General features: G+C 43.7%; 3 protein-coding genes across 4 annotated transcripts; 2 read left to right on the top strand and 1 right to left on the bottom strand.

The window, feature by feature from the left end:
* Positions 1-1,289: 1,289 nt before the first annotated feature.
* Positions 1,290-4,947, top strand: CCDC92B (coiled-coil domain containing 92B). Its single transcript, XM_059996642.1, has 3 exons — positions 1,290-1,416; positions 1,962-2,009; positions 4,346-4,947. Exons 1-3 carry the CDS (start codon positions 1,290-1,292, stop codon positions 4,945-4,947), a joined length of 777 nt encoding a protein of 258 aa, XP_059852625.1.
* Positions 4,948-15,377: 10,430 nt separating this feature from the next.
* Positions 15,378-37,172, top strand: CLUH (clustered mitochondria homolog). Of its 2 annotated transcripts, none has more exons than XM_059997263.1 (26): positions 15,378-15,576; positions 22,844-23,046; positions 23,883-24,054; positions 25,050-25,193; positions 25,377-25,501; positions 25,580-25,734; positions 25,816-25,941; positions 26,215-26,362; positions 26,537-26,629; positions 27,788-28,482; positions 29,221-29,444; positions 29,553-29,654; positions 29,773-29,873; positions 31,305-31,457; positions 31,546-31,608; positions 31,691-31,935; positions 32,156-32,240; positions 32,360-32,513; positions 32,610-32,749; positions 33,614-33,694; positions 33,774-33,899; positions 33,981-34,102; positions 34,382-34,475; positions 34,552-34,686; positions 34,768-34,841; positions 35,634-37,172. In XM_059997263.1, exons 1-26 carry the CDS (start codon positions 15,477-15,479, stop codon positions 35,818-35,820), a joined length of 4,047 nt encoding a protein of 1,348 aa, XP_059853246.1. In that variant the 5' UTR covers positions 15,378-15,476; the 3' UTR covers positions 35,821-37,172. The 2 variants fall into 2 exon arrangements, with proteins under 2 accessions (XP_059853246.1, XP_059853245.1); XM_059997262.1 differs by having other exon boundaries at positions 29,550-29,654; positions 35,634-37,171.
* A 4,980-nt stretch (positions 37,173-42,152) lies between these two features.
* PAFAH1B1 (platelet activating factor acetylhydrolase 1b regulatory subunit 1) lies at positions 42,153-115,617 on the bottom strand. Its single transcript, XM_059998152.1, has 11 exons — positions 115,252-115,617; positions 84,949-85,169; positions 60,939-61,023; positions 60,562-60,636; positions 59,489-59,695; positions 53,843-54,011; positions 51,992-52,094; positions 51,050-51,278; positions 49,527-49,628; positions 47,006-47,162; positions 42,153-46,093 (listed from the first exon to the last, which is right to left on the bottom strand). The coding sequence occupies exons 2-11, from the start codon at positions 84,978-84,980 to the stop codon at positions 46,020-46,022; spliced, it is 1,233 nt and encodes a 410-aa protein (XP_059854135.1). The 5' UTR covers positions 84,981-85,169; positions 115,252-115,617; the 3' UTR covers positions 42,153-46,019.
* Between the last annotated feature and the right edge of the window lie 4,931 nt (positions 115,618-120,548).

Here is a 120,548-nt window from a genome sequence, read left to right as displayed (position 1 = left end):
AGCCCGCGTACCGCAACTAGAGAAAGCCTGCACACAGCAACGAGGACCCAATGCAGCCAAAAATAAATAGATAAATATTTTTTAAAAAAAAAAGATTAAAGAGGGACCCAGAGGGTGGGAAAAGGATAAGAGTGGGGAGGGGCTGGTGTAGGAACCAGGAGGGCAGGCCTTTGGGAAGAACCTGCGTGACAACTCAAAATGAAGGGGCTTGAGAGGTGGGTAAATGTGCTGTGGTTGCGGAGGTAGCTTGGATGATAACAAGAGCCGCCTCAGCCCAAGACTGAGCCCTTATTTCTTTTGTCTCATTTAATCTTAGCAACAGCCCCTTGTGAGGTGGGTGCAACTTCGTTCCCATTTCACAGATGGGGAGACTGAGGCTCAGAGAGGTGCTGTCACTGGCCTGAGGTCACACAGTGTGTCTGACCTCACAGCGCACTCATCTAAACCATGGGGACCCTGGCTGGAAGATGGGCAGGGAGAGTTGATGGATGGGGGAGTGGAGCCCAGCTGGGGTTCTGTCCCCCCACCCCCAACTCTAGTGGTTAAGGGCTAAGGAGAAACAAGCCCACAGGCAGTCAGTGACAGAGCCAGAGTCCCGTGGGCTACATCCCCAAACCTAGTCCTGGGCCCCTTGGGTTACATCACAGGGCCTTGGAGGAGGGGCCAAGCTGGCCCCAGGAAGCCCCTGGCGGGGTGAAGGCATCAGAGTTCTCCACAGGGACCCCAGGGAGGAGGTTCAGGCTCCGGTCACAGCAAAAGGCCCAGGCACTCCAGGCTGTCTGTCTCCTGGCAACTGTTGGCCTCCCCAGAGAAGGCACCTCCAGAAAAGCCCCTAGTCCCTAGAAGAGCCTGGTGAAGGCAGCAAGGAGGGGCAGACAGAGGGCCCACAGGGTGAGTCTCTCTCTGTTGGTGCTACTGGGCAGTGGACCCAGAGATCGGCTACCTTCCCCACCCCCACGTTCACACCTTCTCCCTTTGGGCACCAGGCTGCATCCCTGCAGGTACACCCAGGTGCTCCTGAGCAGATGCCCTCCATCATAGGCAGCTGCGGCTCCTGGGCTCCCTCCTGCCCACCTCCAGCCCCTGAGCTCTGATGGAGTTGGGGGGAGCGGGGAGTGGGCTGCAAAAATGATCAAACCCAGCTGGCTGAGGGATGGGGCATTCTGGGATCTAAGGGTTGGGGACTGGGAAGACAGGCAGGCAGAGGAGGAAACTGCTCCTGCAACCAGTGCCCTTGGCGGGGCCCCTTGGCTGCCCCGCCCCACCCGCTCAGCGCCAAGCCGAGCGCCATGGAGGCTTTGCTTCACCAGGTGGCGCTGTCCTCCTTGAAGCTCTTCTCCCCGCCCTGCGGAAAGTGGCGGAACCAGAGTTTAGAAAGGGCAGGGCTGATGTTCAGAAAAGAGCACCGGCACAGCAGTACTGGCTGTGACAACAGTGAAACGCACGTGTCCTATTGGTAAATAGCCACTGCCCTGAATCCCCCTTTAGTGTCCCCAAGCAGCCCAGGACACTCCAGCCTTCCCAGACCCACCAACTAAACAGTAAAGAGAACGTGCCCTGGGCAGCAGGGGTCCTCCAGGCTGTCTCTGATTGGTTGGCATGTTAAATATTTGTACATCACCTCTGGGAAGGGGCAGATACTCCCCCCCCAGCCCCAAAAGCAAGCCTCAGTCCCACAAGCGTTGAACTATCCCCCAAATCGAGGCCACAAAGCTTACACTGGAAAGATCTCTGGGCTTAGAATCAGCTAGATTGGCTCAGACTATGCCTCTGACACCTCTCTTTCATCTCTTTCCCTCTCTGGGCTGCAGTAAAAGAAGCATGGGGGGGGGGTAGTTTAGATGGTTTCTGAGAATCCTTATCGACACTTTTACTGGGCTGTGATTCCTGATCTCACACACATACTCTTTCTCTCTATCTCTAACATACACACGACTGCCTTTTCTTATCTCTGCCCCCAGAACTGACCCATGACCTGGAAATGAAAGAGGCCCAATCTCACCAACAAGGTAAGAGGACAAGTGGTCACCTTTTCCCCACCACTTAGGACCCAAGCCTTGTCCACCCCTGGTCCAGACTTGGGGACAGCCACTCCTCAGCTTACTGAGTGAGTGCAGGACGTCAGCCTCATTTGCCCACTCAGCTGGGTGACCTTGTGCAATGAACAACCTGCACCACCATACATAGTGCCCTGTATCCCTGTCTCTGTCCAAAGTGGGAAAATGAAAGCAGGGAGGAGATGGTGTCCAGGAAGTCCACATGGCTGACTTCATTCCTTTGTGACCCACCTCCCTAATCCTTCTCATCCTTGCACGAGTGATTCTCACAGTCCGTGTCCACACCCTCCAAGATGCTGAGTGTCAAGATTCAACACGATGGCAATATGGGGTCTTTGACTTCAAGGAACATAGTCTAGAGGAGGAGCAAAGAGACACAGGCACATTAGCAAATTCTTCATTTTACAAAAGCATGACTTCTTGCCGTTGTAGAAATTCCACTAAAGTATTTGTTTATAGATTATTACTTCACCCATAAAATGGGGAGTGGTGTGGGGAGATGGTGTTCAATGAGTATAGAGTTTCAGTTCTGCAAGATGAAAAAATTCTAGAGATCTGTTGCACAACAATGCGAGTATATTAACACTACTGTACACTTAAAAAATGGTTAAGATGGCAAAATTGGTTCCTTGTTTTTTTGCCACAATTCATTTTTTCAAATGGGAGGGGTTGCATTGTTGAGATCTTAATCTCCAGATGATATGATCTCTGAGAACTAGGACTGGGTGTTACCCATCGTCTCTCAGTGCAAAGCACATTACCTGACATGGAGAGGGACTCAGTAAATGCTTGATTTGAAATGAATCACAAAAGTAGTATTTCTTGGCCAGGAGGGTTTTAAGAATGGGCTCCCTGCCATATCGATGTGCTGCTTATAGATCAACAGCGACAGGACCAAGAGTTAGGCGCAGGGAAGGCTGGAAGTTTAAGGTTACGGTAAAATGCTAGGAGCGCTACTAACTGCTTTGCATATCATGCATAAACATCTAAACACTTATGGCCCTGAACCAATTCTGCCGACTGCTTTAAGTGGCAGTCATGGGCGGCCTCTTTGTGCCTACGTGCTTGGAGGAAGGGGTCACATATCCCAGACACCAGGCAAGAACAGTTCTGTGACAACAGTAGCTTTTACTCCACCTACTGTCCTTCCTCTGAAAGGGCTTTTGGGGTCATCTGGGCTCAAGGCACTGCCCCAGTGTCCTGGTTTTTACTTTCTCTCTCAGTGGGCTTGAGAGCTCTCTTTCCTTGTTCTCCTTTTATATGAAAATCACTTGGTGGTTTTCCTATCCCCTCCAGTCACCTTTTACCTACCCTTTGTCACCATTCTCACTCACATGTGCCAGTCCTGGGATACAGACCCTGCTGAAATGGAGTTTATGATCCAGGAGGTAGGGGTCCTCAACCCTGTGGGTACATGAGAATCACCAGGGAAGATTCAAGAGGTACCCTTTCCCAGTACTTGATACTTTGATAGGACCCAGGAAAACTATTTTTTAAAGCTCTCTGGATGGTTCCAGTGTATATCCAGGTTTGAAACCCAATGCAGTGGGCAAAGGCAAACAATAAACAAGTTAAAAAAAAAACCCACAAAATGTAATAAATGCTCTTTATGAAGGAAACAAGGTTCGCAGCACACTGACTCCCCTTTTCTGCTCACTCCCAGTTCTTTCAGTCCCTTGTTCTTGTATGTCTCTCCTGCTACGGGGCTTTTGCACAAGTCCTACCCTCTGTCCGAAGCACCCTTCTCTCCCCTGTTCACTACTTAATTCCTATTCACCTGTCAGATCCTAGCCCAAGTTGCTCTTCGGCTGAGAAGCCTTCCCTGATTAGGTCACAGTCTCCTGTTACAGTCGTGGTATTGGCACGTGTCACAGATGCAACCTCACATTCTTTTGTGGTTATGTACCATACCTCTCCCACTATGCTTGCTGTGAGCTTCGTGAGGAATGTTTTACTATCCACCATACCCACAATGCCTAATACAACGCACAGAGTCAGGGCTCAACAAACAGTCATGGAGTGAATAAATGGTCAGGGAAGGGTTTGCACTTAAACTTAAGGGGCGCACTGAAGAATCAGAGTGGCCAAACAGAAGGCAAGATAGGTGCAAGGGCCTCGAGGAGGAAAGAGGCAGGCCAGCGTCGCAGGCGCGTGGGGAGTGAGGGCGAGCGCCGCAGGACGTGCAGTCGGGGGCGGGGGGGTGCCGGGCTTCGCTCTGAGGATCGGTGAGCTGTGCAGGTAACAGCCAGGCGGGGACCCTCACTCTCCCCTCCCTCTCCCCTGCCCAGAGTTGGCGTCCCGGGAGCTGGAGAGCAAGTGCCGCGAGCTGGAGTCACAGCTGGCGGCGCGGGTGGCGGCCAACGCGGAGCTGCGGCGGGAAGTGGCGCAGCGCGAGGCGCTGGTGTCGGCGCTGCGCTGCAGCCTGCGCGCCGAGGAGCGCCGCTTCCTGGAGGAGCTGCGTCGCCGCAGCCACCGAGCCACCGTGCTGGGCACTGAGCTGCAGAAGCACACCGAGGCGGCCGCCTACCTCTCCTACCAGCTGCACGCGGCGCGCCAGAAACTGCAGACTCCGCGCCCAGGCCCCGGCGCCGCCGCCGCCGCCGCCGCCCCCGAGCCCCGGATCCGCCGGCGCGCACAGCGGGCCCGCCGCCCGCCCGCAGCCGAGGCCGCCGCCAAGGGCCCCGGCCGGGACTGGGCCGCCCGGGAGCGCTCGGCCGGCGCCCCGGACGACGCCGATGCCATGCCAGACCCCGCGCTCTTCCTCTACGCCCGGAGGCCCCCGCGGCCCAGTGGCCGCAGCCCGCGCCAGCCGCCTCCCCAGGAGCCCCCTGACCAAGCCACCCCGCCGGCCGCGCCCAGCCCGCCCAGTGCGCCGGCGGACCCGGAGTAAGCGCGGGGCCGGCTGGGAGGGGCGGGGCGGGGAGCGGGGGAAGGCGGGCCCGGGGCCCGACCAGGGACGCAGCTCTGGCCGCGCGGGCGGGTCCCGGGGGCTGAGGCAGCCGGTCCCTCCCCCAGGGAGCGGGCGGAGGCGGCCCCTGCTCCCCCGCCCCTTCGCCCCTCCCAGCCGCCCCCGCCTTTTGTATTTGCCAACAACGCCGAAGCTTTGAGCTCTCCCCTCCCGCCGGGGACCTCCTCCGCGGGGCCCAGCGAATGCATCATTTTTCTAGGAGAGGACTCACAGTACCGATCTTTATCTGGTCCCCACCCTGCCACTGGGAGGGGAAGGGGAAGGGGCGGGGGTCACGCCCTAACCCCGGGAAAGCTGACAATCATTTCGTGGGAGGGGGAAGCCTGGGCGGCCTACGGAAAGGAACCAGAGTGGCCCTTAGCATCCTTAGGCCTTCCAGCTCCCCGCTGCGGCCTCCCCCAGCCCCCCACGGCTGCCCTTCCCGCCGAGCCTTCCTCCAAGGGGAAGTTCGGGGTGAGGTCTAGAGGCTGGACCTTTACCTTGGAAGCCGCTTCTCCTCCCCCCTACCCTGTTTATAGGTCCTTACAGGTGAGCACGGAACACTTTAGAAGTCGCCTTCTCCAGAGCCTCCGATGGGGAAAGTGTGGACTTATTGAAGTTTGAGCTTCTGGAAATTAGCACCCATAGACCCTTAGAGAAGATTACAGAATGGGTTTGTGGCAGATCCTGGGCTAGAGCCGTCTCCAGCTCAGTTCTGCCCCAGGATGCCGACCTAGGTATTGACTCGGGACATGCCAGAGTCGGGCTGCCGCATCAGGCTTATGGAAGGGTTAGAAAGTGCTTTCAGGAGGTAGCTGGGAACCTGAAGGCTGCCCTGGGAGTTTTCCTAGTCCTGTTTATTGGTGCTAATTTTGCCCAGCTTCCTCATTAGCTGGCTGCACCCAGAGGCAGGAAGAAGGGCCCGGCTTCTTGGAAGTGGCAGCTGTTGAGAGAGGTTTGGGTTTGCTGGGGGGAGGGGGGGGAGGGAGTGGACAGGTTAGGCCCCAGCCTGGTCCTCTCCAGGAATGCCCCCAATCCTATCAGACCCGACAGTGGTGGGGTGCTTCGTGCCCTCTCTCTAGGTTGGGGAGTGGCAAAAGGAAAGAATACGGCCCACCTCCTAACGCGTTTCTCCCCATCTCCCCATCACGACCAAAGGCAGGAAGTGAAGCTCCAGTCCAGTTCATTGCCCCCACCCAGTCCGGCCTAGAAAGAAAGACAAATCCCTGGAACCCTGTCCTCTCATGCCATCCCTCCTCTGTTGGTCCTGCATCAAGTCCTAAGTGCCTGTGATGTCTTCCAGGGGCTGCCGTGGGAGGACGTGGGGCAGGGAGAGTCCTTTATCTCACTCACAAGCACCCATCCTGGCAGGTCCTGACCCTGGTTGGGGCTGAGCCTTCTGTTTGTCACCCAGGGGTCTGGGAGGTCTCTAGGGTGATGAACCCTTTTTCCGTCACGGCCCCATGAAGAAGAGGGGGAAAGAACCCCAATTATACCCTCTTTCACTGTATATGTTAGAGGGAGCAGGACACCCGTGAGCTCACACATACGCAGCCCCCTCCCAGCTCAGGACTGCTGAGACCACTGAGCAATAACCAGGCCTGGTCTAGGTGTCCGCCACCGAGGCACCCGTGGAACGGACCGTGCTGTCCAGTCTCAGGGGCCACAGCAGTGGCCTAGGGTCCTTGCTTTGCCTGCTCCCACCTCTCCCCTCCCCAGTCTCTGTGGCTGTGCCTCTATCCTCTGTGTCCCCTCAAGTGTGGGCGACCCACCGTACCCCCTTGACCCGTTGCCTTTCCTTTCAGAGCAGGTCTGAGTGAGGAGGCCTCTCTCTGCTCTCGGCTGCTCTCACCTGACGGGGCCCAGAGGATCCTGGGCAGGAGGGAAAGGGGGTCTTTCTGGAGGCAGCCTCATCTTCCACAATCAAACTTTTGGGGTGAACTGGGTGACTTTGTTACACCAATTCTACTACAGAGACGGTGAAGTACTTTATCCACCCGCCCACCCACTAAAAGCCATAGCTACGCCCACCTGGCCTCCCCCGGCTCTATAGCAATAGCCCTCTTCCTCCTTCCCTCCTGTGTACCCGAGCTGTCTGGCTGGGGGCCCCCAAACCCCCTACCGCACGGATCCTCCCGTGGCCTGCCTGCCTCTCCCCAAGTGACCCCATCAGCACCTCCCACCTCCTGTCCCTCTTCCAGCAATCAGAGATGATGACTCTTAATTGTGAGGTACTTGGAGGTACCCCACATGAAGGTCCAGCGTGCTGGGGCGGCTGACTCGCTGACTCCCAGCTGAGATGTCGGCGAGCTGGGGCAGAGGCCAAGGCAAATACAGGGTTCAGATTTTATGAGAAATTCCCGTTCCCTCTCCCTCTCCTGGAAATAATGGACAGAGGCTTCCTGCCTCTCTCCTGCACCTGGGTTTGGAACAGAACCCTCAGGGCAGCAGAATAAGACTGGGAGTCAGTGGCCTGCCCTTGGCCTCAGCGGTCAGAAACTCCTCAGCCTTGCCCTCAGCTTCTGGCCCTCCCCTTCTCCTAGCCTGGGGGACCCGCACTGCCAAGGGAAAGACGCCCTCCCTTGAGCCCCTGAAAAGTTTGGGTGGCTAGAAGGGAAACGATTGTTTCCTTCCCTCTCCCTGTCCTCCACCTCTCCCCTCTTCTCTGCTGCATGAATCCCCATTGGGGGAGGACTGTGTTGACATGGACACTCAGGGGCCCTAGTTGGAACCAGGAGCTGCAGGTGGGGACCCCTCCCCGTTCTGGAAGCCAATCAGGGACCTGTGGGCAATACAGCATGAGGCTTTGTACCCCTGCCCCCCAATATCCCACCCACAGTAGCCTGCAGTTTGGGGGGCCAGGCCAGGGCTGAAATGGGGTAGCCCTTCCCCAAACAAGCAGCAGAATAGAGGTCTCCCTGATGGAGAGGAAGGAGGCCGAGAGGGTGTGGAGGAGCATCTCTCATCACAGAGAGCCAGGGATCTCTAAGCACCCTCTCGCTGAGGTGCCAGCCTTGAATGGGGGACGCGCGAGGCTTCGGAGCCACCTGGCAGGAGCCCCATGGGCGCGGCAGAGGGATCCTGCTCCAAGTTCTCTGTTGGCTGCGCTTTTTAATCCAATGCTTTTCAGAGTGTATTCACTCACCCACAGAAATAGAACCCTGTGCTTTAGGGGTGACTGTCATATGCCTTATTCTTAATAAAATATCTGAAAAACACACAAGTCAGACTTTTTTCCTGTGGGCACTCTGCGCCCCCATCCCCTCAGCCCACCACAGGTCTGTGGAAAGGCCGTGGAGGAGATAGCGAATGGTTTGGGAGTTAGCCAGGGGGTTGGGTGAGACTGGCAGCTGAGACCCTGAAGTCCCCTCAGTAGGCATTCCTCACATAGAGCATAAGGCGTTCATCTGAGATGTCTGTCCTGATGCTCAGGTTAGCCCTGTCCCTCTCTCCATGCCACCCCAACCCAAATGAACAAACAAGACCTTAGATTAGAGGCTCCTGGCAAGGGTTGGCAGGGGTAGATTGGAAGGGTTCCGTGCCTGGAATTGCCCATTGTTGTGGCCTAGAAGGAATCCTGGGGTTCTGGACGTCTTTGGCTATGCCAGTTCTTCTGCCCTGACAACCATCTCCATCTGATCCAGATGCAAGAAGCCCAGCATCCCGAAGAAGAGCCCTAATCTTATCCTCCACTAACAAGGGCTATCCAAGGACTGTGGTCTGGGAGCTCAGCACACTCAGCATCTTCAGGCCTGTACATTTTCAATGTAGGTCTATGTTGTGGATGCCTCTAGGAGAAAAAGCAGCAGCTCTGCCTTCTAAGAACGCAGGGGACGTATTGGTTTTGCCTGCAGCCTTTCTTCTGATAACAGTACCTATTACTTCCTTTCAGGCAACAGCCTTCTCCCAGCTTAGTCAATGTGTTGCGGGGCTCTGACCCCACCCGTGTGACCCAGGTAAGGTAGGTCACACTGATTGGGCTGGAAATGGGCATGCAACTCTAAGCCAATAAGAGTCCATCTCAGAACTTTTACTGTAACCATTCATTTAACACACCAAGTTAGGTGCTAGGGATACAGCAGGGAACCAAACAGAACTACTGAAGGACAAATTCTTGGGTGGCTGAAACAGCAGAACATCAGCTTGGAAATCTGGTGGGCCGTTTGCCGTCACCGGGGACGGGGCTACCTGATTATGAAGCGCCACAAAAGAAGTAAAACCTAGAAAGGGGGAGGCAATTCCTTTTTTTTTTTTTTCTGTCATGAGTGTTTTTTTTTTTTAATTTTTGTGACATATAGTTGATTGACAATGTTGTGTTAATTTCTGCTGTACAGCAAAGTGATTGAGTTATACATATATATTCTCTTTCATATTCTTTTCCATTATGGTTTATCATAGGATATTGAATATAGTTCCCTGGGCTGTTGGACCTTGTTGTTTGACAGTGCCTGATAATTAAGCTGCCTGGATCCTGCTGTGCCTGCAGCCCACGTACCCGTGCCTTTTTCAGTTACATAGACCAATAAGCAGCCCCCCCGCCACTTTTGTATTTAAATGATTAGCATTAATTTGTGGGGCTTTTCTGCTTTTTATTTTAACCTAAATTTAGACCTAGAGAAAAGTTGCAATAATGATGCAGAGTTCCTGCATGTCTCTCACCCAGCTTCTCCTAATGTTAACATCTTATTTTATCATAGTACAATTATCCAAACCAAGAAATTAACATTGGTACATGGCTATTAACTAAACCACAGACTTTATTTGAGTTTCACCAGGTTTTCCCCTAGGGTCCTTTTTCTGTTCCAGGAACCTATCCAGGGTCCCATTCCATTTAGTTATTTTTTCCTTAGTCTCCTCCAATCTGTGACACACTTTTTTTTTTTTTTTTTCCTCTTGGTATGCGGGCCTCTCACTGTTGTGGCCTCTCCCGTTGCGGAGCACAGGCTCCGGACGCGCAGGCTCAGCGGCCATGGCTCACGGGCCCAGCCGCTCCGCGGCATGTGGGATCTTCCCGGACCGGGGCACGAACGCGTGTCCCGTGCATCGGCAGGCGGACTCTCAACCACTGCGCCACCAGGGAAGCCCTGTGACACACTTTTAAAAGCCATTTTGAGTTGGATTTTAGTGCCTTGCTAACCCCATGAGACCTGATGATGTCAAAGAGCAAATAATCAGTGGGGGAGAGACAAGTGGACCCCAACTAATAAAGTACATTGAATAAAATATTTGCTGAACTCTAAGGAGGGGGTGACTGCTTCCAGCTGCCAGGACTGAGAAACAGTTTCACAGACACAATGGTATCTGAGCTTGATTTCATAGACCTTGATTTCATGCCTCTTTTCCCATGATGCTTCTCCCACAGAAGTTGGCATTGAGAAAAGGTAAATGACTTGCTCAAGGTCACATAGTGAAGGAGTCAGGGATGGAGATAGATGACGTCACATACAGTCATGCACAGGGGATTGGTTCCAGGACACTCCCCCCAAACTCCCTCCCCCTCCCCCCTCCTCCACAGAAACCAAATCTGAGGCTGCTTAAGACCCTGATAGAAAATGGAAATTCCCTGGCAGTCCAGTGCTTAGGACTCTGTGCTTCCGCTGCCAGGGGCCCAGACTTGATCCCTGGTTGAGGAACTAATCCCTCAAGCCATGTGGTGAGACCTTAAAATTTAAAAAAAGGCATAGTATTTGCATACATCTTCCCTTATTCTGTATTTATTTATTTATTCTTTGGCCATGTTGCTCTGCTTGTGGGATCATAGTTCCCCAACCAGGGATCCAACCCAGGCCCCTGGCAGTGAGAGCATAGAGTCCTAACTGTTGGACTGTCAGGAACACCCAATTCTCCCTTATACTTTTTTTTTTTTTAACATTTTGGTATATATATATATTTTTTTTTCTTTTTCTTTTTAAATATTTATTTATTTAGCTGCACTGGGTCTTAGTTGCGGCATACATGTGGGATGTAGTTCCCTGAGTAGGGATCAAACCCAGGGCCCCTGCATTGGGAGCATGGAGTCTTAACCACTGTGCCACCAGGGAAGTCCTCTCCCTTATACTTTAAATCATCTCTAGATTACTAATAATTCCTAGTACAATGTGAATGCTATGTAAATAGTCATAAATGCGGTGTAAATTGTAAATACAATGTAAATGCTATGTAAGTAGTTGCCACTGCAGCAAATTCAAATTTTGCTTTTTGGAACTTTCTGGAATTTTTTTTTTTAATATTCTTGGGAGTTCCCTGGGCCTAGTGGTTAGTGTTCAGCGCTTTCACAGCTGTGGCCCAAGTTCAATCCCTGGTCGGGGAATTCCCACAAGCCCCATGGTGCCAACAACAAAATTTTTTTTTTTAATTTAGTTTTTTGATCCGCGGTTGGTTGAACCATTCATGCGGATGCAGAACCCACAGATATGGAGGGCCAACCTGCATATTGATTCCTACCCAGTGTGCCCAGGTGGAGGAGACAGGGCAGCCCTGGCTGCCCCATCTTCGTTCCTCGCTCCAGCCTCTGGGGATCAGGTTTGAGCCCAGGGTGAACTAAGGCTAGACCTGTAACAGGCCCAGGAAGTATGGCCCAGGCCTCCCTCTGCTTGCCCCTAGCCTTTTATCTCCCCAGGTAGCTGAGGAAGGGAAGGACCAGCCCTGGGTAAACATCTACCCAGGACTCTGGGGTCCCATTTCAAGTAGAGAAAAAGGAGAGAAGAAGAGGAAGGGGGAGAGGGATTGGCCTTTGGGTCCTCCCAGAGACCCCTGTGGGTTCTAGGCTGAGCCCAGCCCAGAGTCACAGTACAGAGCAGAGATGTGCAATGTCAGCACCACCTAACTCAGAGATCATATTTTTCAATCCTTTCATTTTATAGATCATGAGACTGAGGCCCAGGGAGTCTTACTGTCACCCCTCCTGGCAATTCTGACCACACAGGTTTGGGTTGAGGGAGGTGGACCCTCTCTCATGGGTTCCTGGAGTCAGGCCATTGGGGTAGGGGACTCCTTCCTGCAATCCGGGAGGTTTGGGTCCCAGCTCACCTCTCCAACCCCTTGGGAACTCTGAAAATGAGGGGGGAAAATAGGAATGCCCAGCTGAATGGGCACATCCGTCATAACAATAATTAGGGAGATGGGAGGCTTTAAGCAGACTCATTACGTAGGGTAGGTCTCAGCCTCGGTAAACTTCCCTTTGTATTTACCTAGCATCTGTACCCAGAAGCCATAAAGATGGGGAGTACCACCCAGGCAGGCAGCCCTGAGGATGGGGACTGTGTAACAGGAGCCTGCTAAGGAAATGGGAAGAGGATCCACAGAAGCTATGTTGCAGGTTCGAAGGCTGCTGGGACTGCTTAGCCACTAGGCCCCTGGACAGACTGGTCATTAGCGCCCTTCCTTACTTACCAGTAGGCACTCGCAGACCTTGATCATAAGGAGGACATAGGAGTAAGGCCAGGGCAAGGTATAAGCTGGTGCCTCTCCAGGGCTCAGCATGGTGGGTCTCAGCTAGGCATCACGGAAATGATCTGAAGCTCTGTATACAGAGGTCAAAGCATACAGTACATAAAAGGAATATTTGCTCAGAAAGCCCAGATATTATAAATATCTGGTGAAACCCCGTGGAGGCATCTAAAGGACTGCTTGGCTCTGCCTATACCCGGGACCTCCATTCAACCAACCACTGTGCATTAAGCACTACGATGCATCAGGCTCTGGGGAGATGCTGGGGATACCAGATAAATAAGGTATGGTCGTTGCCTTCAAGAAGTCCCCTGGTCTAGCAGCTGGACTCCTCACCTGAGAACCAGACATCCTAGTTTGGCCAAGACAGTGTTGGTTTATGCCTGTTGTCCCAAGGTCCTTATTAATAGTGTCCACTTTCACTCCCAGAGTGTCCTGGTTTGCATGATACATCACATGGTCACCCTAACCATAGCGCAATGTATAGGCAATGGTGGAAATAGTTGGGGAAAGTGATGGGAGTCGTTGTTGTTAAGACTATGGTGAGAAGACATTGGTGGAAGCAGCTTGAAAGTAAGAAATAGTCTGCTTAATATGTGATTGGACCACCAGACGATAGAGAAAGTGGTCAGAGGATGATGCTTTTTGTGTGTATCTGTTTCCCTATCCCCAGGCTTGCTGCTCAGTGTTCAAACAGGGCTACGCTTTTGGTTATGAGCGGTGTTACCAACATGGAGGGGGCTTCCAACTTCAGCTACACTGGACTAGGTACAATTCTCCAAATTCCTTGAGTTTCAGTTGGGAGACTGGTTAAAAGACTTATGGTACACCTACACACTGGGATATTATCCAGCCATAAAATGTAATGAGAAAGCTCTTTGTGTACTGATATCTCCAGAATATAGTAAGTAAAAAAATCAGGGTAAAGTATGTTACCATTTGTGTAACTAAAGGGAAATACACACACACACACACACACACACACACACACACACACTTATATGCAAAGAATATCTCTAGAAGAATATAAAAGAACTGGTAATCCTGGTGGTCTGGGAAGGAAAACCAGATGGCTGGGGGCAGGTGACAGATTTCACTGTATGCCCTTTTATGCTTTTTGAAATTTGAACCATTTGAATGTATTCAAAGTTCTAAATAAAATTAAAAGGTTTTAAAAAAAATAAACGAGTGAATAAATTCCCAGGGTCCCTCTTTCTGTGTCTTCCCATATGATTCCTCTGTCTTGCTCATTAAAATCCTTCTTATCCTTCAAAGCTTCAGAGGAGCTTCTTCCCAGAAGCCCTCCCTGACTGCCTCCCCTGCACACTCAGAACAGCCTTCTTTAAAGGCTTTTATTCTGCAGCCTTAGACATGAGATTGCTGTGTGCATCTCTCTTCACCCACCAGATTGAAACTTCTCCTGGCAGGGACTGGGTCTGGTTCATCTCTGATCTTCCTGCAGTACTGAGCTCCTGCAAGCTTTGCTTGAAAGAGAGAGTGAAGTATTTTACACTATCTAAAGTGCTTTGATGATCACTATCTCCTCCCAGCAGTTAGGTAAGAGGCCAGACAATGGATGTTTTTATTTGACAGAGGAAGTTCCTGAGATTCAGAGGCGTGATAGTCAAGGGACTTGCTCAAGGTTTCGAGAAGAGACAAGGTTGCAGGATGCAGATTTCCAATCCAACTCCGTGTTAGGTTCATGTACCACCTGACTGCCCACCTTCCCTGTGGTGGGCTGTAGTCAGGTCTCGTTTTTATTTCCAGCCTGCTTGTGCAATAGTCCAAACTCGTCTCCCCCGGTCTAGCTCAGTCCCCTTATCCTCCACACAGCAACCAAAGCATTTCTCACCTCCCTTCCTCCTGCTTAAGTGCTTAAAGCCTTTCACTGGCTCCCCTTCCCATCACTCGTACTGCAGGACAAAGTCCATTTTCCTCTGCAATTTTTATGAGGCACTAGGCCCACCCCAGCCAACCTCTGCAGCTTCAGCTTCCCAATTTCTATTAGTTCCTGGAATATGCCTTAAGTGCTTCCCAATGGCTTCCTGGGCCTGTGCAAGGAAGACCGTCTCACCCTCTCAGCTTGGAGAACTTCAGGTCACTGGCAAGACCTGGTAAAATGTCATCTGGGCAGCATTCTCTGACTTCACTTCTCAGTCCCCACCAGGCCCCAAACATCTGAAAACACGAACTACTGTAAAGTGTCCAGGCTGTGGATTTAGCCTGTTCTAGCTAAAGTCTTGCTCTCTGTGTGACCTTGATCTTAGCTTCCTCCACTCAAAAATGGGGCTAATGTGCCAGCGCGGATGTGAGGACGCATCTGGTGGGGGGTGTCGAGGCCGCTGGCAGAGGGGAGCCCGTTGTGGCTCAGGACAAAGTTTGGTGGGCTCATCTCTGGTACTTCATCCCTATTAGCCACCCGCCACCCCTGCCTCTTGTGACCATGCCCTAGGCTACCCTCCACCCCCTCCTCAAGAAGCCAGACGCACACCCGCTCCACCCCTTCGGGGACGGCAAGCTCGGTGAGCACGGCGCTGAGTGAGGGTCATATTAACACCTCAGATTAGACACCGCGTGGTCATTTGGCAGATCTGCAATAGGAAGCCATTGGGGGAGGGGACTGTAAGCAATAGTAGTCCAGACGAGTCTCCCCGCAAGGTCAAGGTGCCCGCCCGACGGGCAACGAACCGCAAGGACTCCTCTCCGTAGCCCCGCCCCTCGAGGGGGCCCGAAACCTTTCTCTAGCCAGAGCCAGGGTACGTTCCCTTTAAGGCGTTCAAAAAAGTCACCACGTTGGTACACAGCGAACGAGGCGTGGCGTATTTTGTCCCTCGCCGGCCTTCGTGGGCCGGGCCGGGCGCGAGGGCGGGGCAAGGGAGCGGCGGTGGGGTCAAAGGCCATAGCGCGCACCACGTGGGCCGGTGACTCCGTCCTTCCCGCAGCTGCAGCGGCGCGCAGGGCACTTGGGTTAGTGGCGCGGCGGGCGGCGCGGACAGCCGAGGCGGACGCCCGCTCCCGCCGCCATGGTCATCAAAACAGACGAGTTGCCGGCGGCCGCCCCGGCGGACAGCGCCCGGGAGCCCAGCTCGCAGGCCGGTGGCAAGGGGCGGCCGGGCGCGACGGGTGAGCGGGGCCGGGGTCGGGGGGCAGCAGGGCGGGAGGCTGAATCGGGCCGAGTGGGCGGGGGGGGTTCGGGGTTGCGCGGGGACCGCCGCCTTCCCTCCGCGCCTGGCTGGGTTGCATCTCGCCGAGCCCTCCACCGGGCGCCCCCGCCCTGAAGGTCACCTTCACTGTCGCCCCCGCCTGCGGCCCGGGCTTCACACGTGGGGTCCCGGGGCGGGCAGCGGCGGCTAACACACGCGTGCCAGATCGCGGAGAGACGTGCACGCGCATGCAGTTTCGGGGTGTGCCGGCTCCGCAGACGGACGGACGCGGCGGCCCCACCCCCTACGCCCCCGGGCATGGGGAACTCTCCGGACTGGGGTCACTTGACACTTGCTCCGTCAAGCACCCCCTTCGCGTCAGGATCCCAAGCATTCCCTGTGCACAGGGCTGCAGGCTTGCGAGTTAGACTCAGCTTGGGACTTCTCAGGCTTGGTCTGTGGGAAGAGTGCAAGTTGGGGTGTGTGTTTCGTGAGGGGGTTTCTGTGGTTCGTTCCCGGAGGCAAGGCTTTAACCCCAGGTCTGCAGGGTCTGATCTCCGTCCTGTAAGATGTCGGCCTGGAGGGCAGACCTGGGGGTCTGCCTGTGTATGGGGGCAAAGCCAAACTCCTTGGCAGGAGGTGGTGTTTGTGCCAGAACTTGATCATTAACCCGCCTTATTGCGAAAAGTGGGTCAGCCCAGAGTTGCTGTTTTTAAGGCAAAGGTCATCAGCATGGAGTCAAGCTCCCAGCTCTCCCCCGTGGGGCTGTGTGGCATTGGCTTTGGGAGTGGCTGCAGTTTTTCTCAGGTGGGGCCTGCCTCTCTCCTGGGCCTCCTCTGTTTCCTCTGTTTCTTCCATCACATCTTTGACTACAACCCTGAGGTTGGAAGCCCCTTCCCAGCCCTTGGGTTGTCATCTCCAAACCTTCCTCAGAGTCCCAGGGCTGGGCTGTGTCCCTCTGTGCCCTGGGTGACAGTGGGAGTGCAGAACTCCCCGTGCCTCCCACTCCCCATAACGCTCCTCAAAAGGAACTTGTCATCTTCATCTCCCTTCCCAGCTTGGGTGAGTCAGGACGGGAACAGTGTTAGGTGGGTTCTCTGACCCTGTAACTGATCACAGCCAGGTTAGCTGATGGTGGGGGATAGGTACTGTGGCAGCTTTGCTGATTGCCTAGAGAAGGCCAAGGTTTGGGCAGAATGACAAATGCTGATGACTCCAGCCTGCCAGGCTTCACCCTGATGAGGTTCTGAATCAGTGGAGCAGGCTAGATAGGAGGAGGTCGATTTCCCCTCCAGCAAAGAGACCTGAAGAGATGAAGCGACTTGGCCAAGGTCACACAGCAATTCAGCATTTGGATTTCCAGCTCACAGCCAGATTGCCAAGGCTGCCCTGGCCTGTCCCAGAGGAAGCTGGGAGAGGCATGTTGGCTGGGATCATATGCTGAGAACATAGGGACTGAGGAGAGGGCAGAGTGTTGGAGAATTTCTTTGAGGGGGTCTGTCTGGGGCAACCTGGGTCAGGGGAGGGTACAGCTGTTCATTTTGGGGAAACTGGAAGCATACTAGCAGGTGGAACATTGGCTCCCTAAGCCTCTGGGAGGCTTGTATAGAGCTAGGACTTGAATTATAGCCAGTCTGAATCTATTCAAAGGAGGAGGAGGCGGCCTTAATGGAGACCCCCAACAGGCCCTCACCCAGGCTTCTGACCTCAGAACCCAGCTCTGGAAGTCCCCTTGAGGGGGACTAGTCCCCTTGAGGAGGTGATCAAGGCCTTTTATGGGGGGACCAAGGATCAGTTGCCTTGTTGGGAAAAAAGCTAGTTTTAGGGGTTAAGAGAATAGCAGGTTTTTCAAGTTTATGGTGGTGTGTCGAGTTCCTTCTGCCTAGGCGAGGGCTCCTTGGAGCTGAGGCCCAAAGCGGAGGGGAAGGGGGCTGGCAGACAGGAGAGGAACTTGGGGGCTTAGGGGAGCTCCTGGACAGGACCCCAGAGCTCTTCTTTTGGGTAGGTCTGAGCAGAGCAGCTCAGGGAACACTGGACTCTCCCCAGACCCTGCAGACCGCTTCTGGCCTGGGTGGAGATGGGAAGGAGGCAAACAGATGCCTACCTCCTTGGGATCTTCCTTAGGCTACCTGCCCCCACCCCTTTCCCTTGAAGCCCCAGATTCCTGGGATGGGGTGATATGCCTTCTGAGGCCTAACTTCCTGCAGGAGCCTCACCCTGTGAGGTTTTGGCTAGGGCGGGGCCTGGCCCTGGCACAGTCTACTGAGTGAGGCCATGCCAGGCTGGGAAACGCACACAGGGGCCACCTGGGATGGCTTACGTTTCTTTTCTAACTCCCTTCAGCTGCCCATTGGGTCCACGTTCTCCCGGGCCAGGCCGGGGCTGTGCTTTGTCTCTCATTCTGGGGGGCGGGAGGTGTGTGCCATGCAGTTTGGGCAGCCCCTTCCCATTCTGCAGAGGATCGCCTTTCTCCTTCCCTAAAGCCCAGATGCTCAGGGGTACCCCCTGGGGTAAGGAAGCAGGGGTGTAGAGGAAGGGGGTACTGTTTACCTGGTGGGCGCTGCAGCCTGGGGGCTGGCGCTCAGGCCTGGGCTTGGGCGTCTGACAGACCTGGTTGTTTTCTTGACCTGGCTTGGCTGCCTGTTGCCTCTGCGACCTTGGGCAGCTTGGTTACTAAGCTTCTGGAGCCGCAGTTTCCTCAAGTGAGATGGGCTGGTCGAGCTGCTGGAGGGACCTGCCACGGGCTGGGCCTAGAGTGAGCGTTGGCTCTGTGGTAACCAGGGTGGGAGTGGTTGCAGCAGTTACGCAGGGGTCACTGCCAGGCTGCTCTGCCCCCCCTTCTCCACAGGGCTGGGGTGTGTCCGGGGAGGGCGGCGGAAGAAGAGGGGCTCTGCCGGGGCCTGGCCCTCCGCGGAGTGTGCGCGAGCCAGAACCCTCGGCGGGGGGTGCGGGAAGCCGTGGGCCTGCTGGGTGCCGGCCCTTCAGGGCTGCCTGGAGGGGGCCTGAGGGAGCCTGGCTGCCGCCCCCACCCTGGTTAGTACGGCTGCCGGAGCAGGCCCGCCTGGGCCCTGGCAACAAGTCAGAGGCCCTGGGAAGGCGCCCTGGCAAGGCTGGGCATGTTCCTTCTCCACAGCCGCGCGGCCTTTGGTCTCTCGCTGCCAGCTCTGTTTTCCCCAGGGGAGAGACTTGGTTTTCTCCTGGCAGCGCAGGGGCTGCTGGGGAGGGAAGTCGGAGCCTGCCAGCTTCTTGGTGGAGCTGGAGGCCTGGGGCACGGGTGCAGTTGTCCTCTGGGCGCCTGGGGTTAGGGTTCCCACCAGAGCTAGTGACTCTCAGGAAGGGGAGAGCTGTCAGGTCACCTGCAGGGGGCAGCACGAGCCAGAGGCCCCAGCCAGCCTCTTGACCCAGGAGGTGGGCAGGGTGCTCAGTGCAGCCGGTGGACAGGGGGGCAGCCACCTCGTGGCCTGGGCCCGAGTCTGTGCCAGCTGTTGCCGGCAGCCAGCTGAAGCGGTCCTGCCCACCCCCACTGGGGTTGGGGCCGAGGAGAGGACTCCCTTGCTGGGCTCTACCCCTGCCCGCCAGTCCCCAGGGCCCTCGATCCTGAGGGGCCCAGGTACCCCAGACGCTGGGTTCTCCTGCCCCGCTGCTTCACCAGCAGGGACCCTCTTTTTGGGGGTACAGGGAGATGGGCCTGAGCACTGGTGGCAGCTCCACCTGGGGTCCTGGAGCCACCAGGGCCTCCAGGCCCACGGCCGTCCTTCTGGCCGACCTTGAGCAGGATGCGAGGCCGGGGGACTGTGCCCTTCCCAGGGCCGCCCAGCAGGCCTGGCCCTGCTGAAACCCGAAGCCAGCCGGCGGCCAGCTGCATGGCGGCAAGGGTAGAGGCAGAGGCCGGGACGAGGCACCCAGGCAGTGCCGGGCCTGAGCTGGAGAGCTGGCTGACTCGCGGCCATGGAGGTCCTGTGACTCCAGAACGCGGGCTGGGGCAGCCGCCCACCACACCAGGGGGGCTGTGGGGACAGGGAGCCAAGTGGCTGGCCTCTGGTGGGGAGGCCACTGGGCCTTGATCCGCTGTAGGGAGACCTTGAGGGTGCTTTGCAGGAGGGAGGAGGGGCAGGGCGGGCTGGCCTTAGGGGAGTGGAGGCCCCTGGGAACCAGCCACATTCCTTTGAAATCTGATAGGAGATTGGGTGCCCCCTGGGGCGGGAGCCTGCAACAGAGGTGCCTTCTGGGCAGGCTCCCTGAGCCAGGGGGGGAGTGGGAGCTGTGGCTACCCTTGCCCTCCTCTCTGTCCTCCTGGCCCAGACTCAGGGAGCACAGGCCACCTGTCTGGGTCCAGGCCTCTGGTTTCCCACTTTTGGGGTCTCAGAGACCTCAAAGCTGCTGTTCTGTATTGGGCAGGGGCCCCCTCATCCTGAGGGCTGGTCAGCCAGCAAAGCCTTTCTCAAGGCCTCAGCTGGGGGAAGGCCGCCTCATAGCTGTCACCCCTCTTGCTGCATTTTGAAAACTGACCAACCACCACCCTTCTCCCACCCTCCTGTCCCTGTCTGCCGTGTCACAGAGTCAGCCAGGTTCTCCCTTTGGGGCCGGCTGCTCAGTGTCCAGGGGCTTGGGGTTGCCCCGCCTAGGACTGTGGGCTCACTTGAAGGAGCGGTCCTTGTGCGTCCTTGTAGTTGTTGGGAGTTTACCTTCAGGTTAGGAGCGGTGTGCTGGGGACGGAGGTGGCGACAGCTACTGAAGGCCCGCCGTGGGCCAGGACTGAGGGCAGGGCAGCCATGTGGTAGAGGGGCTCTCCAGGGGGGAATCTAGGGTCCACTCTTGACCCTGGGCAAGGCACTGAACTTCTGGGCCTCAGACATCCTTATTTGGGGGAAGGAGGAGGAGACCGTATCTGAGCTCCTGGCCGTTCTGTTTATCACTCAGTTGAGGGGACGCGGGAAGAGGGAGTGGCTTCTCTCCACGTCCCGTTCCCGGTCCCCCCGTGTGCCCTTGTGTGTCAGGCTTATCTGGACTTTTATACATTTCCAGAGGCCCCTGCTCCATGTTTCTGGTAGGTCTGGGTAGAGCCCACACAGCTCTGGGGAGGTGCACCCCGTCCCCACTCCTCACAGCTGGGTAGGGAAGAGGAGGTGGAGTCTGGATGGGTTGGGGTCCAGAGCAGAGCTGGCTGAGCTGACCTGTCTGGAGCTCCCAGATAAGCAAGGGGCCAGTCTGGCTGCCAGGAAGGCCCTGGGCCGGAAAGCCCCTTGGGCCAGTGGGGCTCCAGGCAGGCCTGTGTTTCGCTGGAGGGTTTCTGCGAGGACATCCTCCTCTCCCCCAGCGGGGCAGGGCGGGAAGGGCTCTCCGCTGTTCCCCTTAGTGCCTGCGGAGAAATGGGAGCTTTTGTCACCTGCTCCTTCTCCCCACGACATGTGTGTCGGTTGCTGGTCACAAGTGCGGGACTTTTACAGTAATTAATTCATTAATTCAGTGCCTTTCTGTTGAGCGCGGGCAAGACCGGAGGAGGAAGATAGAGCTGCTGGTGTGAACAGCCCCCCAAGTGCAGCACGACACTGCTGCCAGGGGTCATTGGTCAGGCTTCAGAGAAGAGAGTTTATTTCACCTAGGCCTTGACGGATGAGTAGGAGTCTGCCTGATGGAATGGTATATGGGGGGCAGCATAAACAAAAGCGCAGGTAGGAGGGAAAATGTGTGGCTTGTTCTTAGGCTTCCGGGTAGTTTGGTGTAGCTGCACCTTGATGGGGAGAACTGGCAGGGGCTGAGGTGGACTTCAGGCCTAAGATGTTCGGTTCCCGTGAGCGGTAGAGCAGTGGAGAGTATTAGAAGGTTCTGAGTGGTACCTTTTTTTTTTTTTTGGAAGAGGAAAAAGCTATATTTATTTGATTCTATGGATTTTCACTTATTCCTATTAACCATTAATTATGCTGATTTACCATTAATTGAAATATTTTATCTTTTTTACTATGGTCACCTTTAATAACAACTTAAAAAGCACTTTATTTAAAAAAGGAGTTATCTGTATTTACCAGAATTCGTTTGTAGAAGCACAAGTGTTGACTTTGGATCACCCTTAGCTACTCATCTGAGGATATGGTCACACCATGGAAATGAAGATCACTTGTAGACTTTGGATATAAAACATGAACAGTTCACAAAAGTTGGTATAAGAATTTGCTCGCTACAGTTTCAATGCCCTCGTTTTCTCAAAAAGCTCCTGATACGTTTTTTTCTAAATCGTACCCTGAAATAAACACTGGTTTAACAGTTGTGTCATACAATAATACAAGCTTCTTGTAAACACCTGGAAAGTACAGACTTTATAAGGAAAGGATTATATGACTGTTAATCTTGTTATTTAAGGAAAGCCACTGAATTCTGAGTCTTTCAGTCTTTCTACTGGAATAGATATAAATGTACATAGACACACATAATTAGGACTAGTGCATGTTCTAATTTTTTTTAATTGCAGTACAGTTGATTTACAACGTTATGTTAATTTCAGGTGTACAGCAAGTGGAATTCTTGAAATAGGGGAAATGGCCTGCAGCAGTCCTGTGACCAGTTTGGAGATTAGGTTGGGTGACTAGATAGGGATGAGGGGGGCGAGCATTCGCAGAGCAGGGGCTGGTTTGTGGAGGAAGATAAATTCCGTGCTGACAAGATGAGTCTGGTGAGGCCTAAGGGATGGCCACATGTTGAAAAACTGGAGCGAGGCCTGGATTGGTCACGTGAGCTGGGAGACGGGAGGGCATTTGCAGTCACGGGCAAGGGTGAGGTGGGAATGAGGAGAGGCTGGGGCCCAGGACACCCACAGCTGGACTGCCAGGAGGAGGGCAAGCTGGAGAGAGAAGAAAAAGAGCAGCAGAGTCCATCAGGGAAGAGGAGGAAGTGAGCGGTGGGGGAGGGGAGCCAAGCAGCTAGTTGCCTAAGGCCAGAGCAGACCCTCAGGTTTGGCCCTTAGGGTGGCATTGGTGGCTCTGGGGAGAGTGGTCTGGGTGGCCTATTCACACGGCTGCCAGACTGGGGGCCCGAGGAGCAGATAGGAAGCGAGGGCCCAGGGTGTGGAGGCGAGCGAGCGGGCAGTAGCCTGCAGGCGTGCCCTGGGGTGCGGTGGGACCGGAGTCTGGCGCAGGGCCGAGTCTTGGGAGGACAGGCAGACGCCATTCTGTAGGGCTGTGTCCACCCTGGTAGGTGAGGCAGACCTCGCCAGCGAGGCCCGTCTGACTCAGCTCCTTTCTTTTCCCCCGCAGAGCTGCCATCAGTCATGCTGTTGAATGGGGACTGCCCGGAGAGCCTGAAAAAGGAAGAGGGGGCTGCCGAACCGCCCCGGGAAAATGGGCTGGATGAGGCTGAGCCGGGAGAGGAGACCACTGGACAGGAAGTCATTGTCATTCAGGACACGGGCTTTTCTGTGAAGATCCTGGCTCCTGGGATCGAGCCCTTCTCCCTCCAGGTGAAATGATAGAGGGGTACTGGGGGCCAGGGCCTGTGCCTGTTGGGGAGCATGAGGGTGCGAAGCCAAGCTTTGCCCTTGCCCGGTCTGGCCCCGTGTTGAGGCAGGAAACCGAGGGTCCTGTGCCTTCCAAGGTCACTCAGCTAACGTGGTGGACGTGGGAGTCCAGGTTCAGGCCGTTGCCTCAGTGCAAGGGGACAGATCCCAGCTGGGACTGCCAGCCCTGTTTGGGGATCGGTATGGTAGTGGCTGGGTAGTGTTGGGGTCCCAGGGCTCCCCACCCTCAGGTAGGTCAATTCTCTGGCTGGAGTTTTACCATCTGTCTGAGAGGAGAGTGGTAGTGGGTGGTCTTCAAGAGCCGAGCCGACCCAGAGGTCTTGTAAACTGTTACTCTTTGGGGAACCAGGTGAGGGCCTCTTGTGTCTTCTGGGGCCACAGGCTTCAGCCCCAGAGCACACCTTCCTGAAGGGGGAAGCCATTTGCCCTGGGGACCTTGGCACTGGGCAAAGGAGGAGGCAAGATGACTCTTTTCTTTTCCTTGTTTTTACACCTCCTGCTGCTCTACTCAGGGCCTGCTCTTGGTCTGCAGGAATAGTTTAAGCTTGCGGGTAACAGGGCAAGGCTCTGTCCTGCATGTGTGTATATGTACCCTGCACACACACATACACACACACAGGTGCAAGTGGGCATGGTATGTATGGGCAGGGCCTGGAATTTAAAATAAAAGCCAAAAAGGGGGAAACAGTATTTGGAGCATTGACTTTAGGCATCCAGGTGCTTTGGGCTGGGGAAGCGGTATGTTTTCACCAGGTTGGTCAGGGCCTTCTCCCTGGCAGGTGTCCCCCCAGGAGATGGTACAGGAGATCCACCAGGTGCTCATGGACCGTGAAGACACATGTCACCGCACCTGCTTCTCACTGCACCTGGACGGCAACATGCTGGACCACTTCTCAGAGCTGCGCAGTGTGGAGGGGCTGCAGGAGGGCTCGGTGCTACGCGTGGTGGAAGGTTTGTCCGGAAGTTGTGCGGCCCGCCAAGGGGGGGCATGAGGAGGCGGGGCCAGGCGGCGCTCACCCCCACCCCACCCCTCCCGCTGGTACCTTGGTGTCACTGTGTCACAGATGAGCACGTGGAGGCTCAGGGCAGCCTTGAACTTGTGGAGGCAGGAGAAGACAGGACAGGAGCACAGGTCTGCTTCGCAGGCCGTCACAAGCACACCCTCCAACTTCATGGCTGAATATCAGAGTCGTGATTTTAAACAAAACAAACAGTGCCAGGCAGGTGCTTGAAATCAGCCCGTTCAAATTTTATAGATAAAAGTTCAGTCTCTTAAGGAAACTAAGGTTTCACGGCTCTTGAGCAGGGAAGTCAGGCCCAGTGTGGGACGGTCAGCTGGCACAGTGAGTCTGGTTTGTTTGTTTAAAAAAAAAAAAAAATCACGTGAACTTAGGTTACCTGGGGAAAGGTGGCACTGCTGTTCTAGGCATGTCAGCCAAGGAGCAAATGTGGGAGAAACGTAACCCAGCCGTGCCCAGACTTACCTAATGACGAAACCTCTGTCCTTCCCCAAAAGAGCCCTCATTGAAATTTCATGAAACATGAGTTGGAGAGCAGTGTTGCAGTTTGAGGTCCTGTAAGTCCTCAGGCCACCCCCGGCCAGGGCTGCCCTGGGAGAACTGGACTGAGCCCATGGGGACCTAGCAGCTGTGCTGGGCTGCCCACCCGAGACACTCGTGGGCAGAGAGCAGGGGCCTTCTGTGTGCACTTCCAGAGGCATTTCTTGTGTCCTTTGGCATAAGGTTCTTTGCAAACAAGGATCCCTGCCCAGCAGCAGGCAGGTGTATGTGTTGAAAGCAGAATTCCAGCTTATGTGTTCATAAGGGAATTTGTAAGTGAAAGCCTAAAACTAAAATCAAGACCACCCCTGGTAGTGCCATGGCCGACTTCTCTCTGCTGGGTGGGTTTTTGCCCTGGTGACGCCCTGCCCATCCCCCTCCCGACAGAGCCATACACGGTGCGAGAGGCCCGCATCCACGTGCGCCACGTTCGAGACCTGCTCAAGAGCCTGGACCCATCCGATGCCTTCAACGGGGTTGACTGCAATTCCTTGTCCTTCCTGAGTGTCTTTACTGACGGCGACCTGGGAGGTGCGCGAGGCATTGGGGCTGGCGGTTGGGCAGACGGGCCGGGAGCAAGTTGGCCAGGGGCTGGTGAAGGGGCCAGGGGCTCGGCCTTCCCACCTGGAGGGACACAGACCGGGGCCACCTGAGCTGGGGAGGGAGTTGGCCCCTGGGTGGTCCTGGGCTGACCACCAGCCTCGGGTCCCTCAGACAGCGGGAAGCGGAAGAAGGGCTTGGAGATGGACCCCATCGACTGTACCCCGCCTGAGTACATCCTTCCAGGGAGCCGGGAGCGGCCGCTGTGTCCTCTGCAGCCCCAGAACCGTGATTGGAAGGTGGGAGCAGGTCTCTTTTGGGGTGGGGGATCGCCACACCAGGAAGCCTGGCCCACTCGTGCTTGGCCGTTCCTGCAGCCCCTGCAGTGCCTGAAAGTGCTCACCATGAGCGGCTGGAACCCACCCCCTGGGAATCGCAAGATGCACGGGGACCTCATGTACCTGTTCGTGATCACAGCCGAGGACCGACAAGTCAGCATCACGGCGTCCACTCGGGGGTTCTACCTGAACCAGTAAGTCCTCGTGCGAGCCCGTTCCGAGTCCGTGGGCAGCTGCTTGGGGTGCCCTGCACAGTGGCCACCGTCTCCCTGCAGGTCCACAGCGTACCACTTCAACCCCAAGCCTGCCAGCCCCCGCTTCCTCAGCCATTCCCTGGTGGAGCTGCTCAACCAGATCAGCCCAACCTTCAAAAAAAACTTTGCCGCCCTGCAGAAGAAAAGGTAGCACCTTGGCCCACCTGTCCCTCATCCCACGTCCCATGGGGTGGGTGAACCATACAGCCTGAACTCTAGCCCTCCTGCCCTAAGCTGTGCCCCCAGCACCCCAGAGCTCCCTTCTAGGCAGCAGTCAGCCTAGCAGCCCTACGACAGGCGGCCGTGTGCTTCCGTCGGACTCTCCAGGGACAGGGCAGAGCCAGTGGGACCTTGGAGAAGGGGCCCAGGGCAGGGCTCTGGGCTCAGTGGGCTGCCCCATCTCCCCTCTGCCCACCACAGGGTCCAGCGCCACCCGTTCGAGAGGATCGCCACCCCATTCCAGGTATACAGCTGGACAGCGCCCCAGGCGGAGCACGCCATGGACTGTGTGCGCGCAGAGGATGCCTACACCTCCCGGCTGGGCTACGAGGAGCATATTCCAGGACAGGTGCCTGCAGCCTGGCGGCCCACCCTTAGCTCTTCCCTCCCTTCCCCTGGTGGGCGCCAGGCAGGGTTCTGGGTGCTTGGGGGGCTGTCTGTGGGGAGGCGGGGGACGGGACTGCCCCGAGCAGGTGCTGGGGGCTCAGGTTGAGCCGGTGTCTCCCTCCCTGCCCTGCTGTAGACCCGGGACTGGAATGAAGAGCTGCAGACAACGCGGGAGCTGCCTCGGAAGAACCTGCCTGAGCGGCTGCTGCGAGAAAGAGCCATATTCAAGGTGCCCGTGGCCCCTCAGGCCTGACCGGTGGCCGCAGGCCCTCCTGCCACCTACCTGCTCGTTTTCTGTGAACAAGACGGAAGCTGGGGTGGGCTGTCAGGGATCTTCCAGGGCGTTCTGCCAGCCTTCCGCCTCCTGGTAGATGACCCCAACTCCTTCTTCTGGCCTGAGATTTAGTGTCTGTGGGCTGGAACCGGTGGGGACACGCCTCCAGGATGGGCTGAGTGGCAAGGTCCATGACAGCCTCCCTCCCAGCACACCCACGTGGAACCCTCAGCTGGACACACGTGCCCTACTGAGATATCCTTAGTGTTTTTCCTGAGACAGATGAGGAAAAAGCAGTGCTTTTGAAAAAAGTTTCTTTGAAATCTCCCATAATCTTACTAGAGATGATAATGGTGACGATAAGATCTAAAGCCCGGGGTGCTCACTTTGCCAGGGGCTGTGCCAGGTGCTGTGTAGGCATTGCCTCCTGTAATCTTCCAGACACCTTGTAAAGGCTGATACTTTTATGTCACAGTTTTATAGATGAGAAAACAGGTCTGAGAGATGATCCAGCCAAGATCACCTGGCACGTATTTGGTGATTCCCAGACCCACCCCAGTCCTCACTCTCCCTTTTAATCACTAAGCTCTGCTCTCCCTCGCAGTATAAGTGTTACATTTTTTCAAAACTGGGGTTTCTTTTTTTTTTAATAAATTTATTTATTTTATTTTATTTTATTTGTGGCTGCGTTGGGTCTTCGTTGCTGCGCACGGGCTTTTCTCTGGTTGTGGTGAGCGGGGGCTACTCTTCGTCGCGGTGCACAGGCTTCTCATTGCGGTGGCTTCTCTTGTTGCGGAGCATGGGCTCTAGACACGTGGGCTTCGGTAGTTGTGGCGCACGGGCTCTAGAGTGCAGGCTCAGTAGTTGTGGCTCGCGGGCTTAGTTGCTCCCCGGCATGTGGGATCTTCCCAGACCAGGGCTCGAACCCGTGTCCCCTGCATTGGCAGGCGGATTCTTAACCACTGCGCCACCAGGGAAGTCCAAAACTGGGGTTTCTTGCCCTTTTCCAAATGTGAGGAAACTTTGTCCTGCTTACCTCCACCAGCCCTGGGCGAGCTTGGCCAGGCGGGATGAACCCCGCGGCTCTCTCACCCTCCAACCTCGGGCCCCCAGGTACACAGCGACTTCACAGCGGCAGCCACGCGGGGCGCCATGGCAGTCATCGATGGCAACGTGATGGCCATCAACCCCAGCGAGGAGACCAAGATGCAGATGTTCATCTGGAACAACATCTTCTTCAGCTTGGGCTTTGACGTCCGCGACCACTACAAGGACTTCGGGGGGGACGTGGCGGCCTATGTGGCGCCCACCAATGACCTGAATGGCGTGCGCACATACAATGCCGTGGATGTGGAGGGGCTGTACACGCTGGGCACGGTGGTAGTGGATTACCGCGGCTACCGTGTCACGGCCCAGTCCATCATCCCCGGCATCCTGGAGCGGGACCAGGAGCAGAGCGTCATCTACGGCTCCATTGACTTTGGCAAGACGGTGGTGTCGCACCCACGTTACCTGGAGCTGCTGGAACGCACGAGCCGGCCCCTCAAGATCCTGAGGCACCGGGTGCTCAACGACCGGGATGAAGAGGTGGAGCTCTGCTCCTCCGTGGAGTGCAAGGGCATCATCGGCAACGACGGTCGCCACTACATCCTTGACCTGCTGCGCACCTTCCCCCCCGACCTCAACTTCCTGCCCGTGCCCGGCGAGGTGCTGCCCGAGGAGTGCACCCGCGCCGGTTTCCCCCGCGCCCACCGCCACAAGCTCTGCTGCCTGCGCCAGGAGCTGGTGGACGCCTTCGTGGAGCACAGGTGGGAAGCCAGGGCAAGCGGCTGCATCCTCTGGTGGGTGGTCCTGGGGCCTGATCCTTGATGGGGGGCGGCTTTGGAAAGTGAAGAGGAGCTAGCTCTGGCCCTGGCCATCCCAGCCCCAGCGCCACCCACCGCGGCATCAGGCTCCCCAGCATGGACATCCAAGAGCCTTATGTGGGTCAGAAACTAGCAAGTGGCTAGACCAGCGGCTTTCAGCTGCCGGAAGCGGGTCTGTTCCCTCAGGGAGCACATGGAAACCTGCTTAGGTGTCTTTGAACCTCCCAGTGCCAGGGCCCTGGAGGAGGGGTGGGGGCGGGGTCCCTGCTGCTGCCGTTTCGTGCTTAGGGGTCAGCCCGTCAAATGCCCCAGAATAATCTCCCTGTCAGAATGCCAGGGGGGTTCCTGGCGCTCTCAAGAGCCCTGGGCTGCGTGTGAGCCCCCCACGCACCAGCTGTCCTCTTCCTGTCTGGGAAGATACCCATTATTGCTGTGACCTGCTGCCGCCACCTGGTAGTAGTGCTGGACTGGCACACGCACACGTGTGTGGACGCTTGCACACTGGAAGGGATGTGTCCCCCAGGCCGGCAGGGTGTCCAGCCCCAACATCCCTCAGCCCCAGCGGGGCAGGAGCCAGGGCCTGGCTCAGGTCCCCCGAAGCCAGCAGGAAGCTGCCAGAGCAGTTACGCTTCTACATACCCCTCCTCCATTCCCTGCTCTGCCCCATCCACTGTGCTCTAGGTACCTCCTCTTCATGAAGCTGGCAGCCCTACAGCTGATGCAGCAGAAGGCCAGCAAGATGGAGACCGCCCCGTCACTGGAAAACGGCGACCCCCCATCCTCGGAGTCCAAGCCTGAAGACCCTCCAGCACCCGAGGTGGGAAGCGAGGAGGAGGGCAGCAGTGCTAGTGGCCTGGCCAAGGTGAAGGAGCTGGCAGAGACCATCGCCTCGGATGACGGGACAGGTGGGGCTGCCGTGGCTGCCGGGGGAGCCCAGGACAAGGGAGGCTCGGCTGCTGCCCCACCGGAGCGGGAGTGGGGCTACCTCCTAATGGGCAGTGTCTCTACAGCAGATCCTCGCAGTCGGGAGGTGATCCGCAACGCATGCAAGGCTGTGGGCTCCATCAGCAGCACGGCCTTTGACGTCCGCTTCAACCCCGACATCTTCTCGCCAGGTGAATGGTCCTCTAGGGCCCCAGCGCTGGTGGGCCTGTTCACCCACCTGAGGGCTGCCGTCTATCTGGCCACCTGCCTCTCTTCTGCCTGGCTCATGCCTCTCCCTCCCTCCCCCAGGGGTTCGCTTCCCGGAGTCTTGCCAGGAGGAAGTTCGGGACCAGAAGCAGCTGCTAAAAGATGCTGCTGCCTTCCTGCTCTCCTGCCAGATCCCCGGCTTGGTGAGGGCACGGGTGGGACGAGGGACTGCCCAGAGGGTGCTGTTACAGGCCCCAGGGCCTCATCCATCTCTGACTCTGGAAGCTTGTGGAACCTTTGCGGGAGTGACTTAGGCCTGCTGACCTGCAAGGCAGGCAGGGTGGAGTTCTCCCCAGAATGGGGCTGCTGACACACAGGGGTCAAGGGAGGCATCAGGTTCTGCTCTGCGTGCCCTCCCTTGTAGGCTGGCAGCTGGGGTCTGGCCCTCTGAGCCCCTGTGTGATGGGATGGCTGATAGAGGGGCTGGGGGCATCTTCACCCCCACAAGCTTTGTACATAGGCCCTGTGTATGTACACGGTGCTTGCTCCCCCCAAGGCAGCCCTGAGCTTAGGTGCCATGCTGTCCCCCGATCTTTTTTTTTTTAACATCTTTATTGGAGTATAATTGCTTTACAATGGTGTGTTAGTTTTTGCTTTATAACAAAGTGAATCAGCTATATGTATACATATATCCCCATATCTCCTCCCTCCCACCCTCCCTATCCCACCCCTCTAGGTGGTCACAAAGCACCGAGCTGATCTCCCTGTGCTATGCGGCTGCTTCCCACTAGCTATCTGTTTTACATTTGGTAGTATATATATGTCCATGCCACTCTCTCACTTTGTCCCAGCTTACCCTTCCCCCTCCCCGTGTCCTCAAGCCCATTCTCTACATCTGCGTCTTTATTCCTGTCCTGCCCCTGGGTTCTTCAGAACCATTTTTTTTTCAATTCCATATATATGTGTTAGCATACAGTATTTGTTTTTCTCTTTCTGACTTACTTCACTCTGTATGACAGACTCTAGGTCCATCCACCTCACTACAAATAACTCAATTTTGTTTCTTTTTATGGCTGAGTAATGTTCCATTGTATATATGTGCCACATCTTCTTTATTCATTCATCGGTTGATGGACACTTAGGTTGCTTCCATGTCCTGGCGATTGTAAATTGAGCTGCAGTGAACATTGTGGTACATGACTTTTTTTGAATTACGGTTTTCTCATGGTATATGCCCAGTGGTGGGATTGCTGTGTCCCCCGATCTTTGAGCTGAGCCTGCCGTGCTGGCTGCCCCAGGCCCCTGCGAGGCGCAGCACAACCGCGGGATGAAGCTGTGGCCCTGCTTCTTCCTGTGCAATCACAGGAGAGCCTGTGCGGCTCCCTCATCCCTGATTCCCCGCCGTGTGGGCCCAGCAGTCGCAGGGGTGATGGTGGCCTGTGCAGAAGGCTGGGGACAAGATCTCACATCCTTGCTGCCGCTTTGTCTCCTTCCCTCTTCCCGATTGGGAGCTGGGGTCTCAGTCCCCTCCTTCCCTCAGGGCCTCAGGATAGCGTGAGCTCCCTTGGGAAGACCCAGGGCGGGAGGAAGCGGAGGCCCTGGGCTGGGGGGGCCTGACGTGCTGCAGCCCGCAGGTGAAGGACTTCGCAGACCACGCGGTGCTGCCCATGGACGGAGCCACGCTGGCCGAGGTGATGCGTCAGCGCGGCATCAACATGCGCTACCTGGGCAAGGTGCTGGACCTGGTAGTCCGGAGCCCGGCCCGGGACCAGCTGGACCACATCTACGTGAGTGGTGCCCAGGGCGGCTGTGGGATGGCGGGGCTGGGATGGAGGCCGGGGCCTGACCAAGACTCCCCTCTCTGCACCCTTGCAGAAGATCGGCATCGGAGAGCTCATCACCCGCTCTGCCAAGCACATCTTCAAGACGTACTTACAGGTACTGCGCTCCCTCCCCGTCCTGGGCCATGGGGATGTCGGGGGGAGCCCGGGTGGTGACACTGCTCCAACCTCCCTTGCAGGGGGTCGAGCTCTCGGGGCTCTCGGCTGCCATCAGCCACTTCCTGAACTGCTTCCTGAGCTCCTACCCCAACCCTGTGGCCCACCTGCCCGCCGACGAGCTCGTCTCCAAGAAGAGGAACAGGAGGAGGAGAAACCGGCCGCCAGGGGCAGCAGACAACACAGCCTGGGCTGTCATGACCCCCCAGGAGCTTTGGAAGAACATCTGCCAGGAGGCCAAGAACTACTTTGACTTCAGCCTCGAGTGGTACGTGATGGGTGCAGGGGCGCTGGGCTCCCGGGCAGCGTCCCGGTCCTCCTTGGTCGTTGGCAGTGGAACGGGGAGGAGAAAGCAGGGAGCTGTGGAGGGCTGCTTGCTTGGGGAAGTGGGGAGGGGAGCTGGGAGGGGGCTCGGGTGGAGGGGCAGCTGTGGAGAACGGGGCAGAGGGGTGCTGGGTTGCCTGGGCCCACCCGCCGCTCCTCCCCAGTGAGACCGTGGACCAGGCCGTGGAGACCTACGGGCTGCAGAAGATCACGCTGCTGCGGGAGATCTCCCTGAAAACCGGAATCCAGGTGGGCTGGCTCAGAGCGTCCTGCAGGGCTCCCGGGGCCACGGGGGGAACTGGGCGGGGCGGTGCCGGCCGTTTGAGCCCGGGCTGAGGCTGCCTGCGGGTGCCGGGCTGGGTCCCCAGATCCTGCTGAAGGAGTACAGCTTCGACAGCCGCCACAAGCCCGCGTTCACGGAGGAGGACGTGCTCAACATCTTCCCTGTGGTCAAACACGTCAACCCGAAGGCTTCAGACGCCTTTCACTTCTTCCAGAGCGGGCAGGCCAAAGTACAGCAGGGTGCGTGCCAGGTGCAGCCGCGGGGCAGGGTTGCGGGGGGGGCACCCACTTCCCTCCGGCCGGCCCTGACCTTCCGCCCCCCGGGGTGCCCTGCAGGCTTCCTGAAGGAGGGCTGCGAGCTCATCAACGAGGCCCTGAACCTGTTCAACAACGTGTACGGAGCCATGCACGTGGAGATATGTGCCTGCCTGCGCCTCCTCGCCCGCCTCCACTACATCATGGGCGACTACGCTGAGGTGGGCCATGTGTACCCTCTGGGCCTTCAGCAGGGGCCCAGGCCTGGTCTGGCACCAGCGGGGCGGAGGGGGGCATGGGGGAGCTGGGGCTGTGTTCTCACCCCCCGCGGCAGCAGGAAGCAGGAGTCCCGGCAGGTGGGACTGGAGCCCCTGTCACCCCAGGGGCCCGGGATGCTGCTGACCTCTGGGCCCCCCCAGGAGGAGCAGGTGGAGACCCGGGGAGGTGCTTGTTCTGCCTGTACGGCGGCCTGCCTCCCCTGTCCCCCCCAGCTCCCTCCACTTAAGAGCTGTATCCTGGGGAGAGCTGCCGTGCCCGTGGACAAAGTGGGTGTGATGGCAGGGCCTCCCTTCACAGGGCTGAGGGAAGGGTAAATTCTGACTCAGTACCTAGAGCCCTGTAAGCGCCAGGGAAGCTGCTTGGGGTCTGTGCTGTTGCCTGTACCATCCTGGGGCCTGTGGCGTTCACCTGCCTTGCTGGCCCCGGGGCTCGAGAGGCCGTTTCCTAAGCTAGGTGCACTGTAGGTGCCCTGCTCCCGCCTCCAGCCATAGGACTCCTGTTTTCTTTCGCCCGTTTGCCTTTTCTCATTACGAATACTTTATTTTTAGCACAATTTTAGATTTGTATGCATGTGTTGGCATAGATTAAGACAAGTGTTTTAAAATGTGAAGCGGCCTCAGAGCGGGCTGTCGACTTCCATGGTCACGGCAGCTGGATTTTGACCACTCTTCTGCTGCCTTTGTGCAAAGTAAAAATAGAAATTGCAGCCGAAGGTGAAGAGGCCGAGCTGCTGTGGAGGCTCGTGGGCCAGGCAGACTGGGTGTGGGGCGGTACCACCCGGGAGTGACAGCCCCCCACCTCCCCAGGCCCTCAGCAACCAACAGAAGGCTGTGCTGATGAGCGAGCGAGTGATGGGCATCGAGCACCCCAACACCATCCAGGAATATGTGAGTAGCCGCCGGCGGCACGGCCTGCAGGGTGGGTGGGACCCGTGGCTGCCCCGGCCTGACGCTGCTGCCCCCGCAGATGCACCTGGCCCTGTACTGCTTCGCCAGCAGCCAGCTGTCCACGGCCCTGAGCCTGCTGTACCGCGCCCGCTACCTCACACTGCTCGTGTTCGGGGAGGACCACCCTGAGATGGCCCTGCTGGACGTGAGTACCGGGGAGGGGCAGCGGGACTAGCCTCGAGCCCGGGGAGTGGGAGCTGACCGGGGCCCTCCCGACTGCCCCCAGAACAACATCGGGCTGGTGCTGCACGGAGTGATGGAGTGTGACCTATCGCTGCGCTTCCTGGAGAATGCGCTGGCCGTCAGCACCAAGTACCATGGGCCCAAGTCCCTCAAGGTGGCCCTCAGGTGAGGCTGTGCTGGGTTAGGGGACAGGAAGGCCCCAGGCCACAGGGTGCCCGGGAGGCGCTTGCATTGAGGGCGGGCACGGGATCCAGCACTCTGTCCTCCATCTGACTCCTGAGGAAATCTCTCTCAACTTGCATCTCTTCTCTGAGTTCTGGACTTGCCTTCCCCCTTGGAAAGTTCCCAGAATGGGTTCTGGGGTAGCCTGCACACCACCCATCCGTCCCCACCGGCCCATTCACGTCCCTCCCTCGCCTCCCCCTGCGCCGTGCCTGCCTGCAGCCACCACCTGGTCGCCCGGGTCTATGAGAGCAAAGCCGAGTTCCGGTCAGCCCTGCAGCATGAGAAGGAAGGCTACACCATCTACAAGACGCAGGTGGGCCACAGCGGGGCGGGGAGGGGCAGGGAGGGGCGGGGCTGCGGGCAGCACTGATATTTCCTGCCCCCTGCAGCTGGGCGAGGACCACGAGAAGACCAAGGAGAGCTCCGAGTACCTCAAGTGCCTGACCCAGCAGGCCGTGGCCCTGCAGCGCACCATGAACGAGATCTACCGCAACGGCTCCAGCGCCAACATCCCGCCCCTCAAGGTGGGTCCCCGAGCGGGGCTGGGTGGGCCGCACCCCGGCCTCCCGGCACTCAGGCAGTGGCTCATCCTCCCTGCCCCTCAGTTCACAGCCCCCAGCATGGCCAGCGTCTTGGAACAGCTGAACGTCATCAACGGCATCCTCTTCATTCCTCTCAGGTGAGGCGCCCCACCCCCGCTTAGAAGTTGGCCTTTATTTTTTTTCTTGGTTTTTTAAATAAATGATACATTGACATGGCTCAAAATTGAAAAGTATAGCCAGTGGCAAGGAGTTCCTTGTGAATCCTTCCAGAAATACTCTGCATAATTGAGCAGACACAGATTTGTAACCGTTTTTCCCCTTTTTTTCCCCAAGGTGCTAAATTGTAGTGAGCCATGCACATAGGTATTTTTCTCCTGCACTTAATCTATCTTGGCGATCGTTCCGTGTCAGTGTGTAAAGAGCAGTGTCATTCCTTCTCTGGACTCCTGCTCTGTCAGTGTAGTGATGTGCCTTAGAGCCAGGCCCTGAGGGTCCCTGTGTGGCTCTTACAGACAGTGCCGTCTTCGAAAGCCCCTCGCGCCGTCTCCCTCCCACCTGTGTGCGGCATGGGTTTGGTCAGCTCAGTGTTACGGCGTTTACAGCGTATCTGCTCTGTGTTGCACTCTACACCTGTTTTTTTGGGTGTAATGGGCTATAGGAGCGGCCGGGGTGCAGTGGGTTTGAACTGGGCGTGAAGGCTGGGTAGGAGCCAGGCCTTAACTGGAGGCTGTCAAGTGTGTGCAGTTCGTACTTTTTCAGCACTCGGGGGCCTTTCTGTTTGCGGGAGGGAAGCACTTGTTCCACACGTGTGTCTCGCTGCAGAGACCACAGAGCCTGATCTTGTTCTAAGTTTAAGCAGAGCCAGTAAGGGGACGGAGGGCCCAGGCCCACTCTGATCAACCCACCCTTCGCCCCGTCCTTCTACTCAGCCAAAAAGACTTGGAGAATCTGAAAGCCGAGGTGGCGCGGCGGCACCAGCTCCAGGAGGCCAGCGGGAACAGGGATAAGGCTGAGGAGCCCATGGCTACTGAGCCAGAGCCAGCAGGGGCCTCAGAGGATGCGGCCTCCCAGCCCCCAGCTGCCAAGGACCCTCCTTCCCTGAGCTTGCAGGGGTAGGAAGGGAGACACAGACAGACAGTCGGCCAGCTGCCCCGTTACCCAGCGATCCAGACTCCAGGAGAAGGGGGCGTGCCCTGCACATCAGGAGAGGCAGCAAGTCCTCCTCCTCCACGCTTCCAATCCCACCCTGCCCCCAGCATCCTCCTGGGACCCTGGCCTGGCCTGCCTGACCCTCTGAAAGATGTTCTTGCACTGGTTCGAAGAGTATACGACGCAGAGGCCTAATCGGAGACACGTGAATGGAGCGCGTGGGCATCAGTTCCCAGCTGGCGGACAGGTGCCCCCTCGGGCCCCCCCTCCTCAAGCAGGTGTGCGCGAGTGTGTCTGTGCCCGTGAGTGTCCTGCTGCGCCCTTCCTGACTTGCGCATAGCCCCGGGCCGGCTCCGAGTGGGTGGGTGACGTCGGGGGAGATTTCTCAGGTCATTCGTATGTTTGACATGGCTGCTGCTTTTGCTGCCACTACCCCCGGTCCCGACCTGGCTGAAAGTCCAGGTTTGAAGCCGAAAAGAGGGGAGCTTTCCTGTGTCCTGGGTTGGGGAGCCAGAGCTCTGTGGCAGGGCTGGACGGCTGGGGAGCACTTTATGGCGGGGTGAGGGCCGCAGCAGCTTTACTAACCACCGGTGGGCCGGGAAAGGGTTGGGCATCGGTGGTTCCCCAGACACCCCTGTGCCCAGCCCCGGCTTGTCGGCCCTTGGGCCCCAGCAGGAGGTGCTGCCTTCCCACTCCCCGCACCCCAGCTGGGGCTAACCTTGGGGTATAGTCTGAATGTATCCTTCTCCCTGTTGAACAACCTCAGCTGCCTAACGCACAGGGGGGTGGGGGGGGACCCGGACTGAATCATGGATCCCGGGGGAGACGTCACAGATACAGGAGTGACTGTCCCTTGTTTGTGGAGCTTAGCTCCCTACCTGGTCCTAGGACACACAGGCACCTCCTACAGAGAGGAGCTCTGGGAGTGGAAGGGAGGGGGCTGCCCGTGCCGCTTCTCTGGGCCTGCTGTCAGAGCCCTAGCAGGTGGGCGGAGACGGCCACCCTTGGGAGCTGGAGGGCGCGGTCCTGCGGCTGGGGCCTCCGCCTGGTGGCTCTGCACGGAGCCGCAGCCGGGTATGGCCTGTCCCAACGCCTGGTTTCAAAGGGAGTGGGTGCGAGCTAGCAAGCGAGGCATCCCCACAGCTGATCAAGAACTTTTTCTTGTTTTTAAACCATCAGTCTTCATTTCACATTGGAATAAAGTGAGTTTTTGAAACCTGCTGTCCCGGCCTCTCCTGTGTGTTCTGTACCAGTCTTGTTTGGTTGTGAGAGCTGTTTCCAGAAGTGGTACTAGTAAAAGAGTTTAAGGCACATGAATGTGTAAAATTAGGTCACACTCAAAGCTATCCTTAGAATGTCATTTAAGTGGGAGGAAAGCGGGTAGAGCCGCAGGCACCCACCTAGGGCTTACCAGTCTGCCCATCAGGAGACCCATGGGAGTGGCACACAGATGAACATCACCTGTTGTTGGCCACAGAAGAAAAGGCTGAGAATCGCTCCTATACAGGGCCCTGTGGTTCCGGCTGGGGTGAAGGGTGCTGCAAGGTGAGGGCCCAGGCCTGGGCGTGCTGGCCCTGGTAGGCCGTTGAGGACCTAACTGGGCATCCGCCCTTGTCCCTTTGCTTGTCAGGAGGACTGGGCGGCGCCCCTCAGAAAACTAGGAGTGCTAGAATGGGGGGTGTCTAAAGTTTGCCATCCTAGGTGGGCCCTCGTGGAGATCTAATGAACGGGGGGAAGTGGAGCCCACCTAGGTGGGCTTGAGAGGCCGGGCCTGTGAGATGGGAGGGTTGTGGGCAGGAGGCCTGTCTCAAGAGGAGAAGTGTCTACAGCAGGCGGGCCCTCAGCCTCATGCGTAGTTAAATGCCTTTTTGAATACTTGGAGAGTCCTTTGTGTCTGACGTTGTGGGAAAAAAAAATTCCAACCCTGACGTCTGTTTTCTGGAGCCAACTGAAAAAAAGATGTCCCTGACGTCGTCGAGGTTTTCTTCTAAGTGATGCCCAAGGATGCTCGCTCCCACCCCGCTTTACAGTCTCCTGGTTGTGTTCTGAACGTGCATCCCTTCCTAGAGCATTTATCCTGTGAACGCCAGTCACGTGTTTCTCAGCACTTCTAGAATTGTGGGCATGATCTTGTAAAGCTGAGAAGGGATCAAGTGTAATTACCGTCGTACCTACTAATCACCTGAGGCCCATTTTTCCTGGTTGATCCCTTAAGCGTATTGGTGCTGTCAGGTGCCTTTTGACAACCGAAATGACGAGGGACTGTTGTTTTATGAAGGACACAGAGGTGTGAAATGCACCTTTTCTCCTCTTAGTTGACAGATGGCAAATTTTTGAAAAGGGTGAACAGTGGTATCCAGGAAGGGTTAGTGTGAGAACTGGCATGCAGGTCGTGGGGCAGCTGCGCGAGGTGGAATACAGGTCTAGCTTGTGTGAGCCTCTTTGTGTCCCCCACGCTGGTCTTTCACTTTCTCCTCTACTTTTCTTCCCTGTTTGCATTTCTCTTAACATGCATATTACTTTTACAACTTAAAAAATATTTTTAAAAGAACTGTTACTACTTTTAAGTTGTATCATCTGTCTCCACTTGCTTCTGCCCTCCAGACTCATTGGGTTTTTTTGTTTTAATTGAAGTATAGTTGATTTACAACGTTGTGTTTCTGGTGTACAGCAAAGTGATTCAGTTGTACATTTTCTATATCTATGTATGTGTATGTATGTATTTTTCATATTCTTTTCCATTATGATTCAGTACAGGATATTGAATATAGTTCCCTGTGCTACACAGTAGGACCTCGTTGTTTATCTAGTTTATGTATAGTAGTTTGTATCTGCTAATCCCGAACTCCTAATTTATCCCTGCCCCACCCCTTCCCCTTTGGTAACCATAAGTTTGTTTTCTATGTCTGTGAGTCTGTTTCTGTTTTGTAAATAAATTCATTTCTGTCATATTTTACATTCCACATATAAGCAGTATCATATGGTATTTGTCTTTGACTTAGCATAATAATCTCTAGGTCCATCTATGTTACTGCAAATGGCATTATTTCATTGTTTTTATGGCTGAGTAGTATTCCATTTTATATATGTACCACATCTTTATCCATTCATCTCTTGATGGACATTTAGATTGCTTCCACGTCTTGGCTACTGTATTGTGCTGCTATGAACACTGGGGTGCATGTGTCTTTCTGGATTAGGGTTTTCTCCGGATATATGCCCGGGAGTGGGATTGCTGGATCACTATTTTGAGTTTTTTAAGGAACCTCCATACTGTTTTCCATAGTGGCTGTATCAATTTACATTCCCACCAACAGTGTAGGAGGGTTCTCTTTTCTCCACACCCTGTCCAGCATTTATTATTTGTAGTCTTTTTAATGATGGCCCTTCTGACCAGTGTGAGGTGATACTGCATTGTAGTTTTGATTTGCATTTCTCTAATAATTAGCAATGTTGAGCATCTTTTCATGTGCCTGTTGGCCATCTGCATGTGTAGAAATGTCTGTGTAGGTCTTCTGCCCATTCTTTGATTGGGTTGTTTTTTTTTTGGTAATTGAGTTGAATGAGCTGTTTGCATATTTTGGAAATTAAGCCCTTGTCTGTGGCATCATTTGCATTGTTAAATATGAATATTGAGAGAACTGTTAGACTTAGTTGAGGAATTCCTACATATCCTAAAGGTGAGAATAAGGTATCCTGATGTGGCCCGAGTATTTCCTGTCCCCCCCCCCCCCCCCCCCGCCCCCGACTCCCAGTATCTACACTAGCGATCAAACAAGGCATGCATGATCAGGACACCTTACAGAGGACAGGAGGGCCTCCTCAAATGGAAAGAAATACCTCCATTAAACAGGGAAATCCACTGATTAAAAAAAAGAACTCAAGACACTGGGATGCAGGCCATTCAGGACACAGTTGCCCTGAGAATAGTCATTTCATATAGAATGAGTGAGGAGCCTTCCTATGTTGCAAGTGTGGGCAACGTTAATTCTTATCCATTCCCAGCCTCTACCCCATTCCTCATGGTCGCCCCACAGTGGAGCTGGCAGTGTAGTGACAGAGAGGGGCTTGGGGATGGGATGAGGGTCTTTCCTGTATGGCTAAAAGTAGGTTAAATGATTGTTTCAGAGATGTCAGAAGGCCCTCCTTATACATAAATAGCTAATTAGATGCTTAATACAGGCAGAACCAGATAAGGGAAAGAGCTAGTGCATTTGGGTTCAGGTCCCAGCTCACTCTTTAATTAGCTTAATACCCTTGGCATATGACCTCACCTTAAGTGAGCCAGTTTTCTTGTCTGTAAAAATGTGCTAATATCCACCAGCAGGGGATGTATGTGAGGAAGACGGTATGTTGAGAATAAGGGTGTTGGCCTGACAGGCATTCAAATGTTGGGTATTTTCCTTCCTTTAGTCCCTGCACCAGCCACTTTCATTTAAGAGGGCTGGTGACCAAGTGGGGCTGATGACAAAATGGTGTTTTGTGAAAGTGATGGTTATTTATTATTTATTCTTGTTCAGAAGCAAACAGTGATCTCAAAACACTCTTAGGAGAGTGTTTGCATGATGTGTCTAAACAACTGCAGGAAAATGAAATCTTTTTTTAAATGCAGGTGTGGCAAAGTGCTGAATTTATTCATTTATAACATTCACTTTTAGAAGTTTGTGTTTCTGATATGATGGGGAAAAAAATGCAGTGTTTCGGTTCAGCCTTTTCATTTACTGGATTTATGTATAAAAGATCTTGGAAAGGCAGTTACTTTGGTGTAAGAGAAAAATCCTTGCCCTTCGTCCCTGGATGTAACTATCCTGTATGTTTACATAAGAAATAATAAACTGGAGATGTGAGTGAAAGAAAAATATTCACAAAGGAACAAAACTCCATGTATGAAACTGTTGGCGAGAGAGGTTTGAGTTCAAACCCCAGCTGGAGGGCCCCGGGACCAGTGACTTGTCTAAATTTTTGTCTTCAGGGAAAAGTTAGTTCATTTAGATCAGTGGTTCTCAAACTTGAGCCTGAATCAATCATCTGGATGGTTTGTTAAAACGGATTTGCTGGGTCCCACCCTGTGACAGATACAGCAGGTCTGAGCTAGAGCCCAAGGACTTGCATTTCTAATGAGCTCCCAGGTGATGCTGATGCTGGCACGGGGAGCACACTGAGAATGACTTTCCTAGAGGGTTCTGGTACGTCAGCAGTGGAGCATCGTCAAGTCTGCAGGCAAGACAAGTTCCACCAAAGACTAACAGGGATAGAGCTGCCTCACCCAGGATGCAGCACCATTTCTCCAAGTCTTCCATGTTCCTCCAGTCCTTGTCCTACATCAGGGAAAGACGCAACCATGAGTCTTAGAAGGAAGCTTGACGTGTGTGACAAACCAACAGGTTTTGAAGAGCTAAGTGCACTTCTGGATAGTGATACTAAAGCTGGAAATCTCCACTCTCAGTGGTTAGGCTCATCATCTGGATCTCAGCCTAGGGGAAAAGAGGAGCCCTGCAAAGAAATGGAAAAGCTGCAAAATGCAGGACGCTAACTTCAAGCAAATTACTTTGTGCTCTTGGCCCAGCTTCCCATTTGGAGGAGGGGGGTGGGTAGAGAAGCTACCTTCTAAATGGCAGGATGACAGTTGGGCTGTAAGAAAAGAGCACATCATTCGACTTGTCCTTTGCGGGAGACCTCACGGGTGCCCTAAAACACTTACGCGTGCTAGCTGGGCAGTAGTCCAGGGATGAAGGCAGGACGTGGCCGACATATGTAAAGCACATAGAAAGCCGTGGGGCTTCTGGGAAAAGGGTGAAGATTCTTGGTACATTTCAACCAAAATTTTTAAAACAGTATTAATAAGCTCCAAGAATCCAGGACCACTGGGCAGAATTAAAAGGCTCATTCATTAACAGAACAAAGGCAGTTAGGGTCACTTCTCCCCGGGGCCCTGAGGCTGTAACAGGTCCTTCCTGGCCTCAGCTGTAGTCACTGTCAGAAAGGGCTGCTGGAGGGCAGGGTGGAGCCTTGGAAAACAGTCTGGAGCTGCCTGACCCAGTGGTTGTGCAAGCCCCTCAGGCAAGAACCCCTGCAGCTGTGCTGCTAGTTCCCTCCTGCAAATAGGGTGAAGGAAGCAAGACAGCAAAGGCACTGCCCTGAAGAAAGGCCTTCCATCCAGGCCCTGCTAGCAACTTGCATATCTTACTCTCCATATGACTGGTGCTGAACACAACCCTGCTTCCTATTAGGACTCAATTTGAAAGGTTTTAAATCTGTGCACAAAAAGACTAAAAAAAAAAAAAAAAAAAAAAACCACGTCTAGTTTTATAGGCATTTAATAGTTTACCAATTGGTACAATAAGATTTTTTAATATGCAGAAAACATGAATAAATCTTGTTTTACACAGTCTGAGAGCAACAAATCTTACTGTAAAACACAAGAGCAATATTATATACATTCCTTTACTGATTTTTTTAAAATTGTGTCAATATCTTCAGTTAACTCTTACAATCTGGGGAACTGTTTTCTCCAATCACCACCTCTGTAACTGTTCGTTCATATGAAATCAACGTTCGCCTTCATGTCAGTGTCAGGATCAACTTCTAACTCGAAGATTGTGTGTTTTGTTTCTACCATCTTCAGAGTGAGCTTTAGGGATGCTTGAAGGATAGGCAGGACAAGAAAGCAGCCACTTACATGATATAGTGGAAAGATAAAAAGGCCAGTTCGGTCCAGTCGTGACTTGTAAATCCAGCTTGCCCTCCCCCTCCCCCACTGAAAAAACCAAAACCTTTTTCACCGATTTCGTACATGTTGCTTCTCTACCAGGCGATTCTTCTTTGCATCATCTAGGTTAGTTAACACACTGGACTTATATACAGCTGGACAGAGAGGAACCATTTTAAGTGCCTTTTCCTTCAACAGTTTTATCTTCAGTTGCTTAAGGATTATCAAGCCACCACTGTCAACAAAACAAAATATCCTTTACTTCTAAATAGTTTTTCTTTAAATAAATATTAAAAAAAAACTATTTAATGAGTGATATTATCTGGAAGTTCACATAGAAACAGAAAGAGGCAAACAGGAGAGCAGGGCACTGACAGTAAGGAGACTGGGCTTGGTGATCTAGAGCCAAAGCTTCCGAAGGCTACAGCGAGCGCCCACAGCCCTGACGACGTGCTAACACTAGTGAGTTTTAGAGCAGTGCTCTGGGCACACCATTGGTCACACCACAATGGACAAAACAGGACAGTCTCAGTCTCCTAAAGTGCAAGAGGCCATGTCAAAAAGCAACTATTCTCCAAGCCATGTCTAAAACCAGTTTCCGTGGCTTGCACTTTCAAGAGTGCAGCTAGGACTTCTTGGGCACGTTATATTAGGGTGGCAATGGAATGTCTGTTTTCACACACACAAAAGGTCAATCATCATCTGAGGATGCAATTCTACCAGCTTTTTATTTCTTAAATAAGTGGCCAATTTGATTGAGACAGTGACAAAGCAGCAGTGAACCTCTAAACCAATCAATAAATTCCTCTACTTACAATCCAAACCGGTAACCTCATCATTGTACTTATCCCAGGCAAGGCACAGGGTTAGACAGCAGACAGAGAAAACGCAGGAAACAGGAAGAAAGGGCATCAACAGGGCAGTGTCAAACAACAGTGCAGGAAACCTCTGCAAATCTGCTTCCGGATTGTGGATGGATCACTCTCCCCACCCCCTTCATTATTCAAACAGGGCTCGTTACACTTGGATCCAGTTGAGGACCATCCCTGAGATTCAACGTTCGCTGCTTCGTAAATGGAGGATGTCTGGTAACTCAACTTAAGCAGCAGGCTGTGGCAATCTCCCAATAAGGATGACTTTGTTTACAGAGTGATAGTTTCTCCTTGTCAGTGGAAGTCACTGCAGGCTGCAGGGAAAACCCAGCGACAGTGGCTTTGTTTCCTCCTAAATCGGTACCATTTTTTTTTCCTTTATTGTTCGTATCTAGGAGTGATTTCTAGATGTTGTGGCTTACCCTTAAACAATTCGTGTTGCTACATGCTAAAAATGAATTAAAATACAAGACATTTATACATGTACAAACAAATGTTAAAGATGCACCATTTCTATGTATTTATATTTCTTAAAATAGGACAGGAAATAGCAGCAAACAAGAACAAAGATATCTTCCGTAGCTTCTGTAGAAAAATCCAGTCAGAACAGCTAAGGGGAAACAAAAAAAGACTTCTCAATGTGAGCAGGGTTGTGAGGCAATATTGTCCTGAAAGTTATTCTACTGTATTTAAGAAATTAGCTTAAGTTGTAATTTTTGTCCTCAAAAATAGCCATTAGTTTTCAAAACACTTCCTTCCAGAGACATCTCTCGGGAATTATTAAAAACAAACAAGCAAACAAACAAAAAGACAAAAGCTAGACATAAAGCTGCTTCTAGTAAATATATGGCCTGTTCTCTGTGTGTGTATCTACAGGACATTAACTCTAACCCTTTGTCTTTTTCAGGAACCAAATTTCCACTGAATACTAAAAGGGATATTTTTTTTTAAAAAATCACATATTACACAAATGAATAAATGCAATCCAGGATAAATTTCTTTGTTAAACTATCTTTGTTATTTCATTGTTCTGTTAACTTTTCAAATGACCTTTAAAAAAATGTTGGTTAGCTAAGCAATGGGATTATTTATTAATAATCTGCAATGGAATATTGTTTTCAAAGTCATAGATAAAAATTTTCTTAAACCTACTTGTAGTAACTTTGGACCACAATATACAATATATCAGGGATGTGTAAAATGCTCAACAGCCAAACTGGGGGTGGAGGTGGCGGATAACGGAAGTGATTTTCCTTTAGCTGGGAAAAATTCCCACAGAGTCAGACCTGGTTTTCAGAAGCGTTAGGATCAAAAAGGATTTGTTCTAAAGCATGGTATTCCACAGCAAGATTTATTCTATTTATATGTTTTAGCACTTCTTCAAAAACCCAGGACCCAAGGACATGGAGGTTGTGTGTGTGTGATATACATACATATACAGACTTATCCACTTATAGATAGGCCCATATACTCATAAACATTTATACATAAACAAAAGGTGAAAACACAGTACATTTTTATGCACGCTCCATTAAACCCTGTCTTTTTATAAACTTGTAAGTTAAACACAGTTCAAATCGATATCAGATTCATGTTGAAAACCAAACTGCTGTATTTCTCCCACTCCCTTAAAATGGACAACATAACCTTTTCAGTATTTCTTTGTCATTATGTTATGCACATTGCACATCCCTAAAAAACATCAAAAACAAATAGTGATTTGTACCATGACACACTCAATGGGAAGATTAAACTCTACTTGGAAGTCACATCACTATACAGTCTAACAGTATGGAGAATACAACTAGAAGTGTGTCTAGTGTGGAAAATAGAAGCTTAGAGTATTACAGTGTTTTTTAAACCTGTTTACAAAGCATTAAGACCCAAATGAAATAAATGATTTGTTATTAGCTGCTGAGATTTTTCTTATTTCAGATTTACAGTCATTTTCTTACATAAATATACCACTAGCCTTTGCTTGATAGGCTGCCAAAACAAATGTATCCTACTGATTTGGCAAATGTGTCATGACAAAAATTCCAATGTATAATCCCCATTAATTACATAGATGGTTCAGAAGATTCTGAATTGTAGCCTTATTATCTAACATCCTTAAAGAAGATTTATTAAGCACACTTAAGTGATGTTACATAGATACACATTTCAGAAAAAGCCCTAATAACCACCACTTTCCCCCAAATGAGGCCATCAAGTCAGGCACCAACAGACAGCAGAAAGGAAAACAGGAATTAATAATCCAACATAAAACGACACTGTCAACTATTCAGTTTAGTGCCCTAGTTCAATTTATTCAACTTCTGCCTTCTTAGGCCTGGTGTGACCAATGCCAGCCCAGGTTTTTAAACCCTATGGTACTTCTAGACAACGTATGTAAATTTACAGTATACAATTTGGATTCACCATGCATGAATACTTTGTGTGTAACATTTAATAAGCTCAATCTACATCCAGAATAATTTACATGAAAGGACAATATTTATTTAAACAGAGCTCAATGGGGTAACCATGGTATCATCAGAGTGCATCCAGAGGAAACAAGGGAGGAGGGGCCAAATGAAACTCAATCAACGGCACTCCCACACCTTTACTGTTTGATCTACACTGCCAGTAACCACATATGGTGCCGTCTTATGGAAATCTGAAAGAAAAAGAGAAGGCTTATTTTAAAATCAGACTGAGCCAGATACAATTTTTAATAAGCCACAAAATATGCACATCCAAGTGCCAGGAATACTCATTCTTTTTCTCTATACAGCCACACATCTACCCCTAGCAGGTACATCAAGCTTATCAACTAGGTGAAGGAAGCTGAGCCTTAATGATTAAATCCTGTACTACTAACACCCTAAAAAAATACTTCCCCCACTATCCTCATCCCAACTGAGGCTGAATGAACACTGAATTCTAACAACAAGGACAGCCTCCATGTATCCATTTATTGAACACTTACTATGTTCTAGGCTTAGTACTAATGCTTTATATTCACATTTGATCCTTCTAATGACCCTGTAAGGTTAAGCATTAGCCCTATTCTACTGAGGCTTTACCTTCATTATTAGATCCATCATACACTAGTGTATTGTATTTTACTTTATTCACTATCTTAAATTCTAGATTCAGGTCCAGATGATACTGAGGATGTTTATTAAGTGTAAATACAGTTCCCTGAGTTTACAATAGTATATATCTGCCAGAGTAAAAAGGTTGAGTAAGATTTCCTCTGAGAAACTTACAAACTAGTAGGGAAGAAAAATTACCAATCATAGTGCTCAGTAAGCATCCTCTTCATAATTCTAGCTTCCAAACCAATGTTGTGCAATGGAGAAAATAATTTTTTTTTATTATAAGGCTGATGATGGAAAGAGAGAGTTAAGAAAGGAGAATTTAAAACAAATGGCAGGAATCCATAAAGTTTTTAACCTGTCTTCTCTATTCTGCCCTGAAAGAACATGTTCATTTCTTACCTGGAAACATCCACATGGTTACATAAAACTGTTAGGTCTGGCACCCCAAAACCTAACTGCTCAGAAATGTCGTAACTTGTACATACCCAAGGAGGTAACAAAGTGTTCATGCGCATTGAGGGTCTTCATGCATCGCTTGTTCTTGTAATCCCACACACGCAGGGTCTTGTCATCAGCGCAACTCAAGATAAACTTCCCCCCAGAATGGAACAGAACTCCACGTACCCAGTTATCATGACCCACCTTAAAAACAAAGAGGTATTTGACTTAATAAAGGGATAAATAATTTAAAAAGCATCTATGAAAATAGTAAGTCATTACTCAAAGTGGATTGGAACTACATACACTAAAAACGTCAATGCCAAAAAAGACAAAAGGGGGAAAAAGTCTAAGGAATTCTAGGTTAAAGGAAAGTGGAAACTAACAATATATGACCAGTAAATGCAACATATAATACTTGATTGGCTCCTGGAAAGAGGCTAAAATAAAGTTATAAAGGACACTACTGGGGTAAATGGAGAAAATTTAAATACGTAGTGTATTAATGTTAAATTTCTTCAGTGTGATAATTATATTATGGTTATACAGAATAGCCCTTGTTTTTAGGAGATACATGTTAAAATATCTGGGGTCAAGTGTCATGATGTCTACAAGTAACTTTCAAACTGTTCAGCAAAATCTACATATACACACACAGAGAAAAGAAAATGTTGACAACTGGCGACTCTAGGTGAAGGATATATAGGTATTTACTGCATATCTTTATTCATCCATTCATCTATCTATATCCCCTGTCCAGCAGTTTCATTTCTTGCAATCTATCCTAAGAAATAATTAAGAATGTGTCTAGATGACTTGGTTAACGAAGACGTTCAGCAAAGCACTGTATGTAATAAGTGTATCTAATGATATGAGCAACTGCCACATACCTTCTAAATTAAAAGTCTGCTGCAGAGCAGTATGTACGGTATACCATTTTTACATAGAAAACCCCCCACCATATTCATCTACATAGTAATTTAAGAAAAAGGTTTAGAACTGCACAGTCCAACAGGATAGCCATTAGTCACGTGTGGCTATTTAAATATAAACTAAAATTAAATACAATCAACAATTCAGTCCTTCAGTCTCACTAGCCACATTTCAAGAGCTCAACAGCTGCCCGTGGCTAGTCGCTACCATGCTGGATAGTGTAGACACAGAATATCATCACAGAAAGCTCTACTGGACAGCTCTAGTCTACGAAAATACACTTGCTAGGTATTATTAGGTATGGTAAAGTGATCTGAGGGTGATTTTTATTTTAACTCTTCTGTTTATTTCTCAAATTTTCTAAAATGTAAATAGCTATATTGCTTTTGTAAAAGAACCTCCCTCCCTCCCAAAGAGCTAAAAAAAGAAAAAGAAAAGAGACAACCAAGGTGACATATCTTTTGCCTTGGTTTACTTTTTTTGCCTTTGCCCTTACTCAAAAAAATACTTTGTTGGGCTTCCCTGGTAGCACAGTGGTTGAGAGTCCGCCTGCCGACACAGGGGACACGGGAAGATCCCACGTGCCGTGGAGCGGCTGGGCCCGTGAGCCATGGCCGCTGAGCCTGCGCTCCGCAACGGGAGAGGCCCCAACAGTGAGAGGCCCGCGTACCGCAACAAAACAAAACAAAAACTTTGTTATCTGTAAAAGCCACCAATCACTGGAGTTGTAGAAGCTTCAACAAAAATCAAATCACATTTCTTGTGGCCACACCAAAATAAAGCAGAGAAAAGGATCCTCCTTCAGTTGAAAAACAGGAGCCAGAAACCTCCAGGGAAATTAATGGTGACCTGTGTTGTTACAGAAGAGAGCACGTGCTTTCTGATTTTTAAATGTAGATCATGTTTTCTAACAGCAACATAGTATACCTGAACTCAGCTCAGAATACTAAGAGGAGAGTTTAATTTTCTAATCAGTTCTTGATGATACTTCCATATGTGTCTATCATATGCTACAGAGAGACAATCACTTCAAGGTATGATTAGCACTTAAAGAATCTCTAAACCAACATGGATACCAAATTAGAAAAACTGCTACTGGATTAATGTCCACAGATCCCCTACTATCATTTATATATCCTCATACTAAAATCTAGATGAAATAGGCTCCTAAATGAAATAAACATTTCCAAGTCATAAAGCTAACACCATTAATTTCAGAATGATAAACCAAATGAACTCCAACATGCAAATATATAGGTAATAATTAAAAGGATTCATATTAAAATTAAATATAATGAAATCGAAAAGCAAACAGCTTCAAAAAATGAATGAGTCTGTAATATTACTGTTTCCCCTCCTCAGGAGATGTCACATAATTTTTAGAGGTAGAGTGGCTAGACTCTCCCTCCTAGCACTGACTGGTTTGCAGACCCTTTGTATAACATAATATTCTACAGGAATGACCTCCATATCACTGCAACCATGGACTTAACGACAAGAAGTCTATTTATAAAGAAGTTATTTTAAAACCTCAAATAATTCAGATTATTTAATAAGATATCACAAGGCATCTGACCCAAAAAGATATGCACACAGTAAAAATGCGAAAGCAGCAGTAAGATTATGCAAACTTACAAGGGTCATAAGGCACATGCCAGTACTGACGTCCCACATCTTGATAGTCTTGTCTCTGGATCCAGACAGTAAGAATGGTCCAGGCTTGCCACTTTTTTTAGTCTATAGAAAACATATAAAAATTAAGTTTCCCAGGCAAGAAGTTAGGTAAGGACTTTAAATGACAACTACCTAGCAATGATCTATACTTCTAATTTTGTAAAAACCATTTTCTGACAATAATAAAAATTGTATCTATTCAAGGTATACAACTTCATGTTCTGAGACATGTATACGCTGTAGAATGGTTACTATAATCAAGCTAATTAATGTAAACATCACCTCACAAAACTACGTTTTTTTGTGTGTGATGAGAACACTGAAGATCTACCCTCTTAGCAAATTTCAAGTATACAATACAGTACTGTTAACTATAGTCACCATGCTGTATGTACATCAGATATCCAGGACTTATTCATCTTGTTTTTCCCTACTGAAATACAGAAGTCTTTTGACATACCTAGGTTACACAGGAAGGACCTAGATAATATAAAAGTAGAAAATTTCCACTTAGATTAGGATTCAGTTTCTACAACACCAATGGATGGTAAATTTATTGCTCAAGACTTCTGTAATCACGAAAAATTTAAAAACTATTTAATTTATCATTTATATAAAGTCCAACCACAACGAATTTATGACATATGGTACATAAACACCACCAGGTGGCAGTAAAAAAAAAAAAGTCTGAAAATGCAACCAAGCCAGCCAACTAGAAAGAGATTACAATAGAAGATTCATTTTGAAAAATAATTGGGGGGTGGAGGGATGGGGAATCCTCCTTCATTTATTAAAATGTAATTTTAAAAAACCCATGATAGGAATGTCTCTATAAAAAAGAAATGTGAAAGAAAATAAAAAAGAAATGTGGTCAATTTTGGCTCATACAACTTATTCACAGAATTAATTATTCTGTAATTTTAAGGTAATAATTACAAGGAATGAAATCATGAAGAGCACAAATTAAGAATCATGAAAAAATAATATAACTCCAGATTCAGCTAGTGTTTCTAATGATCAAGAGTATCGGAGGCCTCCATATAAAATATTCTTCATTTAAAACAAATATTTAAATGCTGAACTGCATCTTACCATAAATTTATAAATAAAATAATTATGTTCATTAAGGAACACTATTCTTCTAAAAGATAACTTGTAACCTCTCCCATAAGTTTTATTTTTTGCATTGGTATACTCTTATAACAATGACATTTCTGACTAATTTAAATGACCATTTTTACTCTTCAGGAGAACCCCCATCCCAGCACACACCAAGGGTCAGCTGACAGCAACAGTAACCACTAGTTAAAAAATATAAACACATCTATCTGCAAGTTGGAACAGTAAAGAGTTTCAAGATTCAGAATTCTGGGATGCAGATTTTTAAATGCATTAATGGCATGAAATAGAGAATCAGGAAGGTTATTTAAAGTTCTGAGATACTAGCAACAAAACCATGAAATAACATATAAATCATACAGTACCTCAGATCCTGTCGCTTCAGAGATGCAAGAATAGGAGCTTTCTGGAGCCCAGGAAATGCATTCTACCACATGCTCATGTTCTCGAAGCTCAGCCTTGCATTCCTTTGTTGCTACGACCCACACGCGCACAGTCTGGTCGTTGGAACAACTGGCTATCAGAGTGCCGTCTTGATTTGGCCGCACCATACGTACCCATTCTCTGTGTCCTGTGAATGTCTTCACACAGTAGCTATCAAAATAAGTAATAGTTTGCATCGTGAATGGCAATCATTGGGACCCTTCCCAGAAGTGATACAAAACTAGCTATGCACTGGAATGAAGAGAATGGCATCATATGCAAGTCAACAGAATACACGTACATTCCTGGTTAATAAAAGATGGGGACAGGCTGGAAAGTCAAACATCAGTTAAAATAAGCTGATGGAAGTATCATTAAGGAGCTAACCAAATCAAAATCTACAAGGTAAAAAATAGAGAGAAATAAAATCTTTTAACTAAGCACACACAGTAAACCTAACAAAAATATTTCTAGCCATGTTGGGGAAAAGGCATGCTCTTACTAATCTGGACAAAACCAGTAGGTTAAGGTTTTATTATAACAATCATGTAATTCTAAGCACAACCAAATTAAGCCTAATAGGGGCATACCTGCACAAATGTTATTTACATTTTAATTCAACCCAGAGAGATAACCTAAAAGAAGACCACAGAGAAAGTAAGCCATTACACAGAAAATGGCTCTCAAGGATATAGTTTCTTTCATAATTTCTGTTCCTTTTGGATAGACATTTAGAGATTGAAACTTAAGTTTTAAAATATAACTGTCATGGTGATCATTCTGGGTTACAGCCAAATTTACTGGAACAATCAGAATATAATTGTGGGTTTTTTTGTTGAATATTATCTCTTTAAGCTGACACCTTTTCAACTAAATCTACTTACCCAGTTTGCACTTCCCACATTTTTATAGTTTTATCCCTTGAGGCAGATACTATATGATCTCCATTGGGCATGATGGCTACTGAAGAAACATTGTGGTCATGGCCTAAAACACAAAACACAGTAACATACTAAGTAATGTATCATCAAGAGCAATTAAACCTCAGTTCACCATGAGATTTCATCATGGGATTTCAAATATCACAGCAACTTTAAATACAATGGAGTTTTATATAAATTTGATAAGAAACCTGGATTTACACAAAAAAAGTTAAGGGATTAATAACAATAAAATAATCCACAATGAAACAAGCAGCCAGCTCAACTTATAATTACATTTCAACCTGTACAACTGTTTTAAAATCACAGGGAATCAGTATCATCAGCATTTGAATATATTAACACACTGAATGTTTATGAACACTAAAAAAAAAAATTTTCTATGGTTGTTATTCTAAGATATAAGATAGAAATAAGATTTACAGAGATGAACAGAATGGATAAGAAAAATGGGGATTTGGTTCCATATTTAAAATAGTTAAAAATTATTTTGTTGTTGTTGATATTCATAGGGGTAAAAAAAATAAAATGCATTATTCACAATGCTAGTTAGCTATCCTTTGCAAAAGAAGCCTCAGAGAATCCTTATAAGTATCACATTATTTTAAGGAACATAAAAGAACTCTTTAAGTTAGAGCAATAAGATACAGGCTACTTAAAGAAACAAATACAGATTTTACAAAAGGATTCAATAGAACTCCCTTGATCTGTAAGCTTCCCTAATGCACTTAATTTGGGGGAGTGGGGCGGGGGAGCATACCATTCAAATTACACCATCTGTGTAGCCACACAGCTTACTCAAGTGCTAACGTCACTGGATAATAATTAAAAAAATTTTTTTATTAACACAATATGCGTTCCTTAAATAAAACCCAAACATTCATATTTCAACATGTTTAAAAAAACAACAAAAATCCTTATTTAGTGAGCACCTCCTATGTACCAGGTACTAAATCAGATGATTTGAGTATACAATCTCATTTTATCCTCACAACAACCCTATGACTTCAATTCTTAATTCAATACTTAAGTATTATTCATCTTACAGATTAGAGCTTACAATTTCCTAATGCCGTTAAGTAAACAAGTAGGAATCGGAACCCAGATATCTGATTCCAAAGCCCATGCTCTTTCCATAAAGCCAAACTGCTTCAGAAAACAGTCTCCATGACAAGGGCTGGGAAAACAACTTAACAATGAGACTATAGTGTATGTGGAATATTAAAAAGTAAGCAAAGGAATATGGCTTCCAGCTTTTACTACATCTACTCTCTCTGACTTCAGTTTCCCAACTGCAAAAAATGAGAAACAACAATAAAACAACCCCAATAAATTCATTTTCTCTTCTTCTCAAGAACACATAGATGTCCTAGCAGTTTTTCTCATTCAAAAATATTTGTGAAAACAAGTATTTTATAACCACTAAGAGATACTTAAAACCTCATAACAGAAAACAACTCTCAATTACCATAATTATCCATGGACTATCTACATCATATGCTCCTCCACTATAGACAGTAAGAATTGAATGTAGGGACCGAGTTGATTGCATGACTGATTTGACCAATAACAGAGTGATGTGAGTAACAAAACAAACAAAAAAAAAACACAGTCTGTTCTAGAACCATTAAGATTTCTGTGTTTGACTACTGTTACACTGTAAAATTAAAACCTAGTAAAGAGTAAAAAAAAGAATGGAATGTAGGAAACTTGCACACTGTTAGAAAACATTATCCATCTCTCTGGAATACCATGTTAGAACCCAATATCAAAATGCTATCCTCCACCCCTTACCATGCATGGTTCTGATGCATTCGAAGCCCTGAAAATCCCATAGTTTAATGGTCATATCCGCAGAACATGAAGCCAGAAGCTTGCCACTATGGTCGAATGAAATATCCTGTACAGAGTCTGTATGCCCCTTAAGAGTTCGTTCAAAATCTCCAGTCTCATAATCCCACACCTGTCAAATGAACAGAAAATTGGTTAGCATCATATCACTCCTTTCTCAGTTCACATCTGCACTCGGCAGGCCAGTCTGGCACTATACTGACTAACTAAACAAGTAACAAAGGGTAACTCTCCTAGAAACAGCACATCTTCAAGTATAAATTGGACTTTTCTCTATAGAGAAAATCGATTATTAAATAGACCTCTAAAACCACATTTACTAAGCATCTACCATATATCTAACCATGCTAGTGATTAGGTATATAATGCAACAGGACAGAGTCCCATCCCAGTCTGACAGCAGGCAACAGACATGTTAAAAAGTAAATATAAGTACCGAAAAAAAAAAAAAAGGGTTTCAGAGGCCTATGACATGAATTTATATGTAGAATATTAGGGGAATGATAAAGGAGTATTCAATTCTACTAGACAAGCAAAGCTCAGACATCTAAGAGGCCAAGGAAAGACTTCACAAGATGTAACTATCCTTAAATAGCAGATTTACAGAAGCATATGTCATTATGATATAAAAACACTGAGCCACAGTCACATTCTTAAAGATAATTTTTCTAAAAAAAAAATAATAATAAGCTATCAAGAATAATTACTATTAGAAACAGATCTCAAGAACATACTAAACTTCTATCCTGGTGGCCAAATACTAGTCTGAAGTTAAGTCTTTAACCAACACTAATTACATGCTCTAAAATCAAGTGACTGATTTCATTCTTTCCATAGTAAGTTCAAAGGTATCTGTGGTAGAGTGTATTTCACCCAATTTAGAGAAACTTAGAAAATGTATTTTGAAAATATAGAAACAATCTAAACATCCAATATTAGGGAAATGGCTACGCAGCTATAAAATTTGCTACTGTAAGGAATTTATGGCATGTATACAATAATGTTATATAAAAAAGACACAAAATTACACACGATTACAACTATGTTAAAAAATGCACATAAGAAAAATAAACTATCCTCTAAAAACATTTCTTTTACAGTAAACTTACATAGCCTTCCCAAAATAAACATATTAAAATTTTACCATTTAAATGTTCAAGTATTTCTACATGGAAGTGATTACTGTATGTTTAGTTTTGTTCATATTTTGTTAGATGTATCTTGAAGTATTCTGGAGTTTTTTGATGCTACTGTGGCATTTTTAAATTTCGATTTTCAATTATTCTAGTTTATAGAAATACAATTACTTTTTTTTTTTTTTTACAATTACTTTTTATATATTGACCTTGTATCCTGTCATTCTGTTACACTGTCATAATTCCAGCAAGTTTTTGTAGATTCTTTGGGATTTTCTATATAAAAGATCATGTTGTCTGCAAATAAAGGCAAGTTCCATTCTTTCCTTTCCAATCTATATGCCTTTTATTTCTTCTTCTTTACTGCACTGGCTAGGCACTCTAATACAAAGGTGAATTTAAGTGGTTGAGACTGGTCATCCTGGCCCTGATTCCTGAACTCAGCGGGGAAGCATTGCTTTCCACCATTAAGTATTATGTCCACTCTAGGTTTTCCAGATAGCTTTACCTTTTATCAGGCTGAGGAAGCTCCCTTCCCAGCTTGTTGAGAGTTTTTATCATGAATGGATGTTGGAATTTTGTCAAATGCTTCTCCTGAACCTACTATGTTTTTTTTGTTGATATGGTATATCACACTGATTGATTTTCAAATGTGGAACCAATCTTGCATTCTGGAATAAACCCTATTTGCTTATGACATAGTAATTGTCCTTTTTATGAACTGCTGGATTCAATTTGCTTATAATTTGTTAAGGATTTTGCATTTATGTTGATAAATGGTATTATATCGGTCTATAGTTTTCTTTTTTTTTGTAGTATCTTTACTCATTTTGATATCTAGTCGTTTCATTTCAACACCAAGAGTTCAGATGAATACTTTACATACTGAAAATAAACAAGGTGTGACCTTGAAGTTCACTTCCATTTAAGTTAATTTTCCTTCCATGCATTCATTAAAGAACACTGAAGCATTTTCCTCTAAAATAAATATACCCAGAATATGAACTGTGTCTCTTCATAAATGGTAAGCAAACAGAGCATTTTAGTGTTTATAAATGTCAGGAATTAATGAGAATTTTTTCTTTACTTGATATTTACCTTTTGTATGATTATAAAATATATGCTCATGATAAAAAATATAACGTACTGATATAAAGGCAATAAAAAATATCCATTATCCTACCAATGGCATAGTTTTTCCATTTTTTCTATGCTCCTTTTAAAAAAGTACGGTGACCGTGTATACTTCATTATCCTGTTTTTCCCTTTGCATCTTATCATAAGGATTTCTCCATGCCATTAAAAACTTATTAGCAAACATTCTTTTAAAAGTAATTCCTAATATTTTCTAAACAAAAGGAAAAACTTTTTCATTATTATAGAAAGCATTATAGTGAAAACCTTTGAATAGTGAAAAATATCTGTCCTCATTCTGCAATAGTTAGGTCAGACAGTGATGGTGAAGAATTGAGTCAGAAAGTGTAAGTTTTCTAGCCCTTCATATATTCTATTAAATTGTTCTCCTGTAAGATTGTATCAAATGTAATGAGAATGCTTGCTTCATCAAATTCTTATCACCTCTGGGAATTCTCATTTAAAAAGTAAAATATCTTGGCAGATTTGATATATATTTTAACCTGCATTTCTTCTTCTATTAGTAGTGACGCCAAAGCTCTACTGTTGTTGGTTAGCCACTTTTTCTTCCTCTGAATTGTCTGTTCATGTCCTATAGTCCATTTTTCTGTTGAGATGTTACTGTTTTCCATATTTGTTTGAACTCTATATATTAAAGTTGGCAATCCTTGATCTGCTTTATTAGTTGAACGTATTTTTCAGTTTTGTTTGCTGTTCATTTTTCTTAACATTTAAGAACTAATTCTAAATGACAACCAGAAATAATGTTTCAAAAATTTAAATGATGCAATTAAAAAGTCATGAGCTATTCCTCTATCATTTTTCTTAAATTGTTGTAGTTCAAATGTTGATAATGTAAATGAATGACTCTAAAAGGAACATGTTATATTTATCAGATGCACAAGAGAAATTATATAATAAAATTTTAATTTTGTTATAACTGTAACATTATCTACAGTTTATTGGTGACTTACCATCCATCCACCAAACACTGTACTGTTATATACATTATGTATACATTACTTCATTTTAAGCAAAAGAATCTTATAGATATTTTTAATCCCCCTTCCAACAAATGAGAAATTTGAGCCTTAAACATATCAAGCACTTTGCCCAAGATAGTCACAAAATTACAGAAAATTCTGTCTCTGTGTGCTCCTTTGAGTTTTTTGGAAGGTAGTTCTGTCACAATCATCATTTAGGAATCCCCTAGCATTACCGTAATTGAAGAATGAAAACCACTGGTAGAAACAGGTTTCTTTTCATTCCACAAAATATCCAACAAAATGAGAAAGACTTATGTATAAAATAGAACAGTATTATTTAAGATAGTAGATGACTGGAAATAAAAATCCAGTGGAAGATTTGTTAATGGTGTTGAGACACTGCTGACACTGAGTACTCCTTCAGTATTTTAAGCAGTTTCCATGTATTATTTAATCTTCCCCAAAGTCCTGTGACACAAGTACTAATTATCTTCATTTTACAGATGAGAAAAAAGAAGTACAAAAAGTTTATTTGCTCATATCACATAAATCATTAAGTGGGGGGGGGGGGTCAGAACTTGAACCCAGAGCTTGTGCTCTTGACCATTAACTACTCTATAAAGTCTCCACATGTAAGTAAAAAGATCAGTTTAAAATCATTAAAAATGATGATTCATTAGAAACAAAGAAAAGTATTTCTAAAATAAGTTTAATCAAAGAAGGAAGCAAAACTAAATACAAATGCTTTTCGTGTGTGTGCACATTAAAGACTAAATGGAAGGGAGAACTTTTACTAGTTGTTGACATACATGGTATGGTTATAGATAAAACTTTTAAAACTTCCATTTGTAATATTTTAAAGCTGAACCAATAGCTAATTTTAAGATGGCATATTAGCAGTTTTATTTTCACTTTTAGACCACTGCTGCAAAATCAATAGTTAAGACTGAGTTTTCCATCTATTTGATAAATCTATCTTTACCCCCATGCTTCATGACAGCAGTGCAGTTTTTAGTAGACTATCGTGAAATTAATAAACTAAATACATGTCTACATAATTTGAAAGACAGCAATATATTAGTGTATTAGGCAATCACCTCAGCCTACAGAAATATGTAATGCAAATAGAATTTAAGACTCTCTTCCAATTACTTTGCAGCCCGACCCATGGATCACCAACCCACAGGATGAAAGTAAGCCACTGATTTAGAAACTAAAGAATCCACAGAAGGAAAACATACAATCACGTTTAAAGAACAGGTTAAGGATATATATTTAAGTCATGCCTGCGTTTTATGCTGACTGCTGCTATATGATAAATACAATCTTAGCAATCTACTCACATTTTCTTATTTATACCTCTACAAATGAAACTTAAAATCTAGAACTTGGGGGCTTCCCTGGTGTTGCAGTGGTTGAGAGTCTGCCTGCCGATGCAGGGGACACGGGTTCGTGCCCCGGTCCGGGAAGATCCCACATGCCGCGGAGCGGCTAGGTCCGTGAGCCATGGCCACTGAGCCTGCACGTCCGGAGCCTGTGCTCCGCAATGGGAGAGGCCACAACAGTGAGAGGCCCGCGTACCGGAAAATAAAAAAAAAAGAAAAATCTAGAACTTAATCTGAAATAAGCTTTAGATAGAGAAACCTACTTAAATTTTTAAAACTACATTTTACTTATCTTTCTGTACGTGGTTTATACAACTATCACTGTATTGTGTGTCTGAATCAAAGGAAATTATAAAAACAACTTTTTTCCTGATTAAAAATATTAAAATGTATATGCTTATCATGAAAATTTTAAAAAATGACAGAAATAAATAACTTATAAAATGGAAAGCTGCTACATTTCCATACCCCTAGAGAGAATTACTGTTTAGTTTGGAATCAAAACCATCAAGGAGAGTGCAATTTAAATAAATCCTCTATTGATTTTTTTTGTGGAAGATAGTCACCCCCGCCAATTACTAGTTCTGTAATCCTGTATTTTCATCTATCACCTCTGCTAATAAGTAAGGCACATACTTATACTTTAATTCAAGAACAAAAGTTATTCGAGCACTGGGTGACCTATATTTGTCCAATGTTACATTAGTGACACCCAATTTTCTCAAAGTCATCAGTGAACTTATTTGGCAGCTTGTCTCTCAGGAGCTACAATGAAATTTTATTCTGTCTTTTAAGGTTTAGAATCAATCACACAGTTTCAAAGAGGCCCTCCTGTTCCTCTGCATAGGTCCTCATTTCAGGATCTTTTCATTTCTTTCACTCAATTTAACATTAAAGTTGCTTCTAACAATTATCCTATTGTATGTCTTCCAATTTTGAAATCACTACCTTAATTGTAGCATCCTCTGAAGCAGAGACCATAACACTGAACACAGGATGGAAAATGACTCGAGTGACTGGACTCCTATGACCACTCAATGCATATTTTTCTGGTGGACGGGGAATCCATTCTTTTGGGTCTCTTTTTTGACCAAGAGGTCCACCCGACGTAAATTCTTCTTTTGCTTCATTTAGCTTTGATTCTAATTCCATAACCTTAAGAGGAACACATAGTTATGTACAGAAAGATTCTGATAAAAATAGTATATTTTTAAAAACCTGCCTTTATTTTGCATTCATATACGCAGAATAAAATTTCAGTAATTTACAAAGCATTTGTCAGATTTAATTGAAAATGATCTATATTAAATATATCACTAAAATCTTAGTGTGACAAAACTAAAAATTGAGAAAAATGCAATACAATTGTGTCTTACCTCCTTAACTCAAAAAAAATTTGGAAGGTGCCAGGATACAAATTAGAGGAAGAGTAGGGAACCTATCTTGATCCTTTCTAGTTTACATTGTACATGCTAATCAGAATATTCATATTAAAAGCTAACATTACTGAGCATCTGTGTGGCTAGGCACTTTTCTAAGGGTTTTTTATGGATTAACTCATAACAATATTATTCTAAGTTTGCCTACTAAAAGTATAAATTTTAGGACCAGAATATTACCTATTGCCTTCACTTTATAGATAAAAATAAAAGGTCAGAGATGAAAATGACTTGTCTAAGAGCACACTTTAGTGCTCTTTCCCCAGCATCATATTGGCTCCATGTGTTCTTCCCATCTAAGTGCATAAATGGGTTCTTCAGTACCAATTCCTTGAAGTCAGGGTTGTGTTAGATTCAACTCAGCCAGTAGCCCTGGTTGCATAAATTACCATTTACCAGCAATGATCTGTATAGGTCATAATGCATAGAAATAATAATGCATAGAAATGTATTTTTATTTGCCTTTTCAAGGTTAAATATAATTATTAATTAATGTAAAAGAATAATTTATGTTATGTTGATATTTTCAGTTTATATAATACTTTAAATACAACTAACTTAAAAGAAAAAAGACTTAGTTACCTTCTTTTGTAATCTAATAACAGATGTCCATTTTTTTTCCAAAAGACCAGCATATTTCTTATCTAATTCTTCATTCTAGAGAAAAAAAATGAGAACATTAAAAAAAAAAAGGCAAAAATACAATAGTCCAAGCCATACAAACCATTCAAGCTCTAGGTTCAAACGTTACGAAAAATATCCTGATTATAAAAATAAATAAATAAAAACATCTGATTATACCAAAAAGGGGGGGGGAGGGTGAATACTAGGTTTAGTGTCAAGTAAACCACAATAACAAATGACAAGATCTGTGAATAACTCAGGTGACTGTTAACTAGGGATACCTAAGTAAAGTCCACTCATATATACTATGAGTAACTGTAAAAAGTCAAACATACCATATCTAATTCAGCTTCCTTTTTAAAAACTGAATATGCTTCTTCATAGCCATTTGAACGAAGATAATCTGCTATAGCTCGATTTCTGAAAGAAAACAAATTCAAATGACTCCTAATAAACTCTCATTTCTATTTTGAAGAAAGAATATTTTATTTAAAAACTCATAAATCTTAAGACACTCTTTTAAGAGTATTACCTTCTAAATCATACAAGTATTTCACAAGAAAAGGACCCCCCCCAAAGCCTCTAAAACAGCTAATCCTGTCATAGTACATCCTTAAGATTATAACACTGTTCTTGAGCTTTTAGTTATGTTTCTAATGTGTTGCTTGCCTCACAAGCTGTAAGATCAAGATGTGGCTTATATAATTAGTTATCACTTTGTGACAGTAATGAAATTTAGTTTTGTAGGGAGAATTGTTCTGATAAAATTACAATTAGTATTTTAATTTTAGAGACAACTTTAAACCATGAGAGTGGGTAAAAAAAAGGTATAAGCTACAAACTTAGTATATTATTATAGAATGAGAAATTAATTTAGAATTAGAAAGAACTCAAAGGTTAGAGAAGCTGAATTAGCAAATGAATTTCATGCTCTCCTTATATTCTTTGAAGGCAAAAATCAGCTACCTGTCTCCTGAGGCAACCTATTCCAGTGTCTCTCAATTTTTTTCAGCCTAAGTCCCACTGTGATAGAAATAGTTGTTTCCTTAGTATTGCCTTTAAAACATTTCAAATTAATTTAAATAATTTAAAAGTTTATACATACACAAGGTTAAACAAACTTTAAATATATAAGTATACAATAAAGTGTGGTTTCCACCACTGACCTCCAATATTCCATCCCAGAGGCAACCACTTTACCAGTGTTTTGTGTATTCTTTCAGTGATAATCTACCTATAACTACATATCTTTGCATAGTCTTCTAGAGATAATTAATATGTGTTTTTAAAACAAACTGCAGTACACTACAGATAATGTCTTACACACAATGTCACATAAACTCATTTAATCTCAGCAATCATTCTTTATCAGATGTAAATCTGCCTCTTCAAAAAAAACATTGTATTCCATTACAGAGAGACATAGGCTTTTACTACTACAAACAATGCTGCTAGGACTATCCTTGTATAAATGTCAATGCTACTGCCCACCTAATGCTTTAGGAAATAAAACACTCTAGCAGTACTGTAGAATTGGTGGGACTAAGTTTTAATTCAATGGCATGTTAAGAACAAACAATGGAGAAAGATAATATGGAATTCGAGCAAACACTTCATATTCCAGGTAATTATTAGCATACCAAAGATTAAAGTACAATAACTAGGGACTTCCCTAGTGGCGCAGTGGTTAAGAATCCACTTGCCAATGCAGGGGAGACGGGTTCAAGCACTGGTCCAGGAAGATCTCATGTGCCGCGGAGCAACTAAGCCTGTGTGCCACAACTCCTGAGCCTGTGCTCTAGAGCCCGTGAGCCACAACTACTGAAGCCATGTGCCACAACTACTGAAGCACGCGCACCTACAGCCCATGCTCCACAACAAGAGAAGCCACTTCAATGAGAAGCCCGTGCACCGCAATGAAGAATAGCCCCCGCTCACCGCAATTAGAGAAAGCCCGCGCACAGCAACCAAGACCTAATGGAGCCAAAACCAAATAAATAGATAGATAAATAAATTTATTTGTTTTTAAAGTACAATAACTAGTGGAGGGGCCTAATCCCCCAAGTGATGGTATTTGGAAGTGGGGCCTATGTGAGGAGGTCACAAATGGCGTTAATGTCCTTATGGAGAGACTAGGAACCAGGAAGTGAGCCCTCACCAGACACCGAATCTGCCAGCTCCTTGGTCTTGGACTTCCTAGCCTCTAAACTGTGAGAAATAATCTTTGTTGTTTATAAGCCACCCAGTTTATGATATTTTGTTAGAGCAGTCTAAGAACAGACTAAGACAAAAAAGATATACATTTTTTAGGACATTTTGATAGCTGTTGTCAAACTGCTTCCGAGAGTTGTTACCAGTTTATACTCCTACCAGCAGTTGCCAATGTCATCCCTTTACCACCTTTACTTTTCAAACATTTGGGTTAGCATTTACTGACTTAAAACAAACAGTTGATGCCCTTTGATTCTGCTTATATAGCTTTTATGAAAGTGTAGACGTTAAATTTTTAAGATTCTGCAATATTTCCAAATTCTATGTGGCCTAACCCAACATCTATATTTTTAAAAAGATGCTGTGTGGTAAATGTGATTAATTAGAAAGATATAGGTAATTCCAAATGTGCATAAAACAGCACCTCAAAAGAGTTGTATGTTACATTTATACTTTTTATAAAATGTTAAATCTAATTTAAAAAACAATATTCACTGTCTCTTTTGATCCTAAAACCATCCTGTAGAAAAGTATATTACCCCTATACTATATAACTGACAGACTGATTTATTCAAAGTCACAAAACTAAGATGAAGTGAAATAATTTAGGATAATAATTCCAATCAACATTCATTAGGTAGGTGGGGAAGAAACCGGCTAAGTAGGTGGAATGCAAAACCTTCCTCCTTTAACTAGAATTGTTCCATTTTCATATACTTCCATATATTGTATTTCTTCATAAGTGTTTTAAAAGTGGATCTATACTGCAATTAAAAAAGCCTGACACTCAAAATTTTTTTATTGAAGTAGAGCTGGTTTACAATGCTGTGCCAATGTCTGCCGTACAAAGTGACTCAGTTATACACATACACACACACACACACACACACACATATATATACATACACACACACACATATCTATATATATATTCTTTTTTTAAATATCCTTTTCCATTATGGTTTATCCCAGGAGACTGGATATAGTTCCAGTCCTTGTTGTTTATCCATTCTATTTTTTTTTTTTTTTGCGGTACGCGGGCCTCTCACTGTTGTGGCCCCTCCCGTTGCGGAGCACAGGCTCCGGCCGCGCAGGCTCAGCGGCCATGGCTCACGGGCCCAGCCGCTCCACATGTGGGATTTTCCCGGACCGGGGCACGAACCCACGTCCCCTGCATCGGCAGGCAGACTCTCAACCACTGCGCCACCAGGGAAGCCCTCCATTCTATTTTTTTTTAATTTCTTTATTTATTTTCTGGCTGTGTTGGGTTTTCGCTGCTGCAGCAAGTGGGCGCTGCTCTTCACTGCGGTGCACGTGCTTCTCACTGTGGTGGCTTCTCTTGTTGCGGAGCACGGCCTCTAGGCGTGCGGGCTTCAGTAGTTGTGGCACACAGGCTCAGTAGTTGTGGCTCGCAGGCTCTAGAGCGCAGGCTTAGTAGCTGTGGCACGTGGGCTTAGTTGCTCCGCAGCATGTGGGATCTTCCTAGACCAGGGCTCGAATCCATGTCCCCTGCACTGGCAGGCTGATTCTTAACCACTGAGCCACCAGGGAAGTCCTGTTTATCCGTTCTAAACATAATAGTTTGCATCTACCAACCCCAGACTCCCAATCCATCCTTCTCCCTCACACCCCCCGCCCCCCGCCGTGGCAACTACAAGCTTGATCTCTATGTCTGTGAGTGTGTTTCTGTTTTGTAGATAGGTTCATTTGTGCCATATTTTAGATTCCACATATAAGTGATGTCATATGGTATTTGTCTTTCTCTTTCTGACTTATTTCACTTAGTTTGATAATCTCTAGTTGCATCCATGTTGCTGCAAATGGCATTATTTCGTTCTTTTTTATGGCTGAGTAGTATTCCATTGTATATATGTACATCTTCTTTATCCATTCATCTGTTGATGGACATTTAGGTTGTTTCCATGTTTTGGCTTTTGTGAATAGTGCCGCTATGAACACAGGGGTGCATGTATCTTTTTGAATTATAGTTTTGTCCAGGTATATGCCCAAGAGTAGGATTGCTGGATCATATGGTAATTCTATTTTTAGTTTTTTAAGGAACCTCCATACTGTTTTCCATAGTGGCTGCACCATCTTACATTCCCACCAACAGTGTAGGAGGGTTCCCTTTTCACCACACTCTCTCCAGCATTTGTTATTTGCAGAGCTTTTAATGATGGGAATTCTGACCAGCCTACACACAAATTCTTGAAACCAAGAATGACTCATACTTTTAACCACTAAGCTTTTGTTTTGGTAACTGACTAGATCTGGGAGATGGGAGAAAATAGTTGATTTACAAGTTTCTGGTAGATGGTAATAACACTTACTTGGACAGGAAACAGGAGAAGAGGAGGAAGGAAAAAAGGGCGGGGCAAGAATATAATTAGTTCAGTTTTAAACCTTTTGACTTGAAGTAGCTATAAGATATTTAAGTAAAGATATATGATACAGGAGGTAAATGAATATACAGGTCAGAAGCTTAAAAGATTGATCTGACGTAAGGAAAGGATTTAGGAAAATTACTAAACAGGTAGTAGTGATTCAAACCATGTAAATGGTGAAAGACACTTTGGACGAAGTATAATGGGAAGAAAAAAGGAGACTAGAAAGTAAATGATGGAACCTTGACAGATACCAATAATTATGAAGCCATTAGGGAGTGAAGAAGCCTAGTATGAGAATTAAGAGATGTCAGCAAGTCAATGTAGAAGGGAGTTTCAAAACAATGGAAATGGCTAACAATGACAAAGATTTGAGAGAGGTCAAGTAGAGTCTAAAAAGTGTCCAAACAATCTGGCTACCAAGAGGTCCCTGCTGACTTTAGCAAGTGCAGTTCCAGAACTTAAAGTAGCCTCAGTATTCCACTCCACAGTAAGGGTTCAAATGAGCACTCTAAAATACTGGAGTTGGGGAGGAGCAGTGAGATTTGAGAATATCAGGGATGCATTCTCCTTCTATCTAATGAAGGTTAAATGTTAACAGTATTACTTGTTAAGAGTTTAGAAAAAGAGCTATTACATAGCATTAAAATATCATAATACTGAACTACCAAAGGGCAAGGGATATATACAAAAATATGGCAAATAAATTAAAACTGAAGTTTAAGCGAGTATGATACCATTAGGGGTAGTACAACATACTGATGATGTACAAAGTCTACAACCCAGTCCCAGAAGAGTCTAGTCAATTTTATTTCCACATCAAATATAATTTAGACCTCTTAGTCACACTTCTGACCACAATGTCAGGTGAGTGGTGTTGACAGAGTCAAAAAACTTAAGTCAGGTTCCCATGGCCAGATAACCTTGGCACTACTGCCCCTGTTACCTCATCACTCAATATCTAAGCTAACTATCTGATCCAGAGAATGTGGAACCTCTAACTCAGGCAAGGTGTACCACCATCACTTAAAGTAAGAATAAATAAGACTGAAGAATCTCTTGGTTCTAACAGCCTAAAAGGTGCTTCTAGAGTTTGCTACTAATTTCAATTGTTGACCTAGAGTTGATTTTCATCAGTTTTATTAGGATGGAAGATTTATCCCCTTGGAAACAAGTGGACATCAAAGCACAAGTTTATAATAATCTCTCAAAGAAACTTCGTACACATGAGTTAAATAAATCTACTAAGCCTTAGGAGATGAAGAAAAACAACTATCACTAGAATCAAAGAAAAATTCATGCAGAAGTGCAACATTCTGAGTAGAACCAAAACCAGTAACCCCATGCAGAATCAGAGAAAATGGTTAAAATCAAAAGAATGAACTGAGATGAAGGACTTTTATGTATGAACAAACAGAATTGGTTAGACAGAGTTTAGGCTTACATATGGAATAGTACCACATTGGATATATTCTACTGCTGTCCTTTGAAATTATTATAATAACAAATGAGATTGTGTTTGTTTTTCTAAACTATTTCAAGTTTATTAAAATGCAAGGATTATATTCTAAGCATTTTAGCTGACTTTTTTTTCTTTTTTTTTTTTTTTTTGCGGTACGCAGGCCTCTCACTGTTGTGGCCTCTCCCGCTGCGGAGCACAGGCTCCGGACGCGCAGGCTCAGTGGCCATGGCTCACGGGCCCAGCCGCTCCGCGGCATGTGGGATCTTCCCAAACCGGGACACGAACCCGTGTCCCCTGCATTGGCAGGCGTACTCTCAACCACTGCGCCACCAGGGAAGCCCTTAGCTGACTTCTTACACTCTCTTCATTGTTCTTATATCCCTAGGATAATTTTTGTAGCTGTGGTATCAGTCATAACATAATATGCCACAGTACCAATCCATACACACCCTCACACTCTTATAAAGGGAGATAAGAGTTTCAAAAGTTTTTCTAAATGCTATGAACTGCTAGTTAAACAAAAACAACTCTAAAAAGATTGGATAGCACCAACAATAGCACCAACAATAAAGGCGGAATACTTCAGGGTCCCCTGCATCTCTTACGAATATAAATTGAAGCAAAGGGTATTACAGAGCATGCGTTACAGGAGACTGAGATGGAAGCTGTTTTTCACAGGTAAAGAAACTGAGGCTCACAGAGCTTAACTGATATTTTTGGCTAATAAATGGTGAAGCTGAGAAAAAAAAATTTGGCCTTTTGAAACCAAAATGGCAATAACAGTATTTCTTCTAACTGTGTACTCTATTTTGTTTATTTATTTTTTGTGGTGCGCGGGCCTCTCACTGTTGTGGCCTCTCCCATTGCGGAGCACAGGCTCCGGACGCGCAGGCTCAGCGGCCATGGCTCACGGGCCCAGCCACTCTGCGGCATGTGGGATCTTCCCGGACCGGGGCACGAACCCGTGTCCTCTGCATCGGCAGGCGGACTCTCAACCACTGCGCCACCAGGGAAGCCCTAAACTGTGTACTCTAGCATTCTAAGGTTGAATAAAAATGTTCTAGGAATTCTATAAATAGTTAAATTTTATTGTTTATATGAGGAGAAACAAGGTTAAGTCAGTAGCTGACAAACAGATGTTTTCTTACCAGGCCCATCAGAAAAGATACACTGATCTCACATATTCAAGAATGAGGAAAGCAATGGAGTTAATGTGCACTGTTCTAAAAGTTTGCAGTGGCCCAATGACTGTGGGATGTCTGCAGGGTTAGGAGGGCACACCACTAAGATAATGAGAAGACCCAGCAGGATCAAGCATACACGTTCACACCCCCAGAAGTACATCATCATCTTTAGTGCCCTGTTCCAGAAGACAACCCTCACAACACCCCAGGCTATGCCATTTTAGACAAACACCAAGATGAACTAAATAGTACTGGGGAAGATGTGAATAAAGTTCATTTCAAGTGCAGAGACACTACTGCAGGTCATTCCATAAGCTGCTGCCATAGGATATTAACCAAGTCTTAGACAGGTAGGTAACATGACTTCTTAAATATGCTACAGCCACCCACTGAATCTCTGGGGAAAGGGGAGCACTGATATGATGAGTTCCTGGCCATAGGTCTTATACCTCTCCAACCTTATGGGCCCTGACAAAGGGTTACAATGATCATCCTTCATCATCACACTTGAAGATACTTACCCCAAAAGGGTAGTCCAGGATTCAACTACTACCAGTCTTGGGACAAGTATAAGCACAGCAAGAGGGTACAATGAGACCTTATTCTGGCAGTGATGAAGTAAAGGAAAATAAAATTTGGGTGAGCCAGGGTGAGCGGAGCTTTATCTTCATCATTAAGCAAAAGAATATGCTCCTGGTATACTAGCCTGTCAGTTACCATTTCTCTTCAGCAGAGATCTGGGTCTGAGGTAACATCCATCCCTCACTCTCCATACCACAGCAGCAATAAAATGGTATGTAAGTATACCATGTTGGATTTCTTTTAAAAAGGCAAAACCAAAAACATGAACACACAAAAAAAGCATTACTACTTTTCATTCTCATATTTAGATGAAATTTTTTGAGTAATGGAACGACAACAAAGCAGAAGGCCCCACTGAACAGTTCAGTTTTGATCCTCCCCCTTGTTTATGTCTTCTTCTTTACTCTTTTAATCTGTTAAGGAAAGTAACCTTACTGGGCTTCCCTGGTGGCGCAGTGGTTGAGAGTCAGCCTGCCGATGCAAGGCACACGGGTTCGTGCCCTGGTCCGGGAAGATCCCACATGCCGTGGAGCGGCTGGGCCCATGAGCCATGGCCGCTGAGCCTGCGCGTCCGGAGCCTGTGCTCCGCAACGGGAGAGGCCGCAACAGTGAGAGGCCCGCGTACCACAAAAAAAAAAAAAAAAAAGTAATCTTACAATAACGTAAATGAAGGTGTGATTGTGACATCATTTCACACTAACTGGGTCAGCCTCCCAATTATGTTGTTTCAAATTAGTGATACACATGTGTATTACTGACTGACATTAAAAAGAAGTTGCGGGCTTCCCTGGTGGCACAGTGGTTGAGAGTCCGCCTGCCAATGCAGGGGACACAGGTTTGTGCCCCGGTCCAAGAAGATCCCACATGCCGCGGACTGGCTGGGCCCGTGAGCCATGGCCACTGAGCCTGCGCGTCCAGAGCCTGTGCTCCGCAGCGGGAGAGGCCACAGCAGTGAAAGGCCCGAGTACAGCAAAAAAAAAAAAAAAAGGAAAGGTCTTCATTAACATTAAAAAAGATATTTCTTATTCTTTCGACAAAATTCAACACCCATTTATGATAAAAACCCTCCAGAAAGTAGGCATAGAGAGAACTTACCTCAACATAATAAAGGCCATATATGACAAACCCACAGCAAACATCATTCTCAATGGTGAAAAACTGAAACCATTTCCACTAAGATCAGGAAGAAGACAAGGTTGCTCACTCTTACCACTATTACTCAACATAGTTTTGGAAGTTTTAGCCACAGCAATCAGAGAAGAAAAAGAAATAAAAGGAATCCAAATTGGAAAAGAAGAAGTAAAGCTGTCACTGTTTACAGATGACATGATTACTATACACAGAGAATCCTAAAGATGCTACCAGAAAACTACTAGAGCTAATCTATTAGCTCTAAACTAGAGCTAATGAATTTGGTAAAGTAACAGGATACAAAATTAATGCACAGAAATCTCTTGCATTCCTATACACTAATGATGACAAATCTGAAAGAGAAATTAAGGAAACACTCCCATTTACCACTTCAACAAAAGGAATAAAATACCTAGGAATAAACCTACCTAAGGAGACAAAAGACCTGTATGTAGAAAACTATAAGACAGTGATGAAAGAAATTAAAGATGATACAAACAGATGGAGAGATATACCATGTTCTTGGATTGGAAGAATCAACATTGTAAAAATGACTATACTACCCAAAGCAATCTACAGATTCAATGCAATCCCTATCAAACTACCAATGGCATCACAGAACTAGAAAAAAAAAATTTCACAATTTGTATGAAAACACAAAAGACCCCGAATAGCCAAAGCAATCTTGAGAAAGAAAAACAGAGCTGGAGGAATCAGGCTCCTGCACTTCAGACACTACTACAAAGCTACAGTAATCAAAACAGTATGGTACTGGCACAAAAACAGAAATATAGATCAATGGAACAGGATAGAAAGCCCAGAGATAAACCCACGCACATATGGTCACCTTATCTTTGATAAAGGAGGCAAGAATATACAATGGAGAAAATACTGCCTCTTCTACAAATGGTGCTGGGAAAACTGGGCAGCTACATGTGAAAAAATGAAATTAGAACACTGCCTAACACCATACACAAAAATAAACTCAAAATGGATTAAAGACCTAAATGTAAGGCCAGACACTATCAAACTCTTAGAGGAAAACATAGGCAGAACACTCTATGACATAAATCACAGCAAGATCCTTTTTGACCCACCTCCTAGAGAAATGGAAATAAGAACAAAAATAAACAAATGGGACCTAATGAAACTTAAAAGCTTTTGCTCAGCAAAGGAAACCATAAACAAGATGAAAAGACAACCCTCAGAATGGGAGAAAATATTTGCAAATGATGCAACTGACAAAGGATTAATTAATCTCCAAAATTTACAAGCAGCTCATGCATCTCCATATCAAAAAAAACAAACAACCCAATCCAAAAATGGGCAGAAGACCTAAACAGACATTTCTCCAAAGAAGATACACAGACTGCCAACAAACACATGAAAGAATGCTCAACATCACTAATCATTAGAGAAATGCAAATCAAAACTACAATGAGTTTTGCATTAGAGAAATGCAAAACTACAAAAACCTCACACCAGTCAGAAGGGCCATCACCAAAAAATCTACAAACAATAAATGCCGGAGTGGGTGGAGAAAACGGAACCCTCTTGCACTGTTGGTGGGAATGTAAACTGACAAAGCCACTGTGGAGAACAGTATGGAGGTTCCTTAAAAAACTAAAAATAGAAGTACCATATGACCCAGCAATCCCACTATTGGGCATATACCCTGAGAAAACCAAAATTCAAAAAGAGTTATGTACCACAATGTTCACTGCAGCTCTATTTACAATAGCCAGGACATGGAAGCAACCTAAGTGTCCATCGACAGATGAATGGATAAAGAAGATGTGGCACATATATACAATGGAATATTACTCAGCCATAAAAAGAAACAAAATTGAGTTATTTGTAGTGAGGTGAATGGACCTAGAGTTTGTCATACAGAGTGAAGTAAGTCAGAAAGAGAAAAACAAATACCGTATGCTAACACATATGTATGGAATCTTAAAAAAAAAAAAAGGTTCTGAAGAACCTAGGGGCAGGACAGGAATAATGACACAGATGTAGAGAATGCACTTGAGGACACCGGGAGGGGGAAGGGTAAGCTGGGATGAAGTGAGAGAGTGGCATGGACTTATATATACTATCAAATGTAAAATAGATAGCTACTGGGAAGTAGCTGCATAGCACAGGGAGATCAGCTCGGTGCTTTGTGACCACCTAGAGGGGTGGGATAGGGAGGGTGGAAGGGAGACACAAGAGGGAGGAGATATGGGGATATATGTATATGTATAGCTGATTCACTTTGTTATAAAGTAGAAACTAACACAACATTGTAAAGCAACTATACTCCAATAAAGATGTTAAAAAAAAAAAAAGCTCAAACTCAAAAAAAAAAAAGACATCTCTTATTAATATTTTAGAGATTTCCCTGGTGGTCAAGCAGTTAAGACTCCACGCTCCCAATGCAGGGGGCCCGGGTTTGATCCCTGGTCAGGGAACTAGATCCCGCTTGCCTGCTGCAACTAAGAGTCCACATGCTGCAACTAAAGATCCTGCATGCCTCAACTAAAGACCTGGCCCAGCCAAATAAATAAATATTTTAAAAAATGTATTTTAAAAAGAAACCCCTTAAACCTTCAACCAACAAATGTTATAGTTAATGGTAAAGCACTAGAAATATTTGCATTAAAGTTGAGAACAAAAAAAGCATGCTAATAATCACTTTTACTTAAAATTGCTCAGAAGTGATCTATCTAAATAATAGATATAAAAATGGAAATGAGATTAAGATATGAGAAAAATGGCTGAAAGACAGGACAAAACAGATTATGAAGGACATGCAAGGCAAGAAAAGGTAGTTTAGTTTAAGTGATATTTTTCAGACTTACTTATCAGAAGCATATAGGAAGATTAGATGGGATACTAACTAAATAAAGGAAGAGCATCATAAGTTAGCCAAGCCCTAAAGCATAAAAGTAAAAAGTAAAGATCCCTTAAAATCAAGTCATAGTCACAACAAGCATCCTCAGAATTACCTGGCTAAATACAAGTTCCATTTGCTGACGGAGCATAATTTTAATTCTGCACTGAACAGCAAGATAGTCAATGATCTACAATACAGCTAATAATGGATTTGTATTTTTAGAACTGGTATGGGTCAAGTGGTTGTCATTCCAGTGCTGCCTGATGAATCATTCACTTGTCCCTGGTCTCCTTTTCGCACACTCAAATACCTAATTGCATCCCACCTTTCAGTTGACCTTCAATCTCACATAGACAATAGGAGCCACTCAGCATATAATTTTCTCAACTTCCTTAATAGTATTTGTGGCACTGCCTTCCTCTCTTTTACAGTATGACTTCTCTTCTAATACAATCCTCTAGAATACAATAAAAAATTTCAGTGAAATGAAATGTCATATGACACAATAAAAGCTTTGTATGAATTCTATAGAAAAATCAACAACTTTGAAATTGATGACCACATCTTTACTATCTTTAGAGATGCCTACATTTCACTCTTCCCTACAAATGTCAAAATATAGTTTTTGAAACATTCAGCAATTTTATAATTTTGGTTTAATTTCACAAATGAAGTATGTGTTTTTGTTTACTAGGTTATTGTTTTGACAAGTCTAACATTAACAACAGGAGAAAATACCAGTACTCCTAAATTATAGTTAAGTCATTATTTGTTATCTGGAATGATGAGAATATGATGCATTCTACTGAATGAAATATTTCAATTAAAAACTTACAAAGAATAAAAAAGATTAAATATAACACAAACTGAGAATATTTTAATCTTCCTTTGGAGACTCAGAAGGCATCATACTCTTTCACCCCAAGGAAATATGGTTACAGGTTTCATTATTATCAACCTTTTAAAGTTTAAAAAGCAGCAGAACCTCAAAACATAAGCCAGATGAAAGCAATATATTAAGAAGTTTATGTTTAAATATATACTTATTTTTATAGTCAAAGAAAGTACAGAGCTTTTAAAAATAAAAATTTGAAACTGAGAGGATATGAATTAGTTACAGTCTCATTTCAGTCCCAGCACCCAATTCGTGTATTTTACTTTTCCTACCCAGTATTAGGAAGATTCTAATTCACAGAGGTAGTAGTGTACTCCCATGTACAATTTTAAGTGTGTAGGGAAGTACAGATCTTTACTTTTTTTTAAAGGCCAGGACAGAACCACTCTTTAATAGATATTAAATATATACAATGTTCAAATGTATGCAGAAGAGAAACTTGAACACCTCAACTAACTGAAGAGGTTAGTTTTTTAAAGCAAAACACAGCTTAAAAATATATTATAGTAACAAAAAGACATGAAGGAACCTTAAATGCACATTGCTAAGTGAAAGAAGTCATTCTGAAAAGCCTCATACCACGTGATTTCAACTTTTGGAAATGGCAAAACTACAGAGACAGTAAAAAGATCAGTGGTTGCCAGGGGTTTTGGAGAGAGGAAGGAGGAACGATGCAAGCACAGGGGATTGTTAGGGCAGTGAAGCTGTCTACAGGTAAAGCAGAATTTAAGAGAAGGGTAAAGAGAATTAGCTTTACACGAGCCAGCCAGAATTAGCTAACAGAGACAAACAATAAATTATCCAAAAAAGCCTTGAGATCACTTGAGGAAGATTAGCTCACCTGGGAAGGTTGTGGAAAGCTGAGGTAAAACGCCCCAAGGGCAAAGGACTGTACTAATATGGTAGAAAGGTGTACTAAGACAGCACACTCAATTTCAAGCTATGCCAGCTTTGTCTCACTTTTTCCCACGAACAGAACTGCCCTAAAAAATGCCACAAAGGACCCGCGCAAACTTTTTTAAGAGGAGAAGAGGAAAAGTAGCAAAGCAAGTAAAATAGAGAGAAAAGCATGCTTTAGAGAGGAAGAATAACCCCTGGAAGCAGCAGAAAATTATAGATGAACACTCTATTCCTTCAAAAAAAATCTAAGGTAACATAAAACTAAAAATAAATCAAAACAAAAGGAATCCAAAAAGACATAATACGATATAACCAAATACTGATATAATAAGAGCAAATGTTCTTAAAATACAGAATATCCAAAACCTACCTTGGTGAACATGAAGATAAGTGAACAAATACTATGAATACCCTAGGCAGAAAAGCAAGGAGAAACAGGCTGACCTAAAGCTTCTCCATTGCAACCTATAATGCCAGAGAATATTAATTATCTATAGTTTTTTTGTTTAAAAGAAAATCCATTAAATTTTTATTTTATTTACACAAAAAGTAAATATATTTGCTTTCTAAAATACTGAAACAATACTGTCAGCAATCTTCGTTCTACCTTTATCCAATTTCATTCTTCTCTTCAGAGGTAACCACTGTTCACAGTTTAGTGTATATCCTTTCAGGCCTTTATCTGTGCATCTACACAGATATAGGCACAAAAGAAATGCATAGTTGTGTGTGTGGGTGTTTAACAGAAACGTATCATACCATCTTATTTAACAACCAGATTATTTGACTGAACAATAGATTTTACACCTCTTTATGTGTAGACACACATAAATATACCACATTTTTAAGCCGATATACAGTATCCCATAGAATGGATGTACTATATTTAACATACCCCTAATGATAGACCGTTTTAGGTTGTTACCAGTTTCTTACCACTGAAAACAATGCAATAAACATACATAATTTTACACAGCTATCCATACAGAAATATTTGCATATGTGCTAAAAAGAGCTCTTTATAAAGAAAACTGTTAAATCAAAGAACATATTTTAAAAGATACTGTCAAACTGACCTTTAAAGAAATTATAACAATGTATATACATCCATCCGGTACCTGAGAGAAGCCATTTCCCTTCACCCTTGCTAGCCAAGGTTATCATCATTTTCATTTTGGACAATTGTTTAAAGAACAAACTGTATCTTGTTTTGTTTACAGATGTTAAATACTATGTCACATGTTTACTGGCCAATTTTAAAATTTGTTTTCTTTGTGAATGGCCTTAGTAATATTTTTTCTTTTTTCTACTGGTAGTTTGTGATAATTTTTTAATCAATTTTTAGGACTTCTTTATATACTCTAGATGCCATTCCGTTGTTATATGTGTTGCAGATATTTTCCACAGCAGGTCGCTTGTATTTTAATTTTGTTTTAGGTCTTTCTTCTTATAAAAATTTTCTAATTCGATATAGTCAGATTTACCACTTCTTTTGTTTTCCACATTTGGTATCTTTAGGAAGTCTTTTCCTACCAAAAGGCTGTATTTTCTTCTACCATTTCTATACCACAATTATTTATTTATTTATTTATTTATGGCTGCGTTGTGTCTTCGTTGCTGTGCGCAGACTTTCTCTAGTTGCAGCAAGCTGGGACTACTCTTCGTTGCGGTGCACGGACTTCTCATTGCAGTGGCTTCTCTTGTTGCAGAGCACGGGCTCTAGGCGCGCGGGCTTCAGTAGTTGTGGCATGCAGGCTCAGCAGTTGTGGCTTGCAGGCTCTAGAGTGCAGGCTTAGTAGTTGTGGCACATGGCCTTAGTTGCTCCATGGCATGTGGGATCTTCCCAGACCAGGGTTTGAACCCCTGTCCCCTGCACTGGCAGGCGGATTCTTGACCACTGTGCCACCAGGTAAGTCCTCTACACTGTAATTTTTATGTGTTTAACAACATTTGGGCTTTTACTTCATCTGAATTCAAGTTTATCTTAACAATGTGCTGTACTAACACTATTTGCTGAACAGTACATCTTTTCTCTATTGATGTGAAAAGGCACTTTTACCATACACTTAATTTCTATGGATAAATGGGCCTGTCTCTGAACTTTATCTGTCCCCTTAACCTATTTGCCTAGTCCACAAATATTTTACTTACCACCTTTGTATTAATGTTTGGATATCTGGTACAATTAGTTGCTTTCTCATTAATCCTTTATAATTTTTTCATAACCATTTTTCTCTTCCAGATGACGTTTCAAATCAAGCTGGTCAAGTTCATGAAAAATTCTGTTTGGATTTTGATTGGGATTCTATTTAATTTTATTAATAATATGAAAGTTCTGACACCTTCCCATTATTCACATTTTTCACTAGAAACAGGGCAAAGTAATCTTTTCTACTATATTACCTGATAACAAAAACAATTTATTTTTGAATGCCATCTTGTTTATGGCCACCATACTAAACCCAATCATTCTATAGTTGATTCTGTTGGATTTCCTACGTAGATGCTATCACCTACAAATATATTTGGTCTCTTCCTTTCCTGTAGTTTTATCTAATTCTTTTTGTTGCCTCACTGCATTGCCTAGAATCTCAAATAAAGTTTAAATGGTAGCAGGAACGTAGGAATTCTGAACTTCTTCTAGACTTTAATGGAAATGCACTTGATATTTCTAATGTTTGCTGTAAATTTCTGGCAACAAGCCTTAATCATGTTAAGAAAATATCCTATTCCTTATTTTCTCAGAAACTTCTAACAATCAGGATTATTAAAAATACTATTTCTGTATTTCCTGGATTGATCACTTTTCTCCTATTTATTAATATAGTAATTACACTAACAGGTTTCTAAATATTGAAAAATCTTTGCATTCCTGGGATAAATCATACTTGGCCATGATTAACTTTTCTCATATGCTACTGGATTCAGTTGTTATATTATTTAGTATCTTTATATCTGAGTTCACGTAAAAAATTAGTGTGTAATGTTTGCTGTTATTTTCCTTTTGCCTGGTGTCGCTATCAGGGTTATTCTATCTACCCTTACAAAATGAGCTCCTAAGTTTTCCACCTTTTTCTATGTTCTGGAATAGACAACATAATCTGGGAAGTTGCTGGTCCTTAAAGACTTGACAGAAAGTCTAGGCTTGAAAATCGTCTGGACTTGATATCTGTAACTATTTTTACCATTTCCTCTACAGTCAATTATTCAAGTTTTCCACCTCTTCCTGAACAAATTTTATCATATATATTTTCCTAGAAAATCACTCAGGTCATTTAGATTTTCAAATCTAATAGGATAGAACATTCTCATAATTTTGAAAATCCCCTGAGTTCATTTTATGCTGCCTTTTTCATTACTATATTGTTCATTTGTGTCTTTTTTCTTTCAGTTTTGTCTATTTTTTAAAAAACCTTTTCATATTTACATACTCTGTAACATCCTTTTTTTAGACTTTATTTTTTAGAACAGTTTTAGATTTACAGAAACAAATTGAGTAGGTAGTGCAGCATTCCCATATTCTCCCAGCCCCACTGCAATTTCCCCTACTATCAATTATTTTTATTAATTTTTGGCTGCGTTGGGTCTTTGTTGCCGCGCGCAGGCATTCTTCAGTTGTGGTGAGTGGGAGCTACTCTTCGTTGCGGCGCGCAGGCTTCTCATTGCGGTGGCTTCTCTTGTTGCAGAGCACGGGCTCTAGGCATGTGGGCTTCAGTAGTTGTGGCTCGCAGGCTCTAGAGTGCAGGTTCAGTAGTTGTGGCGCACGGGCTTAGTTGCTCCGCAGCATGTGGGATACTTTCTGGACCAGGGCTCGAACCCGTGTCCCCTGCATTGGCAGGTGGATTCTTAACCACTGTGCCACCAGGGAAGCCCCAGTTTTGTCTATTTTTAAAGCTAGTTTTTAATTTTACCAAACAAGTTACCAAGTTATATTTTCTATTTCATTAATTTCTGCTCTTATTATTAATTCCTTCCCTCTGCTTCCTTTAACCTTATTTTCCTTTTTTCTTGAATTGAATGTTCATTTCTCATCTTTGTTTTCTTTTTTCTTAAGAGTAAAGACCATCTAGTTTTCTGTATGCTATGTAGGCTATATCCCTGAGGTGAGTACCCTCACTATTACTGATTTCTTCACTTCCTAAGTGTTATTTTTCTCTCTTTATTCCACAGTTATTTAGAAGTATATTTTTAAATGTTCACATGAATAGATTTCTCTTTTCTCTCCTTTTGCTATTAATTTATATTTTTATTGCATTATGGTCAGCAAATGAGCCCTACGTGATTTCTGCTTTTTTGTAATTTGAGATTTTTTTTGCAGTCTAATGCATGGCAATTTTTTTTCCTTAATATTTATAACTCTGATTGGGAAAAATGTGTAATCTAAAAATTGTTCACTTTTCATTTGTCATTCATTTTGGGAGCAAGAAAAAATTAGTCTCTAGCATGCAAAGACCCACAGAGGTCTACTTATGAGTCCATCTTCAAAAAGGTACATAATGACAAAATCTACCCAACAATAGAGGAATCAAAATAAGAATACAGGGGCTTTCCTGGTGGCACAGTGGTTGAGAGTCTGCCTGCTGATGCAGGGAACATGGGTTCATGCCCTGGTCCGGGAAGATCCCACATGCCGCGGAGCAGCTAGGCCCGTGAGCCATGGCCGCCGCTGAGCCTGCGCGTCCGGAGCCTGTGCTCCGCAATGGGAGAGGCCACAACAGTGAGAGGCCCGCGTACCACGCAAAAAAAAAAAAAAAAAAAAGAATACAAGAATGGTCCAAACTCATCAAATTGTACACATTAAATAGGTACAGTTACTTGTATATCAATTATACTTCATTACAGCTGTTAAAAAATACAAGAATGGTAAAGTTGTGGCACAAAGGAACTAGGGGTGAACATCAAATCAAACAGTACAAATATTATCAACCAGGACAACATAAAAGTAACAGACTTCCTTCATCTTTCATAGGGGGAAATCAATGTGTAAAATTTGATTAAAAAAAACAATAGAGGGCTTCCCTGGTCGCGCAGTGGTTGAGAGTCCGCCTGCCGATGCAGGGGACGCGGGTTCGTGCCCCGGTCCGGGAAGATCCCACGTGCCGTGGAGGGGCTGGGCCCGTGAGCCATGGCCGCTGAGCCTGCGCATCCGGGGCCTGTGCCCCGCGGAGGGAGAGGCCACAACAGTGGGAGGCCCACATACCGCGAAAAAAAAAAAAAAAATAGAGGTATAAGTTTATTTTGCTATAAGTAGCTATTAGATGAACTAACAACAGATAGTACCATTTCCAAACTCAAAGAAAGGGTGACAAAAAGTATTAAAAACAGGTTGTAAAGTATAATTCTATCTTATAACTCTTAAGGAAAAACAGATGTTCATGTAATTTTTGTAAAAACATGAAAATATGTGAAAAAATTATAATATACAGAGGTGATGGTGGACACTTCTGGAAAGTGGGACTGAGAAAGTAGGGGGTTATGTTTACTTTTGACATATATTAATTTTGGTAATGGAATTTTGTTTAATGAATAGTGAACTTAAAGTCAGAAAACTGCCTCTATTAGTGTCACAAAATTGGATAATTTTAATTTCTCCCATCCTCGATTTATCTATAAAATAAAGATGTTTGTCATAACCACAAAAATGTTTTCATGTTATTATTCATGTTTATATGCCCTAGAGTAGTAAGAACACAGAAGGCAGGCAATACACATTTGCTGAGCTGAATCACAAATTACCTGTTTCAAGTTTGTTAAAATTAATTTCATTTCTTTTCCAAAAACACCTCAAAGAATTTTATAGCCTGCTATCCAACCTTCAGAAATGCTAAAATGTTACAAAGGCTAACAGAGGTGCCAAAAAATATCTTACTTGTAAGAGGTACATAAACATTTGTTTCTTCCTATCATAGTAAATATATGTGAACATCATTTTCAAAAACAGGAGAAAAAGCAAATCCCTTCATTTTATTTCCTTACTAAAAATTGGAAGACACTAAATCTACTTCCCAAAATTACATTTAGATCTGTAAGACAATTTTTTTTTGCTTGATGAGCCCTTTTAAGTCAATTCTTATCTCAAATTCTATAAAAACTTGGCCACCTGAAATTAGGTTCTCCCCTTCTCAACTGATTTTTAGCCAAATTACAAGCTCTATTCTTGGGCCTTCCCCGGTGGCGCAGTGGTTAAGAATTCACCTGCCAATGCAGGGGACATGGGTTCGAGCCCTGGTCCGGGAAGATCCCACATGCCGCGGAGCAACTAAGGTCATGCGCCACAACTACTGAGCCTGCGCTCTAGAGCCTGTGAGCCACAACTACTGAAGCCCGCGGGCCTACCACAACAAGAGAAGCCATCACAATGAGAAGCCCGCGCACTGCAACAAAGAGTAGCCCGCGCTCTCGGCAACTAGAGAAAGCCCGTGTGCAGCAACAAAGACCCAACGCAGCCAAAAATAAATAAATTTATATATATATACACACACACACACACACACATATATATAAGCTCTATTCTTGGCCATGTTTAAATATTCATCCTGATTATGAGGGTAATAAGCATGACTTGCAGTCAGCTCACACAGGTATCTAGAAGAAAAGGATCTGAAGTGACTTAGAAACAAGAATGATTAAAAACCAGACATGCCTTCAATAATATAAAAGTACATTTGTAGGCTTATAAAAGTACATTTGCAGGCTTCCCTGGTGGTGCAGTGGTTAAGAATCCACCTGCCAACACAGGGCACACGGGTCCAAGCCCTGGTCTAGGAAGATCCCACATGCCGCGGAGCAACTAAGCCTGTGTGCCACAACTACTGAGCCTGTGCTCTAGAGCCCGCGAGCCACAACTACTGAAGCCCGCATGCCACAACTACTAAGCCTGCACACCTAGAGCCCGTGCTCTGCAACGAGAAGCCATCGCAATTAAGTCCGTGTACCGCAAGGAAGAGTAGCCCCAGCTCGCTGAAACTAGAGAAGATGGGAAGGGGATGTGATGCAAAACACAGAAACTGAAACACTAGAACACATGAACCCAACTGTATTTCAAATGAATGATATAACTACATGAAGAGTGAAGAAAAAACAGTACAAAACAAATCCACGTAACTTACAAACACAGTATTTGATTATATACTCTCAGTCTTGGGCAGGATGGATGGGGGGATAACTGCATACAAACTCTGGACCCTTTCCAGGAGATTTGTTTTTTGTAGTAGTATGTAAAATAGTAAAACTATTTTGGAAGTATGACAGCCCTCCTAGAGGACAGTGGCAACATCTGGAGATATTTTTGGTTGTGGCACCTAGTGGGTAGAAGCTAGGGGTGTTGCTAAACAACCAAGAGCGTACAGGACAGCCCCCACAGCAAAGAATTATTCGGCGCAAAACGTCAACTGTGCAAAGACTGAGAAACTTTAGTACACATATGAGCTAGGGGGTCTGTATATGTGTTAATACATACATGTATGTCCTAGTTCTGTCTACTTAAAGGGCCCAGAAGCAAAGACATCCCAGTAGTAATGAGTACACTTAGTGCCCATACCTTGGTCTCAAATACCATTCCCCACTAAGAGGAACCAGGGCTTTCTAGAGCAACAGCTGATTCTAAGGTTAAGACAGGATAGGTAAACAATAAGCTTGGAATATCCTGTTATCCTAGAAAGTAAGGAGGTACTCACAAAAAATGACAGGGGCATAGATAAGAGCCAACTGAAGAGGCTCCTATGGGACAATCTGGGACAATTCAAGCACCAAAACAGTACAATAGTAAAGAATGATAACTGAAAATATAAGAACCCATGAGTTAATACCAATAATGAAAAGAGAAGTATATAAAAAGGAGAAAAAGAAGGTCCACTGATTACAGTAAAATGCTGAGTGCTAACAAATACAGAATGAGTAGTGGGATTAGAAAATCATCACTTTGCCACCACTGTAGTATAGAATCATTCAAGCAGGAATCATCAATGGATGTTAAATCTAGGAGAGAAATTATCGACAGGAAAGAAAAATGTTTGCATGATCTTAAAATATCTCCCCACTTATCTGCTGAAAAGGAAATAAAAGCAACTATATAGTGGAGACATCAGACATTTAGACTGAGTGATCAAAATTAACATCATCATTGAGGGACAAATGGACATTCTGTGTCCCTAGATATGATATCCTGAAAAGAATACAAAATTATTTATGTAGTATTCTGTCCAAGAATGCATAAACTGGATCTAATCATGAGGAAACAGACAAACATAAAATGAGAAATACTCTATTAAAAAAAAAAAAAAAGACTCACAAATAACAAACGCTGGCAAGAAAAGGGAACCCTCATACACTGTTGGTGGGAATATAAATTGGTGCAGCCACTGTGGAAAAAGGTAAGGAGGTTTCTCAAAAAACTAAAAATAGAGCTACCTTATGACCCAGCAATTCTACTCCTGTGTACATACTGAAAGAAGCAAAAACACTAATTTGAAAAGATACATGCACCCCAATGTTCATAGCAGCATTACTTACAATTGCCAAAGTATGGAAGCAACCTAAGTGTCTGCCAACAGATGAATGGGTAAAGAAGATGTGATATATATACAATGGAATACTACTCAGCCAAAAAAAAAGAAAGAAAATCTTGCCATTTGCAGCAACGTGGATGGACTTGGAGGGCATTATGCTAAGTGACCTAATCCAGATAGAGAAAGACAAATACTGTATGATATCACTGATATGTGGAATCTAAAAAAAATACAACAAACTAGTGAATAAAACAAAAAAGAAGCAGACTCACAGATATAGAGAACAAGCCAGTGGTTAGTTACCAGTGGGGTGACGGAAGTGGGGAAGGGGCAACTTAGGAGTAGGGAGGAAAAAAGGGTTACTATGGGATTATATAAAATCATGTGTGAAGCTTCTGAAAATTGTAAAGCACTATAGAATTTAAAGAATCTTTCATTCAATAAAAAGAATTTTTTTAAAGACTATTCAAAAATATTAATGTCATAAAAGACAAAGAAATGTTGAGGAAATGTTCCAGGTTAAATGAGACTAAAGTGACATGACAAATAAATATACCTAATCCTAGACTGGATGGTGTACCAGAGAGGGGGAAAAAATGCTATAAAGGACATTATTGGCCCAATTAACAAAATTGATGTAGATTAAATAAAAAGTATTGTGACGATGTTAAATTTTACTGAAACTGCTAACTGTACTGTGGTTTTATAAAAAAATAAAGTTATTCTTAGGAACCGCACAGTGAAGTACCTGGGGGAAAGGTCGTTCATGCATGCAACTTACTCTCAAATGGTTTTAAAAAAAATACTGTGGAGTGAAGTAAGTCAAAAGAGAAAAACAAATATCGTATATTAACTCATATATGTGGAAGCCAGAAAAATGGTACAGATGAACCTATATCCAGGGAAGGAATAGAGACGCAGATGTAGAGAACGGACATGTGGACATGGGTGGGGGGAAGGGGAGGGTGGGACGAATTGGGAGATTAGGATTGACATATATATACTACCATGTATAAAATAGATAGCTAGTGGGAACCTGCTGTATATAGCACAGGGAGTTCAGCTCGGTGCTCTGTGATGACCCAGATGGGTGGAATGGGCAGGGTGTGGGAGGAAGGTCCAAGAGGGAGGAGATGGAGGTATACATATAGCTTATTCACTTCATTGTACAGCAGAAACTAACACAATATTTTAAAGCATTATACTCCAATTAAAAAAAAATACTGTACACACAACTAGAGTGCAAATGATAGAGAAAATGGTAAAAAATAACAATAGGTGAATTTGGATAAAATGTATGAGTATTCTTTGTACTAATCTTACAACTTCTCTATAGATTTGAAATTATTTCCAAATGAAATTTTTTAAAACCCACAGAAAATCTTTTATTATATCTTTATTTTTATTTATTTTTTTTTTTTTTGTGGTACGCGGGCCTCTCCCGTTGCGGAGCACAGGCTCTGGATGCACAGGCTCAGCGGCCATGGCTCACGGGCCCAGCTGCTCCATGGCACGTGGTATCTTCCCGGACCGGGGCACGAACCCGTGTCCCCTGCATCAGCAGGCGGACTCTCAACCACTGCGCCACCAGGGAAGCCCAGAAAATCTTTTAAATACCTAGAACATGAAGTTAAATGTTCCCCCTATTTCCTCACCTACAAAAATAGAATATTATAAAATATAGGATGCTGTAAGATACTATAAAATAGCAGTAGTCAAATCATTTCATGCTTCTTTCATTAATGCACTTGCATTAACTATACTAGCCACCTCATAAAGTTCAAATACAATAGCCATTGGATGATAAAAGATAACACAGTAAGACAAAAAGGAAAGGCATTAGCAGTAAAAACAACAAAGCAGCTTTCATTTTTCTAATACACGGATTCCAGACAAAAAAATTTTGAAGAGCTTTGAAGCACCTACCTTCCTATTAAACAAAAGATAGTTAATACACGCTTAGGATAGAACTTATCCCAACTAACTTACTTGTTTGCTCTGCTTTAAACATATACACGTTTATGTCAAATGGGTAAATAATACTATGTCAAAATAAGATCCAGTTTTAAAATCAGACCAAATAGTCCAAACCAATATTTGAACTCTCATAACAATAGTTTTAATTTAGAATATGTCTCCCAAAGCTGTATTTTAATTTACTACTTTGTCCTTTATGAGAGGATTTTTTAAAAATCACAAAACAGAAAAACTTACAGTTCATCTCGTTGTCTCTGGGACAGCACCATTTTGGCTGTAATGTCAAGCTTATTTGATATAGTGGTATGTCCCTCCTTTGGGAAATCAAAAAACTTTGCAATCCCTGGATTTATAATTAAATATGCCACTAAGTGGCTTCCACGCAGGGGAAAATGATTCTTCCACAAGTGAATCCAACGAGTAACCAGGAGATATTCAACAAGTAAGGTTCATTCCACCTAAGAAGAAAGAGAGAAAGATTATTTCTTTCACTTAGAATTTAAATTATTTCTAAATTATTATTTGCAGTATACACTTTCAAAGGTGAGGTATTACTATGATGGTAATATGAGTATCAGATGATGTTTTTTAACCTACTGTGAAAATCAATGCTAAAATAGTCATTTTACGAATTTTAAATTATCTTTAATAGTTTACTGAGCCAAAAGAACACTATTTTAAAATTTACCCACTCACAACCATGTCACCTACTAGATATATTGATACCAATTTTATTAAATTTTGAATATTAACATACAACTTCTAGAGAAGACAATAATTTTCCATTAATGATAAAAAAAACAAATTTTCTAATTTACAAAAAGAAGCATTACCTGAAAAAAGTAACAAAGATAAGTACTTCAGAAACTGTCCACAAGCCAAAGGTTCCAACCATAACTGAAGTAACCTTCAAGATTGAATATTAGTTACTAGTGATCTTAGAATAGCTGATATTACTTATAATGTAAACAAGCCATTTAGCAATCTCATGCCTTCTTAACCAATGCATTTAATCAAGAAATAATTTTGGGACTTCCCTAGCGGCACAGTGGTTAAGAATCCGCCTGCCAATGCAGGGGACACGGGTTCGAGACATGGTCCGGGAAGATCCCACATGCAGCAGAGCAACTAAGCCTGTGTGCCACAACTACTGAGCCTGCGCTCTACAGCCTGGGAGCCACAGCTACTGAGCCTGCGTGCCACAACTATTGAAGCCCGCGCGCCTAGAGCCCGTGCTCCGCAACAAGAGAAGGCACCGCAACGAGAAGCCCACGCACCACAACGAAGAGTAGCCCCCACTCGCAGCAGCTACAGAAAGCCCACGCACAGCAACGAAGACCCAACACAGACTAAATGAATGAATGAATGAATGAATGAATGAATGAATTTTTAAAAAGATAAAGCTGAAGAGGTAAGCACAGGCTAGGCCACAAAACAAGCTCTGGTCTTTACAATTTATCCTAGGGACAATGGTAAACCATTAGATAAGTTTTTTAGAAAAATCATTCTCATTTATATAGTGAAGAATGGACCATAAGGACGGGAAAGGAAGAAACCAGATAGAAGGCTTGCAGTAATGAAGGTGATAGATGATGGAGATCTACACTAGAATAGCAGCAGTAAATAAAGAGAACTAGAAAGGTGAGAGTAAAAGGTTAGTCAAGAAGTCAACTCAAAAAACTTCTAGATTTCTAGATTAGAAATAAGTTGAACTAAGTAGAACTATGTGTGAGGGGATGAAGAAGTAAGTGTGACTCATTCCATCTTTAGATACACTGAATCCAAGGTGCCTGTGAGATTTCTAGTCAGAAGCTGTACAACCAAGTCAGTTCTGAAAATAACCAACCTATGGGGGGAAAAAAAAAGGTCTGGTACTTACCAGCTAAGAGACGGTATAACTGAAGCCATGACAAAGGATGAGATGACCTATGGAGAATGTGTAGAGTACAATGAGCAGAAGCCCTAGCCTAGAGCCAGGCAGAGCAACACCAACACGTAAGAGTCTACAACAGAGGCTAAGAGGAAGCAACTAAAGAGGTAAAAGTAAAAAGAAGAGAGAATATGTCACAAGCCAAGGAAGTACTTCAAGGAGAGGCAACCAACAATACCCAAAGTTACCCAACTGTCAAGTAAAATAAGGTCTGAAATGGGTCTGTTCCATTCAGTATAGAGCTCCCACTGATAACCTTGATGAGAATGGTTTCAGTAAAATGGTAAGGGCATGGTTCAACACCGCAAAATCCACATCCAAATGGGCTGATGAGTGCAAGAAGATGAAGTAAAGATGGTACCATGAATAAAAATCTTAGAAACAGATGGAAATGTTAAAAAGCAGTTTTTCTGGGTTGTTGTTTTTCTCAACCAAGCGAGATGCTTAAATGCTAATGGTGGAGAAAAAAAAGACTCGAGAAATAAAGGAATGAGTAATTTTAATATGACCATTTTCACCCCTAATTAACCAAAGGCAAACAATGAAATAACCAGACATGATGTATCCACTGACAGAATAACAACACGCCACCTATAAAGTATTCTTGCCACAAAATCAAATCTGAATCTGTTCAAGTCTCTGGCTCCAACTATCAATTTGCAAGACGTATAGAGGGCAGAAGAATATGTTAAAGACACCATGGGGATATAACCAGCAAAATCCAGATTGTGAAAAGCCCTATAAAATGACCCAGTTTCTTCAAATAAATTCCAAGGAAATTTAAAAAAGAGTTGGAAAGGGAAACCTATATATTAAAAGAGATAAGTGATATAACCATTGGACTTCACTGACCTTACTTAGATCTGAACTGTTAGAAAGTGTAAAATAAATAATTTTTGTAAAACAAACCAATTAACAAACATTTGGGGAAATGTGAACATTGACTGGATGTCTGATGATATTAAAGAATAACTGAGTTTTTCAAGGGACAACGGTATCGTGATTATTTTTTAAAGTCGTTTAGAAATATACAATGAAAATTTTCTCAGTGGAATAACATGTCTGGGATTTGCTTCAAAAAATTTGGAAGTGTGGATGGAGGGACATATATGAAACAATATTAGCTTTGAGTTGATAACTGTTGAAGATGGATAATGAATGGTTATTATTCTCTACTTTTGTTTATGAGTCTGATAACTGATAACAAAGGAGTCTGGACTCCTTTGAGAATGTGATGAAAGCCAAGACCTCTTCCCTCATAAAAGGACATATGAAGATAAACAAAATATTACATACATGCATTTTAAGGGGGTTCACAAATCCTTCCGAAGTCAACATAAGGAATGAAAAGACTTATCATTTTTGAAATGTATTTTGGCAGTACTTCAATAATCCCCTCTAAGCTACTTGTATATATCACAAACATATTTCAAAGAGTTTGGTTTGTTCATTTGCAAAGAAGAGTTTGGTTTGTCAATATCCAGACGTTCTTAAGAGATCAGATCTGTGTTGCCTGAGCACTAGAAACAGAGGCTTCTTCAGTATGCTTTCTGGAATGCAGAATTCTTAAGTATTCTGTATTCTAATACTATATCCACTTTTCTGCTACACCAGTGCAGCTCTCCTAGACAACAATGTTTATGACTTTGATAAGTACCTCACCACAGAAAGAGAAAGAAGAAAAGTAAAAAAGAAAAGAGAAGTAAGAGAATATTAAAAAATAATCTTACAAATCAGGATCGTGAGTAAATTATTAAAGTTCCTCTCATTTTGTTTCTATGTGTTAAAAACATTGGCTAAGGTTTCACACTTAGCCAAGTTTGCAAGTTCTTTTATCTCCCATGGACTTCCCAAGGACACCAAGGCTCACTGCTAACGGATTCACACTTGAGACAGATATTTCAACAACAATAATACCGTCCTATAATCTCTGAGCAAACGATTTGAAATTTTTCTCCTGTCAAATTCTTTTGTGTTAGGCTGTGTATCAATAGTTAGTTACGTTAAAAATTACCTGGAAAACTACAATAGAAAGTGGTAACACACTGAAAGAGACTACACGGACAGGACAGAGCTACAAGATCTGCAGAAGTCTAGTTTTACCAAGGTGGGAAATAAAGTCCACCACACAGCTCTCAATTTCACCCCATTGCAATGAGAGCTTTTGATCCGAAAGTTAGGGACTGAAAGCTTCAAGGCTAATGGGAATTTTCTGCTCAAACAATATTGTTTTAAATGCTAAAGCCTTCAATATTAACATATTGATTGGTAAGGTCTTACCCAGGGATTTTCCAGTTGAATATTTATTAAAAAGAAGAAAATCACAATACTTAGACCATTCTTAAAATGGGACAATCAGCCTCATGTAAAATTGGTGTAAATCAAAAGAATATCCTAGAATTTGAGGCACTGTGATGTTAAGGCTTCAAATTTTGAGATCAGTTTCCAGCTTCAAGGAAACTAAAGCAGAAGGTTGTTACATTTTTTTATGAAAGGCTTTTAGTAGAGTTTTTTACAGTTTTATTTTAGCAGAGTTTTATTTCTATGCAATGCAGAATTCTTCTGTATTATTCTCTCTCTTCCTGGTAACACAGTATTACATACAGTTTTGAAGTAATGATGCTTACACAACAGCATTTTGGGGGAATGTTACATTGATCTCAAATTATAAGCACTACAAAATGTCAAAATTATGAGGACTGACACAACTTTGCCTTAAAGAGTGCTAGACTGGAACTTGTCATATTATGTTTAAGGAAGACTTAGAGTGTTCACTGATGTTTATGATTTTAGTATTTCTGAAGGCCCTTACAGTGACTTGGATATGTGCTGAAAGCCAAACTTTTAAAATTTTTGGCTTTTTAAACAAAGAACTTTTTTTTTTTTTGATTTATTTATTTTTGGCTGTGTTGGGTGTTCGTTGCTGCGCGCGGGCTTTCTTTAGTTGCGGCGAGCGGGGGTTACTCTTCATTGTGGTGCACGGGGTTCTCACTGCAGTGGCTTCTCTTGTTGCAGAGCACAGGCTCTAGGTGCGCAGGCTTCCGCAGTTGTGGCATGTGGGCTCAGTAGCTGTGGCTCACGGGCTCTAGAGCGCAGACTCAGCAGTTGTGGCTTGCGGGCTTAGTTGCTCTGCGGCATGTGGGATCTTCCCGGACCAGGGCTCAAACCCGTGTCCCCTGCACTGGCAGGCGGATTCTTAACCACTGTGCCACCAGGGAAGCCCAAACGAACAACTGTTTAAAATAAATCCTATGTCAACACAGACACAGACACACAGACACACACACACACACAAAACACCTTTATAAAATATTATTTCACTAAAAATCTACATTGTTCTTTGCTAACCAGGAGTTTATGAAATAGGGGAAAACAATACAGAAAATAAAGGATGTGTCTGAGGGAAAACATAAACAGCCAATTATATGGTAACAGTAGAGGTGTACTGACATAAAAAATGGAAACTGTCAGATTTACTTATTATTAGATGTACATTAAGTGATTACCAATGGTTCCTGCTCTCATGAAATTGTCACTCAACAATGCCTTATTTAAAGAGGGTCAGCATGGCTTCCCTTGTGGTGCAGTGGTTAGGAATCTGCCTGCCAACGCAGGGGACACAGGTTCGAGCCCTGATCCAGAAAGATCCCACATGCCGTGGAGCAGCTAAGCCCACGTGCCACTAATGAAGCCCGCACATCTAGAGCCCATGCTCTGCAACAAGAAAAGCCACCGCAATGAGAAGCCCGCGCACCACAACCAAGAGTAGCCCCCGCTCGCTGCAACTAGAGAATGCCCTTGCACAGCAACGAAGATTCAACGCAGCCATAAATGAATGAATGAATGAATGATGACAGCTAAGAGAAAGGGGTATATTTTTTAAAAAAATAAAATAAAGAGGGTCAGCAAATTATCTACCTTCCTTGAATAGCACATATTATATTATAGCTCATAACCCTAATCCAAATAATATATTCCAGATACAGCAATGAGGCAAGGCAGAAGAATTATTGAGTACCTTTTCATACTAGTTTTCTAGAGTTAAATAGAATCTCCTGTTTCTTCATAAACTGTGCGCTTCATGAGAAATGAAAACTGAAGCAGTCATCTCCCCAAAAATGGTCCTGGCCCCTAGATGAGAAATGTTTTTTCACCTGTGCTGTCTTCTCTTCCTCTCACCATCCCCAAATTGTCTGCACCATCCAAATCATTCTGATTTCCGTACAACTAACCCAACAGAACATACACATATGTGTTTTGATTTGCACAGTCCTCACTGTACGGACTCATCCATGTAAATAGTGGTGGGTATTCTGGGTGTGCCAGCAAATTCTTCATCACTTCAGATGATGCTCCTTATCACAGCATCAGACATGAGGTTACAGGTTTCTCTAAGTTCTCAATATTTGACTTTGACTATTACTCTAGGTAAAAACAATGTTTAAAACTACATCATTAGTGCCATACTGCAATGCAGTCAAATAATGAAAAAAAAAATAGGTACACTTACCTATGAAATTACCAAATTACCTATGAAATTACCATTACACTTACCAAATCAATGCATTTCATATTCTGAAAAATACCCCAGTCAAACTTAAATTTTTAAATTTACAGTTTAATTCTGTAAGATTACATCAGACAACAAAGTATCCCCGAGAGTAACTTCATTTCCTTAAATCAATTTTTGTCATTTCCTCACTCTCCCACCTACAGAGATAAGCTTCTAGAGTTCTGAAACTGTTTTCTAATAACAAATAAGATTACAAAAGTAACTAAAACATTAATTGTCCTTGCAGTATCTTGTGGTCTGCGTGAACAATTAACATGAAGAAGTTAGATTTCCCCTATCCTCACAATTTGAAAATGTTAGATCACTGAAAGTTTTTAATCAAATACCTAGGTTTTTTGTTTGTTTGTTTGTTTGTTTGTTTAATTTATTTAGTTATTTGGCCGCACTGGGTCTTAGCTGCAGCATGCGGGATCTAGTTTGCTGACCAGGGATCGAACCCAGGCCGCCTGCACTGGGAGCACGGAGTCTTAACCACTGGATCACCAGGGAAGTCCCTCAAATACCTAGGCTTTAATGTCTACTTGTTCTTATTCTCCTTCAGCTTGGAGGTCCATGATTCACTAGGACCTGCTATTGGCAGGCAGTAACAAAAACTAAAGCAAAAAAAGACCAGGTTGGTTCATAATTGAGGGACAGACTAAGCTCAGGCATAGTTCACTTTTTGAAAAAGTAAAATTCTTCCAACAGCTGCACCATTTCCTCACTTTCCTATTAGTTACAACTGACTACCATATTTCATTTTGCAAGATTTAAGTCACTCATCCAAAATACTCTGCATTTTTCAATTAGCCTTGGACCAATGATTAAGATATCACCTTTTCTACTGAGAATTACTCCTGCCAATCTCAAGTCTAGTAACTCTTAATATTAAAGGCAAGTGTTGCAAATAGATGCTCTACAGCTTTAGATTATAAATCTGAAGAAAGGAGATGAAGTATTTTTAAGACGAGATGAACATTTCAATCAGTAGACTCTGAGTAAAGCAGATGACCCTCCATAATATGGGTGGGCCTCATCCAATCTGTTGAAGGCCTTAAGAGAAAGACTTACACATCCCCCGAGATGCCTTTGGACGTGGAGCTGCAACATCAACTCTTCCCTGGCTCACCAGCCAGCCAGCCTACCCTGCAAATTTTGGACTTACCAACCTTCACAACCACATGAGCCAATTTCTTAAAATCTCTCCTTCCCCTTTCTCTCCCTCTCCCGGCGATTGACTGTGGTCACTTTTTCCTTTTAAATTTATACGTAAATCCTATTGGTTCTGTTTTGCTGGAGAACCCTAATAAAGTGCCCCCAAACCCTCAGTTCTGTTATAATAATATAGCAGCCTTTATTATTATAGCCTTAGCCTATCACTAAACTCTACTGGAATGAATACTCTTCACCCCTCATACTGCTTAAACACTACTCCCTGGATACTCTCCAGGTAAATCAATGCCTTCAACGGTTATCAAATGTAAAATACTGAGTCCCACTTAAAACTGACAAGAGAGATGTCCTGAACAAAGGGCTACTACTGAGGCACAAAACAGATAACTGAGAACTGTCCTGTCCTCTGTTTCTTCATCACTCTCTCCACTAAGTTTTTGATATTCACTGCCATTGCAACTTACAAGTGCCATCTCATTACTGTTGACCTTTCAGCTCTTCTCTTCCTCTCCTTGTTTCTTTTTCTTGGCCGGTCTACCTCATCATTCTTGGCTTTCCCTTTATGGACATTAATCAGGATGCCTCCTCATTCTCACAGCACACCCATTAAACTCATGCTAGATATAATCTTCACCCCAGCAGTGTTCACCTGTTGATGGGTGCTCAAAGATCGCTTGTTTTTTTCTTATTTATTTTTTGACTACATTGGGTCTTCGTTGCTGCATGTGGGCTTTCTCTAGTTGCGGCAAGCAGGGGCTACTCTTCGTTGTGGTGCATGGGCTTCTCATTGAGGTAGCTTCTCCTGCTGTGGAGCATGGGCTCCAGGCGCACAGACTTCAGTAGTTGTGGCGCGTGGGCTCAGTAGTTGTGGCTCGCGGGCTCTAGAGCACAGGCTCAGTAGTTGTGGCACACAGACTCAGCTGCTCCATGGCATGTGGGATCCACCCGGACCAGGGATCGAACCCGGTCTCCTGCACTGGCAGGTGGACTCTTAACCACTGCACCACCAGGGAAGTTCCAAAGATTGTTTCTCTGTTGATTAAAATCCCTCTCTGACTTAAGGCATGAAGCCATTTGGAACATCTGATGGTTCCTAAGAAATGGAATTCTGACTGACCTGCTTAGATTTTATTGTATATTGCTTTCTAGTGCTTTTTATCTCAAATCAGTTTTCTGTGTGATACAACTGTGTATGCCTGTAAACAGTGAAATAGAATGTGAAAAAGACAAACACTTGTTGTTTTAGTATGCTTTTAGAGGTTGCAGGTCACTTTTTTCTTTTAACTTCACTCTGGTGTCAAAATACACTTAAATGAAAACAAGAGGAAAAGATCTACTATTTAAACAGTTGTTTTACAGACATACAGCCTGATAGAACTACTGACAAAACAAAATGAACTATTCCTTCTAAAAATATTGAGTCTCATATAAATTGTGTTCTACCTCATTAAATCCATTATTTCCAGATTCACTGGGATTCTATGATGCCAAATAAATATCTCATAAAAATAAAGAATACTAAATTATACTACTTGCTCTCTAATGTGAATTCCAACTTGTATTCTACTATTCTATTGAGTGACATCAAAAGAGAAAATGAATTTACCAAACTGATGCTGATGACCTCTGTGAGTATACGTAAATTTAGGCAATGAAAAAAAAAATTTAGGCAATGATTCTTTAGGTTGAAAAACACCTCTGGGACACAGAACAATAAATGCCACATATGTATTTTTTTTCAAATAGGATTTACTAAAATAGTTGAAGGAAGTAACTATGGATTTTAACCAGGAGTGTACGTTAGAACCCCCTGAGAAACATCCTGAAAATAATTTTGGCTAGACCTTCTCCTCAGAGATTCTGAGACGCCATCTAAATTTTAAAATTTTCTCCAGATGATTTTGATACACATCCTTAGCAGAGAACCATATATTCAACATTACAGACTACAGCCAGTCCTAAAGGGCCAAAAGCAAAATTATAAAGAAGGGGAAATTGAGAAATCAAGTGTCAGAACTCATCTGTGTTCCAAGGGCAAAAATCAAATCAGGAGGCCAAGGTACTCAGATTTCAATGGTAACTGCAACAACTGTCACCCAAATTCAAAGAAATATTTACAAAGCCCTTCAGATATATCTGGAGGAGAAATTTTATATCAACAGGAAAAAGAGGTCAATACAACACTTTGAAATAACTAAGTATTTTTCATTATAGTTAAGCTGTTATTAAAGATTTTTTTTAATTCTTCAAGAAAATACTGCTGGCTTGTTCATCATACAACTCTGTGTCGTCCTCATATTCCTGGTATGTGTCTAATAAAGACACATTCTTTTGTAACTATATTATTTTGTCGCTTTTTGTCTGGATTCTATCTCCTTTCCTTTGAATCTACACCAGGGGTCAGCAAACTTTCTATAATGGGCCAGACAGTAAATATTTTAAGTTTTTGGACCTTATGGTTTCTGTAGCAAGAAATTAACAACAATAAATAATGTATGTGGAATATGTGGGTCTCTGTTTCAATAAAACTTCATGGACAATGAAATTTCAATTTCATGTAACTTTTAAATAAATTATTATTGATTTATAAAATTAAAATTTGAAATTATTTTAGAAAATAAATTGTATAAAAATTTTTACAAAATATTATTTTGCTTCTTTCCAACCACTAAAAACTGTAAAAATCACTCTTAGCACGAAGGCACAGTGGTTAAGAATCCACTTGCCAATGCAGGGGACATGGATTCAAGCCCTGCCTGGTCCAGGAAGATCCCACATGCCGCAGAGCAACTAAGCCCGTGTGCCACAACTACTGAGCCTGCGCTCTAGAGCCTGCATGCTACTACTGAGGCCTCGTGCCACAACTACTGTAGCCTGTGTGCCTAGAGCCCATGCTCCGCAACAAGAGAAGCCACTGCAATGAGAAGCCCGTGCGCCACAACGAAGAGTAGCTCCCACTCGCCGCAACTAGGTAAAGCCCACGCGCAGAAACGAAGACCCAATGCAGCCAAAAATAATAAATAAATAGATGTAATCTCTCATCATTAAAAAAAAAAAGTAGAAGGCAGAATTTGGCTTGCCAGCCATAGTATGGCAAGCCCTCTTATCTAGACAAATGAAGTTATCTGATAGTCTATTTTTAATTAACAGTAATGTCTCTTTCATAGGGTTGTCAGGCAGATTAAATGAGTTGATACATTTAGAACAGTAAGTGCTGTATGATTTTACACACACACACACACACACACACACACACACACACACCGCACACACACAAAGGAGATACAGAAAGACACTAAGATAGATATTTCCATATCTTCTCAATTTTGTTTAATACACCTCCACTTGTTAGCCTATCACACTGAAATGTTTTGCCTAAAATCTGATTGTTATAAAAAAGAAAAATCAGGGGACTTCCCTGGTGGTCCAGTGGTTAAGAATCCACCTTCCAATGAAGGGGACCAATCCCTGGTCAGGAAACTAAGATCCCATGTGCCGCGGGGCAACTAAGCCCGTGCGCCGCAACTACTGAGCCCGTGTGCCTCAACTAGAGAGCCTGTGCACCACAACTAGAGAGAAGCCCGCATGCCACAACTGAGACCAAAAAATATGTAGCCAAAAAATAAAGAAATAAAATAAACATTTTAAAAAATAATAAAATTTTAAAATTAAAAAAGAAAAATCATTGTTGAGGTAGAAAACGCATCCAGTGATGTTTCATCAGCTTTTTCTAGAAACTAATTTGCTAGTTCTCTTTCTCAAAATCCAAAGTAAATACATCCACCTGCAATTTATCCACAGCAGTAGTCTCATATATCTGAATCTCAGGCAAAAAAAAACCCCTTACCTACCTACTGAAGTAAACATTTACAAAGATCTACATTAAGACCTCAAAGGAGGACACAGGGATCCTAATTTTCAGTACACTAATGCAACTGCAGTTAGGAAGGACTTTGTCTATAAATGCATCATTACATTATAACCAAGACACGGCTTACAAATTCAGGTTTAGAGTACTTTTTCCTTTAGTTAAGTAGCCAATTTAATTAACCAAGGAAAGTCAGCGACTCTCACCCTGGCTTAACCCAGCCTAATACTAAAGTGTGAGTCAAAGACTGTAAGGAAAAGCTATGTAGAACTCAGGTGAGGCCATTTATCTGCAGAAAGGGATAATGAGGCAGCATTCCACATACCGAAGTCTTCATTATGGATATATTTCACTTTGGGTGCATGCCTCTCACCCATATGTTTTGCAATTTTTCATTTCCCTTCAAGATTCAGCCTGAAGGGGACTTCCCTGGTGGTCCAGTGCGTGAGACTCCACGCTCCCAATGCAGGGGGCCCAGGTTCAATCGCTGGTAGGGGAACTAGATCCCGCATAGCCATACCACAACTAAGAAATCCACATGCCTCAACTAAGGCGCGGTGCAGCCAAAATAAATAAATAAATAAATACTTTAAAAAAGATTCAGCCTGAAGGCAGCGCATCACCACCTCTGTGAAGCCCTCCTTAGCTAGCCTACTCCCTACTCTTCTTTAATCTCACTGTGTCATGTACATATAATCCTAATAGCTACCATTTACGGAATGACTTTATATGCTGGGCCCTTTTCCTGCAATGTTTAATTCTTACAACACCCAGCAAAAAAACTAATATACTTATTTAACAGCTGAGGAAACAAGTTCACTAAGGTTAAAGCATGTATTCAAGGTCAAACAGCTAAACAGTGGCAGGGCCAGGATGCAAACCCGATTTGTCTCTGACTTCCACACCAATGGTTTCAAACAGTAGGAATGAGGACAGAGAGGAGGCCAAATAGGCAGGATTCTGTTTTTTATCTGTTTATATATTGGATTTCTGCATAAAAGCTCTTTGGAAAAGTTTCCACTGTTAAAATAAATTTGAAAAATCACTGATTCTACCCTGTGCTGCCTCCCACAATCTTTGTAACTATATACATGCTGTCTCTAGTACCAGACTGATCTCCTTGGGGCAAACACTGAACTGAATTTCTTTGCCTCTCTAGTGCCGGGTACAGTATCTAGCACCCAACAGATGTTTGTATGGAGTCAAGCTATGAAAGCAAAACTTTCCAAATCAAATAACTATATTTCCATGGTTACAAGCAATTATAAAATAACTACACAGCAATTTATAGTTACTAAAATTCTTTCATATATTATCTTTTAAAAAAGAGAAACCAAATGAGCTTTAAAAAATGTTTTCCAGGGCTTCCCTGGTGGTGCAGTGGTTGAGAGTCCACCTGCCGATGCAGGGGACACGGGTTCGTGCCCCGGTCCGGGAAGATCCCACATGCTGTGGAGCGGCTGGGCCCATGAGCCATGTGCGTCCGGAGCCTGTGCTCCGCAACGGGAGAGGCCACAACAGTGAGAGGTCCGCGTACCGCGAAAAAATAAATAAATAAATGACTGTAAAAAAAAAAATGTTTTCCAGGGCTTCCCTGGTGGCACAGTAGTTGAGAGTCCGCCTGTCAATCCACCAACCCGGACGCGGGTTGGTGCCCCAGTCCGGGAAGATCCCACATGCCGCGGAGCGGCTGGGCCCGTGAGCCATGGCCGCTGAGCCTGCGCGGCCGGAGCCTGTGCCCCGCAACAGGAGAGGCCACAACAGTGAGAGGCCCGCGTACTGCAAAAAAACAAAAAAGAAACAAACAAAAAAAATGTTTTCCAAAAATGGCACATTTATTCAATATTCAAAGCTTTATTTTAATAAAATATCAATTATCTAACAACTGTCAAACAGTATTGGCAAAAGACATTAAGCATGTTTCATTTTCTTGTTTTAATTGCCATACTGAAATACTATTAGAGTTAAACCATATAAAATTGCCAATAATGGCAATTACACAGGTTCAACCTAATGCTTATCAATGGTGTTTAAACACCATTAGCAAGCTCTCAGCAGCTAGCAAAAAGAGAACTTGCGGGATTTATTTACATAGTTTTGACAAAAAAATTAAGCAGAGTAACTCGCTCCTCTGTGATTTTATAGTTCTTTGTACATACACATATTTAACACTTCTCACGGCACACAGTAATTATCTGCCTTGATGTCTCCTCAACAACACTCCTCCAAAGCTGCAACCCTGACATATTCCTCATTATATCTCTACCAAATAGCATGGTAATTAACACACAGTAGGTACAGAGTGTTTCTAAATGTCTGCTATAGGAATCACAGTAAAACTGAGATAAAGATTTACCATGTTCGCAGAACTAAAGATACACTATATCACTTTATTCTCAGCTTTCTTTTTTAAAATTCCCAAAAATCAAATTCTGAAACATGGGCAATAAAATACATTCAAAGTCCAGCTGCTTGGAGCTGGTTTCGATGTAATTTTTTTCTTTTAAAAGATTTAACACTAATTAATATATGTCAGAGAAAGTATACCAATTTAAAAATCCTGTAGAAAATCAACTGACTGTCTCAAACTTAATACTAAAACTTTAAAACTTAAAGGCCTTTTAACCTTCTACCATGCATATTACTCTTTTCGCTTTTGCTTACAAAGGCTACATTTTCAAGTGACAATTAGACAAACATAGCTACAGCCTGTATATCTTTTTTTTTTTTAATCAAAACTAAGTCACACACACAAATCCACTGCCTTAAAATTCAGGGGAAAAAAGCTTACTAATACTTCTAAGCATACCAACAATAACAGAAAACATACTGTTCTGTGTACCTTTTTTTTTTTTTTAAGTACAAGTTATGGTGAATATTAATGCAGATAGCCCAAAGGAATTATGACAATGCAGAAATCACTGCAATTCTTAAGCAAGGGAGCAATGTTCTAAAATTGATGTTTCGTGGTGATTTTTTTGGAGATGTATATATAGGAGATATTAGAACAAGGGAAGGCTACAATTAGAAGATAAAAGAGGCCTGGACTAGGATGGAAGCAGTGAGAATGATTTGGGAAAAAAAGAGCTTTAGAGTCAAACGGCAATTATGCAAGAGTGCAATTTTTTTTTTGACCTGGTCTACTACTACTTGCTCTTGGTCTTAAAGATGGCGTTCTCAAGGATATGATTTGGTCCTAACGGTGGATCCCCTGTTTACAACCAAAGCCACTGTCCAGGTGTTGTGCCAATCCAACTGGAAAACTTCCATTGTCTCTCGAACTGATTTCTAGTTTACTACTATCCACACCAATGCTTGCCTCCAATGAAACAAATAATGAGAAATAACTACATTCTCAGTGTCAGTTATTCAATTTATTTACTGAGGATCTACCAAGTGCCAAGTATTCAAATAAAACAACACATATCTGTGTTCCATGTAACTTAAGTGTCTCATCTATGGAAAACTACATGTGACCTAAAAGCACTGCTGAGAGATAGTCCCTGTCCATAAGAAACTTACAATATGGTTGAAGATGTGAGCTATATATACATATCCTTTAATTCATTCATTGACTATTCTGCTAGGCTCTGTGATATAAGGTTTTACTATAAATAAAGGTGAATAAAATGCAATCCACCCCCCTAAGAGAATGTACAATCTAGTTAGAGTAAAATGGGAGAGTGGAGAAAGGAAAGGAGGTGATAAAGTATATAACATGAGCCCAGGACTGACTGAGTCAGCTTTATAAACTGAAAGGCTAAAGATGGAAATGACTGGCAGTTTTTTGAGGCAGGTTTTAGAGGAAGGGAAAATAATATGTTGAATATAACATGAATACAAAATAACCAAATGTAAAATTATTTTAAGCAGCTGAAAAATACAGTATTGCTAAAAAGTTGAGGCTACATATGGCAAACTGAGAAATACAAAGGGCAGTCATCAGGAAGAAAACAGAGTGGTATAAACACTGAATTCAAGAGATTCAGTAGTGAAGGTAACAACATAAAAAACTGAGTTCCAGTAGGGTTGAACAAAAAAATCTTACTTGGGGAATCGAGCACATGGAAAGAAAGAAGGGGCAGAGCCACATATTAATATGTTTCTTGAGCAAAGAGACCATATCTATTATAAACATAAATAAAAACAATACCTCCTTACATTTAATCTATGCTAAAAACCACCAAGAGTCCATTTTCACAGGAATGGTCTGCTGAAGCAATTAATTTCCAGCAGCATGAAACAGAGTTGTGTACTGACCCCCTTTTTCTTTAAATCTATTTCTTAATGACTTTACCAGTTTTGTATACTCTGGAAGAATACTGCTCTGTCCACCTTCAAACAAGACAGGAATGTAGCAGATTCTAAGAAGAATCTTAACCTTCAAGCAATCCCAGTTTTATTTGGGTAAAACTAAGTTTTCACAAAAATATTTAAATCCTACATATGAATGGTCTGTGTTTGATATATGGAACACCTGCACTTTAGGTACTTGTCAAGGAGCTTAATCTCAATAAATATCAACAACTGGATTGAGGGAAACTATATCCATTGGTCAGACACCAAAGGACAACCTACCCACTCATTCAGACTGACTCTCATGTGATGTGGTTGGTCTTCCCATATTGAGTGCTGTTAAATACTAGACATCCATCTACCTTAGAGATGTTGATGAGGGAAATGATAATTACACATAATCCTCTTTATGAGGACCCCTATGAGAAGTTATAGTCTGATAGTATCAAGTTAGTTAACTTTCTGAACTGTTTATTTTTATCTTAAGGACTTTATGAAAAAGTCACCTCATAGAAAAGCTCAGTCAAATCTGTGCTCTCTGCCTGCAACAAGACCATTGTGATAGACCTTTGTGGCCTAGATTCTCATTCCATTTTGTCCCTACCCTTTGTTTTCGTTTCTTCTTTCTCTTTGTTTTTAATTTGTGGTATTTTCTAGTTTATACATCTTTATAAATTGCCTTAAATAGGTTACAAATCAAATACTTACAGAGACTAGGCAGGTAAAAGTGTGAATCAGCTAGAAATAAGGCAACAGTGGTAGAACTGGGTTTTTAAAGTAAGTCGAATTAAAAACAAAAACACTGAGCAGACAAAACACATTTTTGATCCAAATCCTCGACCATCCATTTGTAGCCTCTGAAAAAGGTACTTAATACAGTGCTGAAAGGTAGGATGGTTTAAAAGATTAAACCAGTTTCAACCCCTCTGCTTAAAATCTTTCTGGAACAAGGGTGTATGTAACAGCTAAAAGAACAGGTAGATATCCTGCATTCGCACAAAACTTCACAATTTACAAGCCATCTTCATATCCTTTTGATCTTCAACTTCACTATGTGGCAGCCCTCACAGCTATGTGCACAAAATGCAGAGATCACAAACTCAAAACAATGAAGGTAATATAAACCAGTGAAGCAGGAAAGGCTGTGATCTTTCCATACAAGACTCATTTTGTTTCCATATTAATCATGTTACAATATTCTTCACTTCCAGAGAAATATGCTATTCTACTTTTCTTGAATATTGCAGTTGTCTAGCTACACTTTCCCCCCATTTTTTATAAAAACATCAATAGAAAAGTATTTCTTCACTATAAACAACAGTGCAAGGGCAATAATAAACAGTAACAGGAAGTGGTAGGAACTTGTTTTCCTGGAGAGCTTATGCCCATCTAAAGGAGGGCAGCTGTGGGAGTTCCCTGGTGGAGCAGTAGTTAAGACTCCACACTCCCAATGCAGTGTTCACATGCCACAACTAAGGAGCCCTCCTACTGCAACTAAGACCCATCACAACCAAATAAATAATTTTTTTTAATAAATAAAAAACATAAGGGAGGGCAGCTGTGACTCAGCTTAGGCCAACTGTTGCCATGGGAAAATGTGGGCCCCACTGTTGCCAACGCTTCTAATTTTTCAGGATAATCCAAAAATACAGACTTTACACAAAATACCTAACTCCAAAGTACTGACTCAAAAAAATTTTAACGATACAAGGCCAAGCATTTACACTTAGTTTGTCCTACAGGCCACCAGTGTGCAACTCCTGGCTCAATACTGAGTTAAACACAGGTTTTTGAACAGCTGAACAGACTGAGGAAAGTGGTACAAAATTTAGGAATTTATGGTCTAAAATCAATGTCAATATTATTCATTCTATTTATTCAATTCAAAGCATAAAAATTACTAAAGAACAAATATTTAATTAACCTTAAGATAAACTCTGCAATGAAAAAACAAAAAACAAATTTTATCATCTTATCTGCAGCACTGTTATCTGTTCACTGCAGCACTGTCTGTAATAGTGAAAATCTGAAAACAATCTAAAGACCTATTTCTGTACTGTAGGTATAAACTATAGTATGATTATATATAAGAAATTCTTTAACATAATAAACTAGATCTACATATACCAATACATCTAGAAGACATTTTTTAGGTGAAAAAAACAAGTTGTAGAATAGTATACAGTATAACATTCAAGTAAACTCTAAGCATTATTGTACATTGTTTATGCATCATACATATATGTATAGTAAAAGTATAAAAACAGAACAAAAGAATATATGCAAACTTTAGGAGGAACTTTACCACTGGGAACAGGGAGGGAGGGGAGTAGGATTAGAAAGAGGATATCAACTCTAACTGTAATGCCATATTTCTTTAAAAAACAAACAAAAACTCCACAAAAACTCTAAAGCAAATATGATAAAATGTTAACATCTGTTAATTCAGGTAGTAGTTACGTGGATATTTTGTTATATCACTGCAGGTACTTCTCCTGCATGGTTGACATATTCCATGACAAAAATAAACAAACTATAAATATGTAAAAAAAAATTTAGAAGAAAAAACAAAAAGTACTTTCCTATGTATACGTCCCATGGTAGGCCCTCTTAAAACAAGCTGAATATGTAGATGATATGAAAGCAATGAAGGAATAAATCCTACACTTTTGAGGTCCTACTGTGTAGAATTTTGGAGTCAAATAGTGGAAGTTCAAATAACAACTCGGCCACCTACAAACTGACCTTGGGCAATCTTCAAACTTCCTAAGCCTGTTTGCCCACATATAACTGGAGCTAACACCACCACCTACTCAAACAACTGCGGTGAAGCTTAACGAGATAATCAGTGTTAAGGGCTTGTCTACCATTTTACTTCCCTCAGTAGAGTTCTAGAATAGTGAACATGTACAAAGAGAATAACTTCACTTTGAAGATGATATGGCACAGTACCTTTTGCACTTCTATATACATTATCAATGTAAAAAAGACACTGCTTTCCTAGTGTCCAAGGACAGAGAACGAATCAGTTTTGCCATCACAAGAAGGCAGAAGGTAAAGGCAGACTGCCCTATTACTATTACATCAATTTGTTTTAATCATCTTAACATCACCATAATAACAGCCACCATTTACTGAGTACTATGTGCAAGGTACTGTTCTAGGCTCTTTAAATACATTAACTCACTTGATATATCAGATAAAGTTTTATATAAGCTATAATAAGAGACAAAAATAGTAGATACCTTAAGATTATGAATTCAAAGAAAATTTCTTTCAGGTAAAAAAAAAAAAAAATTAGGGAAGGTTGCCTGGAAAAGGAGAACCTGGTATGCAGATTTGAAGGATACATAGGTCAGAAGATACACAGAGAAAAAGAGAAGGGAGGGAGTGGTAAAGAGTGAAAATGCCATAAGGAACAGAAAGTATCTTCATAAGGCTGAATCATAGGATACATGACAGGCAAGAAGAAAAAGAATAAGCAAGTGAGCTACGACACCAAAGAAAAGACCTTGAGTGTCCATTTAGGATTAAACAAACATCTATTAAATACCATGTTTCTAGTAAGGTACCCTTTGCATTTATTCATATACAAAGCTGATTAAATATAGTAAAAACCTGGCAATGGGTTTTTGGCAAGAAAGTGACTTGAGAACCGTGGTTCAGGAAAATTAATCTGGTACTTTATGTAATATCCCACACATAATTCCTCCTCTTAATCTCTACTATGGATGGCTAATGACGCCCAGTTTCTCAATTCCACCCAGACACCCAAGCCACAAATCTGAGATGTCTTCTAATACTTCCCTCTCCTCATCACAGACTACTCATTCACAATTCTACCTCCTAAGCCTTTCTCCAATCAACAACCTTCATTGTCACTGTCTTATTTCAAGCACTAATCATTCTTTCCTGAAAAAGCCTCCTAAGTGACCTTCAAACTCCCATCTGTATTCCTCACTGCCACCTACATAAACTACCTAAATACACCTGATCATAATGCTCACCTTTGCTTAAAATTGTGTCTTCCAAACTGCCTACAAACCACACAGAATTTGTAAATTCTATCAATCTGGCTCATATGTACCTTTCCAGCCTCATATTCACATGTACCCTACAATGCCCTCTGCAAACTACTTTCCAGCATACACATAATAGTTTTTCATGCTTTTGTACCTGTATATGTTGCTCTTCCCTCTACCTCAAATGACCTTCTCCCATGTCCACTCCAATTATTCATTCAAGATTCAGTTTAAATATCATCCCTCTCAACTGTCTTTAGTGGGGAGATTTGATGAGCCCTGCAATAGCGTAATTGACACACATCATACACTACGTACACCACTACAACCCAGGACCCAGATTTAAAATACTATATAAGGACACTGAATTTCCTATCCATTTAATAATTTCATTAAGAATCTAGAGAAAATTCAAATTCAAGAAAGTTCTAACTTCAACCAAGTTTTCCCCTTTTTATAAAACTGAATGGCAAGAAAAAATATTCTTAAAATTTGACAAATCTAGATTTGGGGAGTTAAGATTTATCAAAGGAATGAACAGGTGATGAATGTTCTGCCTATCAAAGTTATTTACCATATATGAATAAACAATGAAAAATTAGATATAATAGAATTAACAAATTTTAACCTCTTTAATGATTCAGCAGTCACTTCAAATTTTTACAGCATTACTATGGTGCTATATTTTTATAATCACAAATCTTAATATAAAGTTATAATATAAAAACATAAAAATCAATATTTAAGCTTTCTAGCTCTTTGGACATGGGCTAAATGAGAGTTTTCCACATAATAGTGGATCTTTAAAGAGACACTTCTCTCCACATACTGAGAAAAACAGCAAAGGCCTATACATTAAGAGAAATTAAAAACTATCTCAGGCCATTATTTCTCATTTTTATGGAAGCATCATAACATACACCAAAGCCTCAAATATAACTAGCATAGAGGACATCTAAGATCCAAAGTGCTTGAAATGAATACTGCTTTAAAAATGTTAGAAATAATATCTTATGTGGGAATCAACCTTGACTCTTTTCTTTCTTCTTCTATATTCAATTACCTGGATCTGCCAAGTTTACCGCCTCAATATTTGTTGAATTATTCTCTGTCTACCCTTAACAGTACTACCACAGTTCACACCATCATCTCTCACCTGGACTGGACCAATTTCAACAGGTCTTCTTAAACCTAGCCTTGGCCTATTAACATCTATCTTCTACTCAGCCCCAGAATCATCTATTTAAAATACAATCCGACCATATCTCTTCCTTACTTAAAAACAACCCTTCATTGGCTCCCTATTTTTTATTTAACAAATATTTAAATAGCACTTACTATATGCTAGTCACTGCTTTAAATGTTTTAGAAGTGTTCATTTACTCCTCACAACTACCTATGAGAATTTAAATAACGAGCTTTTATATTGTTTGTGTGTGTGTGTGTGTGTGTGTGTGTGTGTGTGTGTGTGTGTGTAATGTAACACAGCTATGTAAGCAGCAGAGTTGAACACAGGCATCTGGGCTCCACAATTGGGGCCTTTATTCACTGCACTATGCTGCCTCCCTATTTCCTGAAGTCCACATGCTTTAACACAGTTTATAAGGTCTTTGATTAGTATCTGGTCCCTTCCCACATTTCAAGTCTTATTTCTAACCAAGCCCCACTTTGCTCAAACTCCAGTAACACTGAGCACCTTGTAATGCATGCCTTCCCTCTCCTCATTTTGTGACCTTTATGATTTTACTGCTGCTGTCCCGTCTGGAGTACTTTCTAGCACCTCAGCACAGTTCTTATAACAGAGTGCACTGAACACACTCTGATGAAAGAATGAATTTTTAATGCGTCATAAGAAATAATAAACAAAAATGTTCTACTATTAATTACACTGGTAGACATATAAAACATGAAAACACCAAATATCTTAGAATTCAAGTCTCCAATACACCTAATGGTTATCCTGTTAAAACACACACAAACAACAACCAAAAAAACCTCCCCCGACCTTGGTTCTCCTCAACTCTTTCTTGCTCCTTCCGAACACCCATATCTGCTCAACAGCCCAAAACAAAAAACACCTCAATTCTTCACCTTCCTCATTCCTTGTTTCTCTTACTTCCCATATCAAACTGGTTACTAATTTATACATACTCAATCCCTTTCAAATCCATTCTTTCAACCTGCACTGCCTCTTAAGTAGTCTCCACAAGTCTATCTACCTCCATCCACTCCACAGCTGCATCTTCCACAATGCTGACAGTAGGCTTTTTAAAAGGGAAATCTAATGATGTCACTTATCATAACTTAAAATCATCCTCTGGCACCTCAAGGGTAAAAACTGGTTTCAGTAAGCTTCTCAACTAGGAAGCTTACTGACAATGCAGATATCCCAGGTGCTCCCCACCACGGAATTTTTCTTGCTTTTTATTGTATGAGTCTAAGATGAAGTCTGCAAATGAAGATGGTCCATGTGCCAACCCACTTCACAGGCCAGATCAGGGTAATGTTCTCACTCCTCTATACTCACCAATCACTCCAGCCATACTGAACTACAGCTACATGTAACTTCCCTCACTAACCAAGGTGTACTTATGAGACTAGGTACAAATTACTCCCCAAACAACATGACAAGATTTCTTCAAAAATGTTTAACCAACATCTTCGTGAAGACCTCCTTGAAAACTTTGGGCCCTCAGGACTTCCCTGGTGATCCAATGGGAAAGACTCCTCACTCCCAATGCAGAGGGCCGGGGCTCGATCCCTGGTTGGGGAACTAGATCTCACAGGCATGCTGCAACTAAGAAGTCCGCACAACGCGACTAAAGATCCTGCGTGCTGCAACTAAGACCTGGTGCAACCAAAATTAATAAATAAATATTTTAAAGAAAGAGAAAACTTTGGGCCCTCATGTCACCAAGTACATATTTTGATTATAGCACTATTATGCTACCTTTGCATGTTAAATATGTGTTCATAAATTTTAAGATCTTTGAGGGCAAGGGCTGACAATCATGTTTGTATCCCCAATGCTTAGAATATAATATATCTAAATAAATGTTTGCTGGACAGAAAAATTGATGAAAATTTAAAAGAGAAACAAAAATATGTAATGGTACTGAATAAGTTTCTTTTTAAAGTAGAAGCCCAATGATATTTTCTGTACAAGTGATACAATGGAAGGGCAAGATATAAAAACCACTGAAAGAACTGTAATAACTGCAATTCTCAAGAATTACCTTGCACTCAAGTTATAAATTCTCCTTAGGGTAAAATAAATATCTTTCAGGACACAGATCTACCAGTTCTGTTTTTAAAATAAGAGTCCAATTGGTCAAAAATACCGTCTTTTCTGCTGCAGTATTTACAAGCTTTTTGAGGGAAAGGGAAGAACAAGGAGGATTCAAGTACTAGCACAGCACCAATGAATAAGATACCCTATTTGCTTTGCTTCTCAGATTACAGCAGTCTCCCTCCAAACAAGCCCCCAAATGTGGAGCTCTTCTCTAAAATCCCAACACTGAACTTTACTCTCAGAGTAATTTCTAGACGGATATATAATTCACTTAAACATAGCTCCTTCAAAGGCTTTCTCGGATCTTTATTCTCCAAACCACTGTTAAAATATTTTATATTTTTAAAAAGCTAGAAAAAATTGGGGGTTATTTAAATTAATAATATTTAAAATTCTAAACAAAATTTTCCTGATAGTTAAAATAAAGATGTAAATTGTTTTAATAAATGGGGAAGAGGAGGTGAATCCACCTTACAGAAGAATTCCAAATAACATATGTAAACAGACACTCCCCCACACACACCCCCACCGCCGACATGGAACTGGAGTCACTTCCAAAGGATAAAGTAAGAGAAAGGTAAAATAATAACTTTATGAGAAAACTGGCAAACACTACGTTAACCAAGTGATGAAATATCATGTAGCCTCTGACATGATGTGATGACAAGTGCACTCCACCTCTGTGGTATTTTTTCCAAAAACCCATAACCCATCTAATCATGAAAAAACACCAGACAAACCCAGTGTGGAGGACATTTTACAGAATACCTGACCAGGACTCCTCAAGACTGTAAAAGTCACGAAAAACAAGGAAAGACTGAGAAACTATCACAGACCAGAGGAGAGTGAGGATAAAAGACAACCAAATGCAACGTGGTACCCGGGATTAAATCTGCAACAGAAAGAGGCCATTAATGGAAAAACAGTGAAATCCAAATAAAGTCTGGAGTTTAGCTAATAGTAAATACCAAGATTCACAAATGTAGCACAGAAATGTAAGATGTTAACAATGGAGGAGATTGGATGCAGGGTATACACAAGAACTCTCTGCACTATCTTTACAACTTGACTACAAATCGAAAACTATTCCAAAATAAAAAGGTTTCTTTAGAAAGAAAAACAGAAAAAACTGTTTGGGATTATTTAAATAATATTTAAAAGTACAAACAAAATTTTTCTTAAAATAAAGATATAGGGCTTCCCTGGTGGCACAGTGGTTGAGAGTCCGCCTGCCGATTCAGGGGACGCGGGTTCGTGCCCCGGTCTGGGAGGATCCCGCGTGCCGCGGAGCGGCTGGGGCCGTGAGCCATGGCCGCTGAGCCTGCGCGTCCGGAGCCTGTGCTCTGCGGCGGGAGAGGCCACTACAGTGAGAGGCCCGCGTACCACAAAAAAATAAAAATAAAAAAATAAAGATATAAATGTACTCTGCAGTTTAAATAACATGCTTATGAGCAATATAATTTTATATTAAAAAAAGGAATTAGTCCATTTGGCATTGATTTACATAGCACTTCTTGCCCTACTAAGAAACTCTGAAGTCATCTCTGGTTTCAGATACACATAATGGATAAAGGGGAAAGAATCCCTAATACTAATTCTTAAGAAATACATTTAAAACTGTAAGAGCTATATTAATGTAATAATAACTGCTTATTTATGATTAAATTGTATGTTAATTCTCTTCCTTAAAAAAAGTCTCTAACAATAAAAAATATCTACTGAAGGGTTTACAGGCCTTTTATCCAATAATAGCAACCACCCTATGAGTTACATTCTGTCAATGTTATCCATTTATAGATTAGGAAACTGAGGCTTATTGCTCAAGGCTCATAGCTGATAAATTGTTGAGTTAGGATTATAATCTAAAATATTCATTTTTGGTTTTAGTCAACAGCTTTATTTAATTTTCTCTGATAATGTTAAATGTATAGCTTTTTCCCACCCTTAAGAAATAAGTTAACCAAAAATAATAATAATCAATACAATTGACTCTTTTTTTATTGGCCACATCACATGGCTTGTTGGATCTTAGTTCCCCCACCAGGGATCAAACCCAGGTCGGTCCCCGGTAGTGAAAGCGCAGAGTCCTAACCACTGGACCGCCAAGGAATTCCCAATACAATTGACTCTTTTATCTTCACTTTCCCTTCTTCTGCAGTCAGCACATTTTTGATAAAATAAAAACAACTATGGAAGGGAAGATGAAAAGATAAAATATATGCCTTATGCATACAAAATACTAAAATCATATCCTTTTATTCTTTGCCGCAGATTAAAAGTGAATTTAATCCACAACATGCAAATCCTTAATAACATAAGCTTTCAATTAAATTCCTTAAAAATTTCCCAGATTCTTAATTTCACTGTTATCAAAAGACAGTCTCTCAGAAAATTTCTTAACAGCCTCAGTTAACTGTCAGTAATTCTTGTCAGCACATAAGCGCTCAAGGACCAGCTAATCAAAATGCAAAGAACAGAAACGCAAATGTAATTTATCCAGTTGGGTTAATTCATTTCTTATAGGTGAGAGTTTTGTGGCCCTGAAACAACTATGTCATAAGTATGACCCTGTTCCTGGGACAACATAAAATCTCTGTAAAGGAAGTATGAACACTTTTCCCTCCTTCACCTTAATTCCAGAGAGATTACTGGAAGTTAGCCACTACAAAGAACTATAGGATATCTCATTTCCTTTCACATAACCCCATATTCAATCAAATGCAAAAAGTATTTATTTACTTATTAATACCACTTGTATGTATTTAAATAGATTTAATATTGATTTACTGATATTATTACTACTACTTGTATGTATGCAGCAAGTACTTATTTACTTATTAATATTACTATAAAGCAGTATTAGGCATTTTCTGCAAGTCCCTATTCAAATGCCTTATGCAAGCAAAATAGTTACAATATAAGACCATGTTAATAAATGCCAATTTAAATGATGCAGGCAATAAATGCCACCAGTTTTCACCATTTTAGAAAAGAAATTAACAAACATAAAAATAGTTTTGAAAAGAGTCCATTCTGTCAAAAGAAAAAGGAATGTTTGTTTGATCATGCAAGGCAATACCCAAGTGATTCACTGACTACAATATTTACCTCATTCTAGCTACTAACCCAACATGTGACCTTGGGAAAAGAAATTCTCTGAATTTTAGTTCTCTCATCCATAAAAAATACTATTCTATCTCAAAAAGCAGCTGACAGAACAAATGCCATGTTCAATATATTTACAAAGTTCTAGGAAAAGGTTTACAACAATGTTAGATGACAATAACTTTAGAGGATACTTTTCCAGAAGTATCCTTGACAAATCCACAAATCAATCCTAAATAGGTAAGTTTCAACTAAAAGCCACCAACTTTTAAAGAGAAAACAATAAATCAAAATAATAAGCCCTTATGATACCTGCATCCAATGACTATAAAGCATTTCACCAATATCAATTAAAATTTGTAACTGCCGTGGCAAGGTTAAAAATTATACACACAGCAGAAGTTAAACTAAGGTTCCACTTAAATGACTAGCCAACATGCCATATCAAACCAGCAACAAAGCTAAAAGAATTCAAAAAGCCTTCACTGCAGTTACCTGTTACGCTTATGTAATATAGCATCTTTCTTCATGAAATACAGATTTCTCAAAACACTTGGACTTCAGCAACTAAGATTCACTCTACAGCTAAGCATCTTCAGGAGAATAGGTTTATTTTTTCTTTTCAGAAGTCCCTATATCATCAGTTTTTTTGTTTGTTTTTGTTTAGTTTTATTTTAAATAGAGCAACTTTTAAAGTAAAAAAAAGTTGTATAATAAAAGTGGCAAAGAATTCCCACTTTAACTATTTCTCTCTCTCTAAAGTGCATAAAAACAGATTACCCATCATAATGAAATATTTTCACAACAGAAACTTACAACCAAGTAAAAAAATCTCTTTTAGGACCACAGCGGACATGACAGGCGTGGTTTAAAACCAACTGAGCCTCAAGTCCCTTTGGCAAAAGAGTGCATGACTCACTGCTTTAGAACTCAATGGGAAGAACTGGAAAATTCACTCTGATTGCCCTAAGATTTTGTTTTGGATTTGTTTTTTAAGATATCTCCATCCTAATGCTGACAACTGCCACAGTTTCTATGGCTTACCTATTGAGATTAAGATGACAAATTCTGAATAATATGAACCACAGGTAAACAAAAAGTAAGGTCCTATATTTTCTTGGACACTGAAAATATGAGCCATAAGGTAAAGTCATATATACAGTATTATTTATTGCATAAGAGAGAGCAACACTTACACTGAAAAAATATAGACAATGAAACACGGATATTCTAGCTGGAAAACCAAAAATTATCAGATACTTATTTTTCCCTTCCAGAAAACATCTCTAAATCTTTTATATACCAGAGTAATTGTATCTGGAAAAAAAGATACCAAGTAAGTCTACTAAAAAATTAACCCATCCCAATCTCATTATAAGTTTTATAAGTATAGAATTATGAAGAATTTTAAAAACTGCTCTCCAAATTAAGCAAAAGATTCTGCCACATGTACCAGAAGCACACATAGATACACATTTGTAAGTAAAAGCTCTCTTACTTAAGTAAAATTATTTTAAACTCCTAATCAACTAATAATCTACTGAAAAATCTCAGCTCTTAGTATGCTTTTAGAGCTAGAAATACTAGGGGTGGGGATATGTTAGACACATAACAGTGAATTATCATACTAACCTCATTCCTCACCACATGAACCCTTCTACTTTCTAATCACATTAAAAATAACAAAAATGTAAAAATATATCATACACTGACAAAGTCATAAGGCCCATCAAAATCACATTTACAACATGAATTTGACATTCTTCTGAGACCATCTATTCACATGAATGCTTGATACAAGACATTAAAATGACCTACCCTCTCTTACGGTAGTACCTTACTGAAAGGTCTCTTCCAAAGGACAACACAAGAGAAAGGGTCTATATAAAGAGCATTTAACACAAATTATCTTATCCTTTCTTACTCACTTTGATGTTCATTATTTAGAAATCACAGATTTACTGCTTTAATGCAAACTAAAGTTAAAGAAAACATCTGCAATGTTCTCATTAGATTTTTGCACTATTCCTACTACTATTTTTTGCCAAATATTTCTGGCATTTGTTGATCTACACTTACTTAACTAAAACAATAAAAAACATTAAGAAGTGTGTATAAATATGTGTGTGTATGTATACGTACAGATACATAGAGACAATAAGTATTTGCTTTAGAGCAGGGACATTGCTTTTTACCCCAATCATTCAATACCCACCTTGCAAAAAAGGTGGAAACTAAAAACACGAGATTTTAAGATTTACTACAGAGAAACGCCTTTGTTGTAGTACCAATTAGCATCAAATAACCTTACAAAACATAAGCAAGAGAAAAATGCTATGAAAGGGCAATCTAGCATTTCACAGCTTCTGCTCTCTTACTCCACCCAGTCTCCTCGGCTCAATGGCTGTTCACAGCAACCACAAATATTAGCCCATTTTTAAAAAAGGTGTGGGAGAGGCACCGAAATAGGGCTAACTCCATCAAAATCAAGATATACAGAAATATTCTGTGAAAAATTAAGTTCCATTCTGATTTATAAAAATAACAGCTTTGTTTCATTTAGGAGATCCTCCCCTTGTGAACAATCCAAACAATGATCATTTATAATAGAACATGAAAGAATAAATCACCCTAAACACAGATTACTCTTCTGCTTTAATAAAAACTGCAATTTGCAACTGCCAATTATTTTGCAAAACTGTGTCCTGAAAGATACCCATGAGAGATTAAAAGCTAGCTTAATGCCTTAGACCCAAATCAGAATTTTTTAAGTAACAGCTTTTAATATATTCAACATTATATCACTACCGACATACCCAACCAGGAAAATTTCCCGATTAAAAGACTGGACCCTGCAGCAATCAAGCTTGCTGCAGAAAAAAAGAAAAAAAAAAAATTTCAAGCAAATACTACTGTGGCAAAAGGGGAGGGATGACATTACTGGTATGAAAGGCCCAAGCACTGTCTCCTCCGCCCTAGCCTCAAAATGAAATTCACACAAAACGATCCCACCTCCCAACAAAAACAGAATTACCAAAAATGGCACAAATTTTTTGTTTAGCCTTTAAAACGTTATAAATCTCAAGGATTGTGTGTTAAAGTAAAGGTCGGAACATCGGTAATATCTTTATTCTCTCCCGACTGCCTCTTAAGGAAAGGGGGAGGGGGGGACCTTGGCATGACATCGCCCATTGAGAACGAAACCACAAATCTGGTTCTTCGCTTCCAAAGCACAATTTCTTAACCAAAGGATTGATATAAATTGGACCCAAACCCCAACCCCAAAAGAAAATCTCCTGCCCTGCTCCCAAGGAGTTTCTTGCTAAGTCACCGAAGAAAGGCAGAATCACAAATAAAGCCAAGGCACCTTTCTGTCTTGTCTCACGATATTGAAAACCTCCTCCTCCTCTCCACTCTTCTATCTAGAGAGAGAGAGTGAAAATTTGCCCACCACCTCAAAGGCATTTTCTCACCTGGGAGGCTACGGAAGGCACTGCGTTTCCTAAATGAGTGGGGAGATTAGATTAGAAGGAGAATGGCTGAGGGCCTCGAAGCTCAGTGCTATAACGTCAAAAGGCAACTCCCGTTGAAGGAGCCGGCGGCAGAAAAGAAAATCCTGCCTCATTTGGTGGGTGGGTGCTGCGGATGGTTCGGTGGGTCGGGCCGCTCCTCCTCAGTGGGTGCAGAGGCTGGACCACTGCACAGGGGGACCAGGGAAGGGCTGGACCATCATTCTCAGGTCAACCCCATCCTAAGGACAGGTGGGGGACAGAACGCCTGAAGGCCTGTGGGTGCCGAGGCGGCTTGGGGCTGAGCCCAGTCCCTGAGCGCCAGCCGCGGGTGGGGTGGGGACTGCGGAGCTCGCCTTCCGCGGCGGGGGAGAGGAGGGCCGAACCCTTTCCCCAAGATCAGAGAGAGACCTGCTCTCCACGCCCTTCCTACCCAAGAATACTTTTCTTGCTAAGTCACCAAGGGAGGAGGGCGATCCCTTCCCAGGGAGGGCCGCGGGTGGAGCCGCGGCGGCCCTGGCAGCCCCCGAACCCGAGCCAGGGAGGAGGGGAGCGAGGGCAGCGCCCTCCCCGGCCTGTCCCCCCTCCTCCCGTGTCTCTCACTCAACGGCCGTCGCGGCCGCCATTTTGAGAGCGAGAAGAGAAGAAGAAGGAGGAGGCGGCGGCAGGGGGAGGGGAGTATGGGAGGGAGGGGACCGGCGCAGCCACATCGTCAGGCCGCCGGGCCCGGCCCGCAGCCGCCGGAGCGCGGTGGAGAAGACAGAGGGGAGGACGCAGACCCTTGCCGCCTTACCGGAGCGCTGCACCGCCGCCTCCGCAGGGCCTCTTCCGTCCTTCACTCCCATCCACCGGCGGGGGAGGGGAAGAGGGAGAGGGAAGGGAGGAAGGAGGGAGGGAGGGAAGGAGGGAGGGGGAGGATGGCGCGCTGGGCCCTGTCCCGGGGAGGGGGAGGGGAGGGGAGCGGGCGGGCTCCTCAGCCGTTCCGGGGCTCGAGCCCACGCCTGGCGCTCGCGGTTTCTCCCGCTCGCACCCGAGCGCTCCCCTCCTTCTCCTTCTCGCTCCCTGGACCCCGGCGTCGCTGCTCGTTCGCTCGCTCACTCGCTATCTCGGCCGCCGGACTCCGCCGCCGCCCCGCCGCTCCAGCTCCGTCTGTCACAGGAGCTGCCCCAACGCCCTGACGTCACCGCGCCGCCGCCGCCGCCGCCCCAGACCCGCGGGGAAGAGGGAGGGGAGGGGAAGGGAGGGGTCCCGGAGCGGAGGAGGGGCTGCGGCGCATGCGCCGGCCTGGGCCGGGCCCTCAGCCGCGCTGCCTTCCGCTTAGGCGGCGGGTTGCCGGTGCGGCTTGGCGGTACCTAGGCGTAGACGGACGAGTTTGCGCGCGAGGCGCTTCTTCTCGCCCTCAGCACGCCTCTGTAACCTGGAAAAAGGCTCTCGGCTCCCTTTTCCTAGACCCTCGTCTGACTGCTGCGGCCCCTCACGAACTCCGGCTCTCTTCACATCCCCGCCCTGGTCTTGGCCACGAACGGCGCTCTCCCCTCTTCCCCCCGGCCAACAGAAGAGACAAGCTGGCCCCGGTGGATTCCGGGCCCCGATAGGCTTCAGAAAGCGGAGCCCGGACCAGGATGTCGCCCCTTCTACCTCCGGCCTTTGGGTTTTATTTCCCAGGGGCCGGGGGCGGGGGGGAGGAGAAGGGAGAAGGTTGGCTTGGCTTGGGGAGAAGAGCTGTTGAGGTTGAAAGGCTGATGGAATGCCTAATTATCTTCATTTTTATTATAGATTTCTAATTGGGAGAATTCGCTTTTAGATGTGATTCAGCTATTCTTTTCCTTAGTCACACACACGCACGCACACACACATCTGCGACTCTGGAAGTCTCGAAACTGATGCCCAAAGAAAGACCTGGAACTTTATCCGTACAAGGCTTGAGCGCGCGCGCGCGCGCGGCGGCGCGCGTGTGTGTGTTTGCTAATTTATGGGTTGAAATACTGAGGACAGGTCTTGGGGATTTGTAGTCAGTGTTTTGCACACAGACATTTGATTTAAAAGCGGCCAGGTTTGAGGTTCTGAATTATCCAATGTGGAATATCCTTTTAGTAAGAGTTGTTTAGTGTGATTATCTCATCACTAATTTGTATTGTCCAAGGAAATTCTTTTACAAAAACATAGGTTTAGGCTTGTGTTTATTGATTTTATTGCTTTCCTTTATTTAGGTAAATACATACACTGCTTTTGAGAAGCAGCTGGGTTAATGAGAGAGAGAACTTGGGTATGTGTAACTGTGACCTTGGGTAAATTACTTTCTCTGGCCCCAGTTTCTCTATAAAATAGACCTAATAAGTAACTTGTAAGGCTTTTGTGAGAATTAGGAGATGCTGCATGTGTACAGTATATGGTAATTAATGGTTACCATATACTGGTAACTCACAGGTAACTCATGTAGCAATTACTGTTACTTAATACCCAAAGAAGTTTCCTTTTATCAAGAAAGATTGTATCTCTAACCCTGCAGGTGTTCAAGAAGAATATGAGTGAATTGCCTGGAGGGTTTGGGTTCTCTCCTTTATGAAGGCAGGGAAGGAAATCAGAAGGTCTCTGGAATGTTTTTTCCAGGTTTACAGTTCTGGGATTCTCTAGCTGGGTAAGGACAGCAAGAGAGGAACAGAAGTTTGGTCTGTGCCACGTCCATAACAGTCAGTAAACATGGAATAAATTAACATCCCCTGTTCTAAGAGCTGGTTCATTTTTACCTTTTAAAATATTTATTATTGCCTGACATCACGCTATTAAGATTTAATCAGCTGAGTATATCAGTTCTTATTTCTTAAATCAATGTTCTAAAAGCCAACAAAATTGCCCAGAAATCAGAATCACATTGATAAACACTGATTTAATACAAACAGCACTAACCCCCCTAAACCTTGAGCTCATAGACTCAGGTATTCAGAATACTTTAAAATGTGTATTAGGTAATTATGAATTAAACTGAGATCAGGTTTTATTTGTATAGCAATTCTTCAAAAAACAACAGACTCCCTTGGGAGGAATGCATAAAAGCTTTCTCCCTGGATTATAATTTTTCTGAAAAGAAATAAAACTGTGTTATGTGCTTAACTTGATATGGAGCGATGTGTTCTGGTTCTGTGCACTTTCTTTTCAATTGCTAAAATGATAGATGCATCTTAATAAACACTTGTCTATTGAGAATGGAGAATTAGGACATCTATGCTATTAACCATAATTCATAAGGACTTATACAGAACCTACTACATCCATCCAGGAAACATTTAATAATGAATATTTTGGGTGATGTTTCTTGAAAAAATAAGTATAAACATCGATTTTACTTAACACAATCTTACAATCTCTCCATTCATTTGAATTGCAAATCTTTATTTTTCCAGCAGACATTTTCAAAATGGAAACATTTGTTTCAGTTGCTGCAGTAAAATTAGTGTTAGTTTAAACAATTCTGCAAATAAGCTGACTGGAAGAAGCACTCTAAAAATATTGCTATTGGGGAGTGGACAAAATATCTTCTAAAAGTAGCTCCAAAGCAAAAATCTGTTAACAATGAGCACAAATGTTAACACATTATTTTGAGAATGAAACTGTCCTCTGTTTATAGGCAAACATACATCACTGTATGTGTGTACCTGATAGAAAGCAATTAGCAAATGGTGAGAAGGTAGCTTTCAGGCATACAAGTTATGTGTATCAATGTCCCATTTGAAAGAAAACCATGAACCAACTGGCAAGACTCACTCTAGGAGATTTTGGCTAAATAATTTGTGTACCTGCATTTCCCCAAAGCATGGACATGTCAGTGAGGGCAAGTGCAACTAAACCAGTCATTCTTCATCTCAGCATCATGACACCCTCATGTGTCATGAACATCGGGAGGCCATAGAAATAAATGACAGACTATTAAAGGAGGTGAAACGCACAGCCTGGACATAGGAGAAATATTTAGAAGCAGCACCTGGTAATCTGAAACCTTAAAAAAAAATACATACATACATACATACATACATATATATATATATATATATACACACGCGCATAGAAAATAATTTTTTAAAGTGCTAACATAAAGAAACAATACAAAAGGATGTATCAGATTCATTCTAGATGTCACCTCAGTAGACCAGGCAAAGGGTAAAACAAGCTTTTTTCCCCTTCATGCCTGTACGCCCAGTAAAGTAAAAGATTAATTCTCACCTAGAGGACTCAAAGCTTTATGAAGGAGGTGATTTAAAGCAGACTTTTTAAAAACGACTAGAGGGCTTCCCTGGTGGCGCAGTGGTTGAGAGTCTGCTTACCAATGCAGGGGACACAGGTTCGTGCCCCGGTCCGGGAAGATCCCACATGCCGCGGAGCGGCTGGGCCCGTGAGCCATGGCCACTGAGCCTGAGCATCCGGAGCCTGTGCTCCGCAACGGGAGAGACCACAACAGTGAGAGGCCCGCGTACCGCAAAAAAAAAATAAACGAAAAAAACGGCTAGAGTTTTCATTCATTCATTCAACAAATATTTAATTGAGTATATTCTATGTACCAGACCCTGTGCTGAGTGCTCAGTATACACAATGAATAAAACAAACAGAATCCCTGAGCTCATAGAGTTTATATTCTGGTGAAAGACAGAAAAAAGGTGACAAAGCTATGAAGGCAATAAACAGTTTTGATGGAAAAAAATAGGAAGGACCACATGAGTGAGTGTGGTAGAAGAAGACATTTCTGAGGAATGAGTGACATTTAAGCTGAGACTTGAGTAGCCAAGAGATTCTAGATTAAGGAACAAGTGCAAAGACGCTGAGGCAGGAAAATGATTGCTGTGTCCCAGGAAATTAAAGAAAGTCCAGGCAAGTGTAATGAAATGATGGTGAGAAAGGAGGCCTCTTGACTGCACTGGTCCAGGGGACATCCTTCACATTTTATTCCCTGAATAGCTCAGAGAAGAAAGAAGAAGAGAAGATCAGAGAGACAGTTTGGAATCAGATAGTACAGGACCTTGAGACCATAGTAGGGAGTTTGGATTTCATTTTAGTAGCTGTGGATAAAGGTAAGGACCAAAAAAAGAGCACATTTTGACTATGTCTTTTGATCTTAAGGACTTTAAACAGATAATTATGCTATTATCTTACCTTTTTAATGTGTAAAATTTCAAATATATAAAAGACAGAGTGATATAATGAACGCTTATATACCCATCACCAGGTTTGACAATTATAAACTTATGGCTAATCTTGTTTCGTTTATATTCTCACTCATTTCCCCCTTCTTATTTTGAAGCACTTCTAAATATCACACTATTTCATTCATTAACAGTTTAGTATCTCTAAAAGAAAAAAAAAGCCTTTTCTAAAAAACATAATCACAATACCATTACTACACCTAAAAGAATAACAATAATTCCTTAGGATATTTTGACCCTGCCCTTTGATTTTTGCCTCACCAAAGACATGGAGTGATCAGAAGTTCTGGAGAAATTGGATAAGCAATGCAGTTAAGCAAGCTTGGACAACAGAACTATCCTGGGTTATTTGAGATCTCCCCACTATTTTCTCATGAATAAGTCTAAAAATTAATATAAACAATTGGTTTTTTATCCAATTAAAATGAACATTACTGGTAGAAATGATTTGCATAGCATATAAGCAGCAATGGCTAAAACTGCACGCAGTGAAATTTGACCGAGGAAAATTGCATGTGGTGAAAATCATGGCCATGAAAGGGTTCTCACAGCAATAGAAAAAATAAAAGAGAGACTGAAAGAAAAACCCTGATAAGTAAATCAAACTTCCTTTGTAAAAGTATTAGAGGAAAGAACGTTTCCCCAGTGAAAATAATTTCATTAAAATAAAAATGAAAATAGAAAAATTGGAAATGGTTTTACTCTGCAAAATAGAGAATTGATCAAATAATTGATTTGACTAGAGTCTGTTCTAATAAACACATTTGCCTTAAAAATTCACTGAAGTTGGTATAATTATGATTACAACACTAGGATTCACAAATGCTGAGGTAACATGTCCTTATACATTTACATATATCAATATATATATTTTTAAAATTTTGTGGTGACCACATTT

This window comes from Delphinus delphis, chromosome 19 (genome assembly GCF_949987515.2).
Source record: "Delphinus delphis chromosome 19, mDelDel1.2, whole genome shotgun sequence".
Lineage (NCBI taxonomy): Eukaryota > Metazoa > Chordata > Mammalia > Artiodactyla > Delphinidae > Delphinus > Delphinus delphis.
The sequence above is the reverse complement of the archived record's forward strand: the minus strand, read 5'-3'. Positions and strand labels throughout refer to the sequence as shown.

Bases quoted from the DNA above. Each gene is read 5' to 3' on its own strand.
- CCDC92B (XM_059996642.1), top strand. From the start codon at position 1,290: ATGGAGGCTTTGCTTCACCAGGTGGCGCTGTCCTCCTTGAAGCTCTTC. The intron at 1,417-1,961 runs GTACTGGCTGTG...CTCTGCCCCCAG, and splicing joins AAAAGAGCACCGGCACAGCA to AACTGACCCATGACCTGGAA. The intron at 2,010-4,345 runs GTAAGAGGACAA...TCCCCTGCCCAG, and splicing joins GGCCCAATCTCACCAACAAG to AGTTGGCGTCCCGGGAGCTG.
- CLUH (XM_059997262.1), top strand. From the start codon at position 15,477: ATGGTCATCAAAACAGACGAGTTGCCGGCGGCCGCCCCGGCGGACAGC. The intron at 25,194-25,376 runs GTGCGCGAGGCA...CGGGTCCCTCAG, and splicing joins TACTGACGGCGACCTGGGAG to ACAGCGGGAAGCGGAAGAAG. The intron at 29,874-31,304 runs GTGAGGGCACGG...TGCAGCCCGCAG, and splicing joins CCTGCCAGATCCCCGGCTTG to GTGAAGGACTTCGCAGACCA.
- PAFAH1B1 (XM_059998152.1), bottom strand. From the start codon at position 84,980: ATGGTGCTGTCCCAGAGACAACGAGATGAACT. The intron at 51,279-51,991 runs GTAAGTAGATTT...TTATTTTGATAG, and splicing joins ATGTGGGAAGTGCAAACTGG to CTACTGTGTGAAGACATTCA. The intron at 46,094-47,005 runs GTATGTACAAGT...TTTTTCTTTCAG, and splicing joins ACACTTTGTTACCTCCTTGG to ATTTCCATAAGACGGCACCA.